The sequence below is a fragment of the Orbicella faveolata genome, unplaced genomic scaffold (genome assembly GCF_042242905.1).
Source record: "Orbicella faveolata isolate gen_17 unplaced genomic scaffold, um_ofav_v1 contig_35, whole genome shotgun sequence".
In the NCBI taxonomy this organism is placed as follows: domain Eukaryota; kingdom Metazoa; phylum Cnidaria; class Anthozoa; order Scleractinia; family Merulinidae; genus Orbicella; species Orbicella faveolata.
The window spans coordinates 1342581-1464507 of record NW_028301564.1 but is presented as its reverse complement, the minus strand read 5'-3'; the positions used below and the strand labels follow the sequence as shown (position 1 = coordinate 1464507).

Sequence of the window (121927 nt, the reverse complement as noted above, 5' to 3'; positions counted from 1 at the left end):
TTTTAGACTTTGCTTCTCAAATGCTTCATTATGCCTTTTCATAACACAGCAGCATCTAGTTATAAAGTTTGCAAAAAAAATGTTGTAGTGCTTTTTAAAGACTTTGCTTCTCAGATGGTTATGCTTTTTCATAACAAAGCAGCATCTAGATATAAAGTAAATGGATACAAAATGTTATAGTATTTTTTTAGGTTTTGCTTCTCAGATGGTTCGTTATACTTTTTCATAACATAGGGTCTTGGCAATGTAAATTCTTCCATAGTTTGATGAAAATAGACATACACGAACAAGTAACATAAGTTTTATTATTTCAGTATTAATAAAGTATTATTTGAAATGAAATGAAGATGTCATAACGGCAGTTGTTTCCTTTTTGTTGGGATAACATGCATATTGTCCTGGTAATTTTCTTTGTTTTGGGTGGGTTTTTTTAGGAATCCAAAGGAATTTAAAAGTGTGTTACACTCGGCAGTTTGAACACAGTTTGGGGGATATACAAGCTTTGGTATGGGTCCTCAGTACTTCACGTTGGCGTCGGTATTCAATCACGAATACGTTTCATACCCTGTCTATGAACTCTCAAGCTTGCAACTATTCTATGACACCATGGAAAATCATGTAAGAGGATTAGAATCTCTCGGACGGTCTCATGAGACTTATGGGGATCTCCTCGTTCCAATTGTTCTGGCAAAGTTACCCTCTGATATGCGAACAAATTTAGCTTGCGACCACGATGGTCCTGAATGGAAGTTCCAACAGTTAAGGGAATCCATCCTCAAAGAAATTCGAATCCTGGAAGTAGGCGTACACACATTCTCCAAAGGGTGCTTCTACAGGAGTTCCCCCTGCAGTCACCAACTCATTTCTCACTCAAACTGAAAGGAAGCCATCAGACCCTCCACGATTTAGACCACCAGGAACAAAGGGGAAATGTACATATTGTAAGGGCTCTCACCAAGCATACAACTGCAATGTGGTAACCGACTGTCAAGAAAGGTGGGCTATCGTCAAGGGAGGGAAACTCTGTTTTAACTGCCTGGGAAGCCACAAATCTACTGCCTGTCAATCACGATACCGATGCCATAAATGTCGAGGGAAGCATCACACCAGTCTCTGCACAGGACCACCACCTTTGACACCCAATGCCAACTTCCGAGGTACTAATCAACATCAAGCACCTAGTACTCCTAATACCAGACCCCAAGCCACAAATCAATGTGAACAACCACCAGCAGCTCATGTGCATGCCACTGTTGCACCAATACAACTCACACCTCCAACCAGTTTGGCACACTTGGGTCAGACTTCCTTGCTCAAGACAGCTATAGCTACAGTGTGCACAGATCACATTTGTTGTGAAGCCAACATTCTCTTTGATGAAGGGGCTCAACGTTCATTCATCACTCACACCCTAGCTAACCAACTGGGACTAGAAACCTCAGTAAAGGAAGATATTCATCTATCAGCCTTTGGAGGACAAACATCAGCTGTTAGACACCTTCCTCTGGCTACTGTAAACGTTGTGACAACTTCTGGTGAAAAAATCCCACTCCATGTTTTAGTGGTAGAGAAGATAGCTTCACCCCTTCAAACCCATATGCACCAAGGTATAGGAGACCTCCCTCACCTTAGAGGACTAAAACTTGCACATCCAATTACATCTGATGAGAGCTTTGAAGTTTCACTCGTTATTGGTGCAGATCATTACTGGGATTTGATTGAAGATCATGTTATCCGTGGACATGGACCAACAGCGGTTGCGTCAAAAATTGGTTATCTCCTTTCCGGACCATTACAAGCATCCTCGAGTCTCCCTTCAACTACTGTTGTGAACTTACCGCAAACCATGTCATCTACAAAGGAGGATGAACTTGACCTAGACAAATTTTGGTCTCTAGAAGCTATGGGCATCTCTCCACAATCAGAGAAGAATGATCATGAAGTTTTCCTGGAAAACTACATCAATACCTCAATCACAAGAAATCAAGATGGCAGTTTCAATGCAAAATTCCCCTGGAAGGAGGACTCCCCAATACTTCCAACAAATTACATCAAGTGTGAAAGGCGCACCCGTTCTACGGTTCGTCGTCTTGCTGCCACACCTCAACTCTTGACTACTTATGGGAACATCATAACTGAACACGAAGCACGCGGATTCATTGAGAGAGTTGATGATGCCCAGCCTACAGACAATGCGCACTATATCCCTCACCACCCAGTAAAGAAAGACTCCGCTACAACACCAATCAGAATTGTTTATGACTGCAGCTTCCACTCTTCACCTGACGCCCCTAGCCTGAATGATTGCCTTCTTGTTGGCCCCCCATTCCTTAACAGCATGTGTTCGATTCTTCTGCGGTTCCGTACCTTCACTTATGGCTTGTCAACAGACATCGAAAAGGCATTCCTCCATGTTGGCCTGAATGAAAGTGATAGAGACTTTACCAGATTTTCCTGGTTGTGTAACCCTGAGGATCCGGAAAGCAAGTTTCAAATCTACCGCTTCAAGACTGTTCTGTTTGGCTCTACCAGCTCCTCATTCATGTCGCATGCAACACTCCACCACCACCTGGACAACTACAACACACCTGTGGCTGAAGATATGAAGGAGAATATCTATGTTGACAATGTCATCTCAGGCTGCGATCAAGAACTAGAAGCTGTTGACTACTATAAGGAGGCACGGTCCATCATGAATGAAGCCCACTTCAACCTGCGCTCCTGGTCCTCAAATAGCTCATCACTCAGAGCACAAGCTGCAAAGGATGGTACCACTGATACAAATGACATTGTGAACATTCTTGGCTTGAAATGGGACCCTTCTACAGATACCCTTACTCTGACTTCAAGCAAAGACAAGCCCAAACAGCAGTTGGTCACCAAACGCAGTGTATTACAAGTCTCATCCAAGATCTACGATCCTGTAGGCCTCTTGTCTCCAGTAACCATAAGGGCCAAATTGCTGATCCAAGAATTGTGGCAACAACAGCTGGAGTGGGATGAGCCACTTTCACCTGAGCTGAGCAGCCGATGGCATGAAATTGCTGCCAGCATGAGGGAAGCAGCTACTATCACCTTCCCTAGACGCTTCTTCCCAAACTCTGAAGCACAGCCCACTGTACCCTACCTGCACGTATTTGCGGATGCCAGTCCTAAGGCCTATGGAGCTGTCTCCTATATCACCAGTGGCGATCAGTGCTCCCTAGTCATGGCTAAATCGAGAGTCGCCCCTTTAAAGAAGTTGACCTTACCACAGTTAGAGCTCATGGCTGCACTAAAGAGCGCCCTGGTACGGAGGCTTCTGGCAGCGACTTATTGGACTGACGAAGAGAGCTATTAAGAAGACACTTGGCAGAACATCTATCACCCTGACAGAACTTCAAACGTTCGCCGTCGAAGTAGAGGTCATTGTTAATGATCGCCCTATCACCTATGTATCAAGCGATTGTGCAGATAAAGAGCCCCTAACACCTTCTCATCTCTTAAATGGATGAAGAATCACTTCACTGCCTTACCCCATTGCTGATGATGATCCATTTGATCCCGACTATGGAAGTACCTCTGACATGAGGCAACGTGTAGCAGCACAAGCTCAGATCCTTCAACATTTCTGGAACAGATGGAGACACGAATACCTGACTTCTCTTCGTGAATTCCACAGAACCACTGGGACCAATGAGCAATCGATCAAGAAAGGAGACGTAGTGTTGGTCCATAACGAGGGTCCCAGATCGTCGTGGAAACTAGCAGTCGTAGAGGAAGTGATTAGAGGAGGTGATGGCCTTGTTCGGGCTGCGCACATACGTACAAGTACCGGATCCACCAACAGACCAGTCAATAAACTATATCCACTTGAAATAACTGCAAGTACCGCTGCCTCTAGACCTGTATCGCCTGACTGTCCTGAACAACAATCTACTACAGTCACATCATCCAGACCTAGACGAGCTGCAGCTGCTGAAGCCATGACGAGAATCGCAGATTGGACGAACAGCCTCCTCGCCCCCCCCCCCCCCCCCGGAGGATGTCATAGAGACTTAGAGACTATAATAAGTGAACATTCTAAGTACATTTTCTTACGCTATTTTATTGTTATTTGTAATCAAGCGAGTTGCGGTCAGCGGTTTCTGTTTACTTGATATGGTTCGTGTAACACACGCGAGAAACACATGGTTGTTTTCTGTATGCTTTCATGGCCGCCTTGAGAAACACTTATTCTCTGAATATACATAGTTTGAATGGAACTTTGTCGACTCCTCGAACACCACAGAACACTTGAAGTGTGTCGTTTAGAATACCTTAAAACCTCACGTATGCCTCAGTATTCAAACACGAACACGTTTCATAATTGCTTGAGTCTCGAGCTCGTGTTCCAGTCGGACGCTTCGGAACACTAGCGTGTTGTCTGAATGAACTACGCGGTAGCGTATATTACCTGCATAAAACCCGTTCTTGACGACGCAATACATCTTTGGCTGTGAAAAATGTGACATAACTTTCGTATTCATAGCGTGCGGTTCTCGAAAATTAGAGCACACTTGACGTATTCATTAGTATTCGAAGACATTCACGACAGAAGTGGCGTCGTGCATCGCGTGTTCCAGTCGCAAACTCTCAAACAACTAAGAGTATTCGAAAATGTTCGAGTCATAAATGATCGCTATATCTTCGAAGAACATCTAATGTAACATTAATCTACCAAAACGTGGCCCGTATGATTTATCGAACACTTCGAGTCGTTCACGAGTATTAAATTTGAATACGGAAAAACAGGCCGGATTTCTCTAGAATATTCCAGGTGTATTTCGAGTCAGCCGTAATCGAATACGTCAGAACATTGCGGCATACGTGACGTGCGCTGATCCGTATACACCGATTGCAAATATGGCGACGATGGCACCAAAGCGAGGCTTTTCGGTAGCAACCGTTGCTAAGGGCTGATCTCGTTTGTTTTCAAATATTAGTTTCCCGTCTATTAGAGTTTCTTGAGGCCGATTCCCAGTGTTTCTCTCTTCTGAGTTGAGAAATTTGAAAAAAATCCGATCAAAGTAAGGCAATTCTTTACCTTCAAAGAGTTTACAGTTTAGAAATTACGCATTGAATCCTGTTTTGTCGCGCTAGTGGCAAACGCTCGATTTCGTTGAAACGGTTGCGTACAGAATACATTCAGTATATAAACACAAGTGTTATTTTTCAATTCTTTGCATTCGACGCTTCATTAAAGCTTTAAAGTTGAAAACCGCGTTCTTAAATATCTAAAATTTGGGCTGAATAAGTGTCATTAAGTTTTTTCCAGCGTTAGAACATGCCTGATAACTGTTGCGTGCCACTGTGTTGTAAGAGTGGATATCGAGTAGGGCTGGACGGAGAAAAGATCACATACCACAGCCTTCCAACGGCTGATCCAGAAAGGCTTAAGGTATTTTTTCGATCTCTATTGATTTGATACACTTGCTGTTACATAAATTGTGGTAATTTTGTTTCACTTGTCTTATTTCATAGACTTGGCTTGTAAAGATTAAACGAGATGTCTCCACAACGTTCCAGATCACGAAGCGAACTAAGATCTGCTCGTTGCATTTCAAGCCAACTGATTTTCGGAAAGGCTTAACAGGTCGCCGAGTTTTAAAACATGATGCCGTTCCCTCAATTTTTCAATGGTCTGCACCATCTCCTAAGAGGAAATCGCCACGTAAGCGGTCACAACTCCCATCTTCATCGGCTGAAATGCCATCCTTCAGTAGCTTGAGTGAAGCAGACAGCGACACTTCCGCTCCGGATGAAATCGACAATTTACGCGCGCACATTGCGAAGTTAGAACAACAAGTCAATTCACTTGAGCTCGAAAATAAACAACTTTTGAAGAACGTCGACGAACTTCTCGAAAGCCAGTTTGGCATAGCACGATTTAAAGAGTCGGACTCTGATATCAATTTTTACACGGGATTTCCTAATTTCCAAACCCTTCTGGCTTGCGACAATTTTTTAAACCCAGGTGAGAATGGTTCTAACATTGTTTATGTTAACAGTGCGAAGGAAGACCTAGAGTTTTCATCATCAATTAATGCAGATGGCTTTTTGGGAAATAAACCCGGCCCACGTCGAAAACTTAGTACCCTAGACGAATTTTTCCTGGTGCTTGCGAGAATGAGACTTGGGTTATTTGAACTTGATTTAGCCCACAGATTCAGGATACATGTTTCTACAGTAAACAGGATTTGTATTTCCTGGATCAATTTTTTGTACTTAAAATTTGGCTTCCTTAACATCTGGCCAAACAGAGAGGCAATAGATAAAGCAATGCCCCAGTCATTCAGGGATAAGTATCCAAAGACAAGGATCATTATTGATGGAACAGAGATCAAATGTCAGACCCCTTCTTCCCTAGTTTTACACAGTGAAACCTATTCTTCGTACAAGAGCCATACAACATTTAAAAGTCTGATTGGTATCGCACCCAGTGGCCACATAACATTTATTTCCCAACTCTATGCAGGAAGTATTTCAGACAGGGAGCTCACAGTAAGGTCAGGGTTACTCAACTTGCCTTTTGATCAAGGTGATGTGGTGATGGCTGACAAGGGGTTTACCATTTCTGACCTGCTTGAACCTATTGGTGTTGGCCTGAATATCCCCCCATTTCTTGGTTTGCGAAGTCAACAGACCCCTTCAGAAGTTATTGCCACTCAAGAAATAGCTTCAGAAAGAATTCATGTGGAAAGAGCTATAAACAAAGTGAAAAACTTTCACATTTTTAATCAAGTCATTCCATTGTCTTTAGCTGGTAGTCTAAATCAAATGTGGACTGTTTGTGCCATGCTTACCAACATGCAAAATCCCATTATTACTTATATAGCCATCACTTTTAACATTAGTATATACCACACAAGTGAATAGTGCTTTTCACGTGCACTGATTGGTTCACTGTGGTGATTAACAAAGTACTATATACCTCTGAGCAACTAAAGAGAAACAAACTGTCTTTGCATGTCGCTGTGTTTACCAAAAGTGAGGTTTTGGTCTAGTAGTTATTCAACTTGTGTGATATACACTAAAGCACTGATTATTCACCTCAGTGTCAGTGAATGTGGTAGATATTTACCTCGCTGCTTTGCAGCTCGGTAAATATCCACCACTGTTCACCTCCACTTCAGTAAATAATTGTTAATTAACAAAACTATTTTGAGTAACGACAAAAAGAAAACTGGAAAAAAACATTGTAAATTATGTTAATGTGTGATTTCAGAAAATATAAATACCCACTCAATTGATTTTAGGGAAGTCAGTTGGCAGGGGTAGGGAGAGGGAGGAAAAGGCTCAAAAGCCAAAATATTTTATTTTTCAAGTGAAAGTGACAATTCCAGAGAATTTCAGGGCAAGGGGTTTTACCCGAAAAGCCTTCTATGGGGAGGTATCATGTTTTCTGGAACCACACAATAAATAATTGGTGGCTTATTACAGTGCAATTACTAGGTTTCATGTAAAAAGTGTAACATGATAATTTCTACTTAATTTCCACTGATGCTACTTGATGATGTTGCCACAACATTAACTGTGCCAGCTGTGCTTGCAGAACACGCTTCAGCTGGCAGTGCCTTGAAGAATTTAGCAAAGTACTTAAAAAAGAACTGTTCTAATTTTAACAACATGGCAGCAAAAAACTCAGCATCAAAATAGATATGTTCAATGACCATTCCCTGAAAGGTGTAGGTGACAAAGTCACACCACTTTGCCCCTGTTATCCCCATCTGCCCTTGGACCTGACAGTAGTATTTGTGGTTTTCCTTTAAAACCGGGAAATCATCTTTCATTTCCAAATGAAATTGACCATCACCAGCACATGCTGTCTCGGGTGTGACATTTCTATGTTTGTAAGGACATTTAATTTCAAGGATCCCATATGGGTTGTCCTCTGTCACATCAATAACTTTTGCATCTGGTGAGCAACCAAGGAATGGAAAAGCAGGGTTTACCACAAATCCCGATGGAAATGTTTTTACAGGATGCCCACTGTGCTTTAGATAGTTCTCATATTGCTCTAGGGCTTTACTTTCATACTCAATCCCGTGTTTCAAGGGTTCAGGTAAATTTCTCGAGTTGCTAGAGGTATTTCCGTCCCCAACAAGGCCCTTGAGAAAAGCATTACTGACAGATTTTCGACTTAAAATGTCTCCAAATGTCGAAGCTGTCAATCTGGGTCTCCTTTCACTCCACCATCGACTGTTATTTCGCTGTGACTGTGTTTCAGATTCGAGTGAATTAGCATCCTGTTCACTGATTCTTAGAGAATCATAAAATTGCTGATGTTCTGAAGTGCATTGTGTGACAATAAACAGGGGAAGATATAAAGATACTGGGAATGAACGATAATTTGTGATAGGTACAGTGTTGCTGTAACATTGCTTAGACAAATCAACATTGCATGTAACTTTGAAATTTCCTTCAGTGGGTGCCATTTGATAGCTAAGATATCCTCCCAAGGGTGCAGGCCCAGCTCTAGTGGGTACACTTTTACCCCCAGTATTCATGTACAAACTAAGCCCAAAGTTCTTGTTGATGTTTTGCAAATGGGCTTTGAAACTTTCAATCTCTATCTCACTTGGGGCTGCCTTAACTGCAGGATACAATGAACAGGCAATACCAGGTGAGGACTGTACAGAAGTGCTTCCTGACGCTGTTGTGCCTAGTTTGGGTTTTTTAAAGACCATATTCATCAATGGTTCTCATGAGATGCTCTTTCCTCTAGGCTTGTGCCACTGCTGGGGAAGGGAGGTGCACACCAAATCATCTGGGACTGATTTAGTTTTAGTCAAGTAATAGTGCGAAACAAGATACATTAGGCCTACCGCATGATTACAAAACCCAAGAGATCCAGCCACACAGGTGCACGATGATGCCAGGACATCAAAAGGTTGTTCAGTAGCAATTGCTAACTTGATTTTATGTGGGGATTCACTTTTCCGAAGGCTTCGATAGCAACGGGCCCTGAAGTAAAAGGTTTTGCTTTCTCTGTGGTGCTTGACTAAAACATTATGGAGATACCCTTCAATAAAAAAATTGACACCACGCTCAAACGGTTTCATGACCATGTAGTCAGGGGAATGCTGAATATTTTTACCAGAGTTTCTAATATACTTGACAATAGAATTGAAAGTGAAGGGGGGAAGGTCGTTCAGCATTTTGTCCATATCGTTCTCTTGGGGACAGAACCGAAATTTTTCTTCGTTCTCTCTAACAAGATCCGAATCACTCTTGCTGATTTGAAAAGGTGAAACAGCTTTCGCTTGATCGCCATGATCGTTTTCCCGATCGCCTGTTGCCACGGCAGGGGAATTTTTAAAGACTTCTTTTACTCTACAAAAGGAAGTGAATAAAGGACGCTTAACTTAAACTAGTAATCAGACGGACAGAAACAATGAAACGAACGTAAAATAAATTAGTTGAAAATTTATTGATTATCAACAGTCTCAATAATGCTTACTTTGCGACTAGCTGTGCCTTCACTTTTAATCCTTTGAGGCTCACATTTCTGCTGCGAAGAAGCTCTTTAAGTTCGTTTACATGTAAGTTCTCCACTGGTCTCTCCATGCTTATTTAGGAAACAAAAAACATACCGTAAAAGTCAATGAGGCATTTCAATAAACATCGCCATTGTGTTGTCGCCGCGAACTCAAATATGCATAACAATACAAATGCAACCGCTGCTTTTATAATAGCACTGACCTTTACAACTCCTCTCAGATGTAACTTGGTAATATTTCTTCGAATATCACTTCCAGAATGGGATTTTCTTTCCGTGTAGAAGCTGCAAAGATTTCTAAAACGTTTATAAATCGACTCGCATTTGCAAAGAAAACACAGAGTTGAGCCGCCTTAGCAACGGTTACTACCGAAAAGCCTCGCTTTGGTGCGATTGTCGCCATATTTGCGATCGGAGCGAATTCGGGCCCGAATATTTGGCTTTTCGCACAGCGGTGAACCTTCAAAACCAGGCACTCGCGACAAAACGATCCTTAAAACAGCGAAATTCAAGCTGAGATATAACTTTGTAATCTATTACAAAACGTTATAGCAAGTCAGAATGCTGTCGCGGGTGACAAATGTACGAAACTCAAGGCTTTTCATTGCGTTGCTGCTTTCCGTCGTTGTCACCGTGTCAGTCATCATTTCCTTTTTGCAGAAAAGCGACTTGTATCATCGCGGCATTTCACCTGGTACACCGCAAGATGCTCCACAGAACGTTGCCCTCGCCATAAACAAACAGTCGTTTAGCCCGGCGGCTGTAAAGGAAGTTGCGCTCACCATCAACAAAGAGTCATTTAGCCTGGCTGCAAAAGTTCCATTCTCAACAGCTAAAGAAGTCACTCTTCCACACCGAACCTATTTAATATCCCGTACACGATGCACCCAAACATTATTCCTTCTGATTTTGGTTGCAACTGCTCCAGACAATATTGATAGAAGGAAAGTTATCCGGAAAACATGGGCGAGCGATCCATCAATGAACATAAGATGGAAAACAATGTTTCTTGTCGGTCAAGCGAAAGACAGTACACAGGAGGAATATTTAAAAGCTGAGAACTTGATGTACAATGACTTAGCAAGAGGAGCACAGAGAGACACTTATCAAAATCTAACACTGAAGACACAAATGGGTCTGGAATGGGCGGCAAAATATTGCGACTTTCAGTTTGTAATGAAAACAGACGACGATGTCTTTGTCAATCCTTACAGACTAATGGACTATCTAGGAAACCCCGACACACCTAAAACTAAGTTGTATCTCGGACACGTGTGGCACAATGCGGAACCTCACCGTCAGGGAAAGTATGCAGTGTCCGTAGAAGAGTACAATAAAACCAGATATCCTGCCTTTTGTGGCGGCGTAGGCATCGTGCTATCGTCAGACCTTGTCCTGAAAATGGTGCAAATGTTTGATGCCAAGAAACCTTTGAAGCTTGAAGACGTGTACATAGGTACATTAGTGGAAAGGCTGGGAGTGACAGATGTGCGACACCATCAAGGATTTCGTCCTTTGCAGTTTGGGCCATGTAAATATTTCTCGGATACTATTGCTTATCATCAAGCCTCGATAAATTGCATGGAGAAATTGTTTAATCAAGCGATGAAAGAAAGACTGGAAGATGAAATTAAAAAATCCAAGGGTATGAAAACTGAGGAAAACAAACAACTATATAGTAATACCTCCGGTCAACTATGAATACCGGCAGTCAGAGACGCTTAATCACCCGAATTTCAGCTCCTAGTATCGTCTCAATTCGGCCTGGCCGGCGAATTTGATGGAAAACCTCGTATTTGGTTGAAGCAAACGGAAAATAATTGGTGGCAGACTTTGACACAACGCTCTCAAACATGGTTAACAAAGTGTGGCATCAAACTGAGGCCCTTAAACCCTGAGTATCGTTTAAAACTCGATCACTTCAGCAGCTAATGTTTGCCTCTCTCATTTTTTTCACTTTCTGAATCAGTATGTAAATATAGCGAGTTTTTCTAAGTCGATTTATGTTCGAAGGAAGCAATTATACTTTCCCCCTGAAGCAGAAATGGGCTTCAAATGCGCCTATAATCAAAACGCCCAACAAATAGCCCGTGAGGTTGTTGTATGCCTAAACGAACAAGAAAAGACAAGTACTGAACCAAAATCTGTAGTGGTCCCTTTTATTTCACTAGTCAGTCTCTATATATTTTATATATAAACAAGGTGATTTGCATATCTGTTTTCAGAGTGCTCAGTAGTAAACTAGAGCGTGATTATAACAGATGACGAACTGAGCAACTGTAGATCTGACTTGACATTTTATTACTATTTAGTTTCGTAGTACACAGCTTGTGTGCAGCACTCATGAGATAAAATTGCCAAATGCGAATTTACATCATTACACTGATTTGAAATACACATGCAACCGTTGGAAATATGATAGCTACAATAAGTGAATGCTTTTACAAAAAAAAAAGGAAAATTGGAAATTATAGATAAACACTGTTACTATTGTGTAACAACAGAAGCTTTAAAAGTTAAAATTTAGCATTTTTCCGGAAGAATTTGTTTGCATGTCTACATGAAGTTATCAGTTCATTCCATTTATTCAGAGAGGCTAACTCAGGTTTACAAAGGTACTTCTCCCAGAGGCATAGGTTACATTGATTTGAAGTGGGGTTATATGGGGCAGCTTGCTTTAAAATCTTTCAACTGACTTTGAACTTTGATTTATTGTCAAAGTGACTTGAAGGCTCACCCATGTAACCCCTCTTCAAATCAATGGAACCTACGCCTCTGGGAGAAGTACTTTATTATTTGTAAACCCGAGTTAGCCTCTCTGAACAAACAGAATGAACTGATTAGATAACTTCATGTAGACATGTAAACAAATTCCTCCTGAAAAATGTTAAATGTTAAATTTTAAATTTTAAATCTTCTCTTGTATTTCAATAATAACAGAGTTTATTCCTAATTTCCAGCTTTCCTTTGTTTTGTAAAAGCATTCGCTTATTGTAGCTATCACATTTCCAATGGTCGCTTGTGTATTTCAAATCAGTGTAATGATGTAAATTCCCATTTGACAATTTTTATCTGATGAGTACTGCACACAAGTTGTGTAGTACAAAACTAAATAGTAATAAAATGTCAAGTCAAATCTACATTTCATCAGTTCGTCATCTGTTATTTTATATATACATTATATTAAGGTGCATGTATACCCTGTTTCATTGATGACCACTACAAATTTCAAGACAATTTGCTATAGTAATGTCAAACCACAGTGAAATTTTGATATAATGAAGTGCCAAGGAATTGGCAAAGTATGTTCACTATAACAGGGTTTTGTATCAAGGTTCTTTTCTGTATAGTCTACTATTACTGGGGCCATGAAAATCATTCGTTATACTGAGGACCTCGTTATATAGAGGCTCGTTAAATCGAGGTTCCACTGTACTAACCATATTCCTTCCAAAGGTAAATATTGAAAATTGAGTTTTATTACTCATTTAGGTTATTAGCCTTAGGAGGAATTTGTTTGCATATCTACATGAAGTTATCTAATCAGTTCATTCTGTTTGTTCAGAGTGACTATTAGCCACTCATTTCAGGTTAAGAGCTGAAAGTTCAGAACAATATTGAATTTGATACTCAAATTTTGATTGGATTAATTAATGCATAAAAAGTTTGCACCATATCTAGCAAAAAATGAAAGGCTTCTAGAGCTTGCCTACCTTTGTCAGTGCAAAATGAAACATAATCTGTAACCTTGAACATTGTTGCTTGAATCGTTTTTAATGTTTTTAAGCCCACAAACTCTGGCCCTCACATCCTTTCATACTTTGTTTGCACTGTAAACTTGATTGATGTGGAACACAACTCTCTCTTCTCTCAAAGGCATCTTAAGTATGTTTTTGCATGCACTAGAAACCCAGGTGCTTACAGTGTAGCTTTCCAAATGTGACTGTAAAACTTTTTGGTCGTCAATCCTGTCAACACTTAGTGTTGATCTCAGGTCTTGGTTTGAATTTTCAGCTCTTTGTCTTGAGGTTACCCTATATCTTTCAGAGTGTCTTGCACCCACGACATTTAGCATGTCTAATTAAAGCCAATAAAGCTGGCTATCAATCTACACGTACATGTATACCAAGAATTTGGAAATAAAATGAATGATCAAATTTTTCAGGGTTTCTCTGCGCGAGCATCCAAATCACTTTTCGAAAGCTACCGTAAGTCAAAGTGAGTCTGCCTCAAATTTTGGACAGTAGCTAGTTTATCATCCATGTCTGTTAATTTTTATTTTGAAATATTTTTTCTCTGAGAGTGATTTTTGAATGATCACTCCACCATTCTTTAATCCTGTTTTGGAAATGTTCTGTAACTTTTTACTGCGATTGAATATGGCAACACACAGGCAATTTTTTTTAGTGTTTTGTGTCCAGAAACTGAGAAACAAATTAAATTAACAAGAAACAAAGTTCACTTTGACTTGTACATGTAGCTTTCAAAATGTGATAATAATAATAATAATGATTTGGAGGCCAGCACTAAAATGTCTAGAAAAATTTGGCAATTCATTTTATTTGAAAGTCCTTGGTATAGTTTGATAGCCAGCTCTATAAGTTTTAATTTGATATGGGGTTTACATACAATGTCTACAGATTAAATCGGATGCACTACATCCCTTTTGTGTGAGACACCTCTAAAGGTATATGGTAATGTTAAGAGGGTTCCAATTGTTGAACCAAATAATAATGATGTTAGGGTGGTTTTCAATTGAGTGTCGTAAAACCAAAACCAAAACCAAAACCAATTACTTACCGATTAGACTTCTCAGCTAATCTCGAACTGTAGTAAAACCAAAACCAAAACCAAAACTAAAGTAATTGTCTAATTACTTTCGACACTCAACTGAAAACCGCTCTAAATATGCAAAGCAGCAATTCATTAATTCATCCCTAATTCTCTTTCGTAACATAGCAGCGTCTAGTTCTAAAGTTTGCATACAAAATGTAAGTGTTTTTTTAGACTGCTTCTCAGATGGTTCCGAACCTCTGCTTTTTCATAATATAGCAGCATCTAGTTAGAAAGTTGCATGCAAAATGTTATAGAAGTGGTTTTTTAGACTTTGCTTCTCAAATGCCTCATTATGCCTTTTCATAACACAGCAGCATCTAGTTATAAAGTTTGCAAAAAAAATGTTGTAGTGTTTTTTAAAGACTTTGCTTCTCAGATGGTTATGCTTTTTCATAACAAAGCAGCATCTAGATATAAAGTAAATGGATACAAAATGTTATAGTATTTTTTTAGGTTTTGCTTCTCAGATGGTTCCTTACACTCTTTCATAACATAGGGTCTTGGCAATGTAAATTCTTCCATAGTTTGATGAAAATAAACATACACGAACAAGTAACACAAGTTTTATTATTTCAGTATTAATAAAGTATTATTTGAAATGAAATGAAGATGTCATAACGGCAGTTGTTTCCTTTTTGTTGGGATAACATGCATATTGTCCTGGTAATTGTCTTTGTTTTGGGTGGGTTTTTTTAGGAATCCAAAGGAATTTAAAAGTGTGTTACACTCGGCAGTTTGAAAACAGTTTGGGGGATATACAAGCTTTGGTATGGGTCCTCAGTACTTCACGTTGGCGTCGGTATTCAATCACGAATACGTTTCATACTTTACATGAGTCTCGTGTTCCAGTCGAACACTACAGAACACTTGAACTGTGTCGTTTAGAATACCTTAAAACCTCACGTATGCCTCAGTATTCAAACATGAACACGTTTCATACTTCGCATGAGTCTCGTGTTCCAGTCGAACACCACAGAACAATTCAAGTGTGTCGTTTAGAATACTTTAAAACCTCACGTATGCCTCAGTATTCAAACATGAACACGTTTCATACTTCGCGTGAGTCTCATGTTCCAGTCGAACACCACAGAACACTTGAAGTGTGTCGTTTAGAATACCTTAAAACCTCACGTATGCCTCAGTATTCAAACATGAACACGTTTCATACTTGCATGAGTCTCGAGCTCGTGTTCCAGTCGGACGCTTCGGAACACTAGCGTGTTGTCTGAATGAACTACGCGGTAGCGTATATTACATGTATGAATTCAAAGTATATGCGATCTGCGCGTGTATACGTTTATCCTGGAATACGTGATCTTAACGCCAAAGCTATTGAATTCTAGAGTATTCATGGCGTGTACAACCGTGACGTGGACCTGGAAAATTCTTATCGAATATGGGCATACGCAGGAGCACGACCGTGTATTCGTTTCGTTGACCAGAACAATTGTACTTTTTTAGTTCATGTTGTCGGCGCAGCGCATGTGTTTTGCTTGAGTCAAGAAATTTACACGCTTTGTTGTAACTTCGAATTCCACTCATTCGGTTTTGACCGACGTTTTTGGGATAATCACTACAAAGCGATTTCTCTTTGTGTGACCCGTCTCGTCTGAAATGGTTAACACAGCACGAAACCACAAATTGGACACTACGGGATACGTAAAGTTCCACAAAGTTAAACTGACTAGAGACACGTAAAGCTGCGCAAAGTTTGGTTAGTAAGAGGAATCAAGTTCGTTTCGGAGAAGTTTTGGTGTATTCGGTGGAGAAAGTCCCGAGACCTTCAGACAGATATCTTTTCTCTGTGGGATGAGTTTAACTCCGGAGCCCGCGGGGCAACGAAACTCCTAAATAACGGCCCAATAGCTTCCTCAGTCGACTCCCTGCCATCATATCAACATTGCATTACGCTTGAACAAGAAATCACAAAATGTATTACGGAAAACACTTTAATCAGATTTTTTGCTCGAGGTTACTTTTGAAACGAAATTGACCTTAAATGTGTTTCGAAACGACTTGTAACGAAATGAGAGAAACGACCAACATCAGCATTCTGAGTGTCCGACCTTCAACAAGCACGGATCAGCGGTTTTCCACATTAGATACCAGGTTCTCTCGATTGTCGCGCCATTTTTTTGGCGTCCTTTTTGAAAGGTGTGAAATGTTGAAGCTTGCACCGATCTCTTGGTCCTTTTCCACTGTTTAAAAACTCTACTTTGGCGGACAAAATTCATTTTATCTTCACTTCTTCTCTTGTACGATTTCAAGCAGTTTTTGGTGGCATACAGCTGGTGAAAACATCGATACATATGTCGTAGAGACTTAGAGACTATAATAAGTGAACATTCTAAGTACATTTTCTTACGCTATTTTATTGTTATTTGTAATCAAGCGAGTTGCGGTCAGCGGTTTCTGTTTACTTGATATGGTTCGTGTAACACACGCGAGAAACACATGGTTGTTTTCTGTATGCTTTCATGGCCGCCTTGAGAAACACTTATTCTCTGAATATACATAGTTTGAATGGAACTTTGTCGACTCCTTGATATTTCTTCATTGTAACTCTGTCTTCACGACATAATTTTGGTGCCGGGACCAGGATTTCAGGCCAAGAATGAGGGACAATCTACCCAAACACAGAGCTTCACGAGCGGGCTACAGAGCTCATCTAACACAAATTCTTCAGAAGGCTCCCACTCTCATGGCTAAGGAAACGCCAACAGAAGAAGACATTGTATCTCTGAACAACATTTTGGAACAGCTGGCATGAAAGAAGGAGAAAATTAAGGGTTTGGACGAAAAGATCGCCGCTCTACTCGAAGAACCAGACGAAATAGAGAAAGACATCTTCGAGACTGAAGTTATTCAGGATGAAATCGACGAAACATCCTCACAGATAAGTAACTTCCTTAATGTGTTATCTTCTAAGAAAACCCTAAACACTGTTTCCTCCGATACTGTGGGACAATCACTATCGTTACCTCATGGGAATGCATCAGTAGAAGTTGCCTCAGGAAGTCATGATTAACCCCCGCTAGAAACTTTAGAAACTTTACCCTCACCAGTGAATGGGCAATCGGAACCTCCACCCGTACCTCAAGGTGCCTCCAACGGAACTCAACAAGCCTCTTCCCAAGTTATTCACGTTCCCCTGAATATGCAACCACCGCAACAAAATCCACCTGGGAATACCTCGAATCCTTCACCTCACTCGTCAAGTAATCAAACTCCTAACCCTCACAATCACAGCAGTCGTCTTCCAAAGTTAAACTTACCAACCTTTTCTGGAAACCCACTACATTGGTTCACATTCTGGGATTCTTTCGAAGCAGCAGTCCACTCTAACACAGGCCTTGGTGGGGTACAAAAATTCACCTATCTTAAGGCTCGACTAATGGGTGATGCGTCGAGAGCTGTGGCTGGATTCCCCCTTACAAATAGCAATTATGAGCAAGCCGTAAACCTCTTAAGGGAACGTTTTGGGCAACCAAACAAAATCATCAGTGCGCACATGCAAGCTCTTCTGGATCTCCCGAACCCTGTCTATGAACTCTCAAGCTTGCAACTATTCTATGACACCATGGAAAATCATATAAGAGGATTAGAATCTCTCGGACGGTCTCATGAGACTTACGGGGATCTCCTCGTTCCAATTGTTCTGGGAAAGTTACCCTCTGATATGCGAACAAATTTGGCTCGCGACCACGATGGTCCTGAATGGAAGTTCCAACAGTTAAGGGAATCCATCCTCAAAGAAATTCGAATCCTGGAAATAGGCGTACACACAAATTCTCCAAAGGGTGCTCGTACAGGAGTTCCCCCTGCAGTCACCAACTCATTTCTCTCTCAAACTGAAAGGAAGCCATCAGACCCTCCACGATTTAGACCACCAGGAACAAAGGGGAAATGTACATATTGTAAGGGCTCTCACCAAGCATACAACTGCAATGTGGTAACCGACTGTCAAGAAAGGTGGGCTATCGCCAAGGGAGAGAAACTCTGCTTTAACTGCCTAGGAAGCCACAAATCTACTGCCTGTCAATCCCGATACCGATGCCATAAATGTCAAGGGAAGCATCACACCAGTCTCTGCACAGGACCACCACCTTTGACACCCCAATGCCAACTTCCGAGGTACTAATCAACATCAAGCACCTAGTACTCCTAATACCAGACCCCAAGCCACAAATCAATGTGAACAACCACCAGCAGCTCATGTGCATGCCACTGTTGTACCAATACAACTCACACCTCCAACCAGTTTGGCACACTTGGGTCAGACTTCCTTGCTCAAGACAGCTATAGCTACAGTGTGCACAGATCACATTTGTTGTGAAGCCAACATTCTCTTTGATGAAGGGGCTCAATGTTCATTCATCACTCACACCCTAGCTAACCAACTGGGACTAGAAACCTCAGTAAAGGAAGATATTCATCTATCAGCCTTTGGAGGACAAACATCAGCTGTTAGACACCTTCCTCTGGCTACTGTAAACGTTGTGACAACTTCTGGTGAAAAAACCCCACTCCATGTTTTAGTGGTAGAGAAGATAGCTACACCCCTTCAAACCCATATGCACCAAGGTATGGGAGACCTCCCTCACCTTAGAGGACTCAAACTTGCACATCCAATTACATCTGATGAGAGCTTTGAAGTTTCACTCCTTATTGGTGCGGATCACTACTGGGATTTGATTGAAGATCATGTTATCCGTGGACATGGACCAACAGCGGTTGCGTCAAAAATTGGTTATCTCCTTTCAGGACCATTACAAGCATCCTCGAGTCTCCCTTCAACTACTGTTGTGAACTTACTGCAAACCATGTCATCTACAAAGGAGGATGAACTTGACCTAGACAAATTTTGGTCTCTAGAAGCTATGGGCATCTCTCCACAATCAGAGAAGAATGATCATGAAGTTTTCCTGGAAAACTACATCAATACCTCAATCACAAGAAATCAAGATGGCAGTTTCAATGCAAAATTCCCCTGGAAGGAGGACTCCCCAATACTTCCAACAAATTACATCAAGTGTGAAAGGCACACCCGTTCTACGGTTCGTCGTCTTGCTGCCACACCTCAATTCTTGACTACTTATGGGAACATCATAACTGAACATGAAGCACGTGGATTCATTGAGAGAGTTGATGATGCCCAGCCTACAGACAATGTGCACTATATCCCTCACCACCCAGTAAAGAAAGACTCTGCTACAACACCAATCAGAATTGTTTATGACTGCAGCTTCCACTCTTCACCTGACGCCCCTAGCCTGAATGATTGCCTTCTTGTTGGCCCCCCATTCCTTAACAGCATGTGTTCGATTCTTCTGCGGTTCCGTGCCTTCACTTATGGCTTGTCAACAGACATCGAAAAGGCATTCCTCCATGTTGGCCTGAATGAAAGTGAGAGAGACTTTACCAGATTTTCCTGGTTATCTAACCCTGAGGATCCGGAAAGCAAGTTTCAAATCTACCGCTACAAGACTGTTCTGTTTGGCTCTACCAGCTCCCCATTCATGTTGCATGCAACACTCCACCACCACCTGGACAACTACAACACACCTGTGGCTGAAGATATGAAGGAGAATATCTATGTTGACAATGTCATCTCAGGCTGCGATCAAGAACCAGAAGCTGTTGACTACTATAAGGAGGCACGGTCCATCATGAATGAAGCCCACTTCAACCTGCGCTCCTGGTCCTCAAATAGCTCATCACTCAGAGCACAAGTTGCAAAGGATGGTACCGCTGATACAAATGACATTGTGAACATTCTTGGCTTGAAATGGGACCCTTCTACAGATACCCTTACTCTGACTTCAAGCAAAGACAAGCCCAAACAGCAGTTGGTCACCAAACGCAGTGTATTACAAGTCTCATCCAAGGTCTACGATCCTGTAGGGCTCTTGTCTCCAGTAACCATAAGGGCCAAATTGCTGATCCAAGAATTGTGGCAACAACAGCTGGAGTGGGATGAGCCACTTTCACCTGAGCTGAGCAGCCGATGGCATGAAATTGCTGCCAGCATGAGGGAAGCAGCTACTATCACCTTCCCTAGACGCTTCTTCCCAAACTCTGAAGCACAGCCCACTGTACCCTACCTGCACGTATTTGCGGATGCCAGTCCTAAGGCCTATGGAGCTGTCTCCTATATCACCAGTGGCGATCAGTGCTCCCTAGTCATGGCTGAATCGAGAGTCGCCCCTTTAAAGAAGTTGACCTTACCACAGTTAGAGCTCATGGCTGCACTAAAGAGCGCCCTGGTACGGAGGCTTCTGGCAGCGACTTATTGGACTGACGAAGAGAGCTATTAAGAAGACACTTGGCAGAACATCTATCACCCTGACAGAACTTCAAACGCTCGCCGTCGAAGTAGAGGTCATTCTTAATGATCGCCCTATCACCTATGTATGAAGTGATTGTGCAGATGAAGAGTCCCTAACACCTTCTCATCTCTTAAATGGATGAAGAATCACTTCACTGCCTTACCCCATTGCTGATGATGATCCATTTGATCCCGACTATGGAAGTACCTCTGACATGAGGCAACGTGTAGCAGCACAAGCTCAGATCCTCGAACGTTTCTGGAACAGATGGAGACACGAATACCTGACTTCTCTTCGTGAATTCCACAGAACCACTGGGACCAATGAGCAATCGATCAAGAAAGGAGACGTAGTGTTGGTCCATAACGAGGGTCCCAGATCGTCGTGGAAACTAGCAGTCGTAGAGGAAGTGATTAGAGGAGGTGATGGCCTTGTTCGGGCTGCGCACATACGTACAAGTACCGGATCCACCAACAGACCAGTCAATAAACTGTATCCACTTGAAATAACTTCAAGTACCGCTGCCTCTAGACCTGCATCGCCTGACTGTCCTGAACAACAATCTACTACAGTCACATCATCCAGACCTAGACGAGCTGCAGCTGCTGAAGCTATGACGAGAATCGCAGATTGGACGAACAGCCTCCTCGCCCCCCCGGAGGATGTCGTAGAGACTTAGAGACTATAATAAGTGAACATTCTAAGTACATTTTCTTACGCTATTTTATTGTTATTTGTAATCAAGCGAGTTGCGGTCAGCGGTTTCTGTTTACTTGATACGGTTCGTAAAACACACGCGAGAAACACATGGTTGTTTTCTGTATGCTTTCATGGCCGCCTTGAGAAACACTTATTCTCTGAATATACATAGTTTGAATGGAACTTTGTCGACTCCTCGAACACCACAGAACACTTGAAGTGTGTCGTTTAGAATACCTTAAAACCTCACGTATGCCTCAGTATTCAAACACGAGCACGTTTCATACTTGTATGAGTCTCGAGCTCGTGTTCCGGTCGGACGCTTCGGAACACTAGCGTGTTGTCTGAATGAACTACGCGGTAGCGTATATTACCTGCATAAAACCCGTTCTTGACGACGCAATACATCTTTGGCTGTGAAAAATGTGACATAACTTTCGTATTCATAGCGTCCGATTCTCGAAAATTAGAGCACACTTGACGTATTCATTAGTATTCGAAGAGATTCACGTCAGAAGTGGCGTCGTGCATCGCGTGTTCCAGTCGCAAACTCCCGAACAACTGAGAGTATTCGAAAATGTTGGAGTCATAAATGATCGCTATATGTTCGAAGAACATCGGATCAATTTTAGTTTCTGGGCAACCGAGGTCGAATCATGGTAATCGACGTCGATATCCATATCGACCTCCATTACTAATGAACCTCGGTTTGTCGTGTTCGATTTGTGGCAACTGAGCTCGAGAAGAATCTAGGACAGTATCGACTGATCGTGCTCGGTAGACAGACGAACCTCAGATCACAACTCGAGCTCAGTTGCCTCTGAGCTCATTGAGCAAGGGGTGCCGTTCTTTTCCGGGGGGGATCCGGGGCATGCTATTTGAACTCGATCTTTTCTTCGAGCTCGACTGAATTTTTATATCGAGCACGACTGGATTCGTGCTTGAACGTACTTTTCATCGAGCTCGATTGATAATGTTGTAATCGAGAGCGAAAGGGGGACTGGTGCGGAGGAATAAACGAAGCTCTCGCAAGGGGACTGGTATCAAGTGAGCTGCGGAGTAGACTGAGCTTTACCGAACTGCATCTTGTAAATGTACAAGAAGAGTCGAAGAAGGTAGGAAATTCTGGCATTTGTTTACCCTTTCTTAATCAGGTTACTTCTCGTAAAGGGTTTGCTACTTTTTTTATTCACATTAGACCTTTTTACCAAGTGGTTAGCAATTGTTTTTCTCACAGAATACCAGGCCAATTAGATTAACACTGAAAGCTTACACACTGCACATAATTTGGTAATATAAAATACGGAGGATGAGTATCATTGTCTAAGAATATAATGATTTTAGATGCTTGTTCATCGAAAAGGCTCTGGCAAGTGTGCTTTTTTGTCTGCCCGGCTGTTTTTGTTTTTCCCTGTGATAATTCGATTTTGTTTTTTTTTTTTGTTATTCCCTCTGATAATTCGATTTTCTGTTCTCTGTTTTTTTTAACTTTGTCAAATTCGCTACGCCAAATTTATACACGTTATTCTTTGTTTCATAATCAGCCTTAGTGAAAATTTGCTTAGTGAACGGGAAATCCCTGTGTAACTGCCTCTCTCCACCACCCAGACCGCCCTGTTCCACCACACATACAGGTAATTTATTTTAAGTAATATTAAAAAAAATCTGTTTTTCAGTCAGTGTTTTTTATTTATTTCAACCCTTCCTAGTCGTACTATTACACAGATTCATCTAAAACTTTCATGCCATAAATGCTGAGTAAGTTTTTCCAAACTTGACCTTTAAATGGCTGAACACAATTCTGTTTTATAGTTCTCATTTAAAATGGAACCTTTTCCTTAAGGCACACGTAGCATAAAACGGAACACTTCAAAATATATAGATTACGAAGCATGTGCCTTAATTCCGTGCACAAATATTTTTTTCCAGACTCTGTATAAGACCTTTGCTTTTGTACCCTTCGCAGCAAGAAAGCTTAACATTTAACTATTGTTCATGCTGATCTCAAGATGACAACAGCTTACTAAATTTGAATGTAAATTCTAAATCTACGATGAGTTGTCTGTACCATATTTATAGAAATTAATTTAAAGTCAGCCAACTTGGCTGAGTAAAAACATGTTAATCTAACTTTCTGAAAACTGGAAATTTCTTTGTTGGAAAGCAACTTAGCATTGGAGACAAGAAAAAAGCGTATACAACTTTTACATACAAAAACAAACTGAGGGAAAACTGACCTTGCAATTGTGTTTACTGGTATCTTATATGTAATATTTACTTGAAGCAGCCAAAAAATAGAGCTTTATTATTTACTGTTGCCAGTGCTGGAAATAATTTTCCTTTTTTAACAGGACATGTGTCCTTTCACATCTTCATTTAGTCAGAAAACTTATCATTTTTACCGGACATAAATTAGCATAATTTGATTAGTATAAACAATGATAGCATAGTGAATTTCATTAGCATAAACATTTACAACACAAATCATTCAAAACTTATGTTGAATGTTTTAGAAGCAAAGATATTTCACTATGTATTTCTGGAAGGACAGAACGTCTGAGAAAATAACCGTAACTGATCGTCGACACTGAGGAATGAGGAAATGTAGTCGTCATTGTGGCGTCTAAACCAGAGATTTTGGTGGCCAAAGATGAAATGTTAGCTGCGTTGGCAACCGTATTGGTCGCAATTTCGATCCCCTAAACAATGCATCTAACTCAATTTTATGGATGGACAATAACTTCAAAGAAAAAAGGCAAAATGTGTTCGATAAATGTCTGGACATTGTGTGTGATCATAATCCAAATTTGGTCGGACAAGGTCCAATGACGGACTGTTATTTCCAGCACTGGTTTCTCTTTTTTAATTGGTAAATGTAATTCCAAAAATCAAGGGAAAGGAAAAATTTCTTCCTTAATATTAACAATAAATCTTGTAAATAAAATTGAAAGCAAATTGTAATACATTTCAGACAAAACAATATAAATTTATGCGCAGATATTGGATTTCGCTCTTTGCTCCTTAGAACAATTCAATCACATGTGATTGCATATATGTTACTCCAATGTTTTTCACTGTTCTTTTTTTGATTTTTTTCTTTGAGAACCTGTTCTCTTATCCTTCTTCCTTTTCCTGACATTTGTTGTATGAGCTTGCTGTTCTTCCTTGACTCCTTTACCTTTCATTTCTTCTTCAACTTGTTCTTGCGCTTCTTTATGTTCTTGTGTTTCTTTGTTTTCTTGCACTTCTTTATTTTCTTGTACTTCTTTGTTTTCTTGCACTTCCTTGTTTTCTTGTTCTTCTTTGTTTTCTTGCACTTCGTTGTTTTCTTGCACTTCTTTGTTTTCTTGTGCTTCTTTGTTTTCTTCCACTTTGTTTTCTCGCGCTTCTTTGTTTTCTTGTGCTTCTTTGTTTTCTTGCACTTCTTTGTTTTCTTGTGCTTCTTTGTTGTCTTGTATGCAATCATCATCTTGGTTCACACCCTTCTTTACTTTTTTAGATTTTTTTATAGTTGTTTTAGAGGCTTTTCCTTTTTCACGTTTGGTTTCTCTGCTGGCATGCTTTTCCTTTCTTCTTTCCTTCATTCTTTCTTTTACTTTCCATTTTTTTCTGGGCTTTTCTTTTCGTGCTTCATCTGTTGATAATACACATATTCAAGTTCGTAAATGTAGTTGACTTCAGATATTTTGTTTTACATGTAGATTCACACACTTTCACTCTTGACAGAAGTTAAATTGCCTGTTTGCATTACTGTTAACAGCGTGGATTATAAAACCATAACAATTTGATATAGCATCTTCCTTGCAATAAGCTTCCCCCTTCTAATATGTGCTTCCCCATGAGTTTGTTTTTATTTATTTTATCATTCAGTGCCTCTGTTACAATAAGTGCCCCTTCCAATTAACACCTTCATGGCAAAAGTGACATTCAAGACACTGACTGTGACATACAAAAGACTGATTATACAGATGTCTGCTTTGATTAGACTGAAGTCAGCTTTCGTGTCTGAGCATAATGTTGAAGATCATTAATGTCAGGGCTCCTTTTGTTACAGTTGTTGAGTTAGAGAATTTTTGATTATCACTGACATAACTTGCATTGATTAATGTTACTGTATATTCATGTTCAAAAAGAAATTAGCATCTTGTCTCCAAAGGTTGCTCTCCATGAAGCCAATGAAAGTAATGTTGTGCTGGCCTGTCACTAAATGGAATCATTACAGGTTTAACATATGTTTTGCATTGGCCTGTCCCACCAGTATCAGCATAAAAATTAATAATAACTCAAATTTTTCTTACCAACAACTGTGGCAGACAATCTTTCTTCTTTGGGTTGAGGTACATTTCCCCTGAAGGAGACCTGCAAGTAAATATAGGGAAGGGAAGTGTGCTGCTCAAAGGACTCATGTGTAACTTGCTTTGGATGATGGAAACTCTAGCTGTTGTATCCATCATTTATGGCAAGTTACACATGAGTCCTTTGAGCAGTACACTTCCCTCCATATTTTAAACACTTTGTAGATGTCACTTGCATTAACCTGCATATTAGTGTTGTTGTTAATGTTAGAGTTACTGTTAGTGTTATAGGCAAGTACCAGCCATGTGACAACTACGGACTAAAAATAATCCCACACAAATATGCCTCTATCCCATTTTTCCTACTTTTTATGTATAACACACAACTCTTTCAAGTTTCTTTTAATTTTATGATATTCATTGTACCAAATGTTCATAAATTGTTTTTTTTCTGACACCGCAAAGATACAGTAAAGTCAATCTTCTCCAAGTATCGTGGCTCTAGAGAGCCTCGTCCCTGGAGAGATACAGTTAGAGTCAGTTTAGTATCGTGGCTCTAGAAAGCCTCGTCCCTGGAGAGATCCAGTAGAGTCAGTCTACTCCAAGTATCGTCGCTCTAGAGAGCCTCGTCCCTGGAGAGGTACAGTAGAGTCAATCTACTCCAAGTATTGTGGCTCTAAAGAGCCTCGTCCCTGGAGAGGTACAGTAGAGTCAGTTTACTCCAAGTATCGTGGCTCTAGAGAGCCTCGTCCCTGGAGAGATACAGTAGAGTCAGTCTACTCCAAGTATCGTCGCTCTAGAGAGCCTCGTCCCTGGAGAGATACAGTAGAGTCAGTCTACTCCAAGTATCGTGGCTCTAGAGAGCCTCGTCCCTGGAGAGGTACAGTAGAGTCAGTCTACTCCAAGTATTGTGGCTCTAGAGAGCCTCGTCCCTGGAGAGATACAGTAGAGTCAGTCTACTCCAAGTATCGTGGCTCAAGAGAGCCTCGTCCCTGGAGAGGTACAGTAGAGTCAGTCTACTCCAAGTATCGTGGCTCTAGAGAGCCTCGTCCCTGGAGAGATACAGTAGAGTCAGTCTACTCCAAGTATCGTGGCTCTAGAGAGCCTCGTTCCTGGAGAGATACAGTAGAGTCAATCTACTCCAAGTATCGTGGCTCAAGAGAGCCTCGTCCCTCGCGAGATAGAGTAGAGTCAGTTTACTCCAAGTATCGTGGCTCTAGAGAGCCTTGTCCCTGGAGAGATACAGTAGAGTCGGTCTACTCCAAGTGTCGTGGCTCTAGGGAGCCTCGTCCCTGGAGAGATACAGTAGAGTCAGTCTGCTCCAAGTATCGTGGCTCCAGAGAGCCTCGTCCTTGGAGAGATACAGTAGAGTCAGTGTACTCCAAGTATCGTGGCTCTAGAGAGCCTCGTCCCTGGAGAGATACAGTAGAGTCGGTCTACTCCAAGTATCGTCGCTCTAGAGAGCCTCGTCCCTGGAGAGGTACAGTAGAGTCAGTCTACTCCAAGTATCGTGGCTCTAGAGAGCCTCGTCCCTGGAGAGATACAGTAGAGTCAGTCTGCTCTAAGTATTGTGGCTCTAGAGAGCTTCGTCCCTGGAGAGATACAGTCGAGTCAGTCTACTCCAAGTGTTGTTGCTCTAGAGAGCCTCGTCCCTGGAGAGATACAGTAGAGTCAGTCTGCTCCAAGTGTAGTGGTTCTAGAGAGCCTCGTCCCTGGAGAGATAAAGTAGAGTCAGTCTACTCCAATTATGGTGGCTCTAGAGAGCCTCGTCCCTGGAGAGATACAGTAGAGTCGGTCTACTCCAAGTATCGTCGCTCTAGAGAGCCTCGTCCCTGGAGAGGTACAGTAGAGTCAGTCTACTCCAAGTATCGTGGCTCTAGAGAGCCTCGTCCCTGGAGAGATACAGTAGAGTCAGTCTGCTCTAAGTATTGTGGCTCTAGAGAGCTTCGTCCCTGGAGAGATACAGTCGAGTCAGTCTACTCCAAGTGTTGTTGCTCTAGAGAGCCTCGTCCCTGGAGAGATACAGTAGAGTCAGTCTGCTCCAAGTGTAGTGGTTCTAGAGAGCCTCGTCCCTGGAGAGATAAAGTAGAGTCAGTCTACTCCAATTATGGTGGCTCTAGAGAGCCTCGTCCCTGGAGAGATACAGTAGAGTCGGTCTACTCCAAGTATCGTGGCTCTAGAGAGCCTCGTCCCTGGAGAGATACAGTAGAGTCAGTCTGCTCCAAGTGTAGTGGTTCTAGAGAGCCTCGTCCCTGGAGAGATAAAGTAGAGTCAGTCTACTCCAATTATGGTGGCTCTAGAGAGCCTCGTCCCTGGAGAGATACAGTAGAGTCGGTCTACTCCAAGTATCGTGGCTCTAGAGAGCCTCGTCCCTGGAGAGATACAGTAGCGTCAGTGTACTCCAAGTATCGTGGCTCTAGAGAGCCTCGTCCCTGGAGAGATACAGTAGAGTCAGTCTGCTCTAAGTATGGTGGCTCTAGAGAGCCTCGTCCCTGGAGAGATACAGTAGAGTCAGTCTGCTCTAAGTATGGTGGCTCTAGAAAGCCTCGTCCCTGGAGAGATACAGTAGAGTCAGTGTACTCCAAGTATTGTGGCTCTAGAGAGCCTCGTCCCTGGAGAGATACAGTAGAGTCAGTCTGCTCTAAGTATGGTGGCTCTAGAAAGCCTCGTCCCTGGAGAGATACAGTAGAGTCAGTGTACTCCAAGTATCGTGGCTCTAGAGAGCCTCGTCCCTGGAGAGATACAGTAGAGTCAGTCTGCTCTAAGTATGGTGGCTCTAGAAAGCCTTGTCCCTGGAGAGATACAGTAGAGCCAGTCTACTCCAAGTATCGTGGCTCTAGAGAGCCTCGTCCCTGGAGAGATACAGTAGAGTCAGTTTACTCCAAGTATCGTGGCTCAAGAGAGCCTCGTCCCTGGAGAGATACAGTAGAGTCAGTTTACTCCAAGTATCGTGGCTCTAGAGAGCCTTGTCCCTGGAGAGATACAGTTAGAGTCGGTCTACTCCAAGTATCGTGACTCTATAGAGAGCCTCGTCCCTGGAGGGAAATGGTCAGTTGGTCAAGTGAAGTCAGTATAGTCAGTTTTAGGTCAGGTAAGGTCATTTTTGTCAGGCTTAAGAGCTCATAATGTCCAATAGCAAATTTACAATGATTACAATAGAAGAGTTGTGGTCATACAATCCTTACAATTCCCATTAAGTTACATAAACTTGTCTGTTGCCCGGCCATTATTACTGGTGAAATGCTTATTTTGTTTAATTTATACTTAAACATTTGTCAAAGTTCAGTTTAACAAAGATTTTTAAAATGTTGTTTTTAAGATTTTTTAAAATGTTATTTTAGAGTTTAGTTACCTTACCTTTTCTAGTTTTATTTTTCAGTTCAGTTTAACAAATATTTTTTCAATGTTGTTGAGTAATATTTTATAGTTTTAAGTTACTTCACCTTTAAACATCATAATAGTTTTATTTTTCATTTAGCTCCAGTGTTTCAGGAATTTTTACATGCATTATAGAGGCCTCTTGAGCAGACCTTACATATTTACATGAATATTTAGCTAATAGAGCTGCAAATATGAGGTTTTGACGTGTAATAATAGGCATAAGCTGTGCACCATCTTCCCAGTAGGATTTTACACCCCTAAAAATTACTCGCTATTCGTGTTAATATTCCCTACCTGGGTAGCCAGAAGTTCTTTGACATCCTCTTCTTCCTACATAGTTTTTAGAAATACAGGATTAAAACTGATATAAATCTCTCTTTTTTTTAAATAAGGTTCAACTTGTGAAACCAAAATACATGCATGAAACATATTTTGTTATATACCTCCCAAATCGGATACATTTCTGATTGGAGGAGGACGGGTCACGTGTCATGGGTCAAAACCCGCTAACTACCTTGGGCGAACAAAACTAATTAATTAAGGCCAAGACAACATGAAATTTTGCCTAACAGGGAATCAGTTCGAATCATTGAAACTGTGTCATATTTGTGCATCTGCTGCCGTCAAGGAAGTATTTTTTATTAAGAGATTTTTTTCCCGTCTTTTAGTTGAGAGGTAGAACAAAATACTTAGTGACTGACCCCAAAGGAAATGGTGAGTTTTGTTTCTTGTTGAACGCATTGTTCCCCTCGGCTTCGGCTTGGGGTCTATAAGGAACAAAACTCACCATCTCCAGTGGAGGGGGGAGTGGGTTACAATGAAGTGTTTGCAACAATCTTGAAAATGAAATTAGGGTAAGGAGTTTGTGTCCAATCAAAGGTTAAGTCAAAATGAAACTGCTTGCAAAGGAAAACCCATGTTGTTGAATTTTGATCACAGCCTTGTAGTATACCTCTCCAAGCCCATAAAGATTCTCCTTTCCTTAACATTTTGAAACCTCTTGACTATTTTAATCTATGACCATACCACAGCAACTCTTTTTCTTTTATTAGTACACTGGGGAGAGGGGGGGGGGGGGGGGAGGGGAGTGGGATTTCTGGGCTAGCTATCGACACTCATGCAGTCAGGTATTGTTTGATTTCTTTGGGGAAGCAAATTGCCATCCTCCCAGTACGATGGTGCCCATGTGTCTATGATCCAGTAAGAGATTAAATGAATCATCTTTCATGTTTATTCATACAGCTGTATTCCCCTTGCACTTGGGCCGTACTATATATACAGCAAATGATAAAAACAATTGGTCGTTTCGTTACAGCATGGACCTGCAGCTTGGCTAGGAAGAGTTAATAGTTATCTACAATATCCAAGTGCTCTTTTGATATATGAGCAGTATAAAATTACATTTAACTTGTACATCATGTTGTATAATTTATATTTCAATATGTACTACTTACTCTCTCGTATATATCCAGAACCTCTTGTTCTGTTATGGGATGTTCATGTAAAATCACTTCCTGTCTTCTTTGAAGGGTGAAGTGTAGTGGTAGAGCTTCAATCGAGCCTGCCCAGTCATACACTTCCTGTCATTCACATAGACCAAAACAGTATCTCAATATAAATATGTATAATATCAAACTAGTAACAAGTGCCAGCAGATTAAAAGGGCAAGGTAAAAAAAAAATGCGGTACATACATTTGATAAACTTTAAAAGTTGGAAACTCAAATGTGAAAGTGGCTAGAAGCAGAGCTTTGTTTTGCCACAGATTGAAGAGTTTTCAACTTTGACTAAAATGGTTATATCCCTGCATGTGTCTCTTCACACAAATTCTTTTACATTACTGTTCTGGGGGTTTGCTTAAAATACAAATAGTATTGCACATTATGTACATTAATTAAATTTACTGTAGTTTTTCAGTGTATACCTGGAACAAGGCAGTTCTTTTGAACTTGCGGTGAAATTTGAGGTTGCCAAAGCGAAGAATTATGATGTACCCCTTTTGAGGCTCTGGTGGCACACGATTGGCCCTATCCTCTCTTATCTAAGGAGTCGAAAAACATACTGTCATATTTAGTCATCGCATTTGGGGTACAAAATGATATTAGATACAAATGATATTACAAAAATTACTACTACAAATGCAATACATGTAGATAGAAAAAAATATTTCAAACAAAATTAACATATATACACCTTTGACCCAATTTTTTGGATTCTAAAGTAATGCTCCTCAATACAATCAATCAAAAACCAAAAATATCCTGTTTCATATGATTCCAACGATTGAAGAACTTTTATTTATCATGTGTAGCAGGCTTTTTTCCTAGTAAGTTTAGAGTTTGTGTTTGTGGCTGAATCAGTCATGTCAGTTTTTCAATCACCTGTACTTTATTGTTCCCTCCTTCCTAGAATGGCTTATTTCAGTATTTTGGTGACTAGTAGGCCAATTGAGCTGAGATGGCCGGCATATCATTATGTATACCTCGAGAGAAATACAGTTTTTAATATTTTTATTTGATACTCTGGGACATACTGTATGTGCTTTGGCATCACAGTCTTGATTCAAATGGCATTTCACTGGCGTGGACTGGTCCTTCTGATAAAGCAAAATAATTTAATCCATTTACAATGAACAGTTGTTGTGTTTTTGGTGGCATAAAAATAGTAACATTGACACAACACTCATGAGTTTTTGCAGAAATCTTTATACCTATATGTAATATATGCCAATTGATGTGAGTTGACACATGAATGTGTATACCTCAAGATAAATACATTGTTTATCAGTTTTATTTGAAACTCATTGCCTTACCCTGTAGGTTTTGACATCATAGTCCTCATCAGTATCATCATCTGATTTTCCTGGCATAGACTGTTCCTTCTGATAAAGCAAAAAAAGGAATGCATAATTATAGAATAAACAATTGTTGTGTTTTGCTGGAATTTATAAAATAGTAACATTAACACAACTGTGAATGTTTATATGTAATATAAAAATCACTGGATTAATAGTTTAGCATTTACCTTCTTGTCACTTGCAAGGGATTGCTTGAGTTCCAACTCCTGCTCTTCTCTTATTTGAACTCTTTCCCTGTCAGAAAAATGCTTTGTTATACCACATGCAGCAGATATAATTTGTCTGTTACACATCAAGAATGTAGAAGCACATTCCTGACTTAACAACAACAACAATAACCGACCCCTTTCAGACAGTTCATATCAGAGACTTGGCTGTTAATGTAACCTAAACAAGGAACACTACATGTCTTTGTGCTAAAGAAAAACCTTACACATTTTCAAGAAAGGACTGGGTGGGTGGAAAGACTGATGCTTTCAATGGAAGGAACAAAACTTGAACCCTGAGCACCCAAAATTTTTTTGAGAACATCACTTCTTTTGTGAGCTCAGGCAGAAATTTTTGGTAGAGATTTCAATAACAAGCATTGCTGTAATAGTGAAATGTTCCATATTAAAATACCTGGTGATCCCTTGGCTCTACTAAGACTAAATTAAACATGTCCTTGACTGCATATTAAAAGCCGTTATGTGTCTTTGTCATGATTAATGTCTCAAAATTTTGGCAAACAGGCACAATAAGTAAGCATGAGCTTAAACTTACCAGCAGGATTTATTTGGTATGCTTACTAGCAGATTTAGCAAGTATAGTGTGTGGTTTGCTACATGACCATTACTGTATTGTAATCTTACCATTCAGTTTTTAGGGCTTGTAGTGATGTTGTCCCTTGTGCTAGGGCATCCCTGACCTCATTAAAGGTGACATTTTTCAGGCTCTCGCCTATGTTAAAAGTTAAATTATGTAAAGGAAACCATACATGTGGAATTAACAACTTAAGCGACTTTCTGGTATTACTAAAAAGAAAAGCTATTAGCATATCATAGTAACTTGAAATGCATGTCCATTTTCCATGTAGCTATAATCTTGTGCAATCTGTTTTCAGCGTTGTGAAAACTGTTTTTTTTTTTAATTACATATTTCTTTGCATAATTTTCTGCTTGATTGTGTGGAAAATAACTTTCTGTATGTTAATGCACTCAAACTGAATTGTAAGTTAATGTAATTTATTACTAAAATGTGTAACTGCAACTCTTAACAGATGGCCATTGAAGGATAAGGTCACTCCAGAAAGCCTGTTGTCTTTGAACTCACCTATAGCAAGTAAACATTCAGCGTTTCCACCCACCGAAGTTTTAGCCCTTGAAGTGCCCGCTATCCTGAAGAAATTAGTCTTGAAAGATTGGCTTTGGAGGCTGCCATTTTGAAACTGTTTTGGCAGCCAGGCCAGGCATGTTTGGCTCAAAACAGTATGGCTCAAAGGCAGTTAAAAGGCTCTTCGGAAGCTACTTGGACGAAGTCTCCTGAACGGAATGAAAACACAAAAACACGGCCTGGCTGCTGCATACTGTTCCTGAATTTTGGGCTTCTTTGGAGATTAATTTCACAAGGAAAACCTGCACTTTAGAGGCTGAAACTTCGGTGCGTGGCTAACCCTAACCCTAACCTTTGACAGAAAAAAATACATTTTTTGGAGTGCCCTTCTCCTCTAAGTGCTACTCACTGAACACAATATGTATCGCATACCAATTATTTAATATTGATGAGAACTTACCAGAAAAACGTTCTACAAGGTTTGGCTTTGATGTTGTGGGTGACAAGATGAAGACCCCTGTTTCCTGGCTCTTGGAGCCAAATTTTTGTAACACTACCAAAAGAAATGTTATCACCAAAAATAAATCAGTTGACCAAGGTTTTTAAAAACAAATTATTTCCAGTCTCCTTTAGAAAGTTTACAAATGAATGTAAATTCTTGTTTCGTGTTTGTATTTGTCAAGTTCAGGGTTAACATGCACTTGGCATTACACCTTTTAGCAACCATTGGCACATTTCACATGCATTTCATTGCTGAAAATTATCATAAATATTAAACACATTTAAGAGACATCAATCCTTGCTCCTTTTTCCTATAATTCTACTCTATTCTAAATTAATTAAAACATTTCACTAACATGAAATTTAATAAATAGCAGTAAGCTTATTGAAAAATTAACTTACTCTTTACTTGATAAATACCTTGTCTGCCACTCTTAGATCCTGCTTTAGCGATCCAATAGTAGATGTTTTGAGCATTTCCCAGTAAGCTAAAAAATCTACAGAGAAGAAGAAGAAGAGATTGATATACAAGATGAAAATTCAACACCATTTTTTTTTTCTTACATTTTAGTGTCTCTTACATTTTCTTTGCTCAGTGATGCTTGATCATATGAATACACTTTGAAAACAACTACAGTGTAATGCCAGACTTTGCCGTTAACTGAGCTTGTGCACCCAAACATGGCAGATAGTTCCTGAATGAAATTTTCATTTACATGAAAGTCAACACTACAACTCCATGACATTTGAAAGCACAGGGTAGAATTTTTTGAATGACTTCTGTTGCAAGCCATTATTGCACACTTTAAAGTCTGTCAGGTCCTCTTGATTTTTGTTCATTGCCTGAAATTTTAATGTCATGTACACACAACAATATACAGTCATGTCTGTTTTGGATACTGTGATAATAGTACAACCCCCTAAAATGTGCAAAAAAAGGAATGTTTTTGTAACTTATTTTTTAAGGGCCACTTGCCTCACCTACCCAGCAATGGAGTTCATACGCTTCTTCAACCACCCCAGCACTACATTAATAGATTTCTGTTACTAACAGTCTCTTAGTATTGTGTGTCCAACAGACAAAAATAAATGACCTCTGAGGGCCACGTTTTTACCAGGAACTAGGATTTCGCATAATTGAAGCTCTTTTCCCAATATTCTAACCCTTCTAACCCCAGTAGTCCTCCATCTTAGACTCTCGACACAAAAAAAGAAATATCCATCTATCAATGAACTTAAAATTTAAAAAATGATGTTGTTGTTTATCACTTTCATCCAGGAATATGAATGACAAGTAACAGCAAGGGACAAATACATGTACATGTACCTTTGAACATGACGAATGTCATCTCCCTCTTTGAGGATGACCAAGACCATCAGCTGCTGATCAATCCTCCCTTGGTGGCACATCTGGAACCATTTACATGTAAGCAGATTTAAGTTAGCAAAAATCCAATGCTACATGTATGATAAATTTATATTTTAAATATGCATATTTTACATGGAGCTAGCCAAGAGGGTGTGCACAAACTTATTATTTGCAGGTCATTCTGAATAGCAACATCTTTTTTCAACATGAACAATGCCTGACCCAGTTGAAATTTTGTCCACATGACCAGTAACTGTACGGGAATAAATTATTGCGAATTATTCCAAAGGAAAAAGTTGTGCTTCGCCTACCCTCTTTGTAACATCGCTATAATGTCCAGTTTATTTGGATTACATAGTAAATGACTCTGCTTGTATGCTATATCGGTATTCTTAGCCATTTACCCTTAGCTTACACAGACCTATATTTATGTAGCCTGGCCCATGCAGATTTGATGGGGAATTAAAGTAACCACAACAGTGAGAATCTCGCGATACTTCAATTTTTTTTTCATGTTTATTGGTCTAAACTATCCTGAACCAAACATTGCATTCGAAAAATGAAAATTTAAAAAATCAGGCGCTGCGGTTCACATTCTCCAGACAAAACAGAATGTGATTGTTTCGTATTGTTTTTTCAGAGGACAGTAATTATGGTTATCCAAAAAAGGAATCCCTGCGCAAAGTTATTGCACTGCTTTGTAATCTGTTTGCTTAGTGACATTCACATTCCCTTTGCTGTTTTGGTTTTCTCAAACTCCCTGATATCACCCTGTTACGGTTGCACGTTTTCAATTTTTGGTGTGATGTTGGCTTATAAGACAACCACAACGAAAACACAGTCATCTAATTTTAAAGTATCATTTGGTCACAAACCTCGTCAAAAGAGAGATTTAAAAAAAATGGCAAGGGCTGGTGGAGATCGTCATTTGTCAGCTCTCTTTCGCATAAGAGTACCTCCTGCACCCTGTCCAGTTTGTGGGATGGCACTAAAGTAGCAATTTGAAATTATTAAATTGTAGCCTGTTAATGACAGTATATGATTTTGTAAAACAATAAAGACTAAGAGATAGTTTTTTATTGATTATCAGATCAAACAATTTAAAAAATGTTGTGCCCTCTTTAAACTGCCGTGTAAGAAAAAAACATTTTTATATCCTTCCACAAGAGGAATAAAATGGATCACTTGTCTTTTGAATTATGAAATGAATGAAGTCCTGACTTGTAAAAGGCTTATATAACTGACTGAGTTGTACCTTTCACGTATAAAATAAACTGATATGCTAATATACATGTATATTTCATTTTCTTTGATTAATTTTTGTTCCGTTCTTTAAAAAGTACATTGAACAGTATATTGCGATCAAAATTGAAGTAAAATTTAGCATACCTTTCCCATTTTTCAAATCCACTGCACCGAGAGGACACAGATTCTCCTCAATAGTCCCAGCTAAAAGTTGATTGCATGTAAATGACTTTATTTTTTTGTAAGAAAAAATACAGGGTCTCTACAGACATAATAGAGTTATATTTGTTTCAATTCTTATGACCATACTTGGAAAAAAAGTAGGCGATACAAAATTAATATTAAATGGTAGAATTTGAAAGAAAGAATAATTATGACATCTGTGTGAACTTAGAAATTACAATATACCTGTTTCAAGAGGTTCTGTGCTAGCTGATAGATAATCTAAATGTGGTAAGAGAAAACAATATCACTTAGAACAATGACATTATTAAAACATTTTTTTCATTGGTGTTAATTTAATTTTTTTATAACAATTTCAAAGTCTTTATTATAAATAGACACTCCTTGGAATTTAACCATGAAGAACCCCAAAAAGCTCACTTTTTTGTCTTCGCCCATAGCAAGTAAACATTCAGCAAACTGAAGTTTCAGCCTGTGAAGTGCCTGCTATCCTGATGAAGTTCGACTCGAAAGAAGTGACTCACAGGCTGTCATTTTGAACTGCACTTTTGAACAGGCTAAGTTTATGTGATGTCATTCCATCCGCAACTGACTTTGCATTCTTCAAAAGGCCAGCAAGATGTATTTTTTCCACGCGATTATCACCCATTTGGACAAAATCTCTTGTACTTGAAATCATGAAAACGTGGCGTGGCTGCTGAGTACTGTTCAAAATGGTGGCAGCGATGTCGAATTTTGGGCTCCATTGGAGATGAATTTCATAAGGAAAACTGGCACTTTAGAGGCTGAAACTTCGGTGAGTGGCTAAACTTAGTGCAAGGTTTTTATTAGCATTGACCAAAAAAAAAAAAATTTCTTGAGTGACCTTCTGTTTTAAACCACAACACAATTATTCCCACGAGATACCTTGCTGCTCATCAGGGTGTATTTCTACTATCTCCTCATCACTGTCTGCTGAAATGTATGAATAATCAATTCACATCTCATCATAATGACTACTTGTAACCATAGCCTTCCACTTTAGAAAATATATGTAGCCTTGAGCTAGGTTGGCAAACAAGTAATTTGTTGATTACTCCAAGGAATGACTTTTATGTGAAAGTCTTGCTACACTTATTTCAGATAAAAATTGTTATTTGTCAAGTAAATATACATTTTGTGTACACAGATCCATAAAATTTAAACAGAGTAAAAAAAATGCTGTTGTCATCGCATGTAAATCAACAAACAAGTCTCTGAGTAAATCGAACTTTACCAAATGAAAAGGCACATGCTTGAGCTGTAGGAGAGGTTGAATAAGGTTGGGTTGTGTTATATTTTCCCTCACGTGCGATTGGTCTTAACACGTCATTTGACTGAATCTGCCTCAGCTAAATCTGGTTAATATCTTAGTGATATTAACTAATTTTCACAACTGCACATGGAGCTCTTGGCATATAGCAGTGTACATGTTTAAGCCATTTATATTTGCTGGTGCCAGTGAATAAACGCTTAACTATGCAAGACAAATTTGGCATGATAACTATGGCTTCTTAACTCTCTTTATCACCCATGTATAGCTGGTTGATAATGGACATCTTAAGATCCATTTGAGTGGAAATTTTCCTAGCCGTGTAGGGTTGGCATTTAAATTAAAAAATAGCATTTTCTGGCACTTGCCATGCCTGTAATATATTGTATTGCCGAAACATGGTAGAAATTGAATCAGTAGAGGAGAAAATATGATAACTCTTTAAAGTTCAAGTGTCATATCTTCAAACATTAATAACTGAACAGTAACTTTTTTTTTTCTTTTTGGCTTTTTTTGTCCTTGTTATCATCTGATTGACATACTAAACCAACAAAACATAACAAAGTGAATGGAAAAGTAAGAAGGATCTCCTCACCACCCATAAAGAATGACCAGTCCTAAAACATTGAAAGTTCTTTTCAAAGTCCTAGGTCCTTGAAACCTAAACAATCCTTAAGCAGGCATTCATGTAAATCAGTTACGTATGTAGAATAAATAAATAAATAAAAGAAACATACATGTAGCATGACAGTTCCAGATCTTGACTCTTACCTCCCTTTCTTTGTGGTGCAGTCAAATTGATTGCTGTGGCTGAAGAGGGGAGCAGGGGTTGGGTCAGAGGTGCTGGTGCAGATGATTGAGTGACTGCCGGGGGTATTGTTGCAGTAGATGACAGTGTGACTGGTTGTGCAGATGAGGATGCAAACGTGGATGGCTGTGAGGCTGCGGGTGTTAACAAGGATGCAGATATGAATGGTTGTGTCAAGGATGGTTGTGTGACTGCGGGTGAAGATGATGGTCCAGATGTAGATGGCTGTGTGGTAGGAGGCGAGGTCAGAGCTGAGGTTGTTGCTGGAACAAAAGTAATAATATTCAAATTAAAAAATATACGTATCTCATATATAATTAATTGTATATGAAAGGAAAACTTACAGGTAAAACATTACACTACAGGTTTGTTTTGAAAGGGTCTAGTGGTCCTCTTGAACTGGCATACGAGCAAGTACTTGATAAAGCATGCTTGAATGATCAGCCTATATAAGGATGTCTAGTCAGTCAGTGTTTCATGCTCCTGAAGAGAGAGGACCACCAGGCCCTTTCAAAACAGATCTGTAGTGTAATTTGTTTCAATTTTTTCTTTCATAAACAATTAATGATATAGCTCCATGACTGTAGAGCACTCTGTGACTCAGTGATAAGGTTTTTACGTATCTTATATATATATCTCATAGATCTCATATAAATGCCCGAGGCCTTTCGAGTATGGATTGAGCACAGCGAGATCCATTTGAAAACTACATAAGGGCCAGTATTGCCCAGTACAGCTTAATAGCATTCAAAGTTAGCAAATATTGAATTTTTGAATTGCTGGCTTTTGAAAACAAGAATTACATGGCTCAGGACTGTTTCCATCAATGGGAAAACAATTTTTGGCAGCCATTTGGTAAGTTAGATGCATGCTTTAGTGTTGTAAATGGGAGATGTGAGATGGGATGCACTCTTCAAACAATCAGAGCAAGTGTTTCACTAAAATAACCCATTAGGTAACTACATGTTTTCTACAACTGAAATCATTTTTAATATTAATGTTAATAACACAAAGGCTTCTACAAACCTGGATTGGGTAGCAACAGGAAAATCTTTTTTTTCCTGCAACCGCCAAAGAGGTTCATTATTTGGGCACCATTTTGCATGCCAGTTGCCACCGTCTTCATGGCATGCCCTCGCTCATAGGAAGTAATAAATTCTAGACTGGATGAATGAAATATTGAGGACACAGTCAGTGCACCAACTATACCCAGTGATTTCCCCATACTATAATATAACTAATTTGGTGCTTGAAAGTTCAAGTCTTGAAAAAAAATTAATAACAGTAGTTTGCATGTTTTTGTTAAGTTAATAATTTAATGTTTATAAAACAGGGTTTTGCAGTTGTTTTGTATTAAATAATTGCTATTATCTTTTTAAAAAATCCAAATTTATAAAAGCCTGAAATATACTGTAACTTTGGTAATGGAACTGGATGGAACTTTTTTTAAACGTGTGAGTTGCAAGCTGAAGGGTTTTTTTAGTTTATTTCTTTTTCACTTTTCCTTGTTTCTTTGTTTTCCTTTTTTTCTTAAACATTTACCAAAAGGCAGCGTTTGCCGTTGAGATACGCTAGATGACTTAATAGCTGTATTCCCTTGCAACTTATTCATTATTACAGGGGGGACGCAGCGGTAAGGATCCACTCAGAGAATATGGCAAATATAACAATGGCCGCCCTTACTCGAAAGCAATCACGCAAAATACTAGTACTCATTTAACCTCTCAGACTACTCTTGCTCCCAAAGCTCTGTCACGTGACATCACGTCCTCTTTGCATAAGTCCACAAAAATATTAAGAAATAAGCAAGGTATTTTTTTCATAGATTTCTTAAGTATCTCGAAATGATATTTTTCGGTCTTCCATGGCGCGCGCCTTTTTTTTCTAAATTCCCTCGCAGGCCTCGCGCTAGGCTCGATTACCGGCCGCCGTTCGAGAAAGGATCCCGCGCTACTCCCCCAAACGTGGACCGGACTCGAGAAAACGGCGGAAGTCGAGCCTACAGTAGTCTCGCCCACAAGACAGGTAAACGAAGGCTCTTGCCCACTGATCGCCAATCTGGCAATTCTCAGTCTATAAGGCCACTCCCCACCCCATATCAAAACAGAGAGATTACAAAGAAAAATTCTGCCTCTATTTAAAGAAAGTATTCTCCTGAATATAAGAATTGCTATTTACCGGGATTGTTACATCGTGCTTGAGGGTTTTTGGAGGCTTTACCCGCATGTTTCACTAATGCTTGCGTCGCTGCTGGGCGCGCACAATGTTTTGGACATCGAGATCAAATCACTTTGACAAGTAACACTTTCACTGAATTGGGTTTATTAATCTATTGCTGGTTTTCAGTGTCACGCAATTCAAACTAGATCAAAATAAAAATCAAAACCCGGCAATAGATAAAGTCCAGATTCTGGGAAATGAAAGAATGTAAATATGCAAAGACTCTCGCAAACATTTTGGTCACAGCAATTTTTCTTATGCGAGATATGCGGAGAAATTTTATACCTAAATTTATAGAGATTTGTATGGAGACGCCGTGCTGGTGCCCATCGGTATGGGCACCAACATGGCGGCTGGAAACCAACAGAAACATCTGTCACTGAGTTTTGCTACAAAAGCGTGAATTTATCCCTCGAGGAACTCTAAAACGTTTAAATAATACTTTTTCTAAGACATGCACTGTTCAGATAGCCAAGTTCCCCGAAATAAGTAACTTTTAACCATCATGACATGTAAATGCCGCGTCACGCAAAAGCTTAGAAATTCAAGCGTAGTGTATCACAAAACCAAGAATCCATTAGGAGCGAAAATTTGTATGAATATTAGTTTTCAGCTGCTCTTTTACCTCATTTAAATTACAATTTCAGGAAGATCAATAACTTTGTAGTTCTAATTTTGGTGACGTCACGTGAAAACCAGCTATAGATACAAAAATAAAACTACATTAAATGCCGTTTAATCACGATTAGTCTCAATCTTCTGCATTCAACAAAATCACCCTTCGGCTTTCCTTTTGTCTGTTTTAAGAAACCCCGAAACACCAATCCAGTTGCACCCCGGTTATTCGCACTTGGTTCTTTCTAATTCCCTGTTATTTCAAAATCTAAACCATTTCCCTTGGATTTGCCCTTTGGTAATTTACTGTCGGCTATTTCCATTAATTCCTTTCGTTTCCCCTTTCGAAATAGCTGGGTTCCGCTGTATTTTAAAACTATAACATGTAGTGAAGTATGACTTTTTGCGGGAGCGTTCTTGCTGTGCAGTACTGTGAAGTACCTACAAACACATGTATTGCACCCAGAGCTAGTTAACCTAGTAAAAGTCAAACTCACCCACTAAGGTCTTTCCCGGCCAGTGATGGAAAGGTTCTGACAAGGATGTCGCCGATCTCAGTGTCTGTGTTGTTCTTTGTGAAAGAGATGTCACCAACACGCCTCGCGTTTGTAAGCCTGCTCATTTCGGCATTATTTGGCACTGCATTCCGTCTTTTTTCCAAAAAAATAACAGTCCTTTGGAATGCGCGATTACTATGACTCATTTTGTGGGATAAATCGCACACACGCAGCTTCAATCTCTTAGTAACTTTGATGTAAACACGAAAGCACACTGAAAGGCACGCTGCTCTAATTCGCACGCGTGTAGGTATTGTACCAATCGCACCCAGGGGACAAGAAAACTGATGCCACTTTCGATCACTTACGTGCTACAAAAGAATAATGAGCAGTAATTGGTTTTTTGAACTGACACTTTGCACCTTGATTCAGGAAACAAATCATGCTACAGGGAGTTTTTGCACTATCTGAAAACAGGAGCGAAAAGCAGGAATTTAAATTATTAGCGCGAGCGGGATTTCGTGTTTCGACGAAGTTGGGATGCGAGATTTACATGGGGAATAGGGCAGGATACGGGATTTCAATTCTTACTTGACTTCATAAATCGACCAGCGCAAAAACTGCTAACTGGACGGTAAAAATAAATTTGTTGTATTGTCGCTGGGGCGGTATGGCATTAACAAATGGATGCCGCTGTTTTCTTTGCTTTGTTGTCGAATTACCTGTTTCTTTCGATTTCCTATAGACGCTCTGGTTATTAAGTAAGACGCTCTTTTCCTGCCAAATTACGAACTGGCATAATCTTTGGGGGAATGTTTTTTAACGCAACCTAGATTTTCCGACAGTAGATGCACGTGAAGATTTTCCGCTACTTTTGACACTTTTTTGCAAAAAAAAGTGGTTTTTTTTTTTTTCTTTTGGTTACCGAAAGTTAGGTATACGATTTAGGTGCGGCATTTCATCCTTGTGAGAGCGTTTGCGCCAGCAAAAATGTGGGCACGTGACAATGAATAGCAGTGAGACACTGACTACTAATAATAGGTGAAAAGAAAAACAAGCACCATTTTCTTTGTGTGATTGTTTTCCGTAAATTTTTTGGCTATTTCGCTCAAATCAAACTAGGTCCTTCTTTAATTAAAGTTAAATTCGAAGCATTTAATAGGTCTGGAAATTACTTTTAAAAAAAATTCAGATAGACATGGCAGCTTCTCCGCGGACATCACAGTATGATACATAACAAGTCGTTTCATGCACTGCAGAAACAAAAGGCATTGTTTCTAAAACAAATGGGCATTCATCATGGGAGATGTCAATCTGTTGCGATACGCTTTGGCTAGAACTCAGAAAGTGGAAACAAGTAAAATTATAATATTCTTTTGGACTGCGCAGCACATGATCTGTTGCCACTTCATCTTCGCAACAAACTCTTTCGCGGATAATTTAATAGTTTTTCACAAGTGTTGATGTCACCCAAGCCGCTATGATTGAATTCAAGCTATTGTCAGTTATCAGTCTTCGACTGGGTTCTTTTGTGACGAAGAGTCTTCGTCACAATGGAAATAATAGTCTTTTGATCAGACACGCGCGCGGCTAAACGCATTGAAGCTCGGTAGTGACTGTCGGCCATTCCTCTACTAAGCGGCGGATTTTTCCAACATGTCTGGGTTAAGCAATTTTAACTGCGAGATTGTTAAAATTGTCAGAAATGGAGAAGAATCGGAAGGCTCAGAAGATGAAGTGGACCATAGTCTGCTATGCCCAATATGGTGAGAAATTCCAGCCTTACAACCTTTCTCTTGTTTTGCTGTTGTCGAAATTGTTTTGTTTTGATTTTAATTTGCCTTTTCGCGATATGTCCGTCCGACCGCTGCAAACACAGAGAGTACTGTATCTTTGCTTGGAAATGTCAAGTCGTAGTTTGTAGAGGTCTAGTGTTTTCAACGGCAACAGACTTGTACCATTGCTTAATTTTGAGGGTCAGGTTCGCGCTTCGTTCGTTCTGCATAATCAAAATTAGCCTGGGAACAGGCTCGCCTAATTTTTTTCCTGTCCTCGCCGGGAGCCTGTCCGCAGGCTATATCAAACTGTCCATATAAGAGGGTGAACAGGTCTCGGAGAGAGCGCAGATTGCGAACTTCAATGGTTAATTAGGGTAAATGCGAGACTGCGAGACGGCGTTTTTCTGTGCGAGCCCGAGACATTTTGGCGTTTTATACTGCGAGACCGAGATTTCAAAGTGTTGAGTGCGAGCGCGAGGAGTTCAGATTCTTCGAGCTCCAGATTTAGTTGATAGCTATAAGAATGAGTTAGAATGTGCTCAGGCCCGAGATTTGAATTGTGTGATACTAATCAAGTGTTTCGTCTTGTGGACGAGGGCGAGGGGATGTGAATGTGGGTAAATAAATACGCTGATCCATGGCCTTTTTTTTTTTTTGAAATCCCTCCATAAACAGACATTGCTCAAGACCGGAACCGCATTGTTTTACAACTTTTTACCACTTAGTTTATAAGAATATCGAGAACGAAATTTGCGACATTTTAAGAATAATTTAAGAATAGATCCGAGGCTGGTTTTTGACTTAATAGGTTATACGTTTCGATCGTTTGGGTCTACGAGCAGTCCCTCTTTCGCTTAGTCCGTCGTGCGTGACGCGATAGAATACCGCGAGAAAACAATGTCCGCGCGAAATCCTGGGGGCGAGGAGCGCACGACGGGCTAAGCGAAAGAGGGACTTCTCGTATTCTAGTCTTTTGTTCCTAAAATTCGATGTGATTTCGTAGGTTTTATTAACTTTATAGCATTATTTGGTTGTTGTGTTTGTCATAGCCTTGCCGTCCTTCTATTTCTTCTTCTCCTCCTCTATTTCAACATTCGATTCTCACTCCCTCTTTTGCCATTTTCTCCCAGCAAGGAGTTGATGAATGAGCCTGTCTCGTTGTCCTGTGGACATAGTGCATGCAAGGCCTGTTTACTGGAGAGTATCGCAAATCAAAGAAAAACCTGTCCCCTTTGCCGTGTGATTCTTGACGCCTCCAATTTAAATCCGAATATCGCTGTAAAAGCGATGATATCCAAAATTAATGTGCGCTGCACAAATGGCGGCTGCTCATGGACTGGGCAGCATAGCGATAAAGAAAGGCACTGTGACACCTGCCCGTTTATGTTAGTGGAGTGCCCAAATAGTTGTATCGGGAACCGACAGTGCTCTGCATTGGACGAGCACCTGGCGGCATGCCCTTATGAAAAGGTTTAATGCATGTTCTGTAGTGTGGGAGTGCCGAGATTTCATCTCGACGTTCACGTGGAAAACTGTGCGCAAGGCCCTCTGCTATGTCCGCTTCAGTGCGGAGAGAGATTACCGAGGTAAGTTTAACTGTACACTGGAGGCAAGGTCATTCTCATTTCTCGAAGCTAACTACGGATGTAATAAAAGTTAGAATAAAATGCTCAGTAAAAAATCTCTTTCAGACCAGACTGCGAATTAGTTCAAATATTTGACAAAAGTATCACGATAGCCGCTACTGGTGTTTTTACAATAACTGCAGAAATTCTCGCGCGCTGATTGGCTGATTTTCATTGTCAATATGCGGACAGACGCGTGATTTTTAATTTATACGATGCGTCAACGAGCGAGAGCGGACAATTTGACAATTTCTTATCGTAAAAAATAAATTGAAGTCAGTTTTTCATGCGTCGGTCCTATTATGGACAATGAATTTCGTCATAACATTGCTAAAGTAGTCTGCGGATCCAGGAGACGATAGCCGAATGGCTCCACAGCTACTTTGACCAAGTTCTGACGAAATTCTTAATCAGAAAAAGAACAGACGTATGAAAAACTGTCGTCAATTTGTTAAATTGAACAAATTCGTTTGCCTGTTTACAGATCACAGATCCACTTGCACCTCGGTGACTGTCCTAGGCGTGTAGTGAAATGTGATGTCAAGGGTTGCAACAATTATTACGCTCTTGGTGGTAAATGCGAACATGATCGTCAATACCAAGCATGTCATCAGGTGATGCTGAAGAACGAAGTGGAGAAATTAAAAAGCAAGATATTCAGCAAGGTACGTGACCTTAGGTTGGCTATAGATCATTTATTGAATCGACTCAGTGCCCCATTAATCTCTGTAAATGTCTAAGAATTATAATTTAGATATTTTACATGAGCAAATGTCTATGAAGGTTGAATTCAAATTCGGCTGTGATAACTTCCGTTAGGGTAATAGGCCTTTTGCAATAGTTGGTCAGGTGACGTGCTTTTCAAGAGAACGCACTGATTTAGTCACTGGCAATGCATGATGTTATCAAAATGGAAAGAACATTTACATATAAGCTAACATGCATATTTTCAGGTTTGGATTCCTTTAAGTTTCGTGGAAGTTCGAAATCAGAAGGATTTGTATGTGTACCATTGTTTAATTGGTCAAAACATGAGTGTTCTGGCTATTCAGACCACACTCTTTACTTTGCTGAAATCCATTTAGCTCTACATGTAGCTAAAAGTTTAGAAATTATGGATTTACATGTAGTAGCAGGGCAATATACGCCGGCTGATGATAAACCAGTCAATGAATATTGAAATGACTTAGGCCAGTTTATTTTAATGATTTATAGGCCGAAGAAAAAGTGGAAAGAATTCTCCGCAAAAGAAAGAGTTATAAGTGGACATTGAGTCTGGTTGACCTTCCGGCGGGCAAAAACGCGGCAAGTCCTCACTTCAGCTTTGACCGCAGTATGTTCAGATGCATTTGGTTGAGAACAGCCACGCCCCAAAAGATGGTTATAGAACAGCTGGTCTGTTCTACACCGCTCACTGTCTCGGCAAGGTAAGGCTCATTTTAGCCGAGTAGTGATTTATCTGCAAACAGACAGACAGACATACGTACAAACTTTATCGAAGCTCTCAAATTGCAAATTGACGCTTGAAGTTCTTGGGGCATGATGTGTGGTGCAAGGAAGGGGAGCAAACAAGTTCATAATTGTCCAAGTGGGCATTGACTAAATCAGTGTTTTTTTGTTCGAGTCTTACTATGAAATGGAACCATTTTATCTCGTGTAGTTGTGTACATTTTTAACTATACTCACGCATGTTTTTCTACCCTTCTCATCAAGTAATTATAAGGGGAACGATTGATTAAGTGAATAATGAAGTTTCTTTTTCTTTCACGTTCTGGTTGGCCATGATGCTAATAACTGCAACGGCATCTCAGTCAGTCGACGGCGATGTAATTATGTAGTTGTGTGTATTTGTAACTGAAGTACAACAAATTGTTTTTCAGATTCGCTTTAATTCGGGATGGCGACGTGCTGAAACGATTCGAAACGCGCTTTCCGGCAATTGTAACCGAAGGGAAGATGATCGGCGCTGAGGTGGACTTCGGTGATCTCATAAATGACCAAGAAGTAACGTTTAAGGTCACTATCGACATCTATAGCTACATTTAGTTATCTATACTAAGTATCTAAAGTAATCAAAAGTAATTGAGACACCAGACATTATAGTAGCTTACAAATATTGAAGTTACTGTTACGAAGGAAAGAAATGAATAGTTCATGTTTGCAGGATTGTCGTGATGCAAGGAACTGTTTCGGAGAAGATATTCTCCTTTGAAGCGAGAGAAATTAAAGAGGGGCAGCTGATTGGAAGAATTTCATCTGCCGATTTTTTTAACATTGTCCCAGACGGGAGAATGACTGTGAAATATGTAATGTCTTATTATACTTTAAAAGAGAATTAAGTAATGCTCCATATTGCGAATTACTAGGCTTAAAAAACTCGCGTCCATTCTTTGATGCAATCAGAAATAAAACCAAAACTGATCGTGACTGCTCTATAATTGATGCACTATCTGGATTATAGTCTTTTATCGTACGAAAAAGATTTCATCATGATTACCATTATCACTATTGTAAGAATGAAAATTAAGTTAATTGGTATTTGATTTGCCTTTTAAAATTAACATACCTGTCTGAAAAGTAAAATCCCGTTATAGTCACTTCAATGCTGGGCGTATGTGTTAAACTGAAGAAAAAATTGCCTGCTACTCTTACTTTTTAAATGCAATTATTAGTGAATAAAAGTTGTAATGATAAGTTTTGGTGTTAAATGGTGACTTAACTGGGCACTCTTTGCTTGGCATCTTCATTTACATTTACTTCTGATCAGATCAATGATAGGATCTTTCGCTCTTTTACCAGACATCATAATGTAACTACTCAGAAGGAAATACATGTATAGTACCTGTTGATTATGTTATTCGCGAGATCCTTGTTATCTCTCTTCCTTTCCGCTTCTTCCCCGGATTGTAGCCTCGCAACTCTCGACTGTGATTGGTTATGCGCCCACCCATTTGCAATTTATCGACGTGTGATAATGTAGATGTTCAATTACAGGTATCCAATCTGAACCACATCAAATCTGGTACCTAATTAGCGCCGCACTATATTCGCCTGTCAATTGTAAACTTAATGAGATCTCCATCTCTTGTCTCTGTACTGTTTAATGACACTAAAATTTTCACTACAATTAGTTTATCTCAAACTTTTTTGTAACCAAAACAATTAATTGGCAAGAGGACCGTGTAAAATACAATTCACATAGTAATTATTACCAACATTGCCGATTATGAAATTACGGCTGAACCTCCCGTAAGCGACAACCCAAAATGTCAAGCCTAAGCGATCGCTTACGGGAGGTGGTCTCTTATGAGAGTTTAGCCAATACTGGGTCAAAATTTGCTCTCAGGATATGAAAACTGCAGAGACTTAGCCCATGTGTCAAATGTCTTATGCATGTGAGAAGTCAATTTCAAGAAAAAAATCCGGTACTTGTACTATCCAGCAATCCCGCCAGGAATTCGATAATGTTACAACGCCTCATTATCCATTTTCGACTTGTATTCGTAAAAGCGTCAAAAGCAATGTTTCCGGACAAGACGATCGGCCAATCAACCAACTTAGCAAGTCTGTTGTTTATTCCCGCATTAGTTTTGTTAGTGGCCTGTAGAAAAGAACGTGCGATGTTTTTTTTTTTTTTATGCTTTTCTACTCTTAGTTGTTTTTTTTTAAGGAACCACTCCAATTAGTGTCCCGCGGATAAAATCTGCGAGATTCTCCTCGCTATGTAACGTAAATGAATACGTCAAAAGATCATACAAAATGAGGCATGAGAATTCTTTCTTTTACTTTGGAGCTATTGTTTTCTCTATTGTCTTGGGTTTTTTGTTTTGGGTTGTCAGTTGTTTTACGTCACTTGGGAGTTTCACAGGTTCACGCCGAACGTAAGCACAATAAAAGCCGCTAAAACATCTTCGTAGTGGCACTTCGCGCTAACTGCGAATAACGCTCTCGTGAGTGAGAAGTCATGAATCTGAATGAATGTATAGATTTGCAACGGGGTCCGTGTATGAACTTGATCCAGTTATTGCAACGACGTTTCCTGCTGGCCGATCCGCTTCGGTGTGCACAATGTGACGAGGACATGGTCTTAATACAGAGGAACGGCAATCATGTTGATGGATTTCATTGGTAAGGTTTTCTCTTAAATCAAAATTTGGATTCAGGGTGCATTTAGTGTAGGTTACGCTTAAGATCTTAGACATGGGCAGCCTTTAAAATTTCGCGGCATATTGGCGGGAGATTGGAGTTTTTGGCGTATAGCGGCGCGAACATTTATGTGCTAGTACTTGCGTATAAATGCTGAACGGGGCAAGGCGGATCGGCTTGATAACTATGGCTTCTTAACTTCTCTTTATCACTCATATCCTGCCCGATAACGGACATCTTACGATACATTTGCGTACAAGTTTTCCTAACTGCGTTGCCCGGAGAAGGCGTGTGACCAGGCGTGTGACGCGAACGTTAAATAGCCTTGGCGTATCTTCAGCGTGAAATTCTTGGCGGATTATTGATGGTAAATTTGTAGTCGAACCGAAAGACGAACACCGTCGGACAGTTAGCTACCCATTTGATTGAGAGAAGCGCTATTAATTTTGAAGGTTTTCCTAATCAACTCAACGGAAGGGAGCCTGGTTAACAAGACTATGATTATTCCAGTGCGCCTGCTGCATGAAAGGACTGAAAGCTATGCCTGTCTTTTTGTTAGACACGAATCGGTTCCTGTGAGGAAAAGTGAAGAAGACATCGACCATTCGAACTGTCACCCAAATTCATTTTGCCCCGACAAAAAAGGGTTTTATTATGTAAAAGTTGATGGTATACGGAGTGGTAACAAATTGATGAAAACGATATCCCAAATACGAGGATAAAATTTTTGTTAACTTTTTTGTCCCTTTAACTTCACTTAAATTTGCTGGTGTACATGATCCACTCATCCTCGAATCTTATTCGGCAATCTTCGGTTATCTTCGGACATCTCTTCGGAAAATGTTCGAAAACATGCGTCTGAAGTCCGGACAAAGTTTGGAAAAACTTCGAAAGACTTCGGATATCGCAAAAAACGTCGTCATGTGTTGCGAAAATTTTATGTAGTAATATCTTCTCAAATGAAAGTCATTTTTAACAATACAAAATGTTAAAAACAACGAAATTTTGAAGTTTATATCAAACACATGAAAGTACTGGTGAAATGAAACAGTTGATGACATCATTTATACCTGTGGTAGTTGTACAATTTCTCTGAACTGTGAATTTTATTTCCTCCACTTCCCAGGGGAAATTGTTTTTGGTGTCATTTCTGGCAAATATCTGTATCATCAGCGTTAAGTAACATTTAGAAAATCCAAAAATAGCTGCACATACTTAAATTTAATCTGGTACACGGGTTTTGCCCATTAAAAGTTGAAATTGCTCGATTGCCTATCGGATTTCCTCTTAATTGGTGCGCGCAAATCTAAATTGAACAGGTTGACCAATCAGCTTTTCCGTTGCTTGGCTGTCTGTCTTCTTTGAGAAATGCAAACGAGTATGCTGACTTTCTAATCTCCCTCAAATCCCTCATCGCTCGTATTGAACCTCCCCTCCCCCCCCCTTCCCCCCTACCCCCCCCTTAGGGGAAAACAGACCGCAGTTAACCAAAAAATAAGGTTCTCCGAATTATGTTCCTGTTTTCAAGATAGACTTTAGGCTAAGAGCAGCTGTTTCAAGGATGGGTTTAAATGTAAATGAAATTTAAAGCGCTTAGAACAGGCTGCCTTTTTACGACCCGTGAAAGACACATAGGATTGAAATCATGACAAACTCTGCAGAACTCTGTAAGGTATTATTGGGCGCTAATTAAAACACCATTATTCTCCACTAACGAAACAATGGCGTCATCTTTTCTTTTCTTATTAATAGGCGTTGCAGCGGCTGTAAGAAGAAAAGGAGCTTGCGAACCAACAGTCTTTTTGAGGAGTTTCCCCGCGTACCACTGGGAACGCTGCTCTTTACAATACACTATTTTGTCTCTGAAGATTCCCAACGACAAACAGCGCGGAGATTATCTCTCAACCCAGGGCTGGTCTCAAAAATTTACCGACGGCTGCAAGATGTGTGTTCTAGAGATCTGGATCGGAGGCCGTTCATACCTTTTGGAGGACCAGGCGCCGTAGTTAAGTGTGACGAGAGCAAGTTTAATCACAAGGCTAAGGTGAGATCGGTAGTTGAAATTCAAAACATTCAGAAAACAACGAGAGAAAAGCCAACCTACCTTGGCTAATTTCTCGAAGATATTAAAGGAAATCTAAGGTGGCTGGAAACTAGCACAGCAAAGACACATACATGTTAAGGTGGCTCCCTATAGTTTTACGATCGCACGCGCGCTTAGGACGAATTAAAAACTCAAGTAATCTGCGCGCACTCAAAGTAAAACGTCAGTGTTTTTCGATATTTTATGACGTCAACATGAGCACAAAAAGCAAAACTGACAGCGAATTTTCGCGCGTTTCCAACGGAAAAAATTCCGTTAGATTTGCCAGACTGGTAATAAATATTTACTTTAGTTGGAGCTCGTTTTTCAGCGAAATCTATCTGACCAGTTTTTCTGCAGCGGTAAAAGACATAAATTTGCAAACATCTAAAAAAACTGCCAGTATAAACCCTACTTTTTTCGTGCTTAAAATTCGTTTCCCGCCGTATTCCAAGTAAAGTAAAAATTTTGGAAAATTTCACCGAAGGAAATTCAAGGAAATCACAAATAAAGACATCAAAGCGGTAAACAACGCATTTGTTTGGGTGTCTATAATTCAACATTAAAAGCCAAGATTTAAACAGAGATGCTAGTACATTAACATATCAACCATGCTAATTACATTTAGTAAGTTTGAAAGGACTGGGTGTAAAAACGAATGCAAAAACAGCATTCAAAACATAACACTAGCGGGCGCAACGTGATAAATGAATACCCTATAGAGCCACCTTGAAGCATCCCGCGATGTTTAAACCGCCGGGTTCATCGACCAATAGAATCAAACGCTAACTGAACCTATCGTGCATGTATCATAAAACGTAAAGGAAGATGTTCAGCTTTAAATTATGCTAATGTGTTACAAAAAAACAATTTCTATTCTGGTCACGGAAAAAAAATGTCCAGTGAAAAATCTGTACGTCTCTTTTCAGTACAACCGAGGGAGAAGGGCGAGGGATGCCTGGGTATTTGGAATAGTCACCACCGAATTTAGTCCAGCACGGGGGTACTTCCAGGTTGTAGAGAGACGGGACATCGCCACGCTTGACCCCATAATCTCGAAGTGTATCCGACCAGGAACAGAAGTCAGCAGCGATGACTGGGCTGCATACAGAGACATGGCACGGCGTATAAATAACGTCGCAACGCACCGAGTCGTAGTACATGCTCGACACTTCGTTGATCCTGTCACTGTCCTGCTGGAATAGTCTTAAGCTGGAACAAAAAACACGTAGAGGTATTAGAAAAGCTGATCTTCAATCTTATCTCGACGAACGCATGTGGCGTCAGTGGAGAGGGGGGCATCACAGGCAAATTATGCAAAATTTTCTCGCAATTTTGCCCCCTCAATATGTAGTTACCGACGCAGCACTTTAAGTTGTAAGCTTTAAAGGTGATTTCCAGTCCGTGGTGTGCACTCTCGAGACTTTGTTTGCGCAAAAAAGGTGAATATTTCGCAACTACCTACCTGAATTAAACTGAAAGTTTCAATAAAACGCTAACCGCCATTATGGGTGCGAAGCTTTATGCTTCGTTCTTTCTCATATCACTTGATGAAACAACTTCGCAGCTGTGAAAATCAATGAAGCTGATGGGAAAATTTACCTCAAAGATAAGGTAAATGGCTCGTAGCGAATAACATCGATTCGCATTCCATCGACTGAGACTTATGTTTATAAATATTAATGTACTGAGACTGCGCATTACTGATTGGAAAGCATCTTTAAGGCCGTGGGGTACGCTTAGCCATGAATAATAAAATCGTAAGACCAAATTTTGCGTCATATTCGCCATTCATTAAAACTCTTATTTCTTGGCTGCTTCCGATGCGTTTGATCTCAAATTTTAAGAAGACATGGCGGAGGGATGTAAGTTTATGAACGTCGAGTTTAATTGCACTTCACGGTACTGCCGAATTGGACAAAACGCGATTTTGTGGCCAAGATTTAGGATGGAATATAAGAATGCACTTAACGAATTTGTATGAAAACGATCAGTCATAGTTAATCTCTAGCTTATCAAGACGGAAGCGGAGCGCTAAAATAGACCTTTCCCAATCTCGCTCTGGTGCTATTGTTCGTACGTACTGAAGTGGAATGCGGGAAAGGTCTTATAACTTTAAGCTTTATAACTTATGACTCTCTGCAGTGCCAGCTCATGAATTTCTATATCTGCGCTGAATTCTTTGACACAAAATTGTCGGAGAGTTGCAAACTTTGTACTTTCCGAATATCAACATCAGAAACACAAAATGAGTTGAAATGGACACGTTTGTATAGTAATTTTGAAGCATTGTAATATTTTAAGAAATCACTTGCTTTTATTTGTTTTCAACAAATATAGATTAATGGAACATTACCTATGAATACTCGAAGAAAAGAATTTTATTCAAATATTAAAATGCCAATTATGTACGCGCCCAAATTTTGTCAAGCCATGAATATCTCGTAAGCTTGTCAATGAATTGGTCGAACGTCGTGCATACGCTTTAGTACATGCATTATCACGAGCTTAAGATGCCTCTGCGCGGAACTTTTACTCATAGATCGCTCCCTCGCCCCCCCCCCCCCCCCCACCCCCCAACTAGGAGTTCATGCAGAATTGAATGTAGGTTGACACAGAATAACGTAAGCGGCATATGTCATTTTTTAATTCTATCAAGATTCCAAAATCTATTGCATATGCTTAGCTTAGCTTTCCAACACTGCCATTTACAGTTTTCAGAAAGTGAAATTTAGGTGTTTTTAAATAGCTAAGTTGGCTGACTTTGAATTGATTCGAATAAATAAGGTACAGATTACTTATCGTAGATTTAGAATTAACATTTAATTTTAGTAGGTTATGGTAATCTCGAGTTCAGCATGAACAATAGTTCGTTGTTAAGGTACATGCTCTGTATTCCACCATGTATTTTGAAGTGTTCAGTTTTGTGCTGCATGCACCTTTAGGAAAAGTGTCCATTTCAAATGAGGAAAGGAAATATAAAACAGACTTGCGTTTTGCCATGTGCCTTGCCTTGTAGTGGGGGAAGCAGTTACACAGGGTTGCCAGTTCATTAAGCAATTTTATCTAAAGGCTGATTATTAAAGTGTATGAATTGGGTATGGCTCGCCACAAGTTGCTCGAGATTTCCAAAAAGTTGCACGAAATTTCTCAAAAAGTTGCCCAAAAGTTGCTTTTTGTAACGAGAGTTGCGCAAAAGTTGCTAAAAATAGCAGAAACATTTTTTGTTTCGCTCTTCTTTTATTTGCTCTGATGCAAAAATATGCAATCTGTACAACAAAAGTAACATTTCGAAGCATTTTTGTGCAACTTTACGTTGTAACCAGCGTCGTTAAATAAATTTGTTCACATTACGTATGAGTAAATACTACGCATTAAAATCAAAATTTTTAATTTGTTTTTAAAACTTTTTAAAAAACGCTTTAAAAAATTAAAAAATAAAATTAGAAAACATTTTTAAAAAAGTAAAAAACTTTAAAAAAATTTTAATTTTTTTTTAAATTAAAGAAATTCACGGATTGTCTACTGAAACATTGTAAAATATGGAAGCATGGCCAATTGAAGCACTAAAAGCTGCTCCAATGTCTAGAAAACTAGAAATTACTCGGAATGCAAAAACTTGCTCGAAACAAAAAAAGTTGCTCGAAATACGAAAAGTTGCCAAGAAGTTGCCAAAAAGTTGCCGAGCAACTTGTGGCAAGCCCTAGAATTGGCCATAGCGGTGCTGAAAATTAAATTTTAAAAGGGAATATCACAAACAGCCGGGCAGATTTAAAAGCGCACTTGCTTTTCGGTTAACATGGAATTATATCCTTAGACACAATTATCCTCCGAATTTTACCAATATGTGTTAATTCAGTCTGATCCGCAGCTCACTTGGTATCAGTCCTTTTGCGAGAGCTTCTTTACTCCTCCGCACCAGTCCCCTTATTGAGCTTGAAAACAAATCGAACTCGATAAAAAATAAAATCCATTCGTGCTCGATACAATTTCGGCTTAATAAAAATTCAATCGAACTCGAACAAAGTGATCGAGCTCGATATAGCATCGTACGGATCCCCCCGGAAATGAACGGCCCCGCTTGCTCATCAAGCTCGAAAGTACCTGAGGTCGATTCGTGGATCAATTTTAGTTTCTGGGCAACCGAAGTCGAATCATGGTAATCGACATCGATATCCATATCGACCTCCATTACTAATCGACCTCAGTTCGTCGTGTTCGATTTGAGGCAATAGACCTCGAAAAGAATCAAGGACGGTATCGACTGATCGTGCTCGGTAGACGGACGAACCTCGGATCAAAAATTGAACTTGATCGTTTTCGAGCTCGATAAAGACGAGCGGCCGCTCTATTCCGGGGGGACAGGGCAGTAGCGGATCTAAATAAATCGAGTTCGGTCCAGCCAAGCCGAGCTCGGTTTAAGTCTAGTCGAGTTCGTCGAGCTCGCTCAGCTTCGTAGCTCGTCGAGCTCGGTTCAGTCTACTCGAGCTCGAATGAGAGGGACCTGGGACTAAAGGCAGATGCACGGGGAAGTTGCTGGAAAGAGCGAAAGTCTACACGTTTGCCGTAAATCTGGTATTCTGGCCCTATAAACGCAATTTAAAAGAGGACAGATCGCTCAAATGTAAAGAAAAGAAGACAAGGTAAGGAACTGCCTCTTGATATTTTACAGACGACAGTTTCGGGTTCTTAATTTTTCTTGAGAAACGAATAGTCTGTGCTCGTATGCAGCTCGCTCCAGTACAGTAAGCTTAATTTAAATTTTATAGCTTACTTTAAGGTTTGCACATGGTCAAGTAAGCCTTTTTTGCGAAAATCTTTGTGATAGTACATTATATACAGGTCACAACTCTCTGTAGAATAAGGTATACGACAATAATAAGTTGTCAGGTATTGTCCTTGGTCTAAAGAAGACTTGCAATGAACCATTGCCCTCTTGACATCCACCTACCCTCCCAGCCACCCCAGAATAGCTAATGACAAGTGTACAAAAAAGAGTAACACCCAGGGACAAGGTTCATATCTGCTGATAATGTTTATTGCTAACATACACTTATCAGTATAATATTTCTTGGGAAAATTTAAAAATAAAGGCTGGCACTAAGAAAGACTTAAATTTTTAGATGATTGGAGGTAATTCTGAATCACTGATTGGGGAGAAAAAATCATTATCGTAGTAAACATATTTCTCATCATTGATAAATTTGAATGAAATAAATTACTTACACCTTTTTAACTTTAACTTATGATGTAAAAAATGATTGACAGGCCTAGCACGACTCCCACTGTTTCGTGATAAACGGTCTTTGACCTTTAGAGTTTAGCTCTAACAAGTATGTCTTTCAGAGATTTTCCTCTCCTGTAGGAGATGAAAGGAGGGTCTCTGTATATTTCTCTAAGCAGAGGTTGATCTTGGATTAAATGCCATTTGCTCATTAAAATGCTTTTAAGATTGGGCACTGATGGATTATATTGTGTGACAAAAGGCAATGATCTCTTTTGCAATTTTGGTTTCTGTTGTAGTGCCGACTTCCTGTTTTTAAATTCGATTTCTGCGAGGACTTTGTTGACCAGTTTCTCTGGATAGCCTCGAACACGTAAATTTGATCTGAAATTTTTGATCTTTTCTTCAAAACTTGTTTTTGAAGAGTTTGTTCTCAGAAGCCTAAGTGCTTCACCTTTTATAAAACCTTTTTTCACACCTGGAGCGTGACAGGAAGAGAAATGCGTGTATTGAAATTTCTCAGTCGGCTTGAAGTGTGTGCAGATATCAAAGATTGAATCTTTGTTAAATCTCTCGCGTTTGAAGACAGTAGTGTCTAGGAAATTTATTTCCTTCTCTGATATTTCAGCCGTGAATTTAATGGTAGGATGGTGCCTGTTTGCTTCTGAAATAAACTCATCTATTTCCTCTCTGTTTGTGTTCCACAACGAGAACACGTCATCTATGTATCTCTTCCACTCAATGGGTTTTATCTTGCTTTTACCGATAATTTTAGATTCTACTGCGGACATAAAAATGTTCGCGAAAGCAACTGCCATTTTTGTCCCCATTGCGGTACCATGGGTTTGGAGATAGTTCCTTCCGTTGAAATGGAAGGAGTTCTCCTGAAGTATAAGTCTAAGCATGTTGCGGAGTGAATTTGTAGGAATGGGAGTGTTGTTCTTATAGAAGTCTTCGTATGCTATGCATACAGTGTTTATCCCTTCCTCTTGGGGGATATTGGTGTACAGGCTGGTAACATCCATTGAAACTAGAATCGTGTTTTGTTGGACTTTTGTCCTTTCTATAAAGTTAATGAAATCTGTGGTATCTTTGAAGTACGATTTTTGCGCTTTGGCAATAGGCTGGAGGATGTGGTCTATAAATGATGATATACGTTCTGTCGGACCTTCACAGCCCGAAATTATTGGTCTTCCAGTAAGAGTCGGTTTGTGAATCTTTGTTAGTGTGTAAAACACTGGTATGCGCGGTGGGTTAGGTGTTTGAGAAAGCCATTCTTTGGTCTTTGCGTCTATGTGACTTCCTAAATGGAGTTCATTAATTAAATCTTTGACCTTTTGCGAGGTCTCCTTCACCATTAGTGTTTCTAGGGGCATGTAGTTCTTTCTATTATCAAGTTGAGTTTGGCCCTCTGTTATCTTATCTTGTTTGTTCATAATGACCGTTGTGGATCCTTTGTCTGCCTTTTTGATAACTATTTCTGTGTTAGATTTCAAATCTTTCAGTGCTATACGTTCTTGGTAAGGCAGGTTATTTCGTGGCTTAGTAATCTCGATCTCAGCGAGTTGTACTTTAATTTCTTCTAAATATGTTTCAAGTGCAACTGATGGTTGAACTGGAGGTTCCCAGTTCGATTTAACGTGGAAGGGGTGCTGTTCACTATCTTTGTTGTTAAAAATGTATCGGAGACGCATTCGTCTCGCGAAATGTTTGAAGTCTAGAAGCAGTTGTTGCCTGACGCGATTCTTATCTGGAATCGGATTTTGGAGTGTTTGAGAGAGCTTGAGAGTCGTGCAGGCCTGTCAACCCCATTTTACACTAAAATTAAGTCTGTTTCTTTCTTTGATCAAGTCTAATGTAGAAACAAGAGCAAAGGTTGATAGTAGTTAGTGGTTGCCCATAAAGACTTGTTATCTTATCAAAACTTAAACCAAAACGTATTGTGACTTAATCACCCACTTTATTCACCTTTTCTGTTTAGCTACATGTACATGTATTGGTTTGGAGTTATTACCTGGTCTGTCTCCTTTATGATTAGCCAGGGTGATTACTTTGGTTTGGTTCTTATATATATGCACTCGAATGAAAACTGTTCTAGACTTAATTTTAATAATTAATGATTTAATTTTAATAAATTGTTGTCGCATATATACATAAACATTCAGAGAGACATTACAGCTAATTGCTACTTATAAATTACAGTAGTTTATTGAACAGACATATTAGTTTTAGAGCCAGCAATTCTGTTTAGTGTTGCTGATTATGATTCTATTAGGTTCACAGTCACTGTTAATGTTAGTGGTTTTGTTCATTGAGTTATTTCATAGTCTTGATCATCTAGTTTTATCATGTTTAAAAATAGGAATTTAAAGTAGTTTTAATTAGTGTTATTTGTTGCACTTGAACGTTGCAAGTTAAAGTTAAAAAGGTGTAAGTAATTTATTTCATTCAACTTTATCAATTATGAGAAATATGTTTACTACAATAATGATTTTTTCTCCCCAATAAGTGATTCAGAATTACCTCCAATCATCTAAAAATTTAAGTCTTTCTTAGTGCCAGCCTTTATTTTTAAATTTTCCCAAGAAATATTATACTGATAAGTGTATGTTAGCAATAAACATTATCAGCAGATATGAACCTTGTCCCTGGGTGTTACTCTTTTTTGTACACTTGTCATTAGCTATTCTGGGGTGGCTGGGAGGGTAGGTGGATGTCAAGAGGGCAATGATTCATTGCAAGTCTTCTTTGGACCAAGGACAATACCTGACAACTTATTATTGTCGTATACCTTATTCTACAGAGAGTTGTGACCTGTATATAATGTACTATCACAAAGATTTTCGCAAAAAAGGCTTACTTGACCATGTGTAAACCTTAAAGTAAGCTATAAAATTTAAATTAAGCCTACTGTACTGGAGCGAGCTGCATACGAGCACAGACTATTCATTTCTCAAGAAAAATTAAGAACCCGAAACTGTCGTCTGTAAAATATCAAAAGAGGCAGTTCCTTACCTTGTCTTCTTTTCTTTACATTTGAGCGATCTGTCCTCTTTTAAATTGCGTTTATAGGGCCAGAATACCAGATTTACGGCAAACGTGTAGACTTTCGCTCTTTCCAGCAACTTCCCCGTGCATCTGCCTTTAGTCCCAGGTCCCTCTCATTCGAGCTCGAGTAGACTGAACCGAGCTCGACGAGCTACGAAGCTGAGCGAGCTCGACGAACTCGACTAGACTTAAACCGAGCTCGGCTTGGCTGGACCGAACTCGATTTATTTAGATCCGCTACTGCCCTGTCCCCCCGGAATAGAGCGGCCGCTCGTCTTTATCGAGCTCGAAAACGATCAAGTTCAATTTTTGATCCGAGGTTCGTCCGTCTACCGAGCACGATCAGTCGATACCGTCCTTGATTCTTTTCGAGGTCTATTGCCTCAAATCGAACACGACGAACTGAGGTCGATTAGTAATGGAGGTCGATATGGATATCGATGTCGATTACCATGATTCGACTTCGGTTGCCCAGAAACTAAAATTGATCCCGATTCGTGATCCGAGGTTCGTCTGTCTACCGAGCACGATCAGTCGGTATAGCACTCGATTCTTTTGGAGCTCTATTACCGAAAAAAGGAACACGACGAAGTGAGGTCGATACACCGATTGCAAATATGGCGATGATGGCACCAAAGCGAGGCTTTTCGGTAGCAACCGTTGCTAAGGGCTGATCTCGTTTGTTTTCAAATATTAGTTTCCCGTCTATTAGAGTTTCTTGAGGCCGATTCCCAGTGTTTCTCTCTTCTGAGTTGAGGAATTTGAAAAAATCCGATCAAAGTAAGGCAATTCTTTACTTTCAAAGAGTTTACAGTTTAGAAATTACGCATTGAATCCTGTTTTGTCGCGCTAGTGGCAAACGCTCGATTTCGTTGAAACGGTTGCGTACAGAATACATTCAGTATATAAACACAAGTGTTATTTTTCAATTCTTTGCATTCGACGCTTCATTAAAGCTTTAAAGTTGAAAACCGCGTTCTTAAATATCTAAAATTTGGGCTGAATAAGTGTCATTAAGTTTTTTCCAGCGTTAGAACATGCCTGATAACTGTTGCGTGCCACTGTGTTGTAAGAGTGGATATCGAGTAGGGCTGGACGGGGAAAAGATCACATACCACAGCCTTCCAACGACTGATCCAGAAAGGCTTAAGGTATTTTTTCGATCTCTATTGATTTGATACACTTGCTGTTACATAAATTGTGGTAATTTTGTTTCACTTGTCTTATTTCATAGACTTGGCTTGTAAAGATTAAACGAGATGTCTCCACAACGTTCCAGATCACGAAGCGAACTAAGATCTGCTCGTTGCATTTCAAGCCAACTGATTTTCGGAAAGGCTTAACAGGTCGCCGAGTTTTAAAACATGATGCCGTTCCCTCAACTTTTCAATGGTCTGCACCATCTCCTAAGAGGAAATCGCCCCGTAAGCGGTCACAACTCCCATCTTCATCGGCTGAAATGCCATCCTTCAGTAGCTTGAGTGAAGCAGACAGCGATACTTCCGCTCCGGATGAAATCGACAATTTACGCGCGCACATTGCGAAGTTAGAACAACAAGTCAATTCACTTGAGCTCGAAAATAAACAACTTTTGAAGAACGTCGACGAACTTCTCGAAAGCCAGTTTGGCATAGCACGATTTAAAGAGTCGGACTCTGATATCAATTTTTACACGGGATTTCCTAATTTCCAAACCCTTCTGGCTTGCTACAATTTTTTAAACCCAGGTGAGAATGGTTCTAACATTGTTTATGTTAACAGTGCGAAGGAAGACCTAGAGTTTTCATCATCAATTAATGCAGATGGCTTTTTGGGAAATAAACCCGGCCCACGTCGAAAACTTAGTACCCTGGACGAATTTTTCCTGGTGCTTGCGAGAATGAGACTTGGGTTATTTGAACTTGATTTAGCCCACAGATTCAGGATACATGTTTCTACAGTAAACAGGATTTGTATTTCCTGGATCAATTTTTTGTACTTAAAATTTGGCTTCCTTAACATCTGGCCAAACAGAGAGGCAATAGATAAAGCAATGCCCCAGTCATTCAGGGATAAGTATCCAAAGACAAGGATCATTATTGATGGAACAGAGATCAAATGTCAGACCCCTTCTTCCCTAGTTTTACACAGTGAAACCTATTCTTCGTACAAGAGCCATACAACATTTAAAAGTCTGATTGGTATCGCACCCAGTGGCCAAATAACATTTATTTCCCAACTCTATGCAGGAAGTATTTCAGACAGGGAGCTCACAGTAAGGTCAGGGTTACTCAACTTGCCTTTTGATCAAGGTGATGTGGTGATGGCTGACAAGGGGTTTACCATTTCTGACTTGCTTGAACCTATTGGTGTTGGCCTGAATATCCCCCCATTTCTTGGTTTGCGAAGTCAACAGACCCCTTCAGAAGTTATTGCCACTCAAGAAATAGCTTCAGAAAGAATTCATGTGGAAAGAGCTATAAACAAAGTGAAAAACTTTCACATTTTTAATCAAGTCATTCCATTGTCTTTAGCTGGTAGTCTAAATCAAATGTGGACTGTTTGTGCCATGCTTACCAACATGCAAAATCCCATTATTACTTATATAGCCATCACTTTTAACATTAGTATATACCACACAAGTGAATAGTGCTTTTCACGTGCGCTGATTGGTTCACTGTGGTGATTAACAAAGTACTATATACCTCTGAGCAACTAAAGAAAAACAACCTGTCTTTGCATGTCGCTGTGTTTACCAAAAGTGAGGTTTTGGTCTAGTAGTTATTCAACTTGTGTGATATACACTAAAGCACTGATTATTCACCTCAGTGTCAGTGAATGTGGTAGATATTTACCTCGCTGCTTTGCAGCTCGGTAAATATCCACCACTGCCCGTACGAAACGAGCAGATCTGTTTATAGTCTGTTACAGATCTGCTGGCACATCTGTAGCAGATCTGCAGATAATCTACAGATGATCTACAGATTATCTGCAGATCATCTGCAGAATGTCTGCAGAATGTCTGTAGAGCGTCTGCAGCGATGATCTGCAACAAGTCTGCAAATTTGCAGACGCTCTGCAGACGAAATCAGCCTATCATGTTAAACAAAAAGCCCACAAAATGCACCAATCAAACAACGTTTATTTAAAAGATAGACAGAGGAGGTCGGTTTGTTATTCATCAAAAGTAAACAATTAATGTTGACAGATAAAGCAAATAATATCACTAGCAGGAATTTAAAGTATTTTCTTAGCGTGACATTTTCCACATATTCCAAATGAATAAAAAAAAACCTCGGGTAGCAAGCACTCCTTTCAAAAAATCTAGGCTTCACGTAGCCTGCGAGCAACAAGGGAACTTGCTCGCAGGCTAGGCTTCGCGTGCTTTTTTTGGTTCGCTTGGCAGGTTATTTACAGAAACGAGATCGGGTAAACTGGATACTAAGTGAGATTCATTTCCTTCTCGTCTGTGCTCGGCACCTGCTTGACATGAAGCCAGTTTAAAGGAACAAAAGAGGTAAGTCATAGAGTACATAAATAATGCACAACAGCAACCGCTTATCGAGTTTTTGTTCGCCTTATGTATCATTTTTTTCATTCGCTTCGTAGCTTACTTACATATATCAACAGATATCAAAAATATTTGTTTATTAGGTACTCGGTTCACGTTGCAGCATTCTACTGTGGCCTAAAGTCTATGGTGCACTAACCTTCGATCCCTGAACGGCTTGTTCCGAACATGTGTCACTAATATTCCAGCACACCAGGGCCGAGCGAAGACCGTAATTAAGAGAGGTCGCTACCAAGAGTTTACGGAACACTGACGGAATCCTGACCCGCACTGTTAACGCATACTGAGAAAGTACGCTTACACATTTGTAACAAGTTTAGATAGTGCACTGTATTCTAGTAGGTAGCAATAAAAGTAAAACCTAAAGCCAACTTGGCATATTCAGTTTTTACAGACCAGTCAAAAGATTATTCACGATATGCGACCAATGATTAAATGTTACTTTTAGTGTGACCTTTTCATAAGGTCGGTTTCTAAGTCACTGCAGTGAGTAAATCCAGATTTTTCAAGACATACAGTATTCTCAATAAATGAGTTTACTGTCAAGCGTTGTAGATTTCGTGTGTTCAACAGCACACATCCAAACACTCGGAATAAACATAATACACCCGCAAATAACTTGATTCACACACTGCTCTAAACAAAAACTAAACATGAGTTTAATCCATGCTGTGAGAAACTACTAACTCTTTGTAAATATTTTTAGTGATTCGACAAAATGTTTCATTCTCTTCGCTCAACTAATACTCGTTTGTTTACATTGTTCGATCGCATTATGAAAAAACTACATTTTTTTTTCCGTTCAACAACTTCTGCTATTGCTTCAATAAGCCCATTTTCTCGCAAAATGTTTTCTTCATTTTTTAAGTCCAAAATACAATAAGTATGTCACGTGGCAATTCGAGCACTGCAAGTTACTGAGTGAAGAATTATCTTGATATCTGTTTTTTGTTGGCACCAAAATGAAAAAAACTACTGAGGGAGTTTTATCGATGATTTAAGCATTTAGCCTCACATAAGTGTAATATCAATTTTGCACTTTTCAAGCCAAAGGAAGAAATAAATAACTTGGATACATATTGTTATATTATACTGATACTGAGAGAAAAACTGTGAGCTGTTTTCATTTCGTAGAGACGGTCACGGTCACAAAAATACAGGTACTTTGGTAGAACTTTCCATTCTTATTTAGTTACAGCTTATCTATACTTCCCTGAGTTTTTTTCTTTTGGCTGTTCCAACTTTGTTTGTTAAAATGCGGTTCATCTGGGATACGGAAAACTCCAGTTCGTTGAGAGTGACAAACCTCCCAACATACGCTTAAAAAAATAAAAATATATTAGTAAACTACATGTATGTATTACTTTTAAAAGTAGTCAGTTTATTATTATCGCAATTATAGCAATATGATTACAAAAATGCGACACATCATCTCTGATCATGTGTGTTTGTGTACGTATGTTTCTACAGGTTACTGCCTGATGCCCTTGCCCTTTAAAGTCTTCACCACATCTTGATTGAGAGCCTTACTAATGAAGCACACCCGCTTTGCTTGTCTGTGTTCGGGAGCCATGGGCAAGACTTGTTGCCAGAGTCTCCTCACTGAAGAAGGCTTCAATTAACAGCAAGTATAATTTCTTGGGGTCTTTATCGCATTGACTGTATGTGAATGGAGTTAAGTTTAGCTGAGGATATGTAGATTCCAGATCCTGGCACAAGTTCTTGCTTCCCAGGACCTGCAACGTAGTATTTTTTACTCTCATCTTGATTACCAGACGGCAAGTTCTCGAACCTAATCATTAAATTAAAATCGAACAGAACTGCTTAATACTAGCCTGTGCGTATATCACGAGTTTGATTGTACTACTAATACTACTAGACAGTTTGATTGTACTACTAATACTACTAGACGGTTTGATTGTAATACTAAATTGGTTATTAAATCGATTGTTGAACCTACCGAGTTGGAGTTAGTTTCCGCTGCCTTGTGAAGAGTCTACAAAAGAGTTGAATAGTTTTAGGTACAGAAAGTCAGAATAAAACCCAAAAATTTCCAACCTTCTTGTGTAAGTTGACTACATAACTAAAGTGCCACTCAGTCCTACTCCAGTTTGTTTCCAGAAATTTTATATTTTGTACATAAATATTTATAGGAAGCAACAGATAAAAGCTCACAGGCTTCATAAAGTCACATTTACCTCTATTTTGCGCTCCAAAATTAATTTATTCTACTTAAGAAATTGCATGGCTGGATTGCCTGTTCATTTCAAAAACTACCCATTCAAATGTTCCAAGCGTCCTGAACTGGTCTTTAAATGTTACTATTAACTACAGCTACGTATGTGCAATGTGCACGTAAATCTGCTCAAACAGTAAAAATCTGTAAATCGCGTCACCGTTACTCCAGACTTAGTTAATATGATTTCGGGAAGAATGCTGTGAATAAAATTGTTTCTCGATTTGCCGTTCACCTCTGATAATTAACCTGTTTTTTGAACGATCATCAGAGTTTAGTTAAACTGGAATGTTACATTAAAAGAGGTCTTAAAACAGTTGAAAAACCACCAACCTCCAGTCTTAATAATTTTCCCTGGGTGGGAGTATTTTTACTAGTCCTCCTTCCTTTCTTTCCCTCCTCCCAGTCAGCCATGGCGTCTAAGCCCTCGAAGATTTCTCCGGCATAATGTACCTGCGAAGCACTTGCGACGCTATATAAATCTTCTTCCGTCCAAAGAACTATAGCAAAAGCCATCTTTTTATGTCAAAAAGCAATTTCTTACAGACTGTCTTGTTTGCGCGCAAACTTTGAATGTGACACTTCAACTGAAAGGAATATCAGTGTCAGCAACATCTCCTACTCTTATTGGACGGTTCAAGTGTGACAGGTGTCGGGTATCAGCCAGGAGAATCTGTCATATTCGCAGCGGCCGATGAGATTTCACTTGTGGTTTTCTCTCTTTGTCGAGAACAGCAAATAAAGGTAAAGATAATTTGTACATTTATTTCATTTTCTTCATGGCTGCGATATACTTACATGTTTATACCCCCAAATTGAGGCATCACATTTCTTGTCACTAACAAACATGCCACTTAGGTCACCCGGTTATGCAAATCAGGGTCTGCGTTACTGATTCATTTTTGTAAGATAATGATGGTTTGAAACGTGATGTATTTCACCTCTGCCATTTCCGGGGCGTAGAAGACATCAAGATTTTAAGAATGTCTCCTTATGTTTTGAAGCTGTTGCAGGTATAAGAAAAATAATCATAGTACAGAAATTTAACCATCGTATTCCACTTTTCATGATTTATTCACGTGTTGACTTCAACTTTCGTATCGTTGTTCTATCAACACTGATATGTCGATCGATGAAATGCTTTTCCCTGAGCATTTGGAACTGGGAATTTAACACCAATGTGCCCTGCAGTGCTCTTAAATTTTATTGAAAGAATGTGTTAGGCATATGTGTCTAATCCCTATATAATAAGAATAAATTAAGGTCGAGAGTGTATTTATCATTTAATTTAAGTGTTCAACTGACGTATAACATTTGATTTACTAGCACGTTGTACGTAAGTGGCTGACCATTTCTGCCTCTTATTTACGCATTTTCAATGTTCGACTATCTTTTTATTCGTAGAATTGAACTATTTTATTCATCTCAAAACGAACCAGTCATGACTGATCCAACTAAGGTTTATACCGAAGTGACGATACAATGAATGGTCTATCGATCCGGTTTTTGGACTTCAACGTGTTGCAGATCATCTGCAGACGCTGCAGATATTCTGCAGATCTGTTGTTCGTCTGTTTTCGTCTGCAGTCTTAAAATCGGGAAGAGTTTTCAAGCTCAACGTCTGCAGCAGACTGAAAACAGACTCTGCAGACGATAAATTAGTCTGCAGTTGATCTGTTTTTGTCAAAACAGATCTGTTGCAGATCTGCTGCAGATCTGCTCGTTTCGTACGGGTGTTCACCTCCACTTCAGTAAATAATTGTTAATTAACAAAACTATTTTGAGTAACGACAAAAAGAAAACTGGAAAAAAACATTGTAAATTATGTTAATGTGTGATTTCAGAAAATATAAATACCCACTCAATTGATTTTAGGGAAGTCAGTTGGCAGGGGTAGGGAGAGGGAGGAAAAGGCTCAAAAGCAAAAATATTTTATTTTTCAAGTGAAAGTGACAATTCCAGAGAATTTCAGAGCAAGGGGTTTTACCCAAAAAGCCTTCTATGGGGAGGTATCATGTTTTCTGGAACCACACAATAAATAATTGGTGGCTTATTACAGTGCAATTACTAGGTTTCATGTAAAAAGTGTAACATGATAATTTCTACTTAATTTGCACTGATGCTACTTGATGATGTTGCCACAACATTAACTGTGCCAGCTGTGCTTGCAGAACACGCTTCAGCTGGCAGTGCCTTGAAGAATTTAGCAAAGTACTTAAAAAAGAACTGTTCTAATTTTAACAACATGGCAGCAAAAAACTCAGCATCAAAATAGATACGTTCGATGACCATTCCCTGAAAGGTGTAGGTGACAAAGTCACACCACTTTGCCCCTGTTATCCCCATCTGCCCTTGGACCTGACAGTAGTATTTGTGGTTTTCCTTTAAAACCGGGAAATCATCTTTCATTTCCAAATGAAATTGACCATCACCAGCACATGCTGTCTCGGGTGTGACATTTCTATGTTTGTAAGGACATTTAATTTCAAGGATCCCATATGGGTTGTCCTCTGTCACATCAATAACTTTTGCATCTGGTGAGCAACCAAGGAATGGAAAAGCAGGGTTTACCACAAATCCCGATGGAAATGTTCTTACAGGATGCCCACTGTGCTTTAGATAGTTCTCATATTGCTCCAGGGCTTTACTTTCATACTCAATCCCGTGTCTCAAGGGTTCAGGTAAATTTCTCGAGTTGCTAGAGGTAGTTCCATCCCCAACAAGGCCCTTGAGAAAAGCATTACTGACAGATTTTCGACTTAAAATGTCTCCAAATGTCGAAGCTGTCAATCTGGGTCTCCTTTCACTCCACCATCGACTGTTATTTTGCTGTGACTGTGTTTCAGATTCGAGTGAATTAGCATCCTGTTCACTGATTCTTAGAGAATCATAAAATTGCTGATGTTCTGAAGTGCATTGTGTGACAATAAACAGGGGAAGATATAAAGATACTGGGAATGAACGATAATTTGTGATTGGTACAGTGTTGCTGTAACATTGCTTAGACAAATCAACATTGCATGTAACTTTGAAATTTCCTTCAGTGGGTGCCATTTGATAGCTAAGATATCCTCCCAAGGGTGCAGGCCCAGCTCTAGTGGGTACACTTTTACCCCCAGTATTCATGTACAAACTAAGCCCAAAGTTCTTGTTGATGTTTTGCAAATGGGCTTTGAAACTTTCAATCTCTATCTCACTTGGGGCTGCCTTAACTGCAGGATACAATGAACAGGCAATACCAGGTGAGGACTGTACAGAAGTGCTTCCTGACGCTGTTGTGCCTAGTTTGGGTTTTTTAAAGACCATATTCATCAATGGTTCTCATGAGATGCTCTTTCCTCTAGGCTTGTGCCACTGCTGGGGAAGGGAGGTGCACACCAAATCATCTGGGACTGATTTAGTTTTAGTCAAGTAATAGTGCGAAACAAGATACATTAGGCCTACCGCATGATTACAAAACCCAAGAGATCCAGCCACACAGGTGCACGATGATGCCAGGACATCAAAAGGTTGTTCAGTAGCAATTGCTAACTTGATTTTATGTGGGGATTCACTTTTCCGAAGGCTTCGATAGCAACGGGCCCTGAAGTAAAAGGTTTTGCTTTCTCTGTGGTGCTTGACTAAAACATTATGGAGATACCCTTCAATAAAAAAATTGACACCACGCTCAAACGGTTTCATGACCATGTAGTCAGGGGAATGCTGAATATTTTTACCAGAGTTTCTAATATACTTGACAATAGAATTGAAAGTGAAGGGGGGAAGGTCGTTCAGCATTTTGTCCATATCGTTCTCTTGGGGACAGAACCGAAATTTTTCTTCGTTCTCTCTAACAAGATCCGAATCACTCTTGCTGATTTGAAAAGGTGAAACAGCTTTCGCTTGATCGCCATGATCGTTTTCCCGATCGCCTGTTGCCACGGCAGGGGAATTTTTAAAGACTTCTTTTACTCTACAAAAGGAAGTGAATAAAGGACGCTTAACTTAAACTAGTAATCAGACGGACAGAAACAATGAAACGAACGTAAAATAAATTAGTTGAAAATTTATTGATTATCAACAGTCTCAATAATGCTTACTTTGCGACTAGCTGTGCCTTCACTTTTAATCCTTTGAGGCTCACATTTCTGCTGCGAAGAAGCTCTTTAAGTTCGTTTACATGTAAGTTCTCCACTGGTCTCTCCATGCTTATTTAGGAAACAAAAAACATACAGTAAAAGTCAATGAGGCATTTCAATAAACATCGCCATTGTGTTGTCGCCGCGAACTCAAATATGCATAACAATACAAATGCAACCGCTGCTTTTATAATAGCACTGACCTTTACAACTCCTCTCAGATGTAACTTGCTAATATTTCTTCGAATATCTCTTCCAGAATGGGATTTTCTTTCCGTGTAGAAGCTGCAAAGATTTCTAAAACGTTTATAAATCGACTCGCCTTTGCAAAGAAAACACAGAGTTGAGCCGCCTTAGCAACGGTTACTACCGAAAAGCCTCGCTTTGGTGCGATTGTCGCCATATTTGCAATCGGAGTAATGTAGGTCGATATGGATATCGAGGTCGATTACCATGAAACTAAAATTGATCCCGTGCGCCGACCGTATTGGAGCGAATTCGGGCCCGAATATTTGGCCTTTCGCGCAGTGGCAAACCTTCAAAACCAGGCACTCGCGACAAAACGATCCTTAAAACAGCGAAATTCAAGCTGAGATATAACTTTGTAATCTATTACAAAACGTTATAGCAAGTCAGAATGCTGTCGCGGGTGACACATGTACGAAACTCAAGGCTTTTCATTGCGTTGCTGATTTCCGTCGTTGTCACCGTGTCAGTCATCATTTCCTTTTTGCAGAAAAGCGACTTGTATCATCGCGGCATTTCACCTGGTACACCGCAAGATGCTCCACAGAACGTTACCCTCGCCATAAACAACCAGTCGTTTAGCCTGGCGGCTGTAAAGGAAGTTGCGCTCACCATCAACAAAGAGTCATTTAGCCCGGCTGCAAAAGTTCCATTCTCAACAGCTAAAGAAGTCACTCTTCCACACCGAACCTATTTAATATCCCGTACACGATGCACCCAAACATTATTCCTTCTGATTTTGGTTGCAACTGCTCCAGACAATATTGATAGAAGGAAAGTTATTCGGAAAACATGGGCAAGCGATCCATCAATGAACATAAGATGGAAAACAATGTTTCTTGTCGGTCAAGGGAAAGACAGTACACAGGACGAATATTTAAAAGCTGAGAACTTGATGTACAATGACTTAGCAAGAGGAGCACAGAGAGACACTTATCAAAATCTAACACTGAAGACACAAATGGGTCTGGAATGGGCGGCAAAATATTGCGACTTTCAGTTTGTAATGAAAACAGACGACGATGTCTTTGTCAATCCTTACAGACTGATGGACTATCTAGGAAACTCCGACACACCTAAAACTAAGCTGTATCTCGGATTCGTGAGGCGGAGTGTGGTACCTGAGCGGGAAGGAAAGAATGCAGTGTCCGTGGAAGAGTACAATAAAACCAGATATCCTGCCTTTTGTGGCGGCGTAGGCTACGTGCTATCGTCAGACCTTGTCCTGAAAATGGTGCAAATGTTTGATGCCAAGAAACCTTTGAAGCTTGAAGACGTGTACATAGGTACATTAGTGGAAAGGCTGGGAGTGACAGATGTGCGACACCATCAAGGATTTCGTCCTTGGCAGTTTGGGCCATGCAAATATTTCTCGGATACTATTGCTTATCATAAAGCCTCGATAAATTGCATCGAGGAATTGTTTAATCAAGCGATGAAAGAAAGACTGGAAGATGAAATTAAAAAATCCAAAAGTATGAAAACTGAGGAAAACAAACAACTATATAGTAATACCTCCGGTCAACTATGAATACCGGCAGTCAGAGACGCTTAATCACCCGAATTTCAGCTCCTAGTATCGTCAGCTTTCCTTTGTTTTGTAAAAGCATTCGCTTATTGTAGGTATCACATTTCCAATGGTCGCTTGTGTATTTCAAATCAGTGTAATGATGTAAATTCCCATTTGGCAATTTTTATCTGATGAGTACTGCACACAAGTTGTGTAGTACAAAACTAAATAGTAATAAAATGTCAAGTCAAATCTACATTTGATCAGTTCGTCATCTGTTATTAAGTCGCGCAAAAAGTCTCTACCCAAAGAAGAGGATGCACTTGCAACTTATGTTGCTAACAAACAACTGGAACTGGTGAAGAGGGTAAATCTACTATTAGAAAATCAATTGTAGTTGCTGCAAGGAGACTAAAAGTGTCACCGTGTTTGTTTAGTTGATATTTAAAACATTATAGCATATGCTCTGACTAGCTTGCAAATATACATGTAACTTACAACCAAACAGTAAGACTATATAGTAGAGGTGTTGCATTTCATCCTGTTGAAAAGCCTTTTGTTTGATACAGAGCTAACTTCATTTGCTCAATGGTGTATTGTAACATATGCTATTAAAATTTAATTACAGGTCTGCAGAGAATGGAGGGAAATTGCCTTGATAACAAGAGAAAAAGTGTTTAAAGAGACAGAGCAAGGAGAGATTGACCTGTTTGATGTCAAGGTATGTTTTTTGTATTGCCCTAGTCTTCCATTTTCGCCAGTTACATACTTGTTCAGATAATGAACAGTCTAGCCATTTCCAGTGTTCTTGATTGCAAATTAGCAATCAGGAGTACATAGTGAAACATGTATACTATAATCTATTTTTTCTGAATTAAGTGATATTTATTTCAGTATGATTATGTTCAGTTTTAGATCACCCTGGGATTATGTCACAATGTTGTGAGAACTAAATAGTGGTACTGTTGTTGTTACCACATTTCAACATCTCTGTGAACCCTAAGCTATAAGCTGCACTTAATTTCAGTGAAGGATTTTTTGTTTCAAATACACCAACTCAAAGTTGATATTACTGCTGGGAATTTAGCAATCGCTCTCTTGTCTACAATGGTAAAAAACATTTTGCAAAACACTGAAATGCAAGAGTCACATGAAATCATTGCAACTCTTCTTCCACAAGAAAATCTATGCTATTTATACCACCAGGACAACATGTAGATGTTGCACATTTCTATATGCCCTATCGTTTGTAATAAGCCCCCCCCCCCCCCTCCCCCAAATCTTTTGAGGTAGTTGGTACATATATTAAGTGAAATTAAGTGTTGACATTTCATGTACACTTATTTAATCTGGTTCTTTTTTGTTATGTAGTCCAAAGAATGGGGTTTTTTGTTACGAGAACTATTTGGTAGCAGCCTTGGAACAGGTGATTATGGACATCTGTTAATTGATCATGCTCCAATGCTCATGAGACGCTTTCTGTCCATGACAGAATTTAGTCAGCAAGGCTTTGAGGCATCCCATAAGGACGAACGCCAGCTTTGGCTCAAAGCCTCAAGTCATGATCGCCATGGAGAAGCATCCTCAAGTGAGTTGACCTTCCATTATACAGTATATTCCCAGTCAGAAAACTGTTCATTTAAACACTGCCAACCTAGTTACTGTTTTTGTCTTGAATGCATTACATGTTAAATCCATTCCCCTTTATTCTTTTTTTCTTTTTGGCCAAATACCTGTTTTATTATTTTCCTTCTCCATTTTATTTCTATACTCCTTGGGTTATTTTATCCCTAGTGAAATGTCTCTTCATATTTGGCATGGTATCTGCCTCTCATACATGTATCTGTTAATTTTACAAGTGTGTCCATGTAATGTGCTATGCCTATGCCAATACATCTCAATGAAGCACATGAGAATCAATAATTATAAAGTGTATTACTTTTGTTTTCCTTTGCTTATATTCTCTTTTTCCGTTTAGTTTATATATTAACAAGTTTCCTGTTATGATCTGTGACATTGCAGTTGAACAAATGCTAGTGCATTTTTATACAGAGAGAATGTTGTTCATGCGTCTCTGTCTCCGAGAAGCATTAAAATCAATTGAAGGTACATGTAACTCATTAGATTGAAACAAAATTACTGGTTAGTGTTGATGTATAGAACTGTGATGGACTTTCCTTTGATGAATTTTTCTTCTGCCATGTGTATACATGCCTGTACCTAAACAGGTAAATGTTTTATAATCTCTTTACACACAACTCATGTCGGCAAATAGAATTAACATTAACTAAATTTTAAATTCAAATTTCAGCAAATACTCAAAACCAGAAGGACAAATTCACCTTCCATTTTGCTGGTTGTGGCTGGAAATCAAAGGATGTTTGCTGGGGTCTCGAGGACATCCACTGGATCAAGGTCATGGACCATCTCATGACACTGATGTTCGGGCAGGACTTTTTCGAGTACACCTCTGATGAAAAGAAGACATGCCGTGTGCAGGATGATTTCCAGCCAAAATTTAAATACAACAGAGAAGAGTGGCTCTGTGAATATGCCGACATGGCAACTGTCCCTGACAATGTGATCTCAGTTGAGAAAGGTCCATGTCTTGAAAAAGGTAACTGGTGTTGTTGAAGTATTAAGTGTGCCTGCAACTTTACCTTTGAAATAATGTTGGGTTGGTAGAGATTATAACTCCTAAAATAATAAATTAGTTGAACAGAATGATTGCAGCAGCACCTTCAATATTGATTTCATTTCGTATTATCAATATTTTGCAAGTCCCATGCTATGTTAACAATGGGGCTTTAGAATTTTCTGTCACGTGCCACTGTATTCCCTCTGAATCTAGATGCTGTTATGTTTTACATTTTGAGTTCACATAAAGCAGCAAGGTATGCACAAAAGTAAAGTAACATTCACTTGATGTTTCAGATGACATAGGTACGCAAACATTGTGTACGTCTTCAGAGGAAGATATGGGTGTTCCTCAAGAGCTGATTTCAACCAGTAATAATATAGTTACAATTTGTGATGAAGAATTGCTAAACGTTGGTGTTGATCAGGACAGGTTTGTTTTTTGTTTCCTTTGTCCTGTATTCATTGTCATAATCTGGATTTCTAGCAGCTTTATTTCCCAGACAATAACAATACAATGTAATTAGATCAGTCTTTTGAGATTTAAACTTTTCACTCCTGCAAAATCTCCTATTGATTATGCCAGAGAAAGTTTTGATAGAGTGTCCAAAGAACTTGTTATGTGTTTGCTTTAGTTAGAGGGATTTACTGCATCAAGTGATTTGCTTGCAGAACCCACACCAGGAGCGCAGGTCCATATACAGACATATGCCTGTTCGAACAGCTGAAATCTGGAAAAAATATATATTTTTTTATTTCCTGAATGCAGTTTTATAATCATTTTAAGCTGACAGATAATTTTTGTGCAGTATAAACGGCACAAGGACATTGGTATTGACAGCATTTAACAACAGAGTTTGCTCATCTGAAGGGTAGATGTCTGGCCCTTTGCTTGTAACCCACTTGATGGTGTCATGCTCTGTTGTACCCATTTTGTCCATAAACACTGTACCTTACTGGTAAAATTGGAGATGGGTAAAATAAACAACTTAATAGTGCATTTTCCATCGCATTTATTTACTGTATTTTATAAATATTCCCCCCCTCTCCTCCCCTAGTTTGGAGCACCCTCAGCACTCGAAATTTACTTCTTTTGGGTACACCTTAAAAGTCTCACACTACACCCCTGCACACCATTTTCATGACTAATTCAATAGAGACCAAAACAAGTATTCAAACTTTCTCGTGTGTTTGCGCATATTTTTCTGTTTAATTGTATTTGCTCCAAGGTTTGAATGGTTCTTTACATTGTTTACATTGACTGTTATACAGTGGTGAGGAAAATAATTATTACTGTGGTGTTATTCTTATGATACTCCAGAAAATGGATGTCCTAAATTAACTTTGTTATAATACTCCCTATCATTAGGGTTATAGCTGTGTTTCCACCACCACCCGCACTGGGCAAGATAGAGATTTTGGCAATGGACCTTGAGACTTTGGAGGATGGAAAGGAAGTGAATGATTCTGTGGTGGACTTGTTTTTGATGTAAGAGTTGCTTGAGGCTCATAGCCAACTTGCCTAAAGCAGTCTGGTGATGGGAGATTTTCAATGATACCTTGTCTTGTTATCATCGATCACTTAACCAATGACAATTTCCAGGAGATTTTAAGTGCAAGAATATTTTTGCTTTCATAAAATCACTGATATCTAAAGATGTTTTGGAAAAACTGGGCATAGATCGAGCAACATGGTCGAGAAGAGGACTCTTGTAGATACATCATCTTGATTTCTAAACTTACATTTTTATAAACTTCAGAGCTTTAGGGTATCATTTCTAGAATCAACCTTTATTCATGGCTAAGAAAGACAGCGACTGGCTTACTGATAAGTACTTGAAGATATCAAACTACTTTTATGTATTAATTCAAGAAATCTTTTCTCTTTAGGTATGCTGCCTCTGAACTTGACAAAGAATTGTTCGACAAGTGCCACATATTCAGTTCCTTTTTTTTCTCCAAGCTATCTCAAAGAGTACAGATAAGAGGAATCTCTGTTTTACCATGGTAAATGTGTACCATATCTTCAAGTTTCTTATGAATTTAAGTCCTTTAAAGTTGCTTAAGATTTTTAACTTCTAAGACTGTATTATTTTGATGGAACAAGCTCATCATGTAGTTGGGCTCTGCCAAAATTTTTTGTACTTTTATTTATCTATGGTATGTGTCTTGGAGCTGGTAACCTTTCTGGTGGGGACAGAAACTATATGTTCAAAGATGGTTATAATCTGGAAATTGGGACTTCAATAATGAGAGGAAAAGGTGATTGTTAGTATATCAATTTTTACCCTCTTTACAGTCCCGAGGACCGGCATGTAAGTGCCTCAAGCTTTGTTAGAAATGTGGACCTTTTCCAAAAGATGTTTATCTTCATACCTGTCTGCAGAAGGTACTTACTGTAAATGTTTGCAATTACTTGTAATGGAAGATGCTCAATATTTACTGTTCTTTCCTTAATCCGTTGGTTTGTTACTTTAATCTCAGAAAGCCATGTTGATATGTAAGGGTGTGAGTGTGAGTGTAACAATTTTCAACTGACCTTGGGCAGGCATTGACTCTCTTACCTGTACTTCCAAGGTTGCCAAGAATGTGCAAATGGCGTTAGATCTGGGCAATGAATCACCACGTTTGAATTGGTGTTTAAAATGATAATATTACAGTTTCTGTCACTATCTCCCCTTCGCCTCTGCCTTTAAATAGACAATTCTCTCTTTTCCTTTCAGCGGGCATTGGTTCTTGGCATTAATATATAACCTCCCCTCTTTGATTGGAAAAGGACAAATGGGAAAATATTTGCAAAGGTGAGTGGCATGTAAAATAGTCTATCTATACCTAAAGTGCTGGTTGAGGACACCCTCTGAAAGCAGACACCAAAATTAACTCCCTGTAAGGATATATCTTCCGTAATAAATATGTTTCATTTGAAGGGGCCCCTTGGCATAGCTGTTAAACTAATTGAGTGTCTGAAAAACTGTTTGCTCCATGCAAAGGCTGCAGTTGCAAGGCGCTGTGATAAGTTCTCTTTGTTACTCATAGAGCTCCAATTGTAATCATTGACTCGATCGTCTATGGTTCAGAGGATGGGTTTCATGGCTGTCCTTCATCAATAGACTGGGAAGCAGACCTGATCCGAAGGTAATCTTATTGAACTGCAGTGACAGTTCATGTACACGATGTAACATTTTCCATTGCTGTGGTATTACTAAAACCAATTACAGCCGCCTTTTTAATGCTGAACCTATGATTCTGATTTCCTTGCAGTTTCATAAGATGCGAGTGGTTGGCTAGAGGGAAGGGAGCAGAGGGAGTGGGTTCTTCTCCTAACTTCACGCCAGAGTCGATGCCCCTTTTTTATCCTAAGGTAAAAAGTGACTGTTAATTCATTGATCACTGCCCCCATTGCGACCCAAGTATTTTCTCGGGTTCTATGTTGTGCATTGATTAGAGGAAATGGTCATGAACAGATTTAAATGTTATTGTAGACCCACCTTTTTAAAATGTTGACTACTTTATTGAACTGTAAAGAAATTTTTAGTCGCAAGGTGAGGTGGAAGGGACGGAATGATGATGGTTTTAGGTTGTTTAATTTTCACTAATTGTAACATCCATGAAAATCGTTGGTCCCACAGGTGCCACAGCAGGAAAATGGATACGACTGTGGAGTATTTGTTATGTTGTTCTTTGAGGCATTTTTAAATCGCGAGGTAAGTCCGTGGTGGGCAAGAGCTGCGATAAAGAGTTTTGATGTCTTCTCGCCTTTTTCTTTTATAAATTTATTTATTTATTTTTTTGTTGTTGTTTATTTTTGATTTGATTTCAGTTTTGTTTTGTTTTTTTTTTGTTTTTTTCTAGAAACGGTTGATTATGAAAATGAAGTGAAATTAAAATAAAAACTCTTTCCTTAAATGAAATTAATCTCAAAGTAAACAAGTCTTGCTCTTATGGTACCCATAACTTTGAAACTGTTGACTGACTTTTACATCATATATCACTTAAGGATAAACTTGCTAGGTGCTGCTAATTTGCAAAGACAGTGCATTTTCTCCTTACTCGAGGGCATATTTGGTAACCAAGATGGCATTTTGGAAATAAATTTTTTGGTAACCATTCTTTTTTGTTGGGCTCCATACAATTACTATGCTAATCACTTTAGATCCACAAGTTTAACAGTCATACTCCAGACGTGACCAAAAAAATTAACACTTGATTGTTTTTTTTTCTTTTAGTTCCCTGTGAGAGACCTTCTGTCGCATGAAATCCTCCCTTGGTATAATCAAGGTGCAGCTCTGCCCATGCGAGAAAGAATGACAAATCTCATTCTGAGATTGGGAAATAGTCTTGTCTCCGAATAAGCTACATGTAAATAGTTAGGGTATAATCAAGGTGCTGCTCTGTCCATGAGAGAAAGAGTGACAGATCTCATTCTGAGATTGAGCCGAATAGTCTTGTCTCCGAACAAGCTGAATGTAAATAGTTGGGGTGAATCTTTATTATTATTATTATTATTGTAAGCCTCGTAACAGTGTTTTAGAGCTATTTTCACCTAAGCTTTGAAACAAAATGCAATAAACAGTTTTGATTGTGTAATCGTTCAAGTGATTTTATTTTGCTCGTCTTCACTTCTTTGTTTTGAATAAACATTTTGTGAACATGAACGTCAAGCATCGTTCCCTGTTTGAGGATGAATTTACCGAGCGAACACAACAATGTCTCTAATCTGATAAAACCCTACAACTACGTTCTCTTAAGGTGGCTCTATATAGTATTTCACAACGTTGTGGGTATTAAATGTGCATAAGTAATTTCTCCCTTGGCAAATGTTTACAACATAGCACTCGGTAGAAGGTCAATAATAAAAAACCTACAGCCTTAGGCTACGTATGGAAGACACTTTCAGAACCTAAATGTTGTTGCTATGGCAACTACTGATAGAAATGCTTGGCTTGTTTTTTTAACCTATCTGACTTCTAGACGGTGTTTCTAGGTTTCTACACGGTGAATTTTCTTTGTTTTGGGGGAAACACAGTTAACACACAAGGAGTTTCAACTGACAAAGCTACAAGAAAATCTGTACATAATTTTCGGAGGAATTCGCAATTTTCGTTTTTGACGCATATTACATTAATGTATGTATAAAATTTGATGATTTTTGCTTAACAGCGAGAAAAAGAAAAATCCTATCCTTGTGCCAATTTTCCAAAAAATTCACCGTCTGGAACGCGCTTAATATGCGTTTTAGATCACCCAAAGACCCCTGTATTTTCGTGACGTCATCAAAATAGAAATTCTTCAAGTTACGGTACTGCGCATGCTCACATTTCGCTTCTTTCGCACGTGCTAGTTGAAAATTAGTCGAGATGTAGAAGCTTATTTTTCCCCACTACGGCGAAAAGTATACCTAATAAGTGTTGCAATACTTATGGAAATGCGTTTTAACTTGTGGTTTCCTCCACTGCTTTGAAGTGCTCAACGATCTTGGCTAGAATACGGGTTGTTTTTGTCACTCGCGGGGCCTTGCTAGTTGCTGAAGATGGAGGTAGAGACAATACGCCAACAAGCCCTTTTGCTCCGAACTTCTCGAAAACATTCTTAAGATCTCGATATGAAATGCCACTTCCGGCTATTTTTTCAGCAATCTGTTGCTTGATGGGGAATTCCGCGTTTGTTGGATGATAAAGCGTTCCTCGGAACGTCTGCAGGAGTTCGTAGCGACGATCAAAGTATTTCATGTCGTTTTCTGCGTACTGTGTTGTTGACATGTTCTCTGTCAACATGTCCTCTGAAATGTTCAAACGGGAGTCGAAGACTATTCTTCTTAAAGCTCTAACATCCTCCATTGCATCGTGTGCGGGGAAAGGCTCATGGAAAAGTGTCTGATAAATGGATTGTTGATTTAATTTAACTGTGGAACCATCCGGTAAGACCAGAGAGGGATGTTTACGTTTGACCAAGTTCTTCATCACAGGGAGAGTTGTAATGAACTTTAAGGTTTAAATAACAAGGACGACAGCTTTGTAAAGGCTCTGTAATTCCTGGCTCAACGGGTCAACACAACTTAACTCGCGGTCGATTCTGACTACAGCGCTGGGCGACCAGGCCGTATTACATAATATCGTTACATCCTCCTCTTTCTTAAATACAACATGACACAAACTCCAAGTGGCAACAAATAAAACAATATCACGATTAAGTCTGTAAAATAAAGAATGAAAGATGTCCACAAAGGCAAATTTAAATGCCCTGCACAAAGTCCATCCTAACATAGTTCAAATGGAAAACACAACAAAGTTACAGTTCTGCTTGACTGCACCCCTCAGGGTGGGCAGTAGTCTTTGAAACGGATTGGGGTCCTAATTAAACGCCCTCTGGTGGATCTTCTTTCAGATGGCTGTGGGATCTCTGGCGGCCTTTGAGGGGTCCCTGGTCGCTCTGGAGTTGTGTGGGCAGGTAAAGGCGTGCCTGGCTGAACTGGGTCAATGACTCTCTGGGACTGGTCGTCCGACGGGAGTGGCTCATCTGGTTCCTCTACGTGGCTATCGATTGCAGGACTCTCTTGTGTCGCTATCAAATCCTTTCTGTTTCTCCTGTATCTCTTCCCTTCGATGACTACTTCATAGGATCTTGGCGCAACTTCCTGGAGACATGTTGCTTTCTTCCACAGCTTTGTTCGATCTTTTGGATCTGGCTTCATTCTTACTATATCTCCAGGTTTGAGCTCTTTTAGTAGTTTGGCCCCTCTGTTGTAGTAATGTGCTTGTTTCTGCCTTTTCTTTGTTATGAGTTTCTTGACAGGCTTTGGAAGTTTGGGTTTCAATAATCTTGCTGAGGTTGGGAGGAGAGTCCTGGTTCTCCTTCCCATCAGCCTCTGTACTGGGGAGGAATCGAGCCCTTCGGTTGGAGTGTTCCTCCAGTCGAGAAGAGCCAGGTAGGGATCTTTGTGGTCTAGCTTTGCTTTCTTGAGGATTCGTTTGGCCGTGTTAACTGCATTCTCGACTTTGCCGTTTGATCGAGCATGGTATGGAGAGGAAGTGATATGCTCGAAGTCCCATTCTTGAGAAAATGTTTTGAAATCTGATGAGGAGAATTGAGAACCATTATCACTTCTGACTGTGTTGGGGATGCCGTGCCTGGCAAACTGCGATTTCAGACTTGTAATTACTGACGAAGCTCTCGTATCGGACAGGGCTCGTAACTCAAAGAAGTTGGAGTAGTCATCCACTATAATGACATACTCTGTCTTATCCAGTGTAAACAGATCCACCGCAACCTTTGACCAGGGCCTGTCGGGTACTTTCTGTGGCATGAGGGGCTCTTTGGGTTGTTCCATGCGAAGTAAATTGCATGTCCCGCAGGAAGAGACACAGTCCTTGATGGCTGAAGTCATTCCAGGCCAATACAGGATTTCCCTTGCTCGCCGAAGGCAGCCCTCAATGCCAATGTGGCTTGCGTGGATTTTCTTTAGCATCTCAGATCTCATAGCTGCTGGCACTACGACTCTGTTCCCTCTGAAGAGTATTTCATCTTGTACTGTCAGTTCATCTCGGTAAGAGTAATATGCACGGATTTCTGAAGGGACTGCTTCTCTTCTCTCTGGCCACCCCAGCTCAATAGTCTGCTTCAGCTGCTGCAGGACTGCATCATCCTTTGTTTTCTGTTGAAATTCTGCGAGACGCTCTCTGGTCACAGCAAGATGTTTGGTCATGTCGACTTCCTCTACAGATCGAATGAATTCTAGTTCATTTTGTGAGATATGGTTTGGTAAGGGTAGGTATGCCCTGCTCAAGGTGTCTGCGATGTACATCTCTTGGCCTTTTTTGTAGACAACTTTAAGCTGGTTGTTCTGCAAGCGCATCATCATTCGCTGGAGTCTCTTTGGGGCTGTGAGTAGTGGTTTCTTTAGTATAGCCTCCAGGGGCTTGTGGTCAGTCTCGACGGTGACCTCTCGGCCGAACAGGTACTGATCAAACCGCTCGCACGCGTGTACAATCGCGAGAAGTTCCTTCTCAATCTGAGCATAATTTCTCTCTGAGGTTGTTAGCGCCCTTGATGCGAAAGCTACTGGCTGGCCCTCCTGCAACAGAGCGGCCCCAAGACCTGATTGAGATGCGTCGCACTGCAGGGTGACCTCTTTTGACACATCATAGTAGCGTAGCACGGGATGATTAGTGATGAGTTGCTTTACGTCTGTAAAGGCTCTTTCGTGGACTTCATTCCAGTGCCATTCAACATGTTTGTCTTCTAGTCGCCTCAGTGGTTCCGTGACTGTGGACAAATGCGGCAAGAACTTTGAGAGGTAATTTGCCTTTCCCAGGAACCTCTTTACTGACTTTACATCAGTGGGCTTTGGCATCATCAGGATTGCCTCTACTTTCTTTGGGTCTGGTTTCAGTCCATCGGCTGTAAGCAAATGGCCGATGTAAGGTACTTCAGTAAGTCTCAAACGGACTTTGTCTTTGTTGAGGGTGAGATTTCTCTCTCTGGCTCTTTCAAGGACGATCCTTAGGTTCTTGTCATGATCTGAGGTGGCAGTCTCCATGTCGTCACCTTCTCCGTACACCAAAAGGTCATCAGCAATCACTGCAGTGCCTTTAATATCTCCAAAGGTATCATTCATCCTTTTCTGGAATTCCTCGGGTGCTGAGGAGATGCCAAAGGGCATGCGCAACCAGCGGTACCGACCAAATGGGGTATTAAAGGTCGTAAGTCTGCTGGAAGCGTCATCTAGCGGCACCTGCCAGAACCCACTTTTGGCATCAAGTACAGAGAACACCTTTGCTTTGCTTAGACTGGTGGCAACTTCTTCAACAGTAGGGAGAGGGTAGTGAGGCCGCTTGATGGCTCTGTTTAGATCTTTAGGATCGATACATATTCTGAGCTTGTTGGGCTTGACCACTGTAACCATACTTGATACCCAATCTGTTGCTTCGCTCACTGGGGCCAGGATGTTCTCATTTACCATTCTTTCCAATTCCAGTCTTAATGGCTCTCTTAGGGTAACAGGTACCTTGCGGGGTGGGTGTATCACTGGTTGTGCTGTTGGGTCGATCTCTATGTGGTAAGGGTCTGAGAGGCATCCAAGGCCTTCAAAAACATCTGCATACTCTGTCAAGAGGTCATCATCAATGACTGTCTTCAACGTTGATGGTGTAAACTGGCTGTCTTGAGTCACTGTATCCAAATGATGGAAGGAGTCTTTCACCAGCACTTTTAAGAAATTCAACCTTTGGCATGTTTCTGCACTCAGAAGTGGTCTCACATCTCCGTCAACAACTTGGAACTCAAGGACATGGGACGAGCCATCTCTCGTGCACTTGAGCTTGCACTTCCCCACTGGGTACATAACGGCTCCGTTGTACATGGTTAACTTGGCCTTGCTTTTCTCAATATAGAGGTCATCAGGATCTCCCATAACTTTTGCATAGTCCTTCAGTGGTAGAAGGTTACAGGTTGCTCCACAGTCAAGCTGGAATTTGACATATGCATTGTCGTTTACCATCATCGTCACAAACAACTGACTTGCAACTTTATCATTACTCTCGGTGTGCAGTGCTCCGATTTTGTGAGTGACCATGTCGATAGCGAATTCGTCTTCAGTATCATCTTCTATTTCAACCAGGTGGAGTCGTTTGCCTGTTTTCGGTGGTCTTGTTTCCCTTGTTTTGCACTTTATTGCAAAATGGTTTGCTAGACCACACTTCTGGCACTTTGAACCATATGCAGGGCAAAGATTCTTGTTTCTTGGATGTCTTCTGCCACAAAATTTGCAATCAATCACAGGTAATTTACTAGGCTGTTTTTCAGGCGGTTTCTCAGTGTTAATGGCACTAATTGATTCATCTGTTGTTTTGTCTGCTGCCATTTGCTTCAGTTGGATTTGAGTGAGCTCGGCTGACCTGACTTTCTCGGTTGCACTTTCCAAGGTTAGCTTTGCATCTCTCAGGAGTCGTTCTCTTACTGAGGAGTCTCGTATTCCAAAAACGATCCGATCGCGGATAAGCGACTCTTTGAGTGCTCCAAATTCACAAGTGTCCGCTAAGTTCTTCAATACAGTCACGTAGTGGTCGATGGACTCACCACTGTCTTGATTTCTCGAGAAAAAAACATAGCGTTCATAGATAGTGTTCTTCCTCGGGTTGCAAAACAGCTCGAACTTCTCCAAGACTTTTTCAATTTTGAGCTCGTCGCCTTCTTCATCCCACGTGAGCGTGTTGTAAACATCGACAGCCTCTTCGCCGATTACGGTAAGTAGAGTCGCGACACGTGTTGGTTCATCTTTCTGTGCTACGCCGGTTGCTATTTCATAATTACTCCATTTCTGTCTGAATTTCTTCCACTTCTGGGCTGTGTTCCCTTGCTGGAGTTGTAGAGGCTCCGGTGGAGGCAAACCAAATGAAGCGGCGGCCATGTTGGTTTTCTAGGTAAGCTTGTTCGGGTTTGTTAGTTCGTGGAGTTCACGAGTTCACGCGAATCTTTGTGTGTAAATCCAAGGTAACCACTCCTCTGACACCATGTAATGAACTTTAAGGTTTAAATAACAAGGACGACAGCTTTGTAAAGGCTCTGTAATTCCTGGCTCAACAGGTCAACACAATTTAACTCGTGGTCGATTCTGACTAAAGCGCTGGGCGACCAGGCCGTATTACATAATATCGTTACAAGAGTGTCAGAAAAGAAAACGTTAAGACAGGAAAGCTTTTCACAAAGTTGATGTCCACCTTGACGAATAAGAGTTGGATTATCGAAAACCTGAGAGTTGTGCCCGATTAAAACAGTATAAATATTATTATCGCTTTTCACACGCCTGACAGTTTTCTCCAAGTAGGTTAGAAAATTTTCGAGTGACTTTCCAAGTGACACAGTTTCGACTGGTTGATTGTTTTTGAACAGGGTCCTGACGCCTCTGACTGTTCGGACACTTAAATCATTTACCCTTGTAGCATGAATATCTACATCCCCCAAAGGTAATATATAGTCGTTGAAACAGTGCAAACCTGATTGATCAACTGCTGAAAGCTAGCATATTTCTGCGATTTTTCCAGACGTGTTTGTTTCAATATCGTAAATGATGAAATTGTGAACAGTATTTCTGTCACAGGGAAATTTTTCCGCCACTGGTCTGATCGTTAATTCAGGAATGCATGTTTCAAAGTTTTTCAGCTCCTCACTTGAAATTTTCAAATTGATGATGTCGAATTCTTGGATCAGTTAGGTAGAATTGTTTGGATCCAGGTTAAGTCCTATTCCACTTTGGTATGTGTTTCCTTCCTTAGCTTGTTTTTTACCATCAAGATTTAACTTCTGCTTATGTAGTTGAGCTCTTCGGCATTTGAAATTTAGGCTTTCAGTAAACAAATGGACTGCTGCCATAGGCTCCATTGCTTTTGATGATGCTGTATGATTGAGTTGGCAATTGTGTTGCTTGACTTGTTTTCCAGTCTTTTTTAGCATTTGTGCAAACCCTACAGGATTTTGTTCTTGTATTGTAATCCATAACCTTCCCATAAGTTAAACCCATGACTGCAGCATGACCAGTTGAAGAGTTATGCCCCTTTCCCCGTTTTTGCCAACCCATGTCATATGAGCAGGGAATATTGATGCAGCCTTGGTCATCTGCTTTTACACCCTTTCTGATGGCAGCATTTCTTTCTTCTGACATTGCAGTTTTGCAACTTTTCTTTGTTACTTGCTCTACTGCATGCCCAATCTCATTTTCTCTACTCTTGAAAGTTACTGGATTCATAGAGGGAATATTTAATGTACACAGTAAATTATTTAGGTGGGTTTCACCGATTCCTGTATGTAGACACCCAGGAACAGCTCTTGAGTTAACATCCTGACTGAGTGGACCTCTTTGACTGCTCCTGTGTTCACTGGAGGTCTTGACAACATTCTCTGTACCTCACACTGCACAGGTAACTGAGAACACTGAGCCTAACCCACATTTTTTTTCTACTTTTATGTTCCACAATGACAAATTGGCTGAAAATAAAGTGAATATATTGATACTCAGGAAGATCTGATACTTTATTCTGGCAGTGTGTTTTCTCCTTTAATTTGGAATAAATGTGTACAAGTAAATTTTTGCAAAAACTAACAACATTTCAAAATGCAGTGAATGCAATTTGTGGTCTGTGGCAAATTTACAACTGCTTGTTTGTTCCAAATTTATCAAAAACATAGGGAACTTGCCCAAAAATTTAAGGACCAACCCCCAGGCTTTTTATGGCTGATTGTATATGAGACGTTTTGTAATATATTGAAGATATACATGTATAATCAACCTCATAATTCTTTTTTGGAAACCTGTTAATTTTATAGCCTTAAAGCTGTGTGTACTTGCATTAAAACTGAGAATTCATTCTGACTTTTCTTTAGTGTTGATTTTCTTTAGGCAGAAAAATGTTTCTTCTCACCTGCTTTACAGTGTTGACAACATTTCAATGAACTTCTCAAAACATCCAAGTCCATAATTCTACTTCCATGTGGAATGCAATTTTCCTTCTTTGTTTGTTTCTGATAAAAATTTAAAACTTATACGTTTTAATGGTAATTATTAGGTTGTAACTGTAACAAAAAATGTTGGAATTTTAACATGAAATGTCAGAATGTTCAGGTATAATCATGTTGACAATTTGCTATGAGCTACCTGTGGTATAATACAAAAGTTCAAATTGAGAACTATTTCAGAGCAAAGAAAGTCTTGATGAAGCACTCGTCTTAAAACTTTTAGGGAATTGCTTGGTGCCACGTATAGCGAAAACAAGATTTAAACTACACCTGACTTAAACGAGTTTCTCTTTTCTTCGGTGGGGACCAATCTTCGACCATTCCTTGGAACTCCAATTTCCTCTTTGCCCTTCCACTTCATCCCACGAGTCCTGTCGTCCGTGTTTCCACTTTGAGCGGGTTTCTTTCTTGAGAAGCGACTCTTCTCGTCACGCAATGGTGGTTTTGTTTCCGGTGTCAGTTGCGCCTTTGCAGACTCTTCAGCTGTTTTCGGTGTTTCATCGCCCAGGGAACTCAAAGCGAAGCCTCCGACCATAAAAAGTACACCGTGACCACTCTGTGACTTCCTTCGCGTACGATCACGACCATCTTCTCTCTCTGATGTCGGCGCGATAAGTGCTGCGAATTGGCTTCTCAGCTTAACCACGTCAGGAGAACACGAAAGAAGTGTATTTTCAAACACATTTCTGGGCGTTTTTTGATGAACACTTGTTCTGGGCGAAAAGGATAGCGGTAAGTGGAACGCGACTCGCGATAAAAGTCTCGCCGCCATGTTTAGTTTTGTTTTTTTCTTTTCTTTTAAATACTCGCGCGCTCGCGGCATTCGCACCCATGCCTCGCGCGCCAAAAAAACTATATAGAGCCACCTTAAGAGAATTACAAAAGAAAAGTCGCAATTTGCAAAAAGTACTTGATCGTTTTAACAGTTGTCCGATTTTTATAAAATATTCGCGACCATAACTACGTAACTTTGATAATAGATAAAAACAATGATTATCAGGGTTCATCAACGGTACTCTCATCACATGTGGTGTGCAGAGAGGCATACGATTCAGTTACAATGGTTAGCCTTCTCACCTACATGTAAATACATGCAAATATTCAAGACGAAATTCAGATGGAGCGAGCGCAACACATTTAACAAAAAAACCCTACTCTTAAATCTTGATCATCCTCCAGTAGTAAAATAAAGGTAACTACAATGATGTCTTTGTGACAAAAAATCGAAAAGTAAGTTTTGCGTACTTTGAACACAGCGAGTAAAGACTTGGCCACCATACCAGTTCTACCTCTCGTGTACAGCGTCCTTCACCTTGACCAATTTCTATGACGGAACGGCTCGTCGGTTTTGAGTCCTGCTTCCTGGCTCTTGCCCTTGCGTAGGCCAATGCTGCTTCTGCTGGCATCTCTGACACGTCAAGAACCTCATCGCTGTTTCGGAACAACGCCCGGGGACGAAATTGCAGTATGTCTTGTTCCTCAAGCACCCGCTCAAAAGTTTCCTCATTGAAAATTTTGTATGAGAAGCGCCGCGCCTTTCTTTTAAAAATCGGCTGACGGAGGTGACGAACATCACGCACACTGTCCAGCATAGGGTTTCCTAGGCGATGGAGCATGTGAGCGAAGTAGTTCTGCGGTACTTGAAGGCAGTCAATATGGCACCATTTTCCTTTCGAGGAAAGAAAAAGTGTAAGTTCAAGCCGAACAGAAATAACGCATTGCGGGGTTGGCAGTTACCTGGATGATCTGGTACCAGTGATCCATTGATTCGCTCCACCAAGACCCCAAGCCATTTGAAATAATCTTCAAGTTCCTCGTCAGTGAGTGCGGCTGCTTTCGGCTGTTCGCACGGACCATCAGACTCGTCCAAAAATTGCACGAAGTCAATGTTTCTCTCTTGGTGCCTCAAAACAAAATGTTTTTTCAATGAAACACTTGTTTTAAACTTCTTTGCGCACAACTGACAGGGAACTGAAAAAGGCATTATTCTTTTCTCGCACGGTCCAAAAAGTCTTCACTTGGCAGTCCTCGAGGTTCTTCGTAGAAGTGCGTGGCGTGCGAAAGTCGGGAGTTAAAAGCGATAAAATTTCTCACTTCTCCGGAAACAACAAGCAGTTCGCGTTATTTACAAATTAAACAAAGTGCTTAGTCAATGACGCGTATCTGGGATATTGAACGTCGCAAACAGAAGGTAGGACAGTTGGAGTTCATTTGTGAGAATTACCGTTGATTTTGTCCTCTTCGATACAGTAGTCTCCTTTTTCTTCCTTGGTCCACTCATTTTCAACGCTCACAGTTCCTTCGTTGACTTTCTTTTCATTCATAGAGTGATCAACACATTCCACACTTTTCCTCATGTATTTCTTTCTTTGTTTCCTCATTTTTGATCTTTGACGCATCTCCTCGATGGAATGTCTCCTAAATTTTGACATCTCATATATCCTGAAGCAAAAAGGTTTAGGGCAAGAATCCACTCTCTCTCACTAAAATTGTGAAACGATTCGTGGTCAATCGGTGCGTTCTCTGATAAACATCGGTTACTTGAATGTGAATGACACTAGACTTCTTCTCACAATTGCCCGTGAAAGGCATCTTTTGTTTCGAAGAATAGCCTTTTTTTCCCTTGTCAAATGTGAAATTTTGACAGATAGGTAATTTCAAGTCGACGTCCGTAGGTGCTGGTAAAAATGTTGTGATTCTTTGCTTTGAGACGTTATTACTTTATTTTCGCAGTTTCGTTCTAATTAACTATGATTGAGTTACTTGTCGTCTCTTCATGAGCGGGAGCAACAAAAAAGTCATGATAGGAAAAGAAACCACAGCAGCGGCTCATTATGTTTTTGTGTTTTGTCAATTGATGTTAACAAAACATGTTTATAAAACATAAAGGTTGTTCGCGCGAAAAATTTCCAGTCGATAGTTTTTTTTAAAATTTTTTTCTGCAGTCAGATAATGAGTTACTTGTGTCAGAAATGAAAAAAAAAGGGGGGGTCACCGACTTCGTTCCAGAGATAAAGCGTTTGGAAAACTACCCTGATTTTGAAAAAATGGCCACACGTAATTCAGCATGGGCTACAGGGGTTTATAGTTAAAAATATTGAAGGTGAATCAACAGAGGCAAACGATCTTAGTCATATTTTGTAGAAGCGGATCTGCTGCGTAAATAATTCCAAATGTTACCAACGTTTTCACAAAACTTAAACCGTCGAGAGGCATTTGAAACCATCGCACAGATGAACGAAGAGCTAAAAAGAACGGAATTCGATGCTGCATTTTGTAAAAAATTCAAACTTCTAGTCGATAGATTTTCTTCATTTTTTCGCAAAACGCAGAAAATCGGTAGAGAAAATGATCCATCAAAAGAAAAATAGGGATCACCGAACGTCCAAGATCGTTGAATCCAGGAAAAGTTTCAGCAATGGCCATCTGCCCATCATTGTTCACTTTATTACTTAGCGCGCGCTTATTACTTAGCGCGCAACTATGAATACCGGCAGTCAGAGACGCTTAATCACCCGAATTTCAGCTCCTAGTATCGTCTCAATTCGGCCTGGCCGGCGAATTTGATGGAAAACCTCGTATTTGGGTGAAGCAAACGGAAAATAATTGGTGGCAGACTTTGACACAACGCTCTCAAACATGGTTAACAAAGTGTGGCATCAAACTGAGGCCCTTAAACCCTTAGTCTCGTTTAAAACTCGATCACTTCAGCAGCTAATGTTTGCCTCTCTCATTTTGTTCACTTTCTGAATCAGTATGTAAATATAGCGAGTTTGCTTAAGTCGATTTATGTTCGAAGGAAGCAATTATACTTTCCCCCTGCGGCAGAAATGGGCTTCAAATGCGCTTATAATCAAAACGCCCGACAAATTGCCCGTGAGGTTGTTGTATGCCTAAACGAACAAGAAAAGACAAGTACTGAACCAAAATCTGTAGTGGTCCCTTTTATTTCACTAGTCAGTCTCTATATACTTTATATATAAACAAGGTGATTTGCATATCTGTTTTCAGAGTGCTCAGTAGTAAACTAGAGCGTGATTATAACAGATGACGCACTCAGCAACTGTAGATCTGACTTGACATTTTATTACTCTTTAGTTTCGTAGTACACAGCTTGTGTGCAGCACTCATGAGATAAAATTGCCAAATGCGAATTTACATCATTACACGGATTTGAAATACACATGCAACCGTTGGAAATATTATAGCTACAATAAGTGAACGCTTTTACAAAAAAAAGGAAAATTGGAAATTATAGATAAACACTGTTACTATTGTGTAACAACAGAAGCTTTAAAAGTTAAAATTTAGCATTTTTCCGGAAGAATTTGTTTGCATGTCTACATGAAGTTATCAGTTCATTCCAATTATTCAGAGAGGCTAACTCAGGTTTACAAAGGTACTTCTCCCAGAGGCATAGGTTACATTGATTTGAAGTGGGGTTATATGGGGCAGCTTGCTTTAAAATCTTTCAAGTGACTTTGAACTTTGATTTATTGTCAAAGTCACTTGGAGGCTGTCCCATGTAACCCCGCTTGAAATCGATGTAACCTACGCCTCTGGGAGAAGTACTTTATTATTTGTAAACCCGAGTTAGCCTCTCTGAACAAACAGAATGAACTGATTAGATAACTTCATGTAGACATGCAAACAAATTCCTCCTGAAAAATGTTAAATTTTAAATTTTAAATCTTCTCTTGTATTTCAATAATAACAGAGTTTATTCCTAATTTCCAGCTTTCCTTTGTTTTGTAAAAACATTCGCTTATTGTAGCTATCACATTTCCAATGGTCGCTTGTGTATTTCAAATCAGTGTAATGATGTAAATTCCCATTTGGCAATTTTTATCTGATGAGTACTGCACACAAGATTTTCAGATTGTTTCAGATTTTTTTATTAATTGACACTATTTACAGGCATATTTCACTATCGCACACTATTAAGACACATCAATTAATAGAAACAATGCAATAAAGGAAGTAAAATGTGAATAACAAAAGTATTCGAAATAAACAAGTTAAATGAATAAATCATAATGCTGAAGAGTAATATTGAGTATTTAAAAGGTATAGTTTATATTGCTTATAAAAGGAAGTGTAGGGCAGTTTTTTAAATTCTGTTCAAATAATTTCCCAAAGTTTTGATGTAACAAAAGAGAAAGTAGAGGACCCATAGTTATTATTTACTTTTGGCCTATGAAAATTCAAATTCGCAGCAAATCTTGTATTGTAGGTATGGACTTCAGATGCCTGAGTAAGGGTTCTATGGAATATAATTGGAATGTTTGTTGAGTCATTTAAAATTTTATGAGTAAATAGAGCCACTTTTAATTTGTACACATTTTCAAATTTGAGAATTCCTAAAAGATTGTAATATGGTGAAGCATTTTCCCTGCTATAAGCAAAGAATATGCTTCGGACACATTTATTCTGCTTAGTTATGATTTTACGTAAATTAGTTTTACATGCACTACCCCAACTTATGATAGCATAGGATAAGTATGGATATATGAAAGAATAATACAATTGTTTCAATGTATGAAGATCAACAAAATATCTTAATTTATTATTAATGTGCTGGATCTGCGGTCCCCATTGTAAATTTTGATCCATATAAATACCTAAATACTTAATTTGACTTTTATGTGCAATGTTAGGAATATGTATATACGGTCTAAGTCTTGTAGATGAAATTATCATGTAATTAGTCTTGGTAAGATTTATAGATAGTTTGTTGATGATACAATATTTAAAAACTTATTTCAATTCCTCATTCATGACATACTCAAGCTGATGCAGATTATCACTTGCATAAAACATATTTGTATCATCAGCAAATATACGGAAGGATAGTTTTTTTGAGCAGTTAGGTAAGTCATTAATATAAAGCAGGAATAGAAGAGGACCCAAAGTTGATCCCTGTGGTATTCCACAAGTAATGGTTTCAGAACTAGATTGGATGCTACCAATCTTAACAAACTGAGTGCGATTATGTAGATAGTTTTCAAACCAGTTAAGGGTTATTCCTCGTATGCCATAGTGGTAGAGTTTAGTTAAAAGAATATTATGGTTCACAGTATCAAATGCTTTAGAAAAATCTAAAAAAACACCACAGGTAACCAGCTTTTTATCCATTGCCTGTTTGAGGGTGTCAGTGATCTCAAAAATGGCTTGCTCTGTTGAGTGCCCTTTCCTAAAACCAAACTGATATCTATACAGAATGTTGTGTTTTTCCAGAAAATCATATAGTTGATTATAAATTAATTTTTCAAGTACCTTACTGAAAGGTGAAAGAGTTGAAATGGGCCTATAGTTTCCTGGGTCAGTTACATCACCACTTTTGTAAACCGGAGTAACTTGAGAGACTTTCAAAATATTTGGTACAACACCAGTTTGTATTGATTGATTACAGATTTGGGTGAAAGGTACTGATAAGGGTTCAGCTGCTATTTTTATTAAATTATTAGGTATATCAATTGATGATTTGTTCTTATCTAATGTCTTAAACAAGTTTGAAACCTGGGTTTCTGTAACAGTGGACATAACAAAACTATTAGCTGGAGATGACGGGATATATTGTGTAGGGTTTTCAAAGCTATCTTCAATTCTGCTGGCCAAGCTTGGGCCAACATTGACAAAATGTTTATTAAACTGATCAGCAATATCTTCATTACTAGTGAAAGTCTTGTTGTTCCTTACTATTCTTTGAGGTGAGGTCTGTCCCTTTGTCTTCCTTTTAATTAAATTACTAATTATTTTCCATGTAGCCTTTAAGTTATTTTTACACAAGTCAAATTTTTTGCAAAAATAGGCTTTCTTACTAATGTCTTTGAGATGGTTTAATCGATTTGAGTATTTTTTAAATTCACAAATTTTGACTGGGTCATTGGATAGATAATGGGTTTTGTACATAGCATGTTTAGTTTTAATGGATTTGAGCGTTCCCTTTGAGATCCAAGGTTTTCTTAATTGCTTTTGTTTATTTCTAGACACTTGTTTTAGGGGTGCATGCTTATTGACAATTAATTTGAGTGTATTAATAGTTCTAGCTGTTGTTTCATGCAAATTATTACATTTACCAGAGATGAAGCAAGTTGTGTAGTACAAAACTAAATAGTAATAAAATGTCAAGTCAAATCTACATTTGATCAGTTCGTCATCTGTTATTTTGTATATACATTATATTAAGGTACATGTAAACCCTGTTTCATTGATGACCACTACAAATTTCAAGACAATTTGCTATAGTAATGTCAAACTACAGTGAAACTTTGATATAATGAAGTGCCAAGGAATTGGCAAAGTATGTTCACTATAACAGGGTTTTGTATCAAGGTTCTTTTCTGTATAGTCTACTATTACTGGGGCCATGAAAATCATTCGTTATACTGAGGACCTCGTTATATAGAGGCTCGTTAAATCGAGGTTCCACTGTACTAACCATGTTCCTTCCAAAGGTAAATATTGAAAATTGAGTTTTATTACTCATTTAGGTTATTAGCCTTAGGAGGAATTTGTTTGCATGTCTACATGAAGTTATCTAATCAGTTCATTCTGTTTGTTCAGAGTGACTATTAGCCACTCATTTCAGGTTAAGAGCTGAAAGTTCAGAACAATATTGAATTTGATACTCAAATTTTGATTGGATTAATTAATGCATAAAAAGTTTGCACCATAGCTAGCAAAAAATGAAAGGCTTCTAGAGCTTGCCTACCTTTGTCAGTGCAAAATGAAACATAATCTGTAACCTTGAACATTGTTGCTTGAATCGTTTTTAATGTTTTTAAGCCCACAAACTCTGGCCCTCACATCCTTTCATACTTTGTTTGCACTGTAAACTTGATTAATGTGCAACACAACTCTCTCTTCTCTCAAAGGCATCTTAAGTATGTTTTTGCATGCACTAGAAACCCAGGTGCTTACAGTGTAGCTTTCCAAATGTGACTGTAAAACTTTTTGGTCATCAATCGTGTCAACACTTAGTGCTGATCTCAGGCCTTGGTTTGAATTTTCAGCTCTTTGTCTTGAGGTTACCCTATATCTTTCAGAGTGTCTTGCACCCACGCCATTTAGCATGTCTAATTAAAGCCAATAAAGCTGGCTATCAATCTACACGTACATGTATAGCAAGAATTTGGAAATAAAATGAATGATCAAAATTTTCAGGGTTTCTCTGTGCGAGCATCGAAATCACTTTTTGAAAGCTAAGTCAAAGTGAGTCTGCCTCAAATTTTGGACAGTAGCTAGTTTATCATCCATGTCTGTTCATTTTTATTTTGAAATATTTTTTCCCTGAGAGTGATTTTTGAATGATCACTCCACCATTCTTTAATCCTGTTTTGGAAATGTTCTGTAACTTTTTACTGCGATTGAATATGGCAACACACAGGCAATTTTTTTTAGTGTTTTGTGTCCAGAAACTGAGAAACAAATTAAATTAACAAGAAACAAAGTTCACTTTGACTTGTACATGTAGCTTTCAAAATGTGATAATAATAATAATGATTTGGAGGCCAGCACTAAAATGTCTAGAAAAATTTGGCAATTCATTTTATTTGAAAGTCCTTGGTATAGTTTGATAGCCAGCTCTATAAGTTTTAATTTGATATGGGGTTTACATACAATGTCTACAGATTAAATCGGATGCACTACATCCCTTTTGTGTGAGACACCTCTAAAGGTATATGGTAATGTTAAGAGGGTTCCAATTGTTGAACCAAATAACAATGATGTTACTGAGTGGTTTTCAATTGAGTGTCGTAAAACCAAACCCAAAACCAAAACCAATTACTTACCGATTAGACTTCTCAGCTAATCTCGAAGTGTAGTAAGACCAAAACCAAAACCAAAACCAAAGTAACTGTCTAATTACTTTCGACACTTAACTGAAAACCGCTCCAAATATGCAAAGCAGCAATTCATTAATTCATCCCAAATTCTCTTTCGTAACATAGCAGCATCTAGTTCTAAAGTTTGCATACAAAATGTAAGTGTTTTTTTAGACTGCTTCTCAGATGGTTCCGAACTTCTGCTTTTTCATAATAAAGTGTGTCGTTTAGAATACCTTAAAACCTCTCGTATGCCTCAGTATTCAAACATGAACACGTTTCATACTTGCATGAGTCTTGAGCTCGTGTTCCAGTCGGACGCTTCGGAACACTAGCGTGTTGTCTGAATGAACTACGCGGTAGCGTATATTACCTGCATAAAACCCGTTCTTGACGACGCAATACATCTTTGGCTGTGAAAAATGTGACATAACTTTCATATTCATAGCGTGCGATTCTCGAAAATTAGAGCATACTTGACGTATTCATTAGTATTCGAAGACATTTACGTCAGAAGTAGCGTCGTGCATTGCGTGTTCCAGTCGCAAACTCTCGAACAACTGAGAGTATTCGAAAATGTTGGAGTCATAAATGATCGCTATATCTTCGAAGAACATCTAATGCAACATTAATCTACCAAAACGTGGCCCGTATGATTTATCGAACACTTCGAGTCATTCACGAGTATTAAATTTGAATACGGAAAAACAGGCCGGATTTCTCTAGAATATTCCAGGTGTATTTCGAGTCAGCCGTAATCGAATACGTCAGAACAATGCGGCATACGTGGCGTGCGCCGATCCGTATTGGAGCGAATTCGGGCCCGAATATTTGGCCTTTCGCGCAGTGGCAAACCTTCAAAACCAGGCACTCGCGACAAAACGATCCTTAAAACAGCGAAATTCAAGCTGAGATATAACTTTGTAATCTATTACAAAACGTTATAGCAAGTCAGAATGCTGTCGCGGGTGACACATGTACGAAACTCAAGGCTTTTCATTGCGTTGCTGATTTCCGTCGTTGTCACCGTGTCAGTCATCATTTCCTTTTTGCAGAAAAGCGACTTGTATCATCGCGGCATTTCACCTGGTACACCGCAAGATGCTCCACAGAACGTTACCCTCGCCATAAACAACCAGTCGTTTAGCCCGGCGGCTGTAAAGGAAGTTGCGCTCACCATCAACAAAGAGTCATTTAGCCCGGCTGCAAAAGTTCCATTCTCAACAGCTAAAGAAGTCACTCTTCCACACCGAACCTATTTAATATCCCGTACATGATGCACCCAAACATTATTCCTTCTGATTTTGGTTGCAACTGCTCCAGACAATATTGATAGAAGGAAAGTTATTCGGAAAACATGGGCAAGCGATCCATCAATGAACATAAGATGGAAAACAATGTTTCTTGTCGGTCAAGGGAAAGACAGTACACAGGACGAATATTTAAAAGCTGAGAACTTGATGTACAATGACTTAGCAAGAGGAGCACAGAGAGACACTTATCAAAATCTAACACTGAAGATACAAATGGGTCTGGAATGGGCGGCAAAATATTGCGACTTTCAGTTTGTAATGAAAACAGACGACGATGTCTTTGTCAATCCTTACAGACTGATGGACTATCTAGGAAACCCCGACACACCTAAAACTAAGCTGTATCTCGGATTCGTGAGGCGGAGTGTGGTACCTCAGCGGCAAGGAAAGTATGCAGTGTCCGTGGAAGAGTACAATAAAACCAGATATCCTGCCTTTTGTGGCGGCGTAGGCTACGTGCTATCGTCAGACCTTGTCCTGAAAATGGTGCAAATGTTTGATGCCAAGAAACCTTTGAAGCTTGAAGACGTGTACATAGGTACATTAGTGGAAAGGCTGGGAGTGACAAATGTGCGACACCATCAAGGATTTCGTCCTTGGCAGTATGGGCCATGCAAATATTTCTCGGATACTATTGCTTATCATCAAGCCTCGATAAATTGCATCGAGGAATTGTTTAATCAAGCGATGAAAGAAAGACTGGAAGATGAAATTAAAAAATCCAAGAGTATGAAAACTGAGGAAAAGTATATAGTAATATAGTAATACCTCCGGTCAACTATGAATACCGGCAGTCAGAGACGCTTAATCACCCGAATTTCAGCTCCTAGTATCGTCTCAATTCGGCCTGGCCGGCGAATTTGATGGAAAACCTCGTATTTGGGTGAAGCAAACGGAAAATAATTGGTGGCAGACTTTGACACAACGCTCTCAAACATGGTTAACAAAGTGTGGCATCAAACTGAGGCCCTTAAACCCTTAGTCTCGTTTAAAACTCGATCACTTCAGCAGCTAATGTTTGCCTCTCTCATTTTGTATACTTTCTGAATCAGTATGTAAATATAGCGAGTTTGCTTAAGTCGATTTATGTTCGAAGGAAGCAATTATACTTACCCCCTGCGGCAGAAATGGGCTTCAAATGCGCTTATAATCAAAACGCCCGACAAATTGCCCGTGAGGTTGTTGTATGCCTTAACGAACAAGAAAAGACAAGTACTGAACCAAAATCTGTAGTGGTCCCTTTTATTAATTCTACTCTAAGTTACCTGATAATTAGTTAGTTTTTCTACGTTTTTATTGCAAGATAGATGTTTGGCGGTATGTAGATTTATTGGTATGCTGGTTACGTAATCGTGCTAAATTAGAAGTGAATATTTAAGGAGTTTGTCCGTTTGGAGTTGTCACGCCACGGCATCTCCATGTTTGATCGCTTCATTCATGAAATTTTCCTTCGGTCAATTTCGTGCTATGCCTGATCAACCGCCAGAGACTGTATCCTTCCAACCACAGTCGCTAAACGTTTCTGATTCTGTCAGTTTTCGTGGGTTTTCGATGGGGTTTGTAAGTATTTTTAAATTCAGTTGTCGTTTTGCTTTTGATTATGCAACCCCTCGTTAAGCATTGGCTTAGTCAAGCCCCCACCTTGTAGTTTGTTTAGACGATGGCTTAAGGGTATGCAATACGAAGGATAATTGCCTTCGACAATTTTTTAAATGATTGGTGCATTCAAATAGGGCCGTTTATGTCTGATCAATAATCGAGATGCATGCCCCCTCTCAGTAATACCGGTACCACTGGTGTTTTCTTACTTGTACTAAGTTAGAAATTATTTTGTTTTTAATAAAGTGTATTATCGTTTGTCTCACGATGTATTCACTTGAGATCTAGATCGCGACGTTTCGACTGCTTACTGCTAGTCTCCTTCAGGCGATAAGGTCGACTGATTACACGGTATCATTTATATCACAAAGGTCGGCTGTGATTGGTGCATTTCGATCCTCCTATTGTTCCATTTTTCCGGCGAGTAGCTGTTCCCTCAGTGGTCCGCTGTTGTACCGTTCTCCTGTTGTTGTGTTTCTTGATCGTGGGCATCCCTGCTTCAGGAATTTAAATTCCACTATCCCTGTTGATGTTATTAGGGTGAAGTCTTATGTGAATAGCTTCCTTGACCCTACGTGTGTACCAGTGAGGATTTCGATCAATAAACTTGACCTCATTCCAGATAGGATAGTGGCCGGTTCTGTGGGTGTGTTCAGAAACGGCGGAGGTCTGGGTACGGGCGAGTCGTATATCCCTGTCGTGTTCTTTGATCCTCTCCTGCATAGATCTCCCTGTTTCCCCGATGTAGACTTTGCCACATTCACAGGGAATCCTGTAGACAACACCATCTTGTTTAGCCGGGTTGACGGTGTCCTTTGGTCGCACTAAGTGTGACCGAAGAGTCTTGTCGGACTTGAAGACGGTGCGAATGCCTTGTTGTTCTAGGCAGCGGCGGAGAGACTCCGAAACTCCTTGGACATAAGGTAAAACAGCGGTGGATTTAAATTCCGCGACGGGCTCTCTTCTTGGGGTTGTTCGTGCCTTTGTGATCTTCTGTACAAAAGAGGAGGGATATCCGTTAGAAACAAGTACAGATGACAGATGTTTCTTCTCTCCAGCGATTACTGATGGTTTGGTGACGAGACGTTTAGCCCGGTCGTACAGACACTTCACAATACCGCGCTTTACTGATTGAGGGTGGTGTGAATCATACGCTAGGTACTGATCGAGAATAACAGCAAGATCGCCTATTTCTCGACATGTCAGAGAACCTGATGGCCGCCTTACCACCCGTGTCTACAGCAAACCAACACATACTGATATTATTGCATCTACCACGATTATTATTTCGTCTACCACAATGAGTGACAACAACCTTTTCCTCGATATTTTGTTTTTGTTTTACTGCAGAGTGATTAGATAACAAAGTGATTATCAATCAAGAGTTCATTCTTGTATTTCGTTCAGCTGTTGAACTAAAACCAAGCGTAAAGTAAATATTTCGAAATTACCTTGGCGACAAACGATAACAGCCTAAACATGTTACACTGCATGAGGGGCAAAAAACTAAAGAATTTCACTTTGAAATTTCATTGTTGCGAAAAGTTCAGTGAAACGCTTGAAATTTGTGAAACTTTTTGTGAAACTTTTTGTGAAATCTTTTGCGGCATTTTTTGTGAAATTTTTTGTGAAATTTTTTGTAAAATCTTTTGTGAAATGCCCGTGTTATTGAAAGAACTTGAGCAGCGCTATACAGATGCTTTCGTAAAAAATCGAAGACTTCAAGCATTACACTGCATTTTCTGAGCACAATCGTGACTGCCTCATTTAAGGAAACTCACTTATTCCTAGACGTAATCCTAGACGCTGACACATACCACGCAAAAATGTCAACGCTAATTGATTCCGGACCGTACCAGCTGCTCAACAAAGATCCGACAGACCGCTTGACCCGGAAGCTATCTGAGAAGCTGCTAACCCTAAAACGGAGTGGACACATATCAGAGGCGGTTTATAATAAGATCAGACCCCGACACAAACAACCACCTAGGATCTATGGTTTGCCGAAGATCCACAAGGTCGACACACCGCTTAGGCCAATTGTGTCGTGTGTCAACACCTTTGCGTACGACCTGTCTGCTTTCTTGGCTAACGTATTATCTCCTCTTGCAGGTAACTCGAACTTCACAGTGAAGAACTCAACTGACTTCGCCTCCACCATCGCCAGTGAAGAGATCCAGGACCACGAGATCATGGTGTCTTTCGACGTAGAGTCACTGTTTACCAACGTACCGATCGAGGGCGCCGTACAAGCCGCGCTACAAAAAATGGAGAACGACGCAGGCCTGGCTGACCGCACGACACTTACACCAGTTCAAATCGCGGACCTCTTGAATTTCGTATTAAGATCTACGTACTTCCAGTACAACGGATCGATTTACGAACAACGAGACGGCACAGCCATGGGGAGCCCTGTATCCGCGGTTATTGTTAATCCCTACATGGAGATATTTGAAGAACAAGCAATAGAGTCCGCACCTTACAAGCCTAAGATCTGGAAACGCTACGTAGATGATACTTTCACCATCCTGGATCGGGATAGAGTTGACGTCTTCCTGCAACACCTGAACAGTCAACAACCATCAATCCGTTTCACCATGGAGATCGAGAACAACAACAAGATCGCCTTTCTCGACACGTCAGTTTACAGAGAACCTAATGGCCGCCTTACCACCAGTGTCTACAGGAAACCAACACATACTGATCAGTACCTAGCGTATGATTCACACCACCCTCAGTCAGTAAAGCGCGGTATTGTGAAGTGTCTGTACGACCGGGCTAAACGTCTCGTCACCAAACCATCAGTAATCGCTGGAGAGAAGAAACATCTGTCATCTGTACTTGTTTCTAACGGATATCCCTCCTCTTTTGTACAGAAGATCACAAAGGCACGAACAACCCCAAGAAGAGAGCCCGTCGCTGAATTTAAATCCACCGCTGTTTTACCTTATGTCCAAGGAGTTTCGGAGTCTCTCCGCCGCTGCCTAGAACAACAAGGCATTCGCACCGTCTTTAAGTCCGACACGACACTTCGGTCACACTTAGTGCGACCAAAGGACACCATCAACCCGGCTAAACAAGATGGTGTTGTCTACAGGATTCCCTGTGAGTGCGGCAAAGTCTACATCGGGGAAACAGGGAGATCTATGCAGGAGAGGATCAAAGAACACGACAGGGATATACGACTCGCCCGAACCCAGACCTCCGCCGTTTCTGAACACACCCACGAGACCGGCCACTATCCTATCTGGAATGAGGTCAAGTTTATTGATCGAGATCCTCACTGGTACACATGTAGGGTCAAGGAAGCTATTCACATAAGACTTCACCCTAACAACATCAACAGAGATAGTGGAATTGAAATTCCTGAAGCATGGATACCCACGATCAAGAAACACAACAACAGGAGAACGGTGCAACAACGGACCACTGAGGGAACAGCTACTCGCCGGAACAATGGAACAATAGGAAGATCGAAATGCACCAATCACAGCCGTCCTTTGTGATATAAATGATACCGTGCAATCAGTCGACCTTATCGCCTGAAGAAGACTAGCAGTAAGCAGTCGAAACGTCGCGATCTACATCTCAAGTGACTACATCGTGAGACAAACGATAATACACTTTATTATCACTTATTTTGTTTGTCAAATCTATCCAGCCTTGAAATTTTTCTTATGAAAACTTAAAAGCTCTTTTCAATATATCATAACGAAGTGAATTAATACACTCGAAGTATTTGGGTCAAAATGCTCACAATTTCTTGATGTTTTAATGTTTCTGACTCAAGTTTCTTACTCTGTTTTTACTGGCACTTGCTGCTGCGGTCGAAGGAAGGCGGCATATATCAAGTGTATTAAAGGAAAATGGTTTCTTCAATGGCATGATAAATAAGCCGAAATTTTATCACGCTTGCAGTGTATAATTACAATATTAATAAAGTACAATTTAAACAAAACTTTCGAATATGCATAAACGTGGAAATAATAAAAATAAGCTTGTAGTGCGGCAGGGAAGTATCTGAAAAATACAAATTATCAGCTCTGTATGGTCTGAGAATGAAAGAAAACGTGAAAATAATTGTTAATAAAAACATATTTGTATTAAGTGATGCAGGCGAGGAGATTAGTAGGTTCCAAAATTTCGTTGGGCTGTCATTTGAGCATGTAACTTAATAATTAATATGTATTTTAAAATTCTTGTTTTTGAGTTCTGGCAGAGAACGCCTCATTATAATTCTTAATGTCAGCTGGAAACATCTCTGGCGCCTAAGGACATTTGTCAATCACTTCGTTGCTCGGATGTCTTCTTTTTATTTAATAAGGCACGTGAGTTCGGGATTACCATAATTTCAACGCATGAATCTCGCACTGTAATAGATAAAAGTATAGTTTCAAGATGAGTAAAGGAAGTCTTTGGTACCATTTTACAATCTCGCTGGCGGGTAAGTCCCTCGTTAATCTTAGGCAAAAACAAGAAGGTTTGATCACTTTTTTAAATGAGAAGCAGATTCTTGGGCAATGCTCACAACCTGATTCGTTAAGGTTTTCCAACACTGAGCTACACAACAACTAGCTTGTTTGCGATTGGAATTTTTGGAAAGAAAGGCATTCTTACCATAAAATCACTGACTCGATTTTGCTTTCCTTAACACGATTACCTCATGATCACAGCCTCTCGTAAAAAAAAAAAAAAGATGAAAAGAACGAAAGCACGAATGAAGTCACTCGCAGAAATATTAAATTATTGTGAATAATTGAAAACTAATCTCGTGGATGGAGGATTATCTGATTTTTCCGCTCCTGAGAGGTAAAACTAACTGGCGATTTCCACAGGATGCGTTTGACAGATGGGCTACAATTCGAATTTATAAAAGCAGTTTTTCATGAAAAAAGGGACTCAGCAAAACGCTCTACAGATATGAGTTCCTTGGTGAGGCAATAGTGATTTTCTTTCTCTTTGCGCATTGGGAGAAAAAAATTACATCTTTTCCTCAGTTCTGTTTTATTTTTCCTTCACCGTAACTCTTTTAGCTTCTTGTTGAACCACGCATGTCTACCGGCAAGCATATTGTTATGCTCAGCCCAAAAACCCGCTGAAAGAAAAATCAAAGATTAAAACTTTGAACGTTTTCGTCAGATGGCCTTTGAAGTAAACACTTGCGGTGATATCTGGTGAAATGGTCATCGACAATTAACTCGAAACATTGTTCTGACTGGTAATTTCAGTACATATTCCTCATTTATAATTAAAGAGTAAAAATGTATTTCACCTTAAGAATAAAATATATGCAAACGAACGAACTTTTTATCCTGCGAAAGCTTTCGGTACAATTCTTATTCTGTGATAATCAGCGATTTCAGAACTATGTGCTCAGTTATTAATTTAAACCGACCACTGTATAGCAACAGAAACAAAAGCAAAAACCAAAACCACATGGAAAAATTATTAGTCGGTCTTGCTAGTACAGTATTTTAACGCCTCCCTTTGTCATGTTTGTTTAGCTCTGTATTGTACAAGGCAAGCTCTCTGCTATGGTAAGTGGTCAGAAAGGTAATTGTCTATAGTGAAAAGAGTTTTATGTTTAACTTCTTCTTTTAATGACCAGTCTTATTTAGTATTGTTTAAAATGACCCATTCAACACAGATTTCAACCAAAACACGAATTTTTAATTATAGAATATGTAAACACAGGGCAAAAAATAATGAACTTTGCTTAATGATGATAACTATAATTGTAGAAAATGTATTCTTGGTAGTGGTTCGCAAAGAAAAAAAAGGGAAATTATAAGGCAGGTGTTCCACAGGCGAAGTTGCAAATCCTTGAATAATGACTTGTATTTAAAACTGATCATTGGATAATGCAGTTCAAGAGTTTTCACTGACTTAGCCATCATGGTACATGAGCAATTATACCATGTTCTGCGAATATAGTAAGCGTACGCGTTAGTTTTGAGGGCGTTTTTATTTTTATTTTATTTTTCTATTTTTGGGGGCGTTTGTAATAAATCAATTATTCCACTCGTGCTTGTTGGATATGATATGATTAAAGCCAACTCGGTTCCAGGCGCCTCGTTGGCTATCTATCACCTCATATCCAATGCGCGCTCTTGTATTCATTATTAACTGTTGGTTAGAAGAAATAATAATAATACTAATAATAATTTCTTTTTTGTATGCATAGGTCATTAAAACTCTTTACTAAAACTTCACATGATAATTGCTTCCAGCACAAAACTATTTACGATAACAATTTTATTAAAGTCGTTAAAAAAAGAAAGCAAAGTTTAGTTTTAATAATAATAATAATAATAATAATAATAATACAAATTAAACGCTGGTCTGATTGAAGTAAAATTGAATACAGATGGCTACACCTTCAAAACCAGTCGCGACAAAATTTATCTTAATTTAGGGAATTTTTGTTTGTTTGTTCAGCGTTTGATAGGAATCGACTACTTTTGTCACAATGTATCTCAATTACATTTTTTCCAGTTCTTTACAATTAGCTCAAAATATTTAGTACCTTATGATTGTTGATAGAAATGACAATTGAGCATCTCGATACCACTGATTTTCCAAAGTGGCTTCCCCCAGTTTCCCTCCTCCCATACTGTTTTTGCCCCGCGCGTAAATGACGAAAAACACTTGCACCGCCGGGGACTGAGTGACGCTATTTCAATGGCAAAGTGGTCTCTCCTAAACTTTTTGGATTGGTCTAACTTGCCAAATCTTGAAAGCATCAAGGCAAGAAGATAAAACCTGCTGGAGCAATAAAATCATTGGAATGTCACTTGAGACTGGAATAAATCAGTATTAAGAGTAGTATTGTGCCCAATCAAAGACTCTCAAAATATTATCTGTTGCTTACTCTGTTTGTAGGTGTACCGTAAATAATAAACATCACTGCATCGGTCCATCCTCATATTTTTACTTAGTGAAGTGTTTGAAAACGTCCACAGTGAGTCCACTGATTGACATGTTTTGAAGTTATCTGCTACATGTATTTAGGTTTATTTCGATAAATAGTTTAATTCTGTTTAATTCTTTTTCAAACAGCCTCGGGGAATGGAGTAACTTTCAGAGCAAAGACAAGTTACGTGGAGTACCATTTCAACACGACTTCGGCCTTCCTAGGAGCCATATTTCAACTTGAATTCTCCTCCACAAGTTGCAAGGGAGATTTAATACTTGTGACTAGTAGAGACACAGATAACTTTTTCAAAATTTCTTTGGAAGAAGAAGATAAAGTCAATTTTTATTACAAACACGAAGATGGAGATTTCAACTTGCGCATATCTCCATCTCACAACAAAACGTTTTGCGATGGGCAAATACACAATATTGAGGTTAAAAGATATGGAAAGATGGTCACTTACAGCACTGATGGTGGTGAGGAAATGCAGACTAAAGACGCAAGTGTCAAAATAGCCATCTTTAGTAAACCAGATAAGATCACCCTCGGAGGGTCCAATGACAAGTTTGATGGCTGCATGTTCAGTGCATTGGTCCTTTTCCATGGGAAAACCGACTTAAGTAAGAATGTCAGCGTTAACATTATAGAGCGTTACCTCAAGAGGGATGCCAGGGTTCATTCTGCTGCTGTGTTTCCCGGAGCTTGCCCTAACTCTAAATCACCCGCAAAAGGTGATTATGAAATACGAGGTAAGCCATTAAGTATGTTGTAAAATGATGTAGCTGCCATAGAAGCGGTCCGTATAACCAATGACACATCATACCGAACTGTTCATAAATTCTTTCGATGAAATTACAAAGTTTAGTAGTATTTCCCTTGCATGAAAAGGTTTTTCGATCATTTTGCCTCCTCTCTACCAAGGATTTTAAGTGGAAACCATGCCAGCTTTAATTTAGTTCAAGACAGGTCGCTATGTTTTCACTAACAGTCCCATCTGAAGTCCTGCCACGTAGCTGGATGGGCCAGCCTCGATAAACCTGGTACTGAAGTCATGTGGACTTTTGTGCGAACACTGTCTGTACTCTAAAGATTGGCATCTTGTGGAAGATCTGAACATGTTTTCACCATGCATAGCCGGTTCAAGTCAGAACAATGTAGTTTTATCGGACCGACAGAGCTATGGAACACCAATTCCGGATTGAATATACAGAACGCGCAAAGCTCTTAGTACCTAAAAACTATTCAACATTGGTACCATTTTTGTTCCTATACATTTAGAATGTACACGTTCCAACACCGACATCTCCATGACAACGGACCGTGGTGTGATAGCCAGTCCCCAACCACAAGAATCAAGCCACATCAGTAGATGCGTATGGCGCATCACGGCCCCAACTGAACATTGATTGAAGTTCACATTGCTCTTTTATAACATCAGCGGATTTGTGTCCTGTTTACGTTCTAAAAGTGAAGTCGTTGTCTATAACGGAATATCTTCTGCTTCGAATGTTCTTGAACGGTTCTGTTTCCCCAAATCGAATACAGTGGTGTATACACGAGAACGTCAGATGATGGTCGACATGACTTTACCCGACAGCATCTACCTTGATTTCATTGGCGCTTATGAAGTCGTGAAAATGGACGAAGGTAACTCATATGATACCGCTGAAACTATCTACAACGGCCATCTTGAGGACAAGGGAAAGTAAAGTAGTTGTGTAACATGTCACCTGTTCTTTTCCGGATTACAATATTTATAGTTCAGAAACAAAATGCTTATTGTAGCATATTAATACGGAACCCAATAAAAATACATCAAAACAAAAAGTATAAACAGAAACAAAGACCAACGACGCGTAGTTCGGATCAAGTTTAGTGACCTTTTCCAATTAAAAGTGTGGTTTTGTATATACACCGTTCGTCCGTCATTGATGAACTAGCCCTTGTCGAGAGGTTATTTTGGCAGGTGGGACGCGTTTTAGTGGCCGTTGCTGTCGTAGAGAAATTAAAACAAGAGTGCATGTACGGGCTTTCCGCTGGGACCAAAAAAAAGTGGCCGCGTTAAAGAGAGGTGGCCATTATTAGAGGTTTGACTGCAATTTAATGACAAAGGTTCTGAAAATGATTGAAACAATATGTCAATGAACATGGGTGCATGGTATGATGAAAAGTATAACTTTCTTATCTCTAACATCCAATCAACAAACAGGAACCTAACAAACATGTCTGGAATATTGACTAGTCCAGATTTTCCACACAATTACGGATTTGAACATGACTGTACCTGGATCATATCAGTACCAATAGGACATCACATTCTTCTTTCATTCGATATGGGTGACTTCAACATTCATCCGTGTAACAAGAGCTGTGCCTGTGACTTTCTAGAAGTTCGAGCTGGAACAACTTCTAAAGAAAAGTTTATTGGAAAATTTTGCGGTGCTACCCCGCCCTCTCCTATTTATGTTAGCGGACGCGAAACCTGGCTTCGTTTCGTAACGAACAAACTTACGAACAATAAAGGATTTCGCACAACGTATAAAGCCATCCGAAGCCTTGCAGGTAAATGCACGTATCAATATTTTGAGTCGCAATCTTCTCTCACATATATATGTCCAATAATAAGTCATTCTTCTTATCAATCTGTTGTTCATCAGCGATGTGTGAGTGCAATGATCGACTAAGACACATTATTTTTTGTACTTCAGCTAATGACGATACTTATTAAAAATAAGTGGCGCCTTGAACTTTAGAAAATGGATTTTTAGGCCTAGCCACGTTTACTGCTGTCAACGGATATCTGTGTGTTTTACGTTTATACCTAAATGAGAGACAGTATCTTTCAGTCAAGCAAATCACTTCGAATCATCGTAAAATAAACCACTTGCATCTCTCAGAAAATGATTGTTTTTTACGCATTGGTTTTACATTTTTATGTACAGCTATAAGCTTCCATGCACTTACTATAGCAATTACTAAATTAGATTCAATGCATTAGTCGTTGTTTCCTCTTTCTTCAGACGAATGCCCAAGGAACAGGACATTTACGGATCGTCGTGGGTATGTCCATAGCCCAAGGTTTGCTTTAGATTATCCAGGCAAGATGGAATGCATATGGAGAATCCGCGTTCCTAAGGAATACAGAGTTAGTTTTTTATTCTTAGCTCCGATCAATCTTGATCCAAACTGTACTGACGTTTTGGAAGTTAGAGATGGCCTAGATGTAACCAGTCCATTGCTGAATCGGTACTGTGGCTCTACCAAGGCTCCGCCGAACATCTTTTCAAGCGGAAGAGCATTGTTTGTACGGTTCAAGTCTGACAGCTATCTTCGTGGTTTCGATGGCTTAAACCCAGGATTTCGGGCCACATACTTTGCTACAGGTGTCAAATCAGGTATGCTAAGCTGCTGTCTAGATTTAGAGTTTTTGCAGTTGGAAGGTCGACTGCATTATGAGTAGTAGTGGCTGTTGTTATGGAGAAAAGTTGCCTCCATCACCAGCGAAATATGTTTAACCGAGCACGATATAAGAATAGTTGTCCCTTTTGCATGACCGAGTCTAAAATTGGCTCCTGAGAAGTGTCGTAGACGCAAATAACCAAAGAGCCAAAGGGTTTGTATGGTAAAAACTGGTTCAACTCCAAGTATCGTACCTTTAATAGCCCTTTTCACTGTTAACTTTTCTCATTTGCATTACAATATAATTGAACATAATCTAGCGTGGATGTGAGGCAATTCGGGCTATTTTGTTGTTTCACCCCGAAATTGCCTGGCATCCACGTTGAAATACGTTGTAATGCAAATGAGAAAATCTTACCTTGAAAAGGGCTATTGCTTGTGATCCTTGAGCTACTTATATAGGGTCACCTAACCCCATCTTCCCACCTGCCCTCAGACTAAAAACTAATAGCTTTCTTACTTCTTGCAGGTGCAGCCTTCTTCAAGACAAGTTTATCCTTAATACCTCTGCTGGTTTTCCTTTTTAAATATTGTTGAACTATCGAAACAAAATTACTTCAGTTTTCATTTACAAAAATGTTAGTCGTAACACCTTTCATAAAAAGTTCATACATGGGCTCCAATAGCCTTGGGGAGTATACAGTGATAGAACTTCACTCAGCTGGTCGCAAGGACATGCAATGTCCAATAGAAAATCGAGCTTTGAACAATTAATGTACCGATCAAAATCGGAGATCAAAATTACAAATCGATAAATAAACACTTCAGTTCGTGAATAGTAACAGTCCGACGGAAAAGCAAATGACAGTCATTCAGTCAACCAGTCAGTCATTCAGTCAGTCCTTCATATCTCAGATAGTTTATTATAATCCTGATGCAGATAAAGGTACTTCAAATCTCGAGTATGATTTAATGTGTGTAAGTCTGTTTTTTTCTCTTTTTTCCCACTGATTTCCATCTCAAAACATTTTAGTCAGAACAAGGCGTGAGTCCTCGAGGATAAATAATGTTACACTGTTTCCATGGCAACGGATAGTAAGATATCGATCAAGATGACATGCAATCAGGCTCCTTTTTTTTCTTCATTCATATATATTAATGTATCTCGTAGGCATTGTAATCAATAAAGCAGAAAGAAACTGCATGACTGTCTTGAACAATATTCCAGTTTGTGCCCGCAGTATCCTCGGTAACTATTGGGACTGCTTACATTATATTTACACCACCGGGAGAGGGCACTCCCTATAATGGCCCATACGGGAAGGCTCTGCCTGAAAGGGGTACCTTTTTCAGGGTTCAGATGTATAAATGGGTAAGGATTTCACAAGCTGAGGTACATGGAAGGGTTTGGAAATCTGTCACTTAGTTATTTTAAAGAGCTTTGAAGACGCACCTTATGCCTGTATCATTTCATTTATTGGGTACCACATGAAAATAAAAAGAATTAAGACTTCCTTTTATGGCGATGTATTTATGGTACGTGAAAAGGGTTTTCAATTAAAGGCATACGAAAGGGGCAGCTGCTCTGGCAAAGTGGTATACAAAAGGGTAAAGGGTTGGACCTCGGAGCGGAGACTCATCCTGTAGATCTTTATATAGTAGCCCCCCTCCCCCCCCCCCCCCAGGGTATTCACCATCGGTCAAGATTCAATTAATTTCCCAATAGATCCACAGGCGACGACATCCTCTCACGGAAGTAATATATAGGGGATTAACCAAATACCGTTTCGCAGAGGGAGCCTTATTTCGCCTTATCGCAGCCCCCACCATCAAGTCCGGCCCTCTCAAGCTCGGGCCGGTTGAATCTGGGGGCTGCGAAACGGCGAAATTCGGCTCCCTCTTTGAAACAGTATTTGGTTAATCCCCTATATACTACTAACAACTTAAGGGAAATGGGGAGTGACACCAATTAGAAACAAGCGAGCCCGTTGTTATACCGCCCGAGCCGGGATGACTCGAGCGCCAAACAAGTGCGGGTGGCTGATGCGGGGCCGGAAAGAAAGCTGCGGAAAGCGTTGTTACGGGGCGTATTGCGGGCAGCACAACTACCAGCTGAAGAAAGGAATGAAAATACCAGAACCTTGCAGAGTTTGCGGAGTCGGTCTTCTGTGCGACTACCGTCTCTGCAAGCCCTGCGGCGGTAACGCGCTAAAACAACGTCTTATCCGCAAGCGTGAAAAAGCAAAAAAAATTTTTGAACTTGTTTTGCTCGAGCTGAAAGAAAGAAACACATCAGTTAGAGAAAGGTATCTTTGATTATAACGTAAGGCACTATGACTTACAACAATCAAGAAAGACTGGAAGAAGAACTCGCAAAAATCGATCCCGCGGTATTGCGTTATTTCGAGCAACTTCTTGCAGAAAACGCGCCAGCGGTAAGAAAGGTTGTCCAGAACGTGCTGGATGAACCAATTTCTCAAGAAACGCAGGCGCATCTGCAAAAGCCGCTTCTTCCGAAGCCTTACTAGCCAAGAGCCCCTCCACGCCAAAGAAAGTCGAGAAAAGCGCAAGAGCTTCTGAGGGAGTACGACCCCTTTCCTGCGCGGAAAACCCGAACAGTGACAGACTACCAGAAGGAGATTCTGGATCTGTTCGACGATGCAGAGAACGAAGGGGAAGAGAGTACAGGCCGGCGTTACATTCGATGGCGCTTCATCAGAGGTCTGGGAAGAAACCTAACACCAGACTTTATGGCGGATATACGCGAAAGAGTAAGCACGTCGTTCTATCTGAGGCACGTTTTCACGTACCAGTTGCGCAACATTGGGGATGGAACGGTGATCGTGTACTACTCGAACCCCAAGGGCTCACAGTGGTTTAACAAACTGGAAGACGCGGAAAAATGGCTTATCACCCAGGAAGAACTGCGTCTCGACAATGAAAGAGTTGAAAGGCCCAGCACTAAGTGGGTTTTTGAAAACTTTTTCAACGTTGACGTGAAGGTTGTGCTCGACAGGCAGCCGTTGGTGGGAACAGGTCCTTTGCCTGACTGGCTACGCAACCTTGCCCATAGCCGGGTGATGGTATCTTTGGACGTGTATAACGACAACCTGTGCCTATGGCGGTGCCTCGCTGTGCACCGAGGGGCGCGCACAGATCGTTGCACAAGAGTAGCCCAAAGACTGGCCCAGAGTTTCTACAAGCTCGAAGCTATTCCGCCAAACTTCAGGAAAACGTCTCTAGATGAGTTGGACAAGGTGGAAGCCCATCTGAACGAGGGCTCGCCCGTTTCATCTTGGCTCGGAATACGTGTCTACGAGCCTGAGCGTTTGGTAGGAGGTGAAGTGGTATGGCATCTCAGAATAAACCCTAACCCCAAAATCAAAAACATTTTGACGATAGGTGTCTACGAAGGCCACGCTTTCTTGATAAAAGACAACGCAAAGCTGGCGAAAACCTATGCATGCATCCATTGCGGCCAGAGATTCACACAACCTTGTCATCTGCAACGCCACCATCAAACCTGCAGCACGGGGAAAACGGTAATCTTTTGCCCGGGGACAAAAGTGGAAGCGCCCCTGACGGCCTTCGAGAAAGTGATGTACCCCCCGAAGGGCTCAGCATCGAACAAGCGATTCTGTGGTTGGAGCGAGAAGCGAAGCGCCGGGGAATCCACATCCACCACGCAATGTGCGGGCATGGGGGTGAGAGATGGCTAAAGCGGGGAAATGGAAAAATGAAGGCCTCTCCTGTTGACGGGTACAACCACGAAACGAGGACGGTGTTCCAATACCACGGCTGCTCCTACCACGGATGCCCAAAATGTTACCCGCGCAATCGAGGACAAATGATTCCGAATGGCGGTAAGACGGCCGAAGAACTGTACCAAGCCACCATGAACCGTACAGCATTTCTGCGGAAGATAGGCTACGAAGTAATCGAAGCGTGGTCTTGCGAGGTTGGGATTCTGAAGGGGGAACTCCCGAAGAAGGAAACGAAAACGTACCCGCACGCGATAATTTATGATTTCGAGTCGTATGGCGACAAAAACTACCGAAAAGAGCCGACAGGAGCGTTGACGATCGAAAACACCCACATCCCGATCTCAATCAGCATCGGCAACACCTTCGAAAGAAAGCCCACCCACATCTGCGAAAGAGACCCCGCGGAGTTGGTCCGAAAGTTCATGAAAGAGCTGGAGAGACGCGGGAAAAACATCCAGGACCAGGTACGCGCGGAGTTCGTTCCAGAAGACGTGCACCTGCTACCAAAAGAGCAGTGGGAAAAAATTCGCGAATGGTGCGACCAGGTACCAATATTGGGGTTCAACTCGGGCACCTATGACCTCAATCATGGCATGCCAGGGATCAGTTTTCACTATTTGCTCCGTGGGGCGATCGAGCGCGGCGCAGGCCTTTATAGCCCTGGCAGAGAGGCTTACGAAATGCTCAAAGGGGCGGTTGTTGGCGGACCGAGCCTGGTTTTCATAAGACGGCACCAGGCCGGTGTGACACGGATAAGGTCGCATCAGTTCGAAGAACCGCGTCTTTGCAAAAGATTCTCGGTTTCGACGCCAGCGCTCTCTATCTCTCGACCATGCTCAGAGAAATGCCTTGCGGGAAGGAGAAGGTCGTGCACTACGACGATGACCGCCAAGCGGAAGCGGCCGAAGTTCTGATTCGCCGGTTGAAAGCCGAGGAGTGGTTCGGCTTCGCCGAAGTTCGCATAGAGATCCGAGAACGTTTGCGACCAATGTTCGAGGAAATGTGCCCTTTCTTTTACAACAAACATGTTCCCGCCGAAGCTGTGTCGGAACACATGAAAGAGTACTTGGCGAGAACGGGCAGACAGCGCGGAGACGGGAGAAAGCTTGTAGGCGCTCTGTCCGCAGAACGGATGCTGGTGTACGCCCCTCTGCTGCGGTGGTACCTGAACCATGGGGCAGTTGTCACGAAGGTTTCCAGAACAATCGACTACAAACCGGGCAAGATCTTCACCTGGTTCGTGGAGCAGGTGACGGAGGCGCGCCGGACAGGAGACGTGAACAGAAGCAAGGCGCTGCTCGCCGAAGTGTTCAAACTGCTCGGAAACAGTGCGTACGGGAAAATCATCGAAGCGCTGGAGCGGCAAACGAACGTGATATACACGAAAGACGAGAAGGTTGTCGACAGAGCGCTGCGGAGCGCGTATTTTGAAGACCTCGACGAGATCGGGGAGGCCTACGAGCTGGAAAGCCGTAAGCCCCGGATCACGATCAGGCGGCCGTTCCAGATCGGAATCGCCGTCTACCAGCTGGCGAAGCTGCGGATGCTGGAATTCTACTACGACTTTCTCCACAAGTACGTCGACAGAAGAGATTTCGAGCTGATCCAGATGGACACGGACAGTAACTACATGGCAATCTCCGGTGAGTGGCTCGAAGACGTCGTCCGGCCAGAGCTGAAGCGAGAATTCGAGGCGGAGAAAGATCAGTGGCTGTCTTGGGACAAGTGGAGCGGTCGGACCCCAGGTCTCTTCAAGCTTGAGTGCGAGGGCAGCCGGATGATCGCGCTCTGCTCGAAGTGTTATGACGTCGACAAAGGAGAGGGCGAAAAAAAGAAGTTCAGCACGAAGGGGATGTCGAAGAAGCAGAACGAGATCACGTGGCAGCGGTTCGAGGAAGCGCTGGAAGGCAGCAAAGATATGGCAACCAACAGAGGTTTCAGGATGCGGGACGGGCAGATGGTCACTTACGAGCAGCAGAAGCTGGGGCTGAGCGCTTATTACGACAAGCGGTGGGTGCTGTCCGACGGGATACACACCGAACCAATCGAATATCACATCTAGTTCACGTCAGCCGGAGGAAGAGTAATGTTTGGAGGGACAACGAGCAGTTCTTCGCGCACGAAGCCGCGCTTGGGTCCGTCGCGCAGATAGTAGAGAACGGGTTGATCCGGTTTCGAAAAAGATCTTTCAATGCCGAAAACTTTCAAAGACCAGATTGGATCCGTGGCTCTTTTCACGTCCCGTTCAAGCTCGCCAGGCTGGTAGAGATAACGAACTTGGACAAGAGAGGGGAGGATTTTTTCGCTTTTTCCAACAGGCCTCGTGCAAGGTGTGGAAGGCCTCGCATAAACAGATTTTTCTTTGATGGCAACGGCGGGTTTCTTGCCGATAAGGCTTGTGACCTCGTTGTTCAAAGCCGAAACAACTTCAGGAAGTCTTTTCACCCAGGCCGTGGACCGCTTGCCTTCAGGGAGAAGCATTTCTACGGCGTACTGGTGGCCGAACAAGCGCTTAGCCAGAGTGCGGTTGAAACGTTCAACAATGGCCTGGTCGCGGTGAATGTCAACGCGCCCGCGCCGGATGTATGTTTTGTGCCTGTCCATCTCTTTCGTGACAGCGCCCATGAATTCGCGCCCGGGGTCAACCTGCAGCATTTCAGGCCATTCGAGAGGCGAGCGCTTGTAAGTCTTCTGAAAGGCCAGGGCGACCTCATCAGAATTTTTCGAAGTCAGGGGTTCGGCCTCTTTGTAGCGGCTGGCCACGTCGACAACGGTAAGAGCATAATTATAAACTTTGCGGCCTCGAGGGAGCTTGTCGTGCGGCAGAAAAAGAAGGTCCGCCTGATGGACCTTGTTGGGCGTGGGAACGTCGAATTTCGGCCGAGGAATTCGCTTCGGCGCGGGGAGGAATATCTGCCAGAGCGCTTGCCTGATCAGGCATTTTTTTGCGGTTTCTTCAGGTACCTTGGCTGCCTCGGCTAATTTTTTGATCGCGGTGATTCCTTTGCAGTAGCCCCCGGGGCCGTAGTAAATCTTCGCGAGTTTGGCGTCCATATAAGTAAGGTGTAAAAAAGTTTAAAGGAACCGGAAAGCCGCGTAGCCCAGAGCGAGAGTCCCGGCGCCCACGAACGCGAGTTCACCCTTTTTCTGCTGCTCGCTTGGCTGATAGAAATCAGAGAACTTGGGCTCCTTGGGGGGTACCATCTCTTCGTTGGGATGCGCCTGGTTGTAGAGTTTGAAGGCGTAGTCCGTGTTGGTGAAGTTCTCCTTGACCTGCTCCTTTGTTTGCGCGTTGGTCGCAATGCAGTCGAGAAGTTGTGTTCGGTCCCGCGTGTATTTGGCGTAAGCCGCTTGATAATCTTCGAGAGCTTTATCGTGGCGCTTTTTTTCTTCAAGCGCAGCTTTGTCGTCCCCGCCAAGCGCCCTCGCCAGATAATTGCCGCCGATAAAAGCCGTGGCGTTCAACACAGCCCCGCCAATCATGATCGCGATGCTCGCCATTGTATATGTTGTAAAATCTATTTTTAATTGTTCTCGTATGGCGGCGGCGGGGGTTCGAAGGGAGGAGGTGTTGGGCATTTCTCCAGTAGTGGGAATTCCTCAGTATCAAGATCCTCAAAAACGGAATCTTGTTCCTCAGAATCGGAGTCTTCATGGGTACTGCACTTAACCGCCCAAACAAAATCTATGACATCGACGGCGTAATGGGTTATCTTGAATGCAAAAAACAACAGCGCAGCCGTTGTGAAGGCTTTGATGGGGAAATAACAACGCGCCATTGCGTTATAATGATGTTTTTTTTTTCTAAACGCTGTTGGGGAGGATTTTCTGGTCCTCAAGGCACGTTTTGAGCGCAATGCTGCCAGCCATGACGGCGGTGAACTTCACGTAATTCATGACGCTGCTGCTGGGATCAGAAGTGAAATTCTCTTTCACAACCTTTTTTGCGACCCAGCCGAGACCCGCGGTTAATCCCGTGAGAGTTGCGGCGTCAATGACGGTCTTGACAAGCTTGTTGTCGGACATGGTGCGTTCGATATAAGAAAAGAACGAAAGTTTAAAACAAATTAATCTGTCTTCCCCGGGGACTCTTCTTCTTTTCTTCTTTGTTCTTCTTCTTCTTTTATTCTTATTATTTCTTTTTCTATTCTTCTTATTCTTCTCTTTTCTTCTGCGTCCTTATCAACAAATGGTTCTTTCAAAAGCTTGATGGTTGTGGCGGCAACTGTGTTGCCGATTTTTGTATATAGAAAGCAGATGCCAAAAACCGCGGCTGAATTGAATGCAAGTTTGGGAAAGTTAACTCCGAACATGTTGAAATATACTCTACTCGCAAAAGTTCAAATCATTTTTTTTATCCTTTTGGCCGAGTCGCGCGAGCAGGTTCTGGCTCGACACTCGCGGGCTCAGGCGCGGGCTCCGGCGTTTTGAATTTGTCGAACACGGACTTGGCCATTGCCTTGAGCTCTTCACGTTTGTAATAGATCCCGAGTAGGAAAACGCCTCCGCCAATAGCGATCCATTGGTTGGCGCTGAGGCTGCCGCTCTTTGGGCTTTCGCTCTTTGGGCTTTCACCTTCTGTAGTCGGGGCTGGCTCAGGGGCCTCTGTGGCGGCTTTCGCTTCCTTTTCCGCGTGATAAGCCTCAGCCACTTTCTTGTGTTCTTCCCATGCCAGTCGCGTTCTTTCAGCAACCATTTTTCCAGCAGCCACACGCTTGGGGTTTTTTACGCGCTGCGCGGTTGCAGTCGGAGTTGTCGCTTGCTGTGTGGCATCGACTGCAGGTGCTGCCCGGGCCTCGACCTGAGGCGCCGTGACCGCAGGTGTGCTCTCGGATTGTTCGGTTGACATTCTGAAGCGAACCGTATTCTAAGCAAATGAAAAAGTTTAATTGTTGCAATTTGTCAGCACTCCCTCAGCAGTTGTTTATGAATGCTGACCGGTTATTCCGAAGTTGCTGAGCTGGGTACTTCATCAACACCCTCAAGTGGAAAGCCGTTTTCATCACGAGAAGGGTGGCTCTGTTCCGGCAACTGTGGACTAAAATCAATATGTTTTGTGGTGATCATCGCCGCGTTGGCCGCAGCAAGAAACCGGCCGCACTTCAAAGCAGGGTTGCCGGCCAGATTGGAGAGCTCTTTGTTCAAGATGTAGTCGTTTCTGAGCTCTTTCTGATAAGTGTCGATGTCTTTGATTTTGACGGTCATTCCGACCACTTTGGCTGCAAGAAAAATAAAGCTGTCGATCACGCTTTCTGTTGTCTTGGAGCCCACGTACGTCTCGTAGCGTTTGGTGTATTTCTCGACCTCTTTGTCGCTCATGCGCTTCACCTGCTCGTGGGTAAGCTGCACTCCGATGGCCTCTTTGACTTTGTCTGTGGACACCAGCACGGCCAGCTGCTCGCGAAGAGTAGGAATGTCAGGTCCGGGGGCGGTTGGAACAAGGCCGCCTGCTGGACCACTCGACGGCTCGGGCTCGGTTTGAAGAAGGTTCATAACTTCTGATTAGGCGGCCTCTTCACCCATTGTTCAAGGCTATAAACAACTTTCATTTTTTTATTCAAATAACTTAACCCCGTAGGGGTGGCGAAGCGAGAAAACGAGATAAGAGAACTTTCGCTCTTTCAGCTTTGAAACCAGACTTTTGTACTCATCCGGGAAGAGCTCGCCGGCGTAATCATCGAAGATGGCTTTCGTGGTCCTGGCCGAGGGGGTGTAAAAGAGGACGATCGCCGCCACGTTCTCCCGGAAGGAAGATGTTATGCCGGTCAACTTCTGGGTCAGCACCCAAACGCTGATGCCCATATGCCGGGCAGAAAAGGCGAGATTCACCAGCTCGCCTGTACGCCCTTTCACGTCTTTGGAGGCCGCGCAGTCGTCGAGGATTATGAGCGTGTTGGTGCCCACGGAAAGCCATCTCACGAGCTTCAACCACTTTTCCACGGCGTGCTGCTCGCAGACAAGCACATCCATTCTTGGATCGTTTTCGCCAAGCCGGTGGTAGGTCTTGTTGTGCGTGACCGTCGAGCAGATGAGCACGATGTAATCGAACTTGCCCCGAAAAGGGCCGTAGAGCTGGTCCACCACGAACCTCGATTTGCCTGAATTGGTCGGACCCACGATGAGAGCGTTGAAGGGTATCTTGCTGGGGTGCATGTTCATATTCAATCCTGTACATCTACATGCTGTCTGTTCATAATATTCCACTGGGAGTCGGAGATGACGAATACGTGGCAGTTCACGTTGCCTGAGCCTTCGGCTTTCCTCTCGATTTCCAGCTGGACACCATCGGTACTGTTCACAAGGCGCTTCCCACTTCCGTGCATGTCTTGGTCCGCCATGGAGCGCATATCAATCAGAGGCCCGAAACTATCTCCGGTGTAAAACTTTGTCGCATCCATGTGCTCGGTTTTATTTTTTTCCTTCACGAAGAAGCGTTGCGCCTCTTCCCACATGTCCTTTCCTTCGACGCCGTTGTTGTAAATCATGTTGGGCGAGCTGTTGATCGTGACGCTGACTTTCGTCAGATCCGGGAAGATGTATTTTTCCGAATCTCTGGCTCCATCGGTATAAGGCTCTATGAAAAGTAGCAGGAGGGCTTTTATCGACCTTTTTTGGGCGTCGACTTTGATGTTCTTCCACGTTACGATGTCTTTTTTGAAGATCACCACTCTGGAACGCAACACGTTGTCATAGGCGAACTCTTTCCCGTTGGAGTAGGCGCTGTACGCCTCGTCCGCCAGAGTCTTGCTGCGGATCATTTCGTACTCCATCTGGATGTTGGTCAGCTTGTATTTCAGCTGGATTGTATCGGAGCCCTTGACCACATGTTCAGCTCCAGCAGGGGTTACTTCGAACGTGCGGTCGTTGAAAAGGGCCTGGGGGTAGAAAACGCCGTGATCGGTTAGGATCTGATGGTCTAGCCTGATCCGGTACTTGCTCCCGTACACCTCATTCAGCTTGTTTTCAGCTTCGACGCCCGAGGTTTTCTTGTCTTCCGCGCCTGAGCGGATCTTGCATAAGTCCTCGCTCTGAATCCCTTCGAGAATCCTGTTGTCTCGTTCTTCCTGCGAAAGGAAAAGGTCATCAAAGATTTTGTAGATGCCGTAGCCAACCGTGTCTTGCAGGGTAGTGCCTCCAAACTTTACGTGAAGCCTGTCAACGAGCGCTCGCGTGACGTTCTGGACAAGGAAGTTGTTGGCGTGCCCTCCAGAAAGGTCGATGTTAAAGACAAGCGCTAGCGAGCCCGGCACCAGAACCTCGTTCACGTTCAGCTTGGGCACCGAAACATACAGCGTATCGCCGGGGTTAGCTTCAGTGCGGGAAAAGGTGATCCGCTTGACCGCGCGCTCGGCCTGCATGGCTTGTAATGTTTTTTTGCTGTACGTTGCGCGAAGATTCTCTGGAACTGACATTGTATAACACTCCGGCGATAATTTCTAATTTAAAAAATAACAGGCTTGAAATATATTGCTATGGCGGAAGGCGGTCGCGAATTTGATTACGAAGACCCGGATCTTGATAAGAAGATCGACAACGACAATGACGCAACCCAAGCTTTTGAACCTGATGTGGTATCAACTCCCTACCAACCTGGCGCCCCCTACCACGAGGGTGAACAAACGGAAATGTCTTCTATGCGGCACGAGCAGTCCGGCCTGCCTGACACTTCTTATGCCGAGACATCATTTTTTGGAGAAGATATCCCTTTGCTTGAACCAGATTCGGAAAGGGAATTTATCATAGACCGGTTAAAAAGCGTATTTACCAACTTTAAAGAGAGTAGTTTTGCAATTATGAAAGGCACCAAAGGGAAAACCAAGGGTAAAATTGTTGCAGTAGGTAAGGGTGGAGGTGAGTACAAGATTATGAAAGATGACGGGATAAACTTCACGCAAAGTTTTTTAGACAGGTTTGTAGACAAAATTGGGCCAAGAGCTGCAGATGTCATTGTGGAAGACCGGGATACCATCAGAGAAATGAAACAAAGACAAAAAGAGGCAGAGAAACAACTACAACAGGCGGAAAAACTCGCTTCGCAAAGAGAAGAAGAAAAGAAAGAAATCAAAGTTCTGAGACGTAAAATCGAGCAAACCGATGCTCAGATTGATGCCATTCAGGATGAACATGGTTCGAATATTGAAAGTGAAACAGAGCTGCGTAGGCTGAAAGAACTGAAAAAGAACTATCAAAGAGATCTTGAAAACAAGAAAAAAGAGTTTGACTCGCTCACAAAAAAAGCAAGAAACATAGAAAAAGAACAAGAAAAGGTCAACAGACTCAGGGCCAGCATCGCAGCAAAAGAAAGTGAAACAAACGCCATGGAAGAAAGGCTCAATCAAACAAAACCGTTGGACGCCCTGAAAGAGCAGGAAAGCGAGCTGCAGCGCCAAAACGAGGAAGACCATGTGATCATCCAAGATGAGAATGCCTCGCCCTCTGAAAAAGAAGCCGCAGAAGGCAGAGTTGCAGAAAGAAACGAGAAGATCGCGCGTTTGCAAACTCAGATGGCGGAAAGGGAAAGGGGACGGCCTCTCTTGGAAAGGGTCAAAGAAATCTTCAAAAAATACGGCGTGACCTTGGCCGCTATTCTTCTCGCCGCTGGGACCACAATCGGCGCTGTCATCGGGGTCCTCACCAGAGGTTTGAAAGCCACCGGCAAAGCTTTGGGAAATGGCCTCAAAGATATTGCCGCGAAACTTGGTTCTCTGCTGCCCGGGCTGATTGGCTCGATTGTGAGCTTCCTTTTCAAAGCTGCCGGCCAAGTCGTTGGGTTTCTGGCCGAGCACACCTGGCTGCTAATTCTTGCCGCGGTGGCCTTTTTGTTCGAACAATATTTTAAGAAGCAGCGTTAACTTACCGCCAAGCCATTAACAGCAAAGCCGATAAACCAACTACACCGACAATGACAGCTGTTTTGTTAATTTCGTGTTGTGGTGTTTTATCTGGAGCCTCGGGCTCTATTTTTTCCGCCGGTGGCTGCGCTCGTTGAGTTTCGGACGAAGCTGGTTTTTTCGATTCGGCTGTTGCGGCCTTGTGTATCGAGTTGGACGGGTGGCTGTTGGGTGGGTTAATTTTTGACGGGCCGCCTGCCATTAGTTTGAGTCCAGCTTTCTTTGTCTCCGGGTTTACCTCGTTGTTCACTCCCAGTTTCATCCCAGAGACCGCCTGTTTCAGCTTGTTGTTGTAGCCGATTGTGCTTGCGGTGTTTATTATCATTCGCGCGGGCATGAGCCAGGCCATGGGGGCTACAGCGAGATTGAGCCTCACCTTCGCTTGATCCACCGTGAGCTGGTTCCTTTGCACGCTCGCGGCCAGGTCAGGCTGTGTGATCGCGCTTTCCATCAGCACCAGGAACTCGCTTTGGGCTTCTCTTGCTCGACCGCCCGAACCGAGAATGCTGCTGCGGACGTTGACTTGCGCGCCCGGGATGCAGTAAACGAAAGC

General features: G+C 40.7%; 11 protein-coding genes and 7 pseudogenes across 17 annotated transcripts; 14 read left to right on the top strand and 4 right to left on the bottom strand.

Annotated features, from left to right (window-relative positions):
• The first annotated feature begins 391 nt into the window (after window positions 1-391).
• Window positions 392-4244, top strand: LOC149102535 (uncharacterized; annotated as a pseudogene).
• Window positions 4245-5285: 1041 nt separating this feature from the next.
• LOC149102534 (uncharacterized) lies at window positions 5286-9066 on the top strand. The gene is made up of 2 exons (XM_089273519.1): window positions 5286-5419; window positions 5503-9066. The coding sequence occupies exons 1-2, from the start codon at window positions 5306-5308 to the stop codon at window positions 6895-6897; spliced, it is 1509 nt and encodes a 502-aa protein (XP_089129645.1). The 5' UTR covers window positions 5286-5305; the 3' UTR covers window positions 6898-9066.
• A 1000-nt stretch (window positions 9067-10066) lies between these two features.
• On the top strand, window positions 10067-12660 carry LOC149102533 (beta-1,3-galactosyltransferase 5-like). The gene has a single exon (XM_089273521.1). The coding sequence runs from the start codon at window positions 10082-10084 to the stop codon at window positions 11219-11221; it is 1140 nt and encodes a 379-aa protein (XP_089129647.1). The 5' UTR covers window positions 10067-10081; the 3' UTR covers window positions 11222-12660.
• A 3125-nt stretch (window positions 12661-15785) lies between these two features.
• Window positions 15786-18497, top strand: LOC149102532 (uncharacterized). The gene has a single exon (XM_089273522.1). The coding sequence runs from the start codon at window positions 17514-17516 to the stop codon at window positions 18495-18497; it is 984 nt and encodes a 327-aa protein (XP_089129648.1). The 5' UTR covers window positions 15786-17513.
• A 433-nt stretch (window positions 18498-18930) lies between these two features.
• LOC149102531 (uncharacterized) lies at window positions 18931-20673 on the top strand. Its single transcript, XM_089273339.1, has one exon. It carries the CDS (start codon window positions 18931-18933, stop codon window positions 20671-20673), a length of 1743 nt encoding a protein of 580 aa, XP_089129465.1.
• Window positions 20674-22809: 2136 nt separating this feature from the next.
• LOC110044332 (uncharacterized) lies at window positions 22810-37693 on the bottom strand. Its single transcript, XM_089273520.1, has 13 exons — window positions 36487-37693; window positions 35056-35138; window positions 34149-34225; window positions 33688-33780; window positions 32768-32855; window positions 32084-32150; window positions 31872-31940; window positions 31593-31655; window positions 30984-31100; window positions 30515-30640; window positions 29355-29390; window positions 25683-25743; window positions 22810-25018 (listed from the first exon to the last, which is right to left on the bottom strand). Exons 1-13 carry the CDS (start codon window positions 36493-36495, stop codon window positions 24456-24458), a joined length of 1452 nt encoding a protein of 483 aa, XP_089129646.1. The 5' UTR covers window positions 36496-37693; the 3' UTR covers window positions 22810-24455.
• A 1025-nt stretch (window positions 37694-38718) lies between these two features.
• On the top strand, window positions 38719-47587 carry LOC149102530 (TNF receptor-associated factor 6-like; annotated as a pseudogene). The gene is made up of 5 exons (XR_016201994.1): window positions 38719-43722; window positions 44865-45320; window positions 45844-46024; window positions 46575-46786; window positions 47240-47587. The product of XR_016201994.1 is annotated as a TNF receptor-associated factor 6-like (transcript).
• A 110-nt stretch (window positions 47588-47697) lies between these two features.
• On the top strand, window positions 47698-53837 carry LOC149102529 (uncharacterized; annotated as a pseudogene). The gene is made up of 3 exons (XR_016201993.1): window positions 47698-49487; window positions 51258-51549; window positions 52518-53837. The product of XR_016201993.1 is annotated as an uncharacterized LOC149102529 (transcript).
• Window positions 53838-56814: 2977 nt separating this feature from the next.
• LOC149102528 (uncharacterized) lies at window positions 56815-58931 on the bottom strand. The gene has a single exon (XM_089273518.1). It carries the CDS (start codon window positions 58504-58506, stop codon window positions 56902-56904), a length of 1605 nt encoding a protein of 534 aa, XP_089129644.1. The 5' UTR covers window positions 58507-58931; the 3' UTR covers window positions 56815-56901.
• A 1563-nt stretch (window positions 58932-60494) lies between these two features.
• LOC110062154 (uncharacterized) lies at window positions 60495-65370 on the top strand. 2 transcript variants are annotated; one of them, XM_089272529.1, is made up of 4 exons: window positions 60495-61011; window positions 61095-63356; window positions 63514-63701; window positions 64881-65370. In XM_089272529.1, the coding sequence occupies exons 1-2, from the start codon at window positions 60898-60900 to the stop codon at window positions 62487-62489; spliced, it is 1509 nt and encodes a 502-aa protein (XP_089128655.1). In that variant the 5' UTR covers window positions 60495-60897; the 3' UTR covers window positions 62490-63356; window positions 63514-63701; window positions 64881-65370. The 2 variants fall into 2 exon arrangements, with proteins under 2 accessions (XP_089128655.1, XP_089128654.1); XM_089272528.1 differs by having other exon boundaries at window positions 63494-63701.
• Window positions 65371-66013: 643 nt separating this feature from the next.
• LOC149102527 (uncharacterized) lies at window positions 66014-70094 on the bottom strand (annotated as a pseudogene). Its single transcript, XR_016201764.1, has 3 exons — window positions 69968-70094; window positions 69726-69833; window positions 66014-69598 (listed from the first exon to the last, which is right to left on the bottom strand). The product of XR_016201764.1 is annotated as an uncharacterized LOC149102527 (transcript).
• A 143-nt stretch (window positions 70095-70237) lies between these two features.
• On the top strand, window positions 70238-71776 carry LOC149102526 (beta-1,3-galactosyltransferase 5-like). The gene has a single exon (XM_089272532.1). The coding sequence runs from the start codon at window positions 70402-70404 to the stop codon at window positions 71539-71541; it is 1140 nt and encodes a 379-aa protein (XP_089128658.1). The 5' UTR covers window positions 70238-70401; the 3' UTR covers window positions 71542-71776.
• Window positions 71777-71805: 29 nt separating this feature from the next.
• LOC110062155 (sentrin-specific protease 7-like) lies at window positions 71806-78744 on the top strand. 2 transcript variants are annotated; one of them, XM_089272531.1, is made up of 14 exons: window positions 71806-71887; window positions 72149-72241; window positions 72892-73108; window positions 73543-73626; window positions 73832-74137; window positions 74455-74590; window positions 75527-75646; window positions 76048-76164; window positions 76457-76546; window positions 76881-76958; window positions 77194-77292; window positions 77419-77518; window positions 77787-77861; window positions 78384-78744. In XM_089272531.1, exons 3-14 carry the CDS (start codon window positions 72982-72984, stop codon window positions 78507-78509), a joined length of 1458 nt encoding a protein of 485 aa, XP_089128657.1. In that variant the 5' UTR covers window positions 71806-71887; window positions 72149-72241; window positions 72892-72981; the 3' UTR covers window positions 78510-78744. The 2 variants fall into 2 exon arrangements, with proteins under 2 accessions (XP_089128657.1, XP_089128656.1); XM_089272530.1 differs by lacking the exons at window positions 71806-71887; window positions 73543-73626 and having other exon boundaries at window positions 71914-72241.
• Window positions 78745-96019: 17275 nt separating this feature from the next.
• Window positions 96020-98669, top strand: LOC149102525 (beta-1,3-galactosyltransferase 5-like; annotated as a pseudogene).
• Window positions 98670-102620: 3951 nt separating this feature from the next.
• Window positions 102621-109923, top strand: LOC110056547 (bone morphogenetic protein 1-like; annotated as a pseudogene). The gene is made up of 7 exons (XR_016201909.1): window positions 102621-102848; window positions 103909-103941; window positions 105464-106051; window positions 106599-106974; window positions 107518-107882; window positions 108341-108715; window positions 109249-109923. The product of XR_016201909.1 is annotated as a bone morphogenetic protein 1-like (transcript).
• Window positions 109924-111001: 1078 nt separating this feature from the next.
• LOC149102524 (uncharacterized) lies at window positions 111002-112935 on the top strand (annotated as a pseudogene).
• Window positions 112936-118636: 5701 nt separating this feature from the next.
• Window positions 118637-119895, bottom strand: LOC149102523 (uncharacterized). Its single transcript, XM_089273165.1, has one exon. It carries the CDS (start codon window positions 119893-119895, stop codon window positions 118645-118647), a length of 1251 nt encoding a protein of 416 aa, XP_089129291.1. The 3' UTR covers window positions 118637-118644.
• LOC149102522 (uncharacterized) lies at window positions 119879-121369 on the top strand. The gene has a single exon (XM_089273164.1). The coding sequence runs from the start codon at window positions 119956-119958 to the stop codon at window positions 121333-121335; it is 1380 nt and encodes a 459-aa protein (XP_089129290.1). The 5' UTR covers window positions 119879-119955; the 3' UTR covers window positions 121336-121369.
• The last annotated feature ends 558 nt before the right edge of the window (window positions 121370-121927 follow it).

Excerpts from the sequence above, each read along its gene's own strand:
- LOC149102533 (XM_089273521.1), top strand. The coding sequence starts at position 10,082 with ATGCTGTCGCGGGTGACAAATGTACGAAACTCAAGGCTTTTCATTGCG.
- LOC149102532 (XM_089273522.1), top strand. The coding sequence starts at position 17,514 with ATGCAACCACCGCAACAAAATCCACCTGGGAATACCTCGAATCCTTCA.
- LOC149102531 (XM_089273339.1), top strand. The coding sequence starts at position 18,931 with ATGCACCAAGGTATGGGAGACCTCCCTCACCTTAGAGGACTCAAACTT.
- LOC149102523 (XM_089273165.1), bottom strand. The coding sequence starts at position 119,895 with ATGTCAGTTCCAGAGAATCTTCGCGCAACGTACAGCAAAAAAACATTA.
- LOC149102522 (XM_089273164.1), top strand. The coding sequence starts at position 119,956 with ATGGCGGAAGGCGGTCGCGAATTTGATTACGAAGACCCGGATCTTGAT.
- LOC149102528 (XM_089273518.1), bottom strand. The coding sequence starts at position 58,506 with ATGCGTCTCCGATACATTTTTAACAACAAAGATAGTGAACAGCACCCC.
- LOC110062154 (XM_089272529.1), top strand. The coding sequence starts at position 60,898 with ATGCCTGATAACTGTTGCGTGCCACTGTGTTGTAAGAGTGGATATCGA. Across the intron at positions 61,012-61,094 it reads CTGATCCAGAAAGGCTTAAG|ACTTGGCTTGTAAAGATTAA; the intron begins GTATTTTTTCGA and ends CTTATTTCATAG.
- LOC110062155 (XM_089272531.1), top strand. The coding sequence starts at position 72,982 with ATGCTCATGAGACGCTTTCTGTCCATGACAGAATTTAGTCAGCAAGGC. Across the intron at positions 76,959-77,193 it reads ATGGGAAAATATTTGCAAAG|AGCTCCAATTGTAATCATTG; the intron begins GTGAGTGGCATG and ends TGTTACTCATAG. Across the intron at positions 77,293-77,418 it reads GAAGCAGACCTGATCCGAAG|TTTCATAAGATGCGAGTGGT; the intron begins GTAATCTTATTG and ends ATTTCCTTGCAG.
- LOC149102534 (XM_089273519.1), top strand. The coding sequence starts at position 5,306 with ATGCCTGATAACTGTTGCGTGCCACTGTGTTGTAAGAGTGGATATCGA. Across the intron at positions 5,420-5,502 it reads CTGATCCAGAAAGGCTTAAG|ACTTGGCTTGTAAAGATTAA; the intron begins GTATTTTTTCGA and ends CTTATTTCATAG.
- LOC149102526 (XM_089272532.1), top strand. The coding sequence starts at position 70,402 with ATGCTGTCGCGGGTGACACATGTACGAAACTCAAGGCTTTTCATTGCG.
- LOC110044332 (XM_089273520.1), bottom strand. Across the intron at positions 34,226-35,055 it reads GACATTCGTCATGTTCAAAG|ATTTTTTAGCTTACTGGGAA; the intron begins GTACATGTACAT and ends TCTTCTCTGTAG. Across the intron at positions 29,391-30,514 it reads TTCTGGATATATACGAGAGA|GAAGAAGAGGATGTCAAAGA; the intron begins GTAAGTAGTACA and ends AAAACTATGTAG.